Below are 144179 nucleotides of genomic sequence, written 5' to 3'. Positions count from 1 at the left end.
AAGAGACACATAATATAATGGTAACACAAAGAAACACATAACATAATGGTAACACAAAGAGACACATAACATAATGGTTACACATCCAAAGAGGCACATAGCATAATGGTTACACATCCAAAGAGGCACATAGTATAATGGTTGCACATCCAAAGAGGCACATGACATAATGGTTACACAACCAAAGAGACACATAACATAATGGTTACACAACCAAAGATGCACATAGCTTAATGGTTAGACAACCAAAGAGGCACATAGCATAATGGTTACACATTTAAAGAGGCACATAGCATTATGGTTACACATCCAAAGAGGCACATAGCCTAATAGTTTCACATCCAAAGAGGCACATGACATAATGGTTACACAACCAAAGAGGCACATACCATAATGGTTACACATCCAAAGATGCACATAGCATAATGGTTACATATCCAAAGAGGCACATAGCTTAATGGTTGCACATCCAAAGAGGCACATGACATAATGGTTACACATTCAACGAGGCACATAGCATAATGGTTACACATCCAAAGAGGCACATAGCATAATGGTTACACATCCAAAGATGCACATAACTTAATGATTACACATCCAAAGAGACACATAGCCTAATGGTTACACAACCAAAGAGGCACATGACATAATGGTTACACATTCAAAGAGGCACATAGCATAATGGTTACACATCCAAAGAGGCACATAGCCTAATGGTTACATAACCAAAGAGGTACATAGAATAATTGTTACACATCCAAAGAGTGCATAGAAAAATGGTTACACATCCAAAGAGGAACACAACATAATGGTTACACATTCAAAGAGGCACATAGCATATTGGTTACACAAAGAGACACATAACATAATGGTAACACAAAGAAACACATAACATAATGGTGACACAAAGAGACACATATCATAATGGTAACACAAAGAAACACATAACATAATGGTTACACAAAGAGACACGTAACATAATGGTAACACAAAGAAACACATAACATAATGGTTACACATCCAAAGAGGCACATGGCATAATGGTTATACATCCAAAGAGGCACATAGCATAATGGTTACACATCCAAAGAGGCACATGACATAATGGTTACACAACCAAAGAGACACATAACATAATGGTTACACAACCAAAGAGGCACATAGCTTAATGGTTACACATCCAAAGAGGCACATAACATAATGGTTACATATCCAAAGAGACACATAACATAGTGGTAACACAAAGAGTCACATAACATAATGGCTACACAACTAAAGAGGCACATAGCATAATGGTTACACAACCAAAGAGGCCAATAGCATAATGGTTACACATCCAAAGAGACACATAAGATAATGGTAACACAAACAGACACATAACATAATGGTTACACATCCAAAGAGGCAAATAGCCTAATAGTTACCCATCCAAAGAGGCACATAGCATAATGGTTACACATCCAAAGAGGCACATGACATAATGGATACACAACCAAAGAGGCACATGACAAAATGGTTACACAACCAAAGAGGCATATGACATAATGGTTACATATCCAAAGAGGCACATAGCATAATGGTTACACAACCAAAGAGGCACACAACCTAATGGTTACACAACTAAAGAGGCACATAGCATAATGGTTACACATCCAAAGAGACACATAGCTTAATGGTTGCACATCCAAAGAGGCACATAGCATAATGGTTACACAACCAAAGAGGCACATAGCATAATGGTTACACAACCAAAGAGGCACATGACATAATGGTTTCCCATCCAAAGAGGCACATGACATAATGGTTACACATCCAAAGAGGCACATGACATAATGGTTACACATTCAAAGAGGCATATAGCATAATGGTTACGCATCCAAAGAGGCACATAGCCTAATAGTTACACAACTAAAGAGTTACATAGCATAATGGTTACATAACCAAAGAGGCACATAGCCTAATGGTTACATAACCAAAGAGGTATATAGAATAAGGGTTACACATCCAAAGAGGAACACAACATAATGGTTACAGATCCAAAGAGGCACATAGCATATTGGTTACACAAAGATACACAAAATATAATGGTAACACAAAGAAACACATAACATAATGGTAACACAAAGAGACACAGAACATAATGGTTACACATCCAAAGAGGCACATAGCATAATGGTTATACATCCAAAGAGGCACATAGCATAATGGTTGCACATCCAAAGAGGCACATGACATAATGGTTACACAACCAAAGAGACACAAAACATAAAGGTTACACAACCAAAGAGGCACATAGCTTAATGGTTAGACAACCAAAGAGGCACATAGCATAATGGTTGCACATCCAAAGAGGCACATGACATAATGGTTACACAACCAAAGAGACACATAACATAATGGTTACACAACCAAAGAGGCACATAGCTTAATGGTTACACATCCAAAGAGGCACATAGCATTGTGGTTACATATCCAAAGAGGCATATGACCTAATGGTTAGACAACCAAAGAGGCACATGACATAATGGTTACACAACCAAAGAGGCACATAGCATAATGGTTACACAACCAAAGAGGCACATAACATAATGGTTACATATCCAAAGAGGCACATAGCTTAATGGTTGCACATCCAAAGAGGCAAATGACATAATGGTTACACAATCAAAGAGGCACATTTCTTAATGGTTACACATCAAAAGAGGTACACAGAATGATGGTTACACTTCCAAAGAGGCACATAGCATATTGGTTACACATTCAAAGAGGCACATAGCTTAATGGTTACAAAACCAAAGAGTCTCACAACCTAATGGTTACACAACCAAAAAGGCATATGACCTAATCGTTACAGAACCAAAGAGGCACATAACATAATGGTTAAACAACCAAAGAGGCACATAGTATAATGGTTACACATTCAAAGAGGCACATAGCATAATGGTTACACAACCAAAGAGGCATATGACCTAATGGTTACACAACCAAAGAGGCACATAGCATAATGGTTACACAACCAAAGAGACACAAAGCATAATAATTACACAACCAAAGAGGCACATAGCATAATGGTTACACAACCAAAGAGACACATATAATAATGGTAACACAAAGAGACACATAACCTAATGGTTACACATCCAAAGAGGCACATAGCATAATGGTTACACATCCAAAGAGGCACATGACATAATGGTTACACAACCAAAGAGGCACATAGCATAATGGTTACACAACCAAAGAGGCACATAGCATAATGGTTACACAACCAAAGAGGCACATAGCATAATGGTAACACATCCAAAGAAGCACATAGCCTAATAGTTACCCATCCAAAGAGGCACATAACATAATGGTTACATATCCAAAGAGGCACATGACATAATGGTAACACATCCAAAGAAGCACATAGCCTAATAGTTACCCATCCAAAGAGGTACATAGAATAATGGTTACACATCCAAAGAGGAACACAACATAATGGTTACAGATCCAAAGAGGCACATAGCATATTGGTTACACAAAGAGACACATAATATAATGGTAACACAAAGAAACACATAACATAATGGTAACACAAAGAGACACATAACATAATGGTTACACATCCAAAGAGGCACATAGCATAATGGTTACACAACCAAAGAGGCACATAGCATAATGGCTACACATCCAAAGGGGCACATAGCCTAATAGTTACCCAGCCAAAGAGGCACATAACATAATGGTTACATATCCAAAGAGGCACATGACATAATGGCTACACAACCAAAGAGGCACATGACATAATGGTTACACAACCAAAGAGGCACATGACATAATGGTTACACATCCAAAGATGCACATAGAATAATGGTTACACATTTAAAGAGGCACATAGTATAATGGTTACATATCCAAAGAGGCACATAGCATAATGGTTACATATCCAAAGAGGCACATAGCATAATGGTTACACAACCAAAGAGGCACACAGCCTAAGGGTTACACAACTAAAGAGGCACATAGCATAATGGTTGCACATCCAAAGAGACACATAGCTTAATGGTTACACATCCAAAGATGCTCATAGCATAATGGTTACACATCCAAAGAGACACATAGCCTAATGGTTACATAACCAAAGAGGCACATAGCATAATGGTTACATAACCAAAGCGGCACATAGCATATTGGTTGCACAAAGAGACACATAATATAATGGTAACACAAAGAAACACATAACATAATGGTAACACAAAGAGACACATAACATAATGGTTACACATCCAAAGAGGCACATAGCATAATGGTTACACATCCAAAGAGGCACATAGTATAATGGTTGCACATCCAAAGAGGCACATGACATAATGGTTACACAACCAAAGAGACACATAACATAATGGTTACACAACCAAAGATGCACATAGCTTAATGGTTAGACAACCAAAGAGGCACATAGCATAATGGTTACACATTTAAAGAGGCACATAGCATTATGGTTACACATCCAAAGAGGCACATAGCCTAATAGTTTCACATCCAAAGAGGCACATGACATAATGGTTACACAACCAAAGAGGCACATACCATAATGGTTACACATCCAAAGATGCACATAGCATAATGGTTACATATCCAAAGAGGCACATAGCTTAATGGTTGCACATCCAAAGAGGCACATGACATAATGGTTACACATTCAACGAGGCACATAGCATAATGGTTACACATCCAAAGAGGCACATAGCATAATGGTTACACATCCAAAGATGCACATAACTTAATGATTACACATCCAAAGAGACACATAGCCTAATGGTTACACAACCAAAGAGGCACATGACATAATGGTTACACATTCAAAGAGGCACATAGCATAATGGTTACACATCCAAAGAGGCACATAGCCTAATGGTTACATAACCAAAGAGGTACATAGAATAATTGTTACACATCCAAAGAGTGCATAGAAAAATGGTTACACATCCAAAGAGGAACACAACATAATGGTTACACATTCAAAGAGGCACATAGCATATTGGTTACACAAAGAGACACATAACATAATGGTAACACAAAGAAACACATAACATAATGGTGACACAAAGAGACACATATCATAATGGTAACACAAAGAAACACATAACATAATGGTTACACAAAGAGACACGTAACATAATGGTAACACAAAGAAACACATAACATAATGGTTACACATCCAAAGAGGCACATGGCATAATGGTTATACATCCAAAGAGGCACATAGCATAATGGTTACACATCCAAAGAGGCACATGACATAATGGTTACACAACCAAAGAGACACATAACATAATGGTTACACAACCAAAGAGGCACATAGCTTAATGGTTACACATCCAAAGAGGCACATAACATAATGGTTACATATCCAAAGAGACACATAACATAGTGGTAACACAAAGAGTCACATAACATAATGGCTACACAACTAAAGAGGCACATAGCATAATGGTTACACAACCAAAGAGGCCAATAGCATAATGGTTACACATCCAAAGAGACACATAAGATAATGGTAACACAAACAGACACATAACATAATGGTTACACATCCAAAGAGGCAAATAGCCTAATAGTTACCCATCCAAAGAGGCACATAGCATAATGGTTACACATCCAAAGAGGCACATGACATAATGGATACACAACCAAAGAGGCACATGACAAAATGGTTACACAACCAAAGAGGCATATGACATAATGGTTACATATCCAAAGAGGCACATAGCATAATGGTTACACAACCAAAGAGGCACACAACCTAATGGTTACACAACTAAAGAGGCACATAGCATAATGGTTACACATCCAAAGAGACACATAGCTTAATGGTTGCACATCCAAAGAGGCACATAGCATAATGGTTACACAACCAAAGAGGCACATAGCATAATGGTTACACAACCAAAGAGGCACATGACATAATGGTTTCCCATCCAAAGAGGCACATGACATAATGGTTACACATCCAAAGAGGCACATGACATAATGGTTACACATTCAAAGAGGCATATAGCATAATGGTTACGCATCCAAAGAGGCACATAGCCTAATAGTTACACAACTAAAGAGTTACATAGCATAATGGTTACATAACCAAAGAGGCACATAGCCTAATGGTTACATAACCAAAGAGGTATATAGAATAAGGGTTACACATCCAAAGAGGAACACAACATAATGGTTACAGATCCAAAGAGGCACATAGCATATTGGTTACACAAAGATACACAAAATATAATGGTAACACAAAGAAACACATAACATAATGGTAACACAAAGAGACACAGAACATAATGGTTACACATCCAAAGAGGCACATAGCATAATGGTTATACATCCAAAGAGGCACATAGCATAATGGTTGCACATCCAAAGAGGCACATGACATAATGGTTACACAACCAAAGAGACACAAAACATAAAGGTTACACAACCAAAGAGGCACATAGCTTAATGGTTAGACAACCAAAGAGGCACATAGCATAATGGTTGCACATCCAAAGAGGCACATGACATAATGGTTACACAACCAAAGAGACACATAACATAATGGTTACACAACCAAAGAGGCACATAGCTTAATGGTTACACATCCAAAGAGGCACATAGCATTGTGGTTACATATCCAAAGAGGCATATGACCTAATGGTTAGACAACCAAAGAGGCACATGACATAATGGTTACACAACCAAAGAGGCACATAGCATAATGGTTACACAACCAAAGAGGCACATAACATAATGGTTACATATCCAAAGAGGCACATAGCTTAATGGTTGCACATCCAAAGAGGCAAATGACATAATGGTTACACAATCAAAGAGGCACATTTCTTAATGGTTACACATCAAAAGAGGTACACAGAATGATGGTTACACTTCCAAAGAGGCACATAGCATATTGGTTACACATTCAAAGAGGCACATAGCTTAATGGTTACAAAACCAAAGAGTCTCACAACCTAATGGTTACACAACCAAAAAGGCATATGACCTAATCGTTACAGAACCAAAGAGGCACATAACATAATGGTTAAACAACCAAAGAGGCACATAGTATAATGGTTACACATTCAAAGAGGCACATAGCATAATGGTTACACAACCAAAGAGGCATATGACCTAATGGTTACACAACCAAAGAGGCACATAGCATAATGGTTACACAACCAAAGAGACACAAAGCATAATAATTACACAACCAAAGAGGCACATAGCATAATGGTTACACAACCAAAGAGACACATATAATAATGGTAACACAAAGAGACACATAACCTAATGGTTACACATCCAAAGAGGCACATAGCATAATGGTTACACATCCAAAGAGGCACATGACATAATGGTTACACAACCAAAGAGGCACATAGCATAATGGTTACACAACCAAAGAGGCACATAGCATAATGGTTACACAACCAAAGAGGCACATAGCATAATGGTAACACATCCAAAGAAGCACATAGCCTAATAGTTACCCATCCAAAGAGGCACATAACATAATGGTTACATATCCAAAGAGGCACATGACATAATGGTAACACATCCAAAGAAGCACATAGCCTAATAGTTACCCATCCAAAGAGGTACATAGAATAATGGTTACACATCCAAAGAGGAACACAACATAATGGTTACAGATCCAAAGAGGCACATAGCATATTGGTTACACAAAGAGACACATAATATAATGGTAACACAAAGAAACACATAACATAATGGTAACACAAAGAGACACATAACATAATGGTTACACATCCAAAGAGGCACATAGCATAATGGTTACACATTCAAAGAGGCGCATAGTATAATGGTTGCACATCCAAAGAGGCACATAACATAATGGTTACACAACCAAAGAGACACATAGCTTAATGGTTACACATTTAAAGAGGCACATAACATAATGTTTAGACAACCAAAGAGGCACATGACATAATGGTTACACAACTAAAGAGGCACATACCATAATGCTTACACATCCAAAGATGCACATAGCATAATGGTTGCACATCCAAAGAGGCACATGACATAATGGTTACATATCCAAAGAGGCACATAGCTTAATGGCTGCACATCCAAAGAGGCACATGACATAATGGTTACACATTCAAAGAGGCACATAACATAATGGTTACACATCCAAAGATGCACATAACTTAATGATTACACATCCAAAGAGTCACATAGCCTAATGGTTACACATCCAAAGAGGAACACGACATAATGGTTACACATTCAAAGAGGCACATAGCATATTGGTTACACATTTAAAGAGGCACATAGCATAATGGTTAGACAACCAAAGAGGCACATGACATAATGGTTACACAACCAAAGAGGCACATACCATAATGCTTACACATCCAAAGATGCACATAGCATAATGGTTAGACATCCAAAGAGACACATAGCTTAATGGTTGCACATCCAAAGAGGCACATAACATAATGGTTACACATCCAAAGAGGCGCATGACATAATGGTTACACATTCAAAGTGGCACATAGCATAATGGTTACACATCCAAAGATGCACATAGCATAATGGTTACACATCCAAAGAGACACATAGCCTAATGGTTACATAACCAAAGAGGTACATAGAATAATGGTTACACATCCAAAGAGGAACACAACATAATGGTTACACATCCAAAGAGGCACATAGCATATTGGTTACACAAAGAGACACATAATATAATGGTAACACAAAGAAACACATAACATAATGGTAACACAAAGACAAACATAACATAATGGTTACACATCCAAAGAGGCGCATAGTATAATGGTTGCACATCCAAAGAGGCGCATAGTATAATGGTTGCACATCCAAAGAGGCACATGACATAATGGTTACACAACCAAAGAGACACATAGCTTAATGGTTAGACAACCAAAGAGGCACATAGCATAATGGTTACACATTTAAAGAGGCACATAGCATTATGGTTACACATCCAAAGAGGCACATAGCATAATGGTTAGACAACCAAAGAGGCACATGACATAATGGTTACACAACCAAAGAGGCACATACCATAATGCTTACACATCCAAAGATGCACATAGCATGATGGTTACATATCCAAAGAGGCACATAGCTTAATGGTTGCACATCCAAAGAGGCACATAGAATAATGGTTACACATCCAAAGAGGCACATGACATAATGGTTACACATTCAAAGAGGCACATAACATAATGGTTACACATCCAAAGAGGTACATAGAATAATTGTTACACATCCAAAGAGTGCATAGAATAATGGTTACACATCCAAAGAGGAACACAACATAATGTTTACACATTCAAAGAGGCACATAGCATATTGGTTACACATTTAAAGAGGCACGTAGCATAATGGTTAGACAAGCAAAGAGGCACATGACATAATGGTTACACAACCAAAGACGCACATACCATAATGCTTACACATCCAAAGATGCACATAACTTAATGGTTACACATCCAAAGAGGCACATAGCATAATGGTTACACATCCAAAGAGGCACATAGCCTAATAGTTACCCATCCAAAGAGGCGCATAACATAATGGTTACACATCCAAAGAGGCACATAGCCTAATAGTTACCCATCCAAAGAGGCACATAAAATAATGATTACACATCCAAAGATGCACATAGCTAAATGTTTACACATTTAAAGAGGCACATAGCATAATGGTTACATATCCAAAGAGGCACATAGCATAATGGTTACACAACCAAAGAGGCACACAGCCTAATGGTTACACAACTAAAGAGGCACATAGCATAATGGTTACACAAACAAAGAGGCACATAGCATAATGGTTACACATCCAAAGATACACAAAGATAATGGTAACACAAAGAGATACATAACATAATGGTTACACATCCAAAGAGGCACATAACATAATGGTTACACATCCAAAGAGGCACATGACATAATGGATACACAAACAAAGAGGCACATGACATAATGGTTACACAACCAAAGAGGCATATGACATAATGGTTACACATCCAAAGATGCACATAGCTTAATGGTTATACATTTAAAGAGGCACATAGCATAATGGTTACATATCCAAAGAGGCACATAACATAATGGTAACACAAAGAGACACATAACAAAATGGTTACACATCCAAAGAGGCACAAGACATAATGGATACACAACAAAAGAGGCACATGACATAATGGATACACAACCAAAGAGGCACATGACAAAATGGTTACACATCCAAAGATGCACATGACATAATGGATACACAACCAAAGAGGCACATGACAAAATGGTTACACAACCAAAGAGGCATATGACATAATGGTTACACAACCAAAGAGGCATATGACATAATGGTTACACAACCAAAGAGGCATATGACATAATGGTTACACATCCAAAGATGCACATAGCTTAATGGTTACACATTTAAAGAGTCACATAGCATAATGGTTACACAACCAAAGAGGCACACAGCCTAATGGTTACACAACTAAAGAGGCACATAGCTTAATGGTTGCACATCCAAAGAGGCACATGACATAATGGATACACATTCAAAGAGGCACATAGCATAATGGTTACACATCCAAAGATTCACATAGCCTAATGGTTACACAACCAAAGAGGCACACAGCCTAATGGTTACACAACTAAAGAGTCACATAGCATAATGGTTACATAACCAAAGAGGTACATAGAATAATGGTTACACATCCAAAGAGGAACACAACATAATGGTTACACATCCAAAGAGGCACATAGCATATTGGTTACACAAAGAGACACGTAATATAATGGTAACACAAAGAAACACATAACATAATGGTAACACTAAGAGACACATAACATAATGGTCACACATCCAAAGAGGCACATAGCATAATGGTTATACATCCAAAGAGGCAGATAGCATAATGGTTATACATCCAAAGAGGCACATAGCATAATGGTTGCACATCCAAAGAGGCACATGACATAATGTTTACACAACCAAAGAGAAACATAACATAATGGTTAGACAACCAAAGAGGCACATATCTTAATGGTTAGACAACCAAAGAGGCACATAGCATTATGGTTACACATCCAAAGAGGCACATAGCATAATGGTTAGACAACCAAAGAGGCACATGACATAATGGTTACACAACCAAAGAGGCACATAGCATAATGGTTACACATCCAAAAATGCACATAGCATAATGGTTACACATTTAAAGAGGCACATAGCATAATGGTTACACAACCAAAGAGGCACACAGCCTAATGGTTACACAACCAAAGAGGCATATGACCTAATGGTTACACATTTAAAGAGGCACATAGCATAATGGTTACACATCCAAAGAGGCACATAGCTTAATGGTTACACAACCAAAGAGTCACACAGCCTAATGGTTACACAACCAAAGAGGCACATAGCATAATGGTTACACATCCAAAGCGGCACATGACATAACGGTTACACATCTAAAGAGGCACATAACATAATGGTTACACAACCAAAGAGACACATGACATAATGGTTACACATCCAAAGAGGCATATGACCTAATGATTACACAACCAAAGAGGCACATAGCATAATGGTTACACAACCAAAGAGGCACAAAGCATAATAATTACACAACCAAAGAGGCACATAGCATAATGGTTACACAACCAAAGAGACACATATCATAATGGTAACACAAAGAGACACATAACATAATGGTTACACATCCAAAGAGGCACATAGCATAATGGTTACACAACCAAAGAGACACATATCATAATGGTAACACAAAGAGACACATAACGTAATGGTTACACATCCAAAGAGGCACATGACATAATGGTTACACAACCAAAGAGGCACATAGCATAATGGTTACACAACCAAAGAGGCACATAACATAATGGTTACATATCCAAAGAGGCACATAGCTTAATGGTTGCACATCAAAAGAGGCACATGACATAATGGTTACACATTCAAAGAGGCACATTTCTTAATGGTTACACATCCAAAGATGCACATAGCTTAATGGTTACACATTTAAAGAGGCACATAGCATAATGGTTACACAACCAAAGAGGCACACAGCCTAATGGTTACACAACCAAAGAGGCATATGACCTAATGGTTACACATTTAAAGAGGCACATAGCATAATGGTTACACATCCAAAGAGGCACACAGCTTAATGGTTACACAACCAAAGAGTCACACAGCCTAATGGTTACACAACCAAAGAGGCACATAGCATAATGGTTACACATCCAAAGCGGCATTTGACATAATGGTTACACATCTAAAGAGGCACATAACATAATGGTTACACAACCAAAGAGACACATGACATAATGGTTACACATCCAAAGAGGCATATGACCTAATGATTACACAACCAAAGAGGCACATAGCATAATGGTTACACAACCAAAGAGGCACAAAGCATAATAATTACACAACCAAAGAGGCACATAGCATAATGGTTACACAACCAAAGAGACACATATCATAATGGTAACACAAAGAGACACATAACATAATGGTTACACATCCAAAGAGGCACATAGCATAATGGTTACACAACCAAAGAGACACATATCATAATGGTAACACAAAGAGACACATAACATAATGGTTACACATCCAAAGAGGCACATGACATAATGGTTACACAACCAAAGAGGCACATAGCATAATGGTTACACAACCAAAGAGGCACATAGCATAATGGTTACACATCCAAAGAGGCACATAGCCTAATAGTTACCCAGCCAAAGAGGCACATGACATAATGGCTACACAACCAAAGAGGCACATGACATAATGGTTACACAACGAAAGAGGCACATGACATAATGGTTACGCATCCAAAGATGCACATAGAATAATGGTTACACATTTAAAGATGCACATAGTATAATGGTTACATATCCAAAGAGGCAAATAGCATAATGGTTACATATCCAAAGAGGCACATAGCATAATGGTTACACAACCAAAGAGGGACACAGCCTAATGGTTACACAACTAAAGAGGCACATAGCATAATGGTTACACATCCAAAGAGACACATAGCTTAATGGTTGCACATTCAAAGAGGCACATAGCATAATGGTTACACATCCAAAGATGCTCATAGCATAATGGTTACACATCCAAAGAGACACATAGCCTAATGGTTACATAACCAAAGAGGTACATAGAATAATGGTTACACATCCAAAGAGGAACACAACATAATGGTTACACATCCAAAGAGGCACATGGTATAATGTTTACATAACCAAAGAGGCACATAGCATAATGGTTACATAACCAAAGCGGCACATAGCATATTGGTTGCACAAAGAGACACATAATATAATGGTAACACAAAGAAACACATAACATAATGGTAACACAAAGAGACACATAAAATAATGGTTACACATCCAAAGAGGCACATAGCATAGTGGTTACACATCCAAAGAGGCACATAGTATAATGGTTGCACATCCAAAGAGGCACATGACATAATGGTTAGACAACCAAAGAGGCACATAGCATAATGGTGACACATTTAAAGAGGCACATAGCATTATGGTTACACATCCAAAGAGGCACATAGCCTAATAGTTACACATCCAAAGAGGCACATAGCATAATGGTTAGACAAACAAAGAGGCACATGACATAATGGTTACACAACGAAAGAGGCACATACCATAATGGTTACATATCCAAAGAGGCACATAGCTTAATGGTTGCACATCCAAAGAGGCACATGACATAATGATTACACATCCAAAGAGACACATAGCCTAATGGTTACACAACCAAAGAGGCACATGACATAATGGTTACACATTCAAAGAGGCACATAGCATAATGGTTACACATCCAAAGAGGCACATAGCCTAATGGTTACATAACCAAAGAGGTACATAGAATAATTGTTACACATCCAATGAGTGCATAGAATAATGGTTACACATCCAAAGAGGAACACAACATAATGGTTACACATCCAAAGAGGCACATAGCATATTGGTTACACAAAGAGACACATAACATAATGGTAACACAAAGAAACACATAACATAATGGTGACACAAAGAGACACATAACATAATGGTAACACAAAGAAACACATAACATAATGGTTACACAAAGAGACACATAACATAATGGTAACACAAAGAAACACATAACATAATGGTTACACATCCAAAGAGGCACATAGCAGAATGGTTATACATCCCAAGAGGCACATAGCATAATGGTTACACATCCAAAGAGGCACATGACATAATGGTTACACAACCAAAGAGACACATAACATAATGGTTACACAACCAAAGAGGCACATAGCATAATGGTTACATATCCAAAGAGACACATAACATAGTGGTAACACAAAGAGTCACATAACATAATGGCTACACAACCAAAGAGGCACATAGCATAATGGTTACACAACCAAATAGGCACATAGCATAATCGTTACACATCCAAAGAGACACATAAGATAATGGTAACACAAACAGACACATAACATAATGGTTACACATCCAAAGAGGCAAATAGCCTAATAGTTACCCATCCAAAGAGGCACATAGCATAATGGTTACACATCCAAAGAGGCACATGACATAATGGATACACAACCAAAGAGGCACATGACATAATGGTTACACAACCAAAGAGGCATATGACATAATGGTTACACATTTAAAGAGGCACATAGCATAATGGTTACATATCCAAAGAGGCACATAGCATAATGGTTACACATCCAAAGAGACACATAGCTTAATGGTTGCACATCCAAAGAGGCAGATAGCATAATGGTTACACAACCAAAGAGGCACATAGCATAATGGTTACACAACCAAAGAGGCACATGACATAATGGTTTCTCATCCAAAGAGGCACATGACATAATGGTTACACATCCAAAGAGGCACATGACATGATGGTTACACATTCAAAGAGGCACATAGCATAATGGTTACACATCCAAAGAGGCACATAGCCTAATGGTTACACAACTAAAGAGTTACATAGCATAATGGTTACATAACCAAAGAGGCACATAGCCTAATGGTTACATAACCAAAGAGGTATATAGAATAAGGGTTACACATCCAAAGAGGAACACAACATAATGGTTACACAACCAAAGAGGCACATAGCATATTGGTTACACAAAGATACACATAATATAATGGTAACACAAAGAAACACATAACATAATGGTAGCACAAAGAGACACAGAACATAATGGTTACACATCCAAAGAGGCACATAGCATAATGGTTATACATCCAAAGAGGCACATAGCATAATGGTTGCACATCCAAAGAGGCACATGACATAATGGTTACACAACCAAAGAGACACATAACATAATGGTTACACAACCAAAGAGGCACATAGCTTAATGGTTAGACAACCAAAGAGGCACATAGCATAATGGTTGCACATCCAAAGAGGCACATGACATAATGGTTACACAACCAAAGAGACACATAACATAATGGTTACACAACCAAAGAGGCACATAGCTTAATGGTTACACATCCAAAGAGGCACATAGCATTATGGTTACATATCCAAAGAGGCATATCACCTAATGGTTAGACAACCAAAGAGGCACATGACATAATGGTTACACAACCAAAGAGGCACATAACATAATGGTTACATATCCAAAGAGGCACATAGCTTAATGGTTGCACATCCAAAGAGGCAAATGACATAATGGTTACACATTCAAAGAGGCACATTTCTTAATGGTTACACATCAAAAGAGGTACAGAGAATGATGGTTACACATCCAAAGAGGCACATAGCATATTGGTTACACATTCAAAGAGGCACATAGCTTAATGGTTACACAACCAAAGAGTCACACAGCCTATTCGTTACACAACCAAAAAGGCATATGACCTAATGGTTACACAACCAAAGAGGCACATAGCATAATGTTTACACAACCAAAGAGGCACATAGTATAATGGTTACACATTCAAAGAGGCACATAGCATAATGGTTACACAACCAAAGAGGCATATGACCTAATGGTTACACAACCAAAGAGGCACATAGCATAATGGTTACACAACCAAAGAGGCACAAAGCATAATAATTACACAACCAAAGAGGCACATATCATAATGGTTACACAAACAAAGAGACACATATCATAATGGTAACACAAAGAGACACATAACCTAATGGTTACACATACAAAGAGGCACATGACATAATGGTTACACAACCAAAGAGGCACATAGCATAATGGTTACACAACCAAAGAGGCACATAGCATAATGGTAACACATCCAAAGAGGCACATAGCCTAATAGTTACCCATCCAAAGAGGCACATAACATAATGGTTACATATCCAAAGAGGCACATGACATAATGGATACACAACCAAAGAGGCACATGACATAATGGTTACACAACCAAAGAGGCACATGACATAATGGTTACACATCCAAAGATGCACATAGCTGAATGGTTACACATTTAAAGAGGCACATAGCATAATGGTTACATATGCAAAGAGGCACATAGCATAATGGTTACACAACCAAAGAGGCACATGACATAATGGTTACACAACTAAAGAGGCACATAGCATAATGGTTACACATCCAAAGAGACACATAGCTTAATGGTTGCACATCAAAAGAGGCACATGACATAATGGTTACACATTCAAAGAGGCACATAGCATAATGGTTACACATCCAAAGATGCACATAGCATAATGGTTACATAACCAAAGAGGTACATAGAATAATGGTTACACATCCAAAGAGGAACATAACATAATGGTTACACATCCAAAGAGGCACATAGCATATTGGTTACACAAAGAGACACATAATATAATGGTAACACAAAGAAACACATAACATAATGGTAACACAAAGAGACACATAACATAATGGTTACACATCCAAAGAGGCACATAGCATAATGGTTACACATCCAAAGAGGCGCATAGTATAATGGTTGCACATCCAAAGAGGCACATGACATAATGGTTACACAACCAAAGAGACACATAGCTTAATGGTTAGACAACCAAAGAGGCACATAGCATAATGGTTACACATTTAAAGAGGCACATAGCATTATGGTTACACATCCAAAGAGGCACATGACATAATGGTTACACAACCAAAGAGACACATAGCATAATGGTTAGACAACCAAAGAGGCACATGACATAATGGTTACACAACCAAAGAGGCACATACCATAATGCTTACACATCCAAAGATGCACATAGCATAATGGTTACATATCCAAAGAGGCACATAGCTCAATGGTTGCACATCCAAAGAGGCACATGACATAATGGTTACACATTCAAAGAGGCACATAACATAATGGTTACACATCCAAAGATGCACATAACTTAATGATTACACATCCAAAGAGACACATAGCCTAATGGTTACACAACCAAAGAGGTACATAGAATAATTGTTACACATCCAAAGAGTGCATAGAATAATGGTTACACATCCAAAGAGGAACACCATAATGGTTACACATTCAAAGAGGCACATAGCATATTGGTTACACATTTAAAGAGGCACATAACATAATGTTTACACAACCAAAGAGACACATGACATAATGGTTACACATCCAAAGAGGCACATAGCCTAATGGTTACACAACCAAAGAGACACATAGCTTAATGGCTAGACAACCAAAGAGGCACATAGCATTATGGTTACACATCCAAAGAGGCACATAGCATAATGGTTAGACAACCAAAGAGGCACATGACATAATGGTTACACAACCAAACAGGCACATACCATAATGCTTACACATCCAAAGATGCACATAGCATAATGTTTACATATCCAAAGAGGCACATAGCTTAATGGTTGCACATCCAAAGAGGCACATGACATAATGGTTACACATTCAAAGAGGCACATAACATAATGGTTACACATCCAAAGAGGTACATAGAATAATTGTTACACATCCAAAGAGTGCATAGAATAATGGTTACACATCCAAAGAGGAACACAACATAATGGTTACACATTCAAAGAGGCACATAGCATATTGGTTACACATTTAAAGAGGCACATAGCATAATGGTTAGACAACCAAAGAGGCACATACCATAATGCTTACACATCCAAAGATGCACATAGCATAATGGTTACACATCCAAAGAGACACATAGCTTACTGGTTGCACATCCAAAGAGGCACATAACATAATGGTTACACATCCAAAGAGGCGCATGACATAATGGTTTCACATTCAAAGAGGCACATAGCATAATGGTTACACATCCAAAGATGCACATAGCATAATGGTTACACATCCAAAGAGACACATAGCCTAATGGTTACATAACCAAAGAGGTACATAGAATAATGGTTACACATCCAAAGAGGCACATAGCATATTGGTTACACAAAGAGACACATAATATAATGGTAACACAAAGAAACACATAACATAATGGTAACACAAAGAGACACATAACATAATGGTTACACATCCAAAGAGGCACATAGCATAATGGTTACACATCCAAAGAGGCTCATAGTATAATGGTTACACAACCAAAGAGGCACATACCATAATGCTTACACATCCAAAGATGCACATAGCATAATGTTTACATATCCAAAGAGGCACATAGCTTAATGGTTGCACATCCAAAGAGGCACATGACATAATGGTTACACATTCAAAGAGGCACATAACATAATGGTTACACATCCAAAGAGGTACACAGAATAATTGTTACACATCCAAAGAGTGCATAGAATAATGGTTACACATCCAAAGAGGAACACAACATAATGGTTACACATTCAAAGAGGCACATAGCATATTGGTTACACATTTAAAGAGGCACATAGCATAATGGTTAGACAACCAAAGAGGCACATACCATAATGCTTACACATCCAAAGATGCACATAGGATAATGGTTACACATCCAAAGAGACACATAGCTTAATGGTTGCACATCCAAAGAGGCACATAACATAATGGTTACACATCCAAAGAGGCGCATGACATAATGGTTACACATTCAAAGAGGCACATAGCATAATGGTTACACATCCAAAGATGCACATAGCATAATGGTTACACATCCAAAGAGACACATAGCCTAATGGTTACATAACCAAAGAGGTACATAGAATAATGGTTACACATCCAAAGAGGAACACAACATAATGGTTACACATCCAAAGAGGCACATAGCATATTGGTTACACAAAGAGACACATAATATAATGGTAACACAAAGAAACACATAACATAATGGTAACACAAAGAGACACATAACATAATGGTTACACATCCAAAGAGGCACATAGCATAATGGTTACACATCCAAAGAGGCTCATAGTATAATGGTTACACAACCAAAGAGACACATAGCTTAATGGCTAGACAACCAAAGAGGCACATAGCATTATGGTTACACATCCAAAGAGGCACATAGCATAATGGTTAGACAACCAAAGAGGCACATGACATAATGGTTACACAACCAAAGAGGCACATACCATAATGCTTACACATCCAAAGATGCACATAGCATAATGGTTACATATCCAAAGAGGCACATAGCTTAATGGTTGCACATCCAAAGAGGCACATGACATAATGGTTACACATTCAAAGAGGCACATAACATAATGGTTACACATCCAAAGAGGTACATAGAATAATTGTTACACATCCAAAGAGTGCATAGAATAATGGTTACACATCCAAAGAGGAACACAACATAATGGTTACACATTCAAAGAGGCACATAGCATATTGGTTACACATTTAAAGAGGCACATAGCATAATGGTTAGACAACCAAAGAGGCACATACCATAATGCTTACACATCCAAAGATGCACATAGCATAATGGTTACATATAAAAAGAGGCACATAGCTTAATGGTTGCACATCCAAAGAGGCACATGACATAATGGTTAAACATTCAAAGAGGCACATAGCATAATGGTTACACATCCAAAGATGCACATAACTTAATGATTACACATCCAAAGAGGCACACAGCCTAATGGTTACACAACCAAAGAGGCACAGCATAATGGTTACACATTCAAAGAGACACATAACATAATGGTAACACAAAGAAACACATAACATAATGGTGACACAAAGAGACACATAACATAATGGTAACACAAAGAAACACATAACATAATGGTTACACAAAGAGACACATAACATAATGGTAATACAAAGAAACACATAACATAATGGTTACACAAAGAGACACATAACATAATGGTAACACAAAGAAACACATAACATAATGGTTACACATCCAAAGAGTCACATAGCATAATGGTTATACATCCAAAAAGGCACATAGCATAATGGTTACACATCCAAAGAGGCACATAGCGTAATGGTTACACAACCAAAGAGACACATAACATAATGGTTACACAACCAAAGAGGCACATAGCATAATGGTTACACATCCAAAGAGACACATAACATAATGATAGCACAAAGAGACACATAACATAATGGTTACACAACCAAATAGGCACATAGCATAATGGTTACACAACCAAAGAGGCACATAGCATAATGGTTACCCATCCAAAGAGGCACATAACATAATGGTTACACATCCAAAGAGGCACATAGCCTAATAGTTACCCATCCAAAGAGGCGCATAACATAATGGTTACACATCCAAAGAGGCACATAGCCTAATAGTTACCCATCCAAAGAGGCACATAAAATAATGGTTACACATCCAAAGATGCACATAGCATAATGGTTACATATCCAAAGAGGCACATAACATAATGGTTACACAACCAAAGAGGCACACAGCCTAATGGTTACACAACTAAAGAGGCACATAGCATAATGGTTACACAACCAAAGAGGCACATAGCATAATGGTAGCACAAAGACACACATAACATAATGGTTACACAACCAAAGAGGCACATAGCATAATGGTTACACAACCAATGAGGCACATAGCATAATGGTTACACATCCAAAGAGACACATAAGATAATGGTAACACAAAGAGACACATAACATAATGGTTACACATCCAAAGAGGCACATAACATAATGGTTACACATCCAAAGAGGCACATGACATAATGGATACACAACCAAAGAGGCACATGACATAATGGTTACACAACCAAAGAGGCATATGACATAATGGTTACACATCCAAAGATGCACATAACATAATGGTAACACAAAGAGACACATAACATAATGGTTACACATCCAAAGAGGCACATGACATAATGGATACACAACCAAAGAGGCACATGATATAATGGTTACACATCCAAAGATGCACATAGCTTAATGGTTACACATTGAAAGAGACACATAACATAATGGTAACACAAAGAGACACATAACATAATGGTTACACAACCAAAGAGGCACATAGCATATTGGTTACACAACCAAAGAGGTACATAGCATAATGGTTACACATCCAAAGAGACACATAACATAATGGTAACACAAAGAGACACATAACATAATGGTTACACATCCAAAGAGGCACATAGCCTAATAGTTACCCATCCAAAGAGGCACATAACAGAATGGTTACACATCCAAAGAGGCACATAGCATAATGGTTACACATCCAAAGAGGCGCATGACATAATGGTTACACATTCAAAGAGGCACATAGCATAATGGTTACACATCCAAAGAGACACATAGCCTAATGGTTACATAACCAAAGAGGTACATAGAATAATGGTTACACATCCAAAGAGGAACACAACATAATGGTTACACATACAAAGAGGCACATAGCATATTGGTTACACAAAGAGACACATAATATAATGGTAACACAAAGAAACACATAACATAATGGTAACACAAAGAGACACATAACATAATGGTTACACATCCAAAGAGGCACATAGCATAATGGTTACACATCCAAAGAGGCGCATAGTATAATGGTTACACAACCAAAGAGACACATAGCTTAATGGTTAGACAACCAAAGAGGCACATGACATAATGGTTACACAACCAAAGAGGCACATACCATAATGCTTACACATCCAAAGATGCACATAGCATAATGGTTACATATCCAAAGAGGCACATAGCTTAATGGTTGCACATCCAAAGAATCACATGACATAATGGTTACACATTCAAAGAGGCACATAACATAATGGTTACACAACCAAAGAGGCACACAGCCTTATGGTTACACAACTAAAGAGGCACATAGCATAATGGTTACACAACCAAAGAGGCACATAGCATAATGGTTACACATCCAAAGAGACACATAAGATAATGGTAACACAAAGAGACACATAACATAATGGTTACACAACCAAAGAGGCACATAGCATAATGGTTACACAACCAAAGAGGCACATAGCATAATGGTTACACATCCAAAGAGACACATAAGATAATGGTAACACAAAGAGACACATAACATAATGGTTACACATCCAAAGAGGCACATAACATAATGCTTACACATCCAAAGAGGCACATGACATAATGGATACACAACCAAAGAGGCACATGACATAATGGTTACACAACCAAAGATGCACATAGCTTAATGGTTACACATTTAAAGAGGCACATAGCATAATGGTTACATATCCAAAGAGGCACATAACATAATGGTAACACAAAGAGACACATAACATAATGGTTACACATCCAAAGAGGCACATGACATAATGGATAAACAACCAAAGAGGCACATGACATAATGGTTACACATCCAAAGATGCACATAGCTAAATGGTTACACATTTAAAGAGACACAAAACATAATGGTAACACAACCAAAGAGGCACATAACATAATGGTTACACATCCAAAGAGGCACATAACATAATGGTTACACAACCAAAGAGGCACATAGCATATTGGTTACACAACCAAAGAGGCACATAGCATAATGGTTACACATCCAAAGAGACACATAAGATAATGGTAACACAAAGAGACACATAACATAATGGTTACACATCCAAAGAGGCACATAGCCTAATAGTTACCCATCCAAAGAGGCACATAACAGAATGGTTACACATCCAAAGAGTCACATGACATAATGGATACACAACCAAAGAGGCACATGACAAAATGGTTACACAACCAAAGAGGCATATGACATAATGTTTATGTAGCACCCTGAGGATTCGGCTGCTACAGGGGTATTGCACCTCAACCCAGAGGTGTGATATTCCACTCCCGGGTAAGGATGGAGTGTGGAACTGAGCTAGTAGGTTGCATGCACTACACACATCCCATTTCCGGGGAACAGACCGATGGTACTCCCACTAGAGAAATGTGCAGGTACGACAGTGTCTGTTCCTGGCTGGAGTGGGAGGGGGGTGGAACATCCCAGTAGTGTAGGGGCAGATAGGGGGAGCAGCCTGGGTAAAGTTAGGAGCTCATTGGGTGCTGGTCACCTGAGCTCACACATATAGGGAGTATATAAGGTGGGAACCATCTTAGATCAGAGTCAGTCAGCCACGGTCAGTCAGTTGTCGGTCAGTCAGTCTGTGAGACGTCAGTCTGTCAGAGTGTAACCTGAGAAGCAGAGCAGAGGAGAAGAGAGAGAGACCCAGAGGCGCAGAGGGGACCCCAAGAGCCCATAAGAGAGCTAATAGGGTGAAGGGTCGGCAACAGGGTACCGGATCCCAAGCTGGCAGAGGCTACAGCACACCTTAGCCAGGAACCGGAGGTCGTGGGCAGGATCTGCCACGATCACCCACTAAATCCACCCGGAAGGCAGACCAAGAATAGGGTCAGGGAGCCCAGAGGAGGCTTGACCAACAAGAGGCCCGAGGGAGCCGGACTTAGGTGGATCCCTGGTGGGAACGGCCAGAAGAAGGGAGAGACAGAAAGGAGCTCAGGACCACACTCCGGAGTTGCCTGGGAGTTGACCGAGTCCAGGACCTGGTGGACGCAGCACGGCTTGGGTGGTCACTGCTGTACACAGTGACCCGAGCAACACCAGTAAGTAAAACCCTGGAACTGCATTTTATGCCTCTGAGTCTCCTTGCTGCACCTTCACAACCACCATCCTCCACGGCTGACCCCCTGAGGCTATACCCCTCCCGTTGGGGGTTATACTACCTAAGCTGCACTCACATCATCAGCCTCAGTTGACCCTGCTGCAGCGGCGGCCGTATTGACCGCAAATCAACGGGTGGCGTAGTCGACACAAAAGAACATCTAGTAACATCATAAGGACTGCCACACACTGAGCTTGACACCCTGGGCACGGACCGGGTCACAGCCACTCGGAGACTACAACCCCCATCTGAACCGGCTCCGGGTATCCCCAACAACACTGGCCCAGGGGGCGCGTCAACTTTGGCGTAGTCAGCAGGATAACGTGCCCGCAATAACCGGGTACTGCGTGCCTGAAGAAAAGTTCACCGTTACCTCAAAAAGAAGTCTCCCGCCGGTTCCGGAGGGTCCCCGCCAACGGACCCCATCACAGGTCGTTTCCCGCCGGTTGTCCGCCATTTGCAGCTTTTTCCCGCCATTTCCAAAGATTTCCCGCCTTGGAAGAGCGGACGCCATTATGGGCGTGCCAGAGGGTGGCAAAAGGTCACCTCCCATCGTGGGCCAGGTCGAAGAATGGCGCCAAAAGCGGAAACCGCGCCCACCAACAGAGACTGTGATGCTGGAAGTGTCCATCAGCGTGAGGGAACTGCCCCTGGAACTGACAATCACAAAGTTGCCCCGGGACCACCCTCAATGTGGGCGGAGACAGAACAAGAGAACAAAGAGGGGTGCAGCCTGGAGCAGTCTGGAGAGAGCGCACCCGGAGACAAGACGTCTGGAAGAGAGTCCAGAGAGAGCCTACCCGGAGATGGAGGGAGAGTCAGGCAGCACCGACCCAGTGGTCAGGAGCCTGTTGCAGGTCGCCACTCCAGAAGGCCTGCTGGAGATCCTAACACAGCTCCCCCGAGACCGGGAGTGTGCACAGACCGCGTTGGAGGGCCTCGCACGGAGGATGGCCCGGGTGCAGCGAGAGACGTTGGCGGAGTGGAGCCGAGAGATGGCCCAGCAGACCGGCACCCGTCAGCGGAGCACGCCACCCGAGACGAGGAGACAGACCGCCTCTGAGGATGGCGCAGGAGGAATGAAGGCAGGAGACGGCGCCGAGAAGGGAGCTGAACGGACGGAGGCAGGTAAAGGGGACGTCTCTACCCCGAGCCGGGAAACCGCGTGCCTGCCCCAGCTCCCCGTCGCAGAGCCCGAAATTCCCCCTGCCGTGCCCGTCGCTGCATCATCACCGCCGCCGACTAGGCCTCAACCGGAAACCGCGGCCGCGACCCCTGTGACGTCACACGCCTCGACCTCGAGCGTGGCCAAGCAGGAGATACCACCGGCCTGGTCGCAAGGCCTAGTACCCCCGGGCGCCGCAATACCAACAGCGCCCCCTACCTCCGCGGAGCCACCGGCCTGGCCGCAGGGCCGAGTAACCACGGGCGCCGCCGTTCTTACGGTGCCCTTTTCCTTTAGCGTGCCCCAAGCCTGGTCGCAAGGCCTGGTCAACCCGGGCGCCGCTACCACCACAGCGCCCATAGCACCTAAAGTACCGCACCTGGGTGAGGACCTGTTCGCCCAGCATACGTGCCCGGATGGGCAGCCCTTCATATGGCCACCGGAGTTTCACCATCCCCGACTCCGGAAAGAGAGACCCCTAGATGAACCCCTGATTCCGGTTCCGAAGCCCGCAAGGAGGACCTCGCCCCCGCTGGAGGAGGCACAGTTCGAGTGGGACCCCACTGGAGAAGACCTCATGGGGTTCACTCAGGAGACTCGGGCGGCCGCAGCGGAGCGTGCAGAGTGCTGCCGGCAGCAGCTCGAGGTCTTCGAGAGGGAGCGGAGAGAGAGGCGGGTCCGGGAACAGCAAGCGCAGATAAGGAGCGCGGAGCAGAAGAGCCGGACCAGGAGGAATCCCCGTGCAGCTCATGGTCCCCCTTCCACCGGGACTGTGATAAAATTCAACATGCAGCATGGGTGGGGCTTCATTAGAGACCATCATACCCCCGGCGACGTCTTTGTCACCCGCAGAGACGTAGAAAGCCATCTGCCGGAGGGACACAGAGGTCGTGACCTGTATGTAGGGGACGAGGTCACCGTCACCCGGCACAAGTGTGCCAAAGGACCCTACGCCCTCCATGTGCATCGCCTGACGGAGGAGGAGCTGCGGTGTGAGGAGGAGCAAGAGGACCCGGACGGGTCTGAAGAATCTAAAGAAGGAGCAGGAGGACGCCGTCGTTGAAGTACGGTAGAAAGAGACTGTACATAGTTACCCGTCAGGGTATAAGAACTGTTCTAGCTAAAATATAGTCCCCGTTGGGACCAGCCAATTGAACTGAAACCCGTGTGTCCCTATTCCCACTGACCGAGGACTGAGAGCGGTCATTCCTTTCCTAATACCTGGCCGAGGACTGAGAGCGGCCATATTCCCCTTGTATATAGTTGCGCTTCCTAAAGCGCCCCCTACCGGTTTTAAAGGGAACTGTTTTATTCCAAGAGAGACTGTCGCACTTTACCCGGTCACAAGTTGCACAGTGACCGGAGGAACCAGAAACAAGAATGTTATTTATGAAGAGTTTATTGCTGCTGATGATGTATATGATGTTTTATATGTTTTATATGTTTATGAAAAAAATTTGTATGTTTTGGATGTTTATATTTTACAGCCCGAGGACGTGCTGTGATTTACCAGGGGGGAATGTAGCACCCTGAGGATTCGGCTGCTACAGGGGTATTGCACCTCAACCCAGAGGTGTGATATTCCACTCCCGGGTAAGGATGGAGTGTGGAACTGAGCTAGTAGGCTGCATGCACTACACACATCCCATTTCCGGGGAACAGACCGATGGTACTCCCACTAGAGAAATGTGCAGGTACGACAGTGTCTGTTCCTGGCTGGAGTGGGAGGGGGGTGGAACATCCCAGTAGTGTAGGGGCAGATAGGGGGAGCAGCCTGGGTAAAGTTAGGAGCTCATTGGGTGCTGGTCACCTGAGCTCACACATAGAGGGAGTATATAAGGTGGGAACCATCTTAGATCAGAGTCAGTCAGCCACGGTCAGTCAGTCAGTTGTCGGTCAGTCAGTCTGTGAGACGTCAGTCTGTCAGAGTGTAACCTGAGAAGCAGAGCAGAGGAGAAGAGAGAGAGACCCAGAGGCGCAGAGGGGACCCCAAGAGCCCATAAGAGAGCTAATAGGGTGAAGGGTCGGCAACAGGGTACCGGATCCCAAGCTGGCAGAGGCTACAGCACACCTTAGCCAGGAACCGGAGGTCGTGGGCAGGATCTGCCACGATCACCCACTAAATCCACCCGGAAGGCAGACCAAGAATAGGGTCAGGGAGCCCAGAGGAGGCTTGACCAACAAGAGGCCCGAGGGAGCCGGACTTAGGTAGATCCCTGGTGGGAACGGCCAGAAGAAGGGAGAGACAGAAAGGAGCTCAGGACCACACTCCGGAGTTGCCTGGGAGTTGACCGAGTCCAGGACCTGGTGGACGCAGCACGGCTTGGGTGGTCACTGCTGTACACAGTGACCCGAGCAACACCAGTAAGTAAAACCCTGGAACTGCATTTTATGCCTCTGAGTCTCCTTGCTGCACCTTCACAACCACCATCCTCCACGGCTGACCCCCTGAGGCTATACCCCTCCCGTTGGGGGTTATACTACCTAAGCTGCACTCACATCATCAGCCTCAGTGGACCCTGCTGCAGCGGCGGCCGTATTGACCGCAAATCAACGGGTGGCGTAGTCGACACAAAAGAACATCTAGTAACATCATAAGGACTGCCACACACTGAGCTTGACACCCTGGGCACGGACCGGGTCACAGCCACTCGGAGACTACAACCCCCATCTGATCCGGCTCCGGGTATCCCCAACAACACTGGCCCAGGGGGCGCGTCATTTACACATCCAAAGATGCACATAGCTTAATGGTTACACATTTAAAGAGTCACATAGCATAATGGTTACACAACCAAAGAGGCACACAGCCTAATGGTTACACAACTAAAGAGGCACATAGCTTAATGGTTGCACATCCAAAGAGGCACATGACATAATGGTTACACATTCAAAGAGGCACATAGCATAATGGTTACACATCCAAAGATGCACATAGCCTAATGGTTACACAACCAAAGAGGCACACAGCCTAATGGTTACACAACTAAAGAGTCACATAGCATAATGGTTACATAACCAAAGAGGCACATAGCCTAATGGTTACATAACCAAAGGGGTACATAGAATAATGGTTACACATCCAAAGAGGAACACAAAATAATGGTTACACATCCAAAGAGGCACATAGCATATTGGTTACACAAAGAGACAAGTAATATAATGGTAACACAAAGAAACACATAGCATAATGGTAACACTAAGAGGCACATAACATAATGGTCACACATCCAAAGAGGCACATAGCATAATGGTTATACATCCAAAGAGGCACATAGCATAATGGTTGCACATCCAAAGAGGCACATGACATAATGGTTACACAACCAAAGAGACACATAACATAATGGTTACACAACCAAAGAGGCACATAGCTTAATGGTTAGACAACCAAAGAGGCACATAGCATTATGGTTACACATCCAAAGAGGCACATAGCATAATGGTTAGACAACCAAAGAGGCACATGACATAATGGTTACACAACCAAAGAGGCACATAACATAATGGTTACATATCCAAAGAGGCACATAGCTTAATGGTTGCACATCCAAAGAGGCACATGACATAATGGTTACACATTCAAAGAGGCACATTTCTTAATGTTTACACATCCAAAGAGGCACATAGCATATTGGTTACACATTCAAAGAGGCGCATAGCATAATGGTTACAAAACCAAAGAGTTACATAGAATAATGGTTACACAACCAAAGAGGCACATGACATAATGGTTACACATTCAAAGAGGCACATAGCCTAATGGTTACATAACCAAAGAGGCACATAACATAATGGTTACACATACAAAGAGGAACACAACATAATGGTTACACATCCAAAGAGGCACATAGCATAATGGTTACACATCCAAACAGGCACATGACATAATGGTTACATATCAAAAGAGGCACATGACATAATGGTTAGACATCCAAAGAGACACATAACATAATGGTTAGACAACCAACGTGGCACATGACATAATGGCTACACAACCAAAGAGGCACATAGCATAATGGTTACACAACCAAACAGGCACATGACATAATGGTTACATATCAAAAGAGGCACATGACATAATGGTTACCCATCCAAAGATGCACATAGCTTAATGGTTACACATCCAAAGAAGCACAAAGCTTAATGGTTACACATTTAATGAGGCACATGACATAATGGTTACACATTCAAAGAGGCACATAGCATAATGGTTACACATCCAAAGAGGCACATGACATAATGGTTACACATTCAAAGATGCACATAGCTTAATGGTTACACATCCAAAGAGGCACATAGCATAATGATTACACATCCAAAGAGGCACATGACATAATGGTTATGACGCACCCCTGGGCCTGTGTCGCACAGCGTTGCGCATGCAGGAGCTTACCCGGAGCCGGATCTGTTGAGGGTTGTAGTCTCGTGGCGGTGACCCGGTCCGTGCCCAGGGAGTCAGACTAAGTGGCGTTGTATTAGCGGTAGATGTTGGACGACTACTCCACCTGTTGAATGCAGCGAAGGAGCTGCCGCTGCAGGGCAGACCGCTGAGGCCGGTGGTAGGATTGTGCAGCGTGATAGTATCACCCCCAACGGGAGGGGTATGGCCTCAGGGCAGCCGACGTGGATGATGGGGGTAGCAGGAATCACTCAGAGACGATGCGGTGTAGTTCAGGGTCTTTACTGGTGATAAAGATAGACCCTCCCGGAGTACTGGCTAGCGATCGGGGCCTGGTCAGTCCTTGAGCAGATGGGATCTCCCCTGGCCAGGCGGAGTTGTAGGCCTCCCAAACTGACTGTACTCTTCTGGCTACCTTGCTAGAGGCGGGTATAAGTAGCCCACGTCCCTGAGTGTACCGTGTGGTGCTCACCCGTATGGCCGGTGACTCGGGGCCTTCTAGTGGCGTCCGCTCCACGACGGCGGTGCTGGTCCCACACGTGTGACCGTGCCTTCGGGTTTCTTGGCCAGAGGACCTGAAATCCCCTGCCGGGCGGTTTCTGCTGCTGGGTAAAGATTAGTCCCCACAGCCTCGGACTCCGGGTCTGGTGATAGCTTCTCAGTCAGGGCGAGCTCTGCAGCTGCCAGCCCCTGACTCCTTATAGCACTGCTCCCACAGAGCTCCTGATGTTCTTTTCCTATATCTGCTTCTCTGTCTCTACTTCTTCTCTACTCCCTAACCCTGCCTCAGCCCTAGGTTTATATAGGGGAAGTCCTTCCCCTCCCAGGACTGGGCAGGAGGTGTGGCATGCACAGGATCCCTGACCAAGAGACCTCCCACCTGCTCTCAGACATAACATTGCCGTTACTGTGGAAACCAGACCCCTGGGGTGCCACATTCCCCCCTAGTGAAATTTAGTACTCCGGGACTAAACATATTTTTAAACATAACAAGGTATAAACAATAATAGTACAATAAGAAAAACACATAAAGATGGTTACGGCGTGTCCGCAACCGGGTGCAGTTTTTGAAGAAAAGCAAGGTGTCCATTTCACCAAAACAGGGAGACGTAACCAGGTAGGGGTCTGTCCTGCCCCGAGTCCTTAACAGTCTTTAGTCCATTCCTAGGTTACGCTCCAACCATGTACAAGGATTCCCGGTAAATCCACCAAGGACTCCTATAAATAACTAGAAACACATAATTATACACAAGCAACAAGAAAAACAGGTAACCACAAATAAAACAATTTATACACTTCAAATCCTCCAACGTGCGGGTAACTGGCCTCTAGTGGCCCTAGTGGACCTACGGAGCTGACTGTCTAGCCCTGAACTACAGGGTGTAGGAGCTGTCAAGGGTAAACTGGGCAGCTGTCTACCGGCTCTTTGGCTCACTAGGGGTACGGCAGGCTCACTATAAGCAGAGGGTTGATCCTCCTGTTCTGCTTGTGTGGAGTCTTCTGCCTCCTGGACCGGCTGCTCTTCCAGTTCTACCTGTTGCTCCGTAGGCACTTGGGATGCTGGTTGGAGGAACGTGAGGACGGGTACCACAACTGCACCATTGACTTGAGTCCAGGACCGAGGGAAGTCTCCAAGCACAGTACTAACCATATCATCCCTTTCCTCTACGGGTCGATGGTCTTCTTGTTCCTCTTCAGGGTTCCGTAGCTGTTCAGGACACTTCTTCAGGTGATCCCGGGATACAATGGCTATGGTCTCCCCTCCGTCTTTACTGATGGTACAGACTTTTGGGTTCTCGTGGCTTGAGGGCAGTACGGTGTACGGGTCCTTCTCCCATTGGTTGTCCAACTTGTGGAGCCGTCTTTTCCTCTTCAAGGCCTGCTCTCCGGGTACCAGGGGAACAGCGGGAGCATACTGGTTGTAAGTTTTCTCTTGTCTTTCCCTAGCCTGACAGAGACTTCGCTCCACGCTCTCCTGTACTTTCCGGTACTGCTGCTGCCTCTCTGTGTCCCAGTCTGCTTCTGGTGAAGTATCCTCGGGTGTCAGGACTCCCATTTCCAGGTCAACAGGTAACTTACCAGGTCTCGCCCTCATTAGGTAAGCCGGGGTACAGTTGGTGGAACCTACCGGGATGTGGTTGTATAGGTCCACCAGATCGGGCAGCTTCTCAGGCCACAGACTGCGTTCTTCCAGGGGCAACGTTTTCAGGAGATCCATTACCACCTGGTTCATTTTCTCACAAAGTCCATTAGTTTGCGGATGATAGGGTGTCGTCCTTATCTTCCGGCAGCCATACAGAGTGCAGAATTCTTGGAAGACCTCCGCTTCAAAGGCAGGTCCCTGGTCTGTCAACACTTGGTCCGGGTACCCGTGTGGACGGCAGAAATGCTGCTGGAAGGCTCTAGCTGCTGTTCGAGCTGTTAAGTCCTTGACGGGGATAACAACCAAGAACCAGGAGTAGTGATCCACGATGGTTAGTGCGTAGACGTAGCCACTTCTGCTTGGGGTCAGTTTTACATGATCCAAGGCTACCAGTTCCAACGGCTGCCGGGTGACGATGGACTGCAGGGGAGTCTTCTGGCTGGCACGGTCCTTCCTTCTTAGGTTGCACGGGCCACAGTCTCTGCACCACCTCTCGATGGTTCCCCTCATGCCTACCCAGTGGAACCGCCCGCGCAGCAGGAACTCCAGCTTCTTCCATCCGAAGTGTCCAGCCCTGTCGTGGTATGCCTCCATCACCACGGCTGCGTCTCTTCATGGCACCACTACTTGCCAGATTAGTTCATGCGTCCGGGAGTTAACCATTCGGCGGCACAACTTCCCCTTATAAAGGAACAGTCGACTCTTCTCAGCCCACAGTTGCTTGGCTTCCTCCGGAGCGTCTGGGTCAAGGCGAGCCTCTGGCCGAGTCAGCATCTCCTTCACCAGTCGGACGGCAGGGTCACTGTCTTGCGTTTCCGCCCAGTTGTAGTGAGGCAAGGGATTAAACGTAGCAGCTTGCTTACTCCTTACCCGGTGGGAATACTGGATAGTCCCATGACGGTGGAACGCGGGGAGTTCGACTTCTTCCAGTCCCTCTGGATCTTCTCCTACGTCCGGTAGGTTTGGCATCCTGGACAGGGCGTCCGCGTTGGTATTGGAGCGTCCTGCCCGGTATTTGATTGTGAACTCGTAGTTGGACAGACGGGCCATCCATCTCTGCTCTAGGGCACCGAGTCTTGCTGTGTCCAGGTGTGTCAACGGGTTGTTATCCATGTACACAGTGAACCGGGAGGAAGCGAGGTAGTGCTTAAAGCATTCGGTGACTGCCCACACCACTGCCAGGAACTCTAGCTTAAATGAGCTGTAATTCTCAGGGTTTCTCTCGGTGGGTCGCAGTTTTCGGCTGGCGTAAGCGATTACTCGTTCTTTCCCCTGCTGGATCTGGGACAGTACGGCTCCTAGCCCGATGTTACTGGCGTCGGTGTAGAGGATAAAGGGCTGGCTGTAATCCGGGTACGCCAGGATTTCATCCCCCGTGAGGGCCATCTTCAGCTGGCGGAAGGACTCTTCTTCCGGCTTCTCCCATCTGAAGGGTGGCTTCTGGTTCTTGGCCTTCCTGGACTGGCCTATCAGGAGGTCCTGCATAGGAGCTGCCTTCTTGGTGAAACCGGGTATGAACCTTCGGTAGTAGCCTCCCAACCCGAGGAACTGCCGCACTTCCTTTACACTGGAGGGACTTGGCCATTCCTTAATTGCGGTGATCTTATCAGGGTCGGGAGCCACTCCATCAGCGCTCACCACGTGTCCCAGGTACTGCACCTTTGGTTTCAGGAGGTGACACTTGGAGGGTTTCACCTTTAGGCCGTAGCTTGCCAGAGCTTCGAACACTTCCGCCAGGTGTTTCAGGTGGTCCTCATACGTCTTGGAATATACGATGACATCGTCCAGGTACAGCAGGACCGTCTCGAAGTTTCTGTGGCCCAGACAGCACTCCATTAATCGTTGGAAGGTTCCTGGTGCGTTGCAGAGTCCGAACGGCATGCAGGTAAACTCGCTAAGTCCCATCGGGGTGGTGAATGCGGTCTTCTCCCGGTCCGCCTCTGCTACAGGAACCTGCCAGTACCCACTAGTGAGATCCAAGGTAGAGAAGAATTTAGCAGATCTTAAAGCAGCCAAAGACTCCTCTATCCTTGGTAAGGGGTACGCATCCTTGTGTGTGATACGGTTGATTTTCCGGTAATCTACACACATCCTCATGGTGTTGTCTTTCTTTTTGACTAAGACTAGTGGAGCTGCCCAGGGGCTACAGCTATCCCTGATCACCCCAGCCTCCTTCATGTCTCTAAGCATCCCCTTGGCGTGTTGGTAGTGTGCAGGGGGTACGGGTCGATACCTCTCTTTTATGGGAGGATGGTCTCCCGTGGGGATGTGGTGTTCTACCCCCTTGACTCGCCCGAAGTCTAACGGGTGTTTACTAAACACTCTCTCGTACTCTTGAACCACCCGATAGACTCCCTGTTTCTGGTGTGAGGGAGTGGAGTCAGTACCCAAATGTAGTTGCTGACACCAGTCCTCCATTGTTTTCTGAGAGCCGTTACCTTCCTCCGGGGAAGATGGAGGCAAGGGTTCTACGGACTGTATGGAATCTTGATTGATGGTATACAATTTGGCTAGCGTGGCATACCGGGGCAGGTACACTTCCCTCTTCCCGATATTTATTATGCGAACGGGCACCCTCCCATGGCGTACATTGACCACCCCCCGTGCTGTCAAAATGGTGGGCCTACTGTCTGAGTAAACTGGTTCTACCATTGCCTGGCAATCTCTACCTCTCAGACCAATAGCTGCCCGGCACCAAATCATCATTTCACTTTTCGGGGGCATGGCAATAGGGAAAGGGTCACACATTCGCACGCTACCAATCTCACCACCGGAGAGTTCTAGCTGTTGCCGTCGCATCAGTGCCCGGATCTCTTTCTGGAGCACTCGCTGCTGGCCGGAGCTGGCGTTCTTGGCAACCTGCTGTAAAAGGAAAATCACCTCTGCAAGACAATTTTCAATTACATTAGTTCCTAGAGTTATCTTTGGGTGACTCTCGTGTTTGTCAATGTCTACAATGATCAGTCCCTGTGCTGCCAGTTCGACTCTACCGATTTTAATGGTCACCTCTTTAAATCCAATCTGTGGCACGGGCTGACCATTGCTGGCGATGATACTCAAGTCGTCGTCAGGGTAGCGGGTGATATCCGAGTCATTCCAGTACTGCTTGAAGAGCACGTACGGGATGGTGGTGACCTGTGACCCGGTGTCCAGTAGGGCACTCATAGGAATGCCATCCAGTACCACGGGTAAGACTGGACGTCCTCCCACATATTTGTCGCGCCAGTTCGATGGGCCTGGTGATCTTTTTCCTGGGGGTTGGCCCTCTACCCCAGGTTGTGCCAGTTTAAAGGACAGTACCTTGCCATATGTCCGGGTTGATTGCAGCGGCGGCAGATGGGTCGTCCGTCCTCGTTGTATCGGTCGCTGGGTCTTCCTCTGGCCGGTGGGGTCCTCCTTGGTCGACGCCACGGGATGTCCTCCGGTCCGGATGCCAGCTGGATCTTCCCTGGAGTGGAAACCTGTAAAGACTGCACAGTTCGGGTTAGCGCAGCAACGCTTTTAGCTAGCTCTTGGACCTGATGGTGCAGGTCTGGAGCCGGGTCATTGTTCAAAGCCTGCGCACCAGCTCCCACAGGCCCTGCCGACAAGGGCGCCGCCTCCTGGTGGTAAGTGGTAGTGGGGCGTCTGGGGGTCACAACGCCACCTGGTGCCGGTTCTCGAAGCACCCGGATGGCTCTGTCCTTGAACTGTGCAAATCCCAGATGAGGGTCCTGTAAGGCCATTGCCCGCAACTGGGTTCGGTGGGCATTGCAATATAAACCCTCTATAAATTGTTCAGTCAACAGCCTGTCCTCGTCTCCCACGCCGTCAGGGTCGGTCTGCTTAATGGCTCTCAGGGCCTCTTGTAGGTTCAGGGCATAGTCCCTTATACTCTCATGTGCCCGCTGTTTGCACCCGTAGAATCTAAGCTTGATCTCGGCTGAGGTGCGGGTATCAAAGGTGTCCCTCAGCCGGGTTAGTATCCCTGCGACAGTCCTCCCCCCAGGTGGCCAGGACTTTACCTCCCTTTGGGCTGCCCCGGTTAATTGGGCCACCAGGATGCTCACTTTTTGCTCCTCTGTGGGGGGGTACACCTGGAAGAGGCTATCCAGCTTTTCTCTAAAGTCATGCAGGGTATGTGACTCCCCTGAGTACTGGGGTAGCCAGGCTGCCCCCGGGATATAGGGCATGGTGAAAGGCATGACCGCAACAGCGGTGGCGCTGGCGGGGGTTGAAGCGGTGAAGCTCTCCTCCGTATCCGACATCCTTCTCCCCCCTAGTCGACCGTGGCCTACCTTGCGATGATCCTCTTCCGTAGGCCGCGGCTCCGCAGTGGATCGTCAGGGTTGAGGACCTTCCGTCGCGCTCCTGTGACGTCGGCGTCTGCTGGGCTCCTTCCAGGACCTTACGCAACGTCCGGACGTGAGGCGGGGCTTCAGTTCTCGCGCGCTTTCGGAGTCCACGCCCCTCTTCTTCCCGCGCGGCGTCCTCAAGATGGCGTCCAACGGCGGGAAAACTCCACGGAAGGCGGGAAGAAGGCTGAAAATGGCGCCGGATGGCGGGAATCTTCACCGATGGGGGGAAGAAGGCTGAAGATGGCGCCGGATGGGAATCTTCACCACTGGTAAGTTTGAACAGTCTTTTTCAGGCACGCAGTGCCCGGTGGTTGCGGGCACGAAATCCTGCCGACTACGCCAAAAGTTGACGCACCCCTGGGCCTGTGTCGCACAGCGTTGCGCATGCAGGAGCTTACCCGGAGCCGGATCTGTTGAGGGTTGTAGTCTCGTGGCGGTGACCCGGTCCGTGCCCAGGGAGTCAGACTAAGTGGCGTTGTATTAGCGGTAGATGTTGGACGACTACTCCACCCGTTGAATGCAGCGAAGGAGCTGCCGCTGCAGGGCAGACCGCTGAGGCCGGTGGTAGGATTGTGCAGCGTGATAGTATCACCCCCAACGGGAGGGGTATGGCCTCAGGGCAGCCGACGTGGATGATGGGGGTAGCAGGAATCACTCAGAGACGATGCGGTGTAGTTCAGGGTCTTTACTGGTGATAAAGATAGACCCTCCCGGAGTACTGGCTAGCGATCGGGGCCTGGTCAGTCCTTAAGCAGATGGGATCTCCCCTGGCCAGGCGGAGTTGTAGGCCTCCCAAACTGACTGTACTCTTCTGGCTACCTTGCTAGAGGCGGGTATAAGTAGCCCACGTCCCTGAGTGTACCGTGTGGTGCTCACCCGTATGGCCGGTGACTCGGGGCCTTCTAGTGGCGTCCGCTCCACGACGGCGGTGCTGGTCCCACGCGTGTGACCGTGCCTTCGGGTTTCTTGGCCAGAGGACCTGAAATCCCCTGTCGGGCGGTTTCTGCTGCTGGGTAAAGATTAGTCCCCACAGCCTCGGACTCCGGGTCCGGTGATAGCTTCTCAGTCAGGGCGAGCTCTGCAGCTGCCAGCCCCTGACTCCTTATAGCACTGCTCCCACAGAGCTCCTGATGTTCTTTTCCTATATCTGCTTCTCTGTCTCTACTTCTTCTCTACTCCCTAAACCTGTCTCAGCCCTAGGTTTATATAGGGGAAGTCCTTCCCCTCCCAGGACTGGGCAGGAGGTGTGGCATGCACAGGATCCCTGACCAAGAGACCTCCCACCTGCTCTCAGACATAACATTGCCGTTACTGTGGAAACCAGACCCCTGGGGTGCCACAGTTACACATCCAAAGAGGCACATGACATAATGGTTACACATCCAAAGAGGCACATAGCATAATGGTTACACATCAAAAGAGGCACATGACATAATGGTTACACATCCAAAGATGCACATAGCTTAATGGTTACACATTTAAAGAGGCACATAGCATAATGGTTACACATCCAACGAGGCACATAGCCTAATGGTTACACAACCAAAGAGGCACACAGCCTAATGGTTACACAACCAAAAAGTCATATGACCTAATGGTAACACATCCAAAGAGGCACATAGTATAATGGTTGCACAACCAAAGAGGCACATGACATAATGGTTACACAACCAAAGAGACACATAACATAATTGTTACACAACCAAAGATGCACATAGCTTAATGGTTAGACAACCAAAGAGGCACATAGCATAATGGTTACACAACCAAAGAGGCACATAGCCTAATAGTTACACATCCAAAGAGGCACATAGCATAATGGTTAGACAACCAAAGAGGCACATGACGTAATGGTTACACAACCAAAGAGGCACATACCATAATGGTTACACATCCAAAGATGCGCATAGCATAATGGTTACATATCCAAAGAGGCACATAGCTTAATGGTTGCACATCCAAAGAGGCACATGACATAATGGTTACACATTCAAAGAGGCACATAGCATAATGGTTACACATCCAAAGATGCACATAACTTAATGATTACACATCCAAAGAGACACATAGCCTAATGGTTACACAACCAAAGAGGCACATGACATAATGGTTACACATTCAAAGAGGCACATAGCATAATGGTTACACATCCAAAGAGGCACATAGCCTAATGGTTACATAACCAAAGAGGTACATAGAATAATTGTTATACATCCAAAGAGGAACACAACCTAATGGTTACACATTCAAAGAGGCACATAGCATATTGGTTACACAAAGAGACACATAACATAATGGTAACACAAAGAGACACATAACATAATGGTAACACAAAGAAACACATAACATAATGGTTACACAAAGAGACACATAACATAATGGTAACACAAAGAAACACATAACATAATGGTTACACATCCAAAGAGGCACATAGCATAATGGTTATACATCCAAAGAGGCACATAGCATAATGGTTACGCATCCAAAGAGGCACATAGCATAATGGTTACACATCCAAAGAGGCACATGACATAATGGTTACACAACCAAAGAGACACATAACATAATGGTTACACAACCAAAGAGGCACATAGCATAATGGTTACATATCCAAAGAGACACATAACATAGTGGTAACACAAAGAGTCACATAGCCTAATGGTTACATAACCAAAGAGGTACATAGAATAAGGGTTACACATCCAAAGAGGAACACAACATAATGGTTACACATCCAAAGAGGCACATAGCATATTGGTCACACAAAGATACACATAATATAATGGTAACACAAAGAAACACATAACATAATGGTAACACAAAGAGACACAGAACATAATGGTTACACATCCAAAGAGGCACATAGCAAAATGGTTATACATCCAAAGAGACACATAGCATAATGGTTGCACATCCAAAGAGGCACATGACATAATGGTTACACAACCAAAGAGACACATAACATAATGGTTACACAACCAAAGAGGCACATAGCTTAATGGTTAGACAACCAAAGAGGCACATAGCATAATGGTTGCACATCCAAAGAGGCACATGACATAATGGTTACACAACCAAAGAGACACATAACATAATGGTTACACAACCAAAGAGGCACATAGCTTAATGGTTACACATCCAAAGAGGCACATAGCATTATGGTTACATATCCAAAGAGGCATATGACCTATTGGTTAGACAACCAAAGAGGCACATGACATAATGGTTACACAAGCAAAGAGGCACATAGCATAATGGTTACACAACCAAAGAGGCACATAACATAATGGTTGCATATCCATAGAGGCACATAGCTTAATGGTTGCACATCCAAAGAGGCAAATGACATAATGGTTACACATTCAAAGAGGTACATAGAATGATGGTTACACATCCAAAGAGGCACATAGCATATTGGTTACACATTCAAAGAGGCACATAGCTTAATGGTTACACAACCATAGAGTCACACAGCCTAATGGTTACACAACCAAAAAGGCATATGACCTAATGGTTACACAACCAAAGAGGCACATAGCATAATGTTTACACAACCAAAGAGACACATAACATAATAGTTACACAACCAAAGAGGCACATAGCATAATGGTTACACAACCAAAGAGGCACAAAGCATAATAATTACACAACAAAAGAGGCACAAAGCATAATGGTTACACAACCAAAGAGACACATATCATAATGGTAACACAAAGAGACACATAACCTAATGGTTACACATCCAAAGAGGCACATAGCATAATGGTTACACATAAAAAGAGGCACATGACATAATGGTTACACAACCAAAGAGGCACATAGCATAATGGTTAGACAACCAAAGAGGCACATAGCATAATGGTAACACATCCAAAGAGGCACATAGCCTAATAGTTACCCATCCAAAGAGGCACATAACATAATGGTTACATATCCAAAGAGGTACATGACATAATGGATACAAAACCAAAGAGGCACATGACATAATGGTTACACAACCAAAGAGGCACATGACATAATGGTTACACATCCAAAGATGCACATAGCTTAATGGTTACACATTTAAAGAGGCACATAGCATAATGGTTACATATCCAAAGAGGCACATAGCATAATGGTTACCCAACCAAAGAGGCACACAGCCTAATGGTTACACAACTAAAGAGGCACATAGCATAATGGTCACACATCGAAAGAGACACATAGCTTAATGGTTGCACATCCAAAGAGGCACATGACATAATGGTTACACATTCAAAGAGGCACATAGCATAATGGTTACACATCCAAAGATGCACATAGCATAATGGTTACACTTCCAAAGAGACACATAGCCTAATGGATACATAACCAAAGAGGTACATAGAATAATGGTTACACATCCAAAGAGGAACACAACATAATGGTTACACATCCAAAGAGGCACATAGCATATTGGTTACACAAAGAGACACATAATATAATGGTAACACAAAGAAACACATAACATAATGGTAACAAAAAGAGACACATAACATAATGGTTACACATCCAAAGAGGCACATAGCATAATGGTTACACATCCAAAGAGGCGCATAGTATAATGGTTGCACAAGCAAAGAGGCACATGACATAATGGTTACACAACCAAAGAGACACATAGCTTAATGGTTAGACAACCAAAGAGGCACATAGCATTATGGTTACACATCCAAAGAGGCACATAGCATAATGGTTAAACAACCAAAGAGGTACATAGAATAATTGTTACACATCCAAAGAGTGCATAGAATAATGGTTACACATCCAAAGAGGAACACAACATAATGGTTACACATTTAAAGAGGCACATAGCATAATGGTTAGACAACCAAAGAGGCACATGACATAATGGTTACACAACCAAAGAGGCACATACCATAATGCTTACACATCCAAAGATGCACATAGCATAATGGTTACATATCCAAAGCGGCACATAGCTTAATGGTTGCACATCCAAAGAAGCACATGACATAATGGTTAAACATTCAAAGAGGCACATAGCATAATGGTTACACATCCAAAGATGCACATAACTTAATGATTACACATCCAAAGAGGCACACAGCCTAATAGTTACACAACCAAAGAGGCACACAGCATAATGGTTACACAACAAAAGAGGCACATGACATAATGGTTACACATCCAAAGGGGCACATAGCCTAATGGTTACATAACCAAAGAGGTACATAGAATAATGGTTACACATCCAAAGAGGAACACAACATAATGGTTACACATTCAAAGAGGCACATAGCATAATGGTAACACAAAGAAACACATAACATAATGGTAACACAAAGAAACACATAACATAATGGTGACACAAAGAGACACATAACATAATGGTAACACAAAGAAACACATAACATAATGGTTACACAAAGAGACACATAACATGATGGTAACACAAAGAAACACATAACATAATGGTTACACAAAGAGACACATAACATAATGGTAACACAAAGAAACACATAACATAATGGTTACACATCCAAAGAGGCGCATAGCATAATGGTTATACATCCAAAGAGGCACATAGCATAATGGTTACACATCCAAAGAGGCACATAGCATAATGGTTACACAACCAAAGAGACACATACCATAATGGTTACACAACCAAAGAGGCACATAGCATAATGGTTACACAACCAAAGAGGCACATAGCATAATGGTTACCCATCCAAAGAGGCACATAACATAATGGTTACACATCCAAAGAGGCACATATCCTAATAGTTACCCATCCAAAGAGGCACATAACATAATGGTTACACATCCAAAGAGGCACATAGCCTAATAGTTACCCATACAAAGAGGCACATAACATAATGGTTACACATCCAAAGAGGCACATGACATAATGGATACACAACCAAAGAGGCACATGACATAATGGTTACACAACCAAAGAGGCATATGACATAATGGTTACACATCCAAAAATGCACATAGCTTAATGGTTACACATTTAAAGAGGCACATAGCATAATGGTTACATATCCAAAGAGGCACATAGCATAATGGTTACACAACCAAAGAGGCACACTGCCTAATGGTTACACAACTAAAGAGGCACATAGCATAATGGTTACACAACCAAAGAGGCACATAGCATAATGGTTACACATCCAAAGAGGCACATGACATAATGGTTACACATCCAAAGAGGCACATATCATAATGGTTACACAACCAAAGAGGCACATAGCATAATGGTTACACATCCAAAGGGGCACATAGCATAATGGTTACACAACCAAAGAGGCACATAGCATAATGGTTACACAACCAAAGAGGCACATAGCATAATGGTTACACAACCAAAGAGGCACATAGCATAATGGTTACACATCCAAAGAGGCACATGACATAATGGTTACACATCCAAAGAGGCACATAACATAATGGTAACACAAAGAGTCACATAACATAATGGTTACACAACCAAAGAGGCACATAGCATAATGGTTACACAACCAAAGAGGCACATAACATAATGGTTACACATCCAAAGAGACACATAAGATAATGGTTACACATCCAAAGAGGCCCATGACATAAAGGATACACAACCAAAGAGGCACATGACATAATGGTTACACAACCAAAGAGGCATATGACATAATGGTTACACATCCAAAGATGCATATAGCTTAATGGTTACACATTTAAAGAGGCACATAGCATAATGGTTACATATCCAAAGAGACACATAACATAATGGTTACACATCCAAAGAGGCACATGACATAATGGATACACAACCAAAGAGGCACATGACATAATGGTTACACATCCAAAGATGCACATAGCTTAATGGTTACACATTTAAAGAGGCACATAGCATAATGGTTACATATCCAAAGAGGCACACAACATAATGGTTACACATCAAAAGATGCATATAGCTTAATGGTTACATATTTAAAGAGGCACATAGCATAATGGTTACATATCCAAAGAGACACATAACATAATGGTTACACATCCAAAGAGGCACATGACATAATGGATACACAACCAAAGAGGCACATGACATAATGGTTACACATCCAAAGATGCACATAGCATAATGGTTACACATCCAAAGAGACACGTAACATAAGGGTAACACAAAGAGACACATAACATAATGGTTACACAACCAAAGAGGCACATAGCATAATGGTTACACATCCAAAGAGACACATAAGATAATGGTAACACAAAGAGACACATAACATAATGGTTACACATCCAAAGAGGCACATAGCCTAATAGTTACCCATCCAAAGAGGCACATAACATAATGGTTACACATCCAAAGAGGCACATGACATAATGGATACATAACCAAAGAGGCACATGACAAAATGGTTACACAACCAAAGAGGCATATGACATAATGGTTACACATCCAAAGATGCACATAGCTTAATGGTTACACATTTAAAGAGGCACATAGCATAATGGTTACATATCCAAAGAGGCACATAGCATAATGGTTACACAACCAAAGAGGCACACTGCCTAATGGTTACACAACTAAAGAGGCACATAGCATAATGGTTACACAACCAAAGAGGCACATAGCATAATGGTTACACATCCAAAGAGGCACATGACATAATGGTTACACATCCAAAGAGGCACATAGCATAATGGTTACACAACCAAAGAGGCACATAGCATAATGGTTACACATCCAAAGGGGCACATAGCATAATGGTTACACAACCAAAGAGGCACATAGCATAATGGTTACACAACCAAAGAGGTACATAGCATAATGGTTACACAACCAAAGAGGCACATAGCATAATGGTTACACATCCAAAGAGGCACATGACATAATGGTTACACATCCAAAGAGGCACATAACATAATGGTAACACAAAGAGTCACATAACATAATGGTTACACAACCAAAGAGGCACATAGCATAATGGTTACACAACCAAAGAGGCACATAACATAATGGTTACACATCCAAAGAGACACATAAGATAATGGTTACACATCCAAAGAGGCCCATGACATAAAGGATACACAACCAAAGAGGCACATGACATAATGGTTACACAACCAAAGAGGCATATGACATAATGGTTACACATCCAAAGATGCATATAGCTTAATGGTTACACATTTAAAGAGGCACATAGCATAATGGTTACATATCCAAAGAGGCACACAACATAATGGTTACACATCCAAAGATGCATATAGCTTAATGGTTACACATTTAAAGAGGCACATAGCATAATGGTTACATATCCAAAGAGACACATAACATAATGGTTACACATCCAAAGAGGCACATGACATAATGGATACACAACCAAAGAGGCACATGACATAATGGTTACACATCCAAAGATGCACATAGCTTAATGGTTACACATTTAAAGAGGCACATAGCATAATGGTTACATATCCAAAGAGGCACACAACATAATGGTTACACATCAAAAGATGCATATAGCTTAATGGTTACATATTTAAAGAGGCACATAGCATAATGGTTACATATCCAAAGAGACACATAACATAATGGTTACACATCCAAAGAGGCACATGACATAATGGATACACAACCAAAGAGGCACATGACATAATGGTTACACATCCAAAGATGCACATAGCATAATGGTTACACATCCAAAGAGACACGTAACATAAGGGTAACACAAAGAGACACATAACATAATGGTTACACAACCAAAGAGGCACATAGCATAATGGTTACACATCCAAAGAGACACATAAGATAATGGTAACACAAAGAGACACATAACATAATGGTTACACATCCAAAGAGGCACATAGTCTAATAGTTACCCATCCAAAGAGGCACATAACATAATGGTTACACATCCAAAGAGGCACATGACATAATGGATACATAACCAAAGAGGCACATGACAAAATGGTTACACAACCAAAGAGGCATATGACATAATGGTTACACATCCAAAGATGCACATAGCTTAATGGTTACACATTTAAAGAGTCACATAGCATAATGGTTACACAACGAAAGAGGCACACAGCCTAATGGTTACACAACTAAAGAGGCACATAGCTTAATGGTTGCACATCCAAAGAGGCACATGACATAATGGTTACACATTCAAAGAGGCACATAGCATAATGGTTACACATCCAAAGATGCACATAGCATAATGGTTACACATCCAAAGAGACACATGGCCTAATGGTTACTTAACCAAAGAGGTACATAGAATAATGGTTACACATCCAAAGAGGAACACAACATAATGGTTACACATCCAAAGAGGCACATAGCATATTGGTAACACAAAGAGACACATAATATAATGGTAACACAAAGAAACACATAACATAATGGTAACACAAAGAGACACATAACATAATGGTTACACATCCAAAGAGGCACATAGCATAATGGTTAGACAACCAAAGAGGCACATGACATAATGGTTACACAACCAAAGAGGCACATAGCATAATGGTTACATATCCAAAGAGGCACATAGCTTAATGGTTGCACATCCAAAGAGGCACATGACATAATGGTTATACATTCAAAGAGGCACATAACATAATGGTTACACATCCAAAGATGCACATAACTTAATGATTACACATCCAAATAGACACATAGCCTAATGGTTACACAACCAAAGAGGTACATAGAATAATTGTTACACATTCAAAGAGGCACATAGCATAATGGTTACACATTTAAAGAGGCACATAGCATAATGGTTAGACAACCAAAGAGGCACATAACATAATGGTTACACATTCAAAGAGGCACATAGCATATTGGATACACATTTAAAGAGGCACATAGCATAATGGTTAGACAACCAAAGAGGCACATAACATAATGGTTATGACGCGCCCCCTGGGACATATTCCTTTTTGAGGGGAATACCCGGCACCGGATCAGATGGGGGGTTGTAGTCTCCGAGCGGCTGTGACCCGGTCCCGTGCCCAGGGCGTCAAGCTCAGTGTGATGTGGCAGTTCTACAGATGTTACTAAAGTTCTTTTGTGTCGACTACGCCACCCGTTGTGATGCGGTCACTGTGGCCGCCGCTGCAGCAGGGTCCGCTGAGGCTGATGGTGGGTGCGCAGCTTGGTGAGATAACCCCCAACGGGAGGGGTATAGCCTCAGAGGGGACAGGCGCAGAGGATGGGGGTTGTGGTGGTGTAGTGCAGACGGCAGTGAAGACAGAGTCGGGTTGTGCAGTTAAGGGTGTTTACTTACTGCAGATGTTGTACTGGTCACTCCAGCTGCTAGTGACCACCCGAGCCGTGCTGCGTCCACCAGGTCCTGGATCCAGCCAACCCCCAAACAAGTCCGGAGCGTGGCCCTGAGCTCTCCCTCTGTCCTTTCTTCAGCCGTCCCCACCAGTGATCCACCTAGGTCCAGCTCCCTCGGGCCTTCTGTTGGGACACCCTTGGCCCTGGGTTCCCTGACCCTTCATGTGGTGTGCCTTCGGGGTGAAAGTGGTGGGTGACCGTGACAGACACTGCCCACGGTCTCCGGTCTCTGGCTGGGGATTGTTTTCTGCCCCCACCAGCTTGGGTTCCGGTACCCTGATGCTGACTCCTCACCCGGTGCTCTGATTTGGGTTCTTGGGTCCCTTCTCTTCTGTGCTCTGGGTCTTTCTCTTTTCTCCTCTCTCACTCTGGGTCTTGGTCTTTCTTCTCTCCTCTGCTCCTGACTTGTTCTCTGCAACTGACTGACTCTCTGCGTCTGACCCTGATTCTAGTTGGTGCCCACCTTATATACACCCTCTATGTGTGAGCTCAGGTGACCAGCACCCAATGAGCTCCTAACTTTACCCAGGCTGCTCCCCCTATCTGCCCCTACACTACATGGGATGTACCACCCCCCTCCCACTCCAGCCAGGAACAGACTCGGTCGTACCTGCACATTTCTAAGTGGGAGTACCGTCGGCCTGTTCCTCGGAAATGGGATGTGTGTAGTGCATGCAGCCTACCGAGCTCAGTTCCACACTCCATCCTTACCCGGGAGTGGAATATCACACCTCTGGGTTGAGGTGCAATACCCCTGTAGCAGCCGAACCCTCAGGGTGCTACATTCCCCCCTGGTAAATCACAGCACGTCCTCGGGCTGTAAGACATAAAACACCAAAACATACAAAATTTTTCATATAAACATATAAAACATATAAAAAACATTATATAAATAACATATCTTAGCAGATAAAACTTTCTCGTCGTCTCCTGTTCCAAGTTTCTCCTCCGGACACTGTGCACCGTGTGTCCGGAAAAAGTGCGACAGTCTCTTAGAAAAACTGGTTTTCCTATAAAACCGGTAGGGGGCGCTTTAGGACGCGCAACTATTTACAGGGGAAGTTGGCCGCTCTCAGTCCTCGGCCAGGTAGAGGGAAGGGAATGGCTGCTCACAGTCCTCAGCCTGTAGGATGAAGGGGTTAACGGGTAAACAGTTCACTGGTCCCAACGGGGACTATTTTAGCAGCAACAGTTTCAGTTTCTTTATACCCCCATTGGGTAACTTATTTACAGCACCTGCTCTGCCGCACTCAACGGCGTCTTCCTCCTGCTCTTTGAACTTCAGACCCGTCCGGGTCCTCTTGCTCCTCCTCCTCGCACCGCAACTCCTCCTCCGTCAGGCGGTGTACGTGGAGGGCGTAAGGTCCTTTGGCACACTTGTGCCGGGTAAAGGTGACCTCGTCTCCGATGTAGAGGTCACGACCTCTGTGCCCCTCCGGCAGATGGGACTCCACGTCTCTGCGCGTGACAAAGACGTCGCCGTGGGTGTTGTTGTCTCGAATGAAGCCCCACCCGTGCTGCTGGTTGAACTTTATTACAGTCCCGGTGGTACGGGGACTGTGCGCTGCACGGGGGTCCCTCCTGGTCCGGCTCTTCTGCTCGGCGCTCCTTATTTGGGCCTGTTGTTCCCGGACCCGCCTCTCTCTCCGCTCCCTCGCAAACTCCTCGAGCTGTTGGCGGCAGCACTCCACACGCTCTGCTGCAGCGGCCCTAGTTTCCTGAGTGAACCCCATTAGATCTTCTCCGGTGGGGTCCCACTCAAACTGCGCTTCCGCTAGCGGGGGCGAGATCCGTGCCACGGGCTTCGGAGCCGGAATCAGGGGTTCATCCAGGGGTCTTAGTCTCTGCTGCCGTTCCAGCTCATGGTATCCTTCGGGCCAGATGAAGGGCCGCCCGTCCGGCCATGTGAGCTGGCTGAACAAGTCCTCCCCCAGGTGTGGCACCCTTGGTATTGCGGGCGCGGGCGCGGTGGTGGTGGCGCCCGGGTTGCCCAGGCCTTGCGGCCAGGCCGGAGGCTCCGCGGAGGTAGGGGGCGCTGTTGGTGATGCGGCGCCCGGGGGTACTAGGCCTTGCGACCAGGCTGGTGGTATTTCCTGCTTTGTCACGCTCCGGGTCGAGGCGCGTGACGTCACAGGGGTCGCGGCGGCGGCTTCCGGTCGGGGCCTAGTCCATAGCGGTGACATGGCGGCTACGGGCACAGCAGGGGGACTTTCGGGCTCTGCGACGGGGAGCTGGGGCAGGCAAGCGGTGTCACGGCTTGGGGTATAGGCGTCCCCTTTACCTGCCTCCATGCGTTCGGCTCCCTCCTCGGCGCCGTCTCCGGCCTTGGGTCCTCCCGCGCCATCCTCAGAGGCGGTCTGCTTCCTCTTCCAGGGTAGCGTGCTCCGTTGACTGGTCTCTGCTTGCTGGGTCATCTCCCGGCTCCACTCCGCCAGTATCTCACGCTGTACCCGGGCCATCCTCCGTGCGAGGCCCTCCAGGGCAGTCTGTGCACACTCCCGGTCTCGGGGGAGCTGCGCTAAGATCTCCGCTAGACCTAGCGGGGTTGTGGACTCTAGCAGGCTCCTGACCATCGGGTCGGTGCTGCTCTGCTCTGCTTCCGGCAGGCTCCTGGCCAGCGGGCCGGTGCTGCTCTGCCCTCCTTCCTCGGTCTTTAGCAGACTCCTGGCCAGCGGGCCGGTGCTGTTCTGCTTTTTCTCCATATCCGGGTAAGCTTCTCCGCTACTCCTTGTTAGACTTCTTGCCTCCGGGTGCGCTCGCTCTAGACTCCTCCAGGCGGCACCCATCTTCGCTCTTTTCTTTCGTCTCCTCCCACTTCGAGGGCGGTCCCGGGGCAACTCGGTGACTGTCAGCTCCAGGGGTAGTTCTTTCACGCTGACAGACACCTCCAGCATCACAGTCTCTGTTGGTGGGGGCGGTTTCCACTTTTGGCGCCATTTTCTGTCCCGGCCCACGATGGGAGGTGGCCTCTTGCCCTCCTTTGGCACGCCCATAATGGCGTCCGCTGCTCTTCCAAGGCGGGAAATCTGCGGTTTTGGCGGGAAGCGTCGCCCAGTGGCGGGAAACTCTGCAGATGGCGGGAACAAGCTGGAAATGGCGGACAATCGGCGGGAAACGACTGGTGATGGAGTCCGATGGCGTGGACCCTCCGGAACCGGCGGGAGACTTCTTTCTGAGGTAAACTTGCACTTTTCTTCAGGCACGCAGTACCCGGGTGTTGCGGGCACGTAATCCTGCCGACTACGCCAAAGTTGACGCGCCCCCTGGGACATATTCCTTTTTGAGGGGAATACCCGGCACCGGATCAGATGGGGGGTTGTAGTCTCCGAGCGGCTGTGACCCGGTCCCGTGCCCAGGGCGTCAAGCTCAGTGTGATGTGGCAGTTCTACAGATGTTACTAAAGTTCTTTTGTGTCGACTACGCCACCCGTTGTGATGCGGTCACTGTGGCCGCCGCTGCAGCAGGGTCCGCTGAGGCTGATGGTGGGTGCGCAGCTTGGTGAGATAACCCCCAACGGGAGGGGTATAGCCTCAGAGGGGACAGGCGCAGAGGATGGGGGTTGTGGTGGTGTAGTGCAGACGGCAGTGAAGACAGAGTCGGGTTGTGCAGTTAAGGGTGTTTACTTACTGCAGATGTTGTACTGGTCACTCCAGCTGCTAGTGACCACCCGAGCCGTGCTGCGTCCACCAGGTCCTGGATCCAGCCAACCCCCAAACAAGTCCGGAGCGTGGCCCTGAGCTCTCCCTCTGTCCTTTCTTCAGCCGTCCCCACCAGTGATCCACCTAGGTCCAGCTCCCTCGGGCCTTCTGTTGGGACACCCTTGGCCCTGGGTTCCCTGACCCTTTATGTGGTGTGCCTTCGGGGTGAATGTGGTGGGTGACCGTGACAGACACTGCCCACGGTCTCCGGTCTCTGGCTGGGGATTGTTTTCTGCCCCCACCAGCTTGGGTTCCGGTACCCTGATGCTGACTCCTCACCCGGTGCTCTGATTTGGGTTCTTGGGTCCCTTCTCTTCTGTGCTCTGGGTCTTTCTCTTTTCTCCTCTCTCACTCTGGGTCTTGGTCTTTCTTCTCTCCTCTGCTCCTGACTTGTTCTCTGCAACTGACTGACTCTCTGCGTCTGACCCTGATTCTAGTTGGTGCCCACCTTATATACACCCTCTATGTGTGAGCTCAGGTGACCAGCACCCAATGAGCTCCTAACTTTACCCAGGCTGCTCCCCCTATCTGCCCCTACACTACATGGGATGTACCACCCCCCTCCCACTCCAGCCAGGAACAGACTCGGTCGTACCTGCACATTTCTAAGTGGGAGTACCGTCGGCCTGTTCCTCGGAAATGGGATGTGTGTAGTGCATGCAGCCTACCGAGCTCAGTTCCACACTCCATCCTTACCCGGGAGTGGAATATCACACCTCTGGGTTGAGGTGCAATACCCCTGTAGCAGCCGAACCCTCAGGGTGCTACAGTTACATATCCAAAGAGACACATAGCATAATGGTTACACAATCAAAGAGGCACATAGCATAATGGTTACATACCCAAAGAGGCACATAGCTTAATGGTTGCACATCCAAAGAGGCACATGACATAATGGTTAAACATTCAAAGAGGCACATAGCATAATGGTTACACATCCAAAGATGCACATAACTTAATGATTACAAATCCAAAGAGGCACACAGCCTAATGGTTAAACAACCAAAGAGGCACAAAGCATAATGGTTACACAACCAAAGAGGCACATGACATAATGGTTACACATCCAAAGGGGCACATAGCATAATGGTTACACAACCAAAGAGGCACATAGAATAATTGTTACACATCCAAAGAGTGCATAGAATAATGGTTACACATCCAAAGAGGAACACAACATAATGGTTACACATTCAAAGAGGCACATAGCATATTGGTTACACAAAGAGACACATAACATAATGGTAACACAAAGAAACACATAACATAATGGTGACACAAAGAGACAAATAACACAATGGTAACACAAAGAAACACATAACATAAAGGTTACACAAAGAGACACATAACATAATGGTAACACAAAGAAACAAATAACATAATGGTTACACATCCAAAGAGGCACATAGCATAATGGTTATACATCCAAAGAGGCACATAGCATAATGGTTACACATCCAAAGAGGCACATAGCATAATGGTTACACAATCAAAGAGACACATAACATAATGGTTACACAACCAAAGAGGCACATAGCATAATGGTTACACAACCAAAGAGGCACATAGCATAATGGTTACCCATCCAAAGAGGCACATAACATAATGGTTACACATCCAAAGAGGCTTATAGCCTAATAGTTACCCATCCAAAGAGGCACATAACATAATGGTTACACATCCAAAGAGGCACATAGCCTAATAGTTACCCATCCAAAGAGGCACATAACATAATGGTTACACATCCAAAGAGGCACATGACATAATGGATACACAACCAAAGAGGCACATGACATAATGGTTACACAACCAAAGAGGCATATGACATAATTGTTACACACCCAAACATGCACATAGTTTAATGGTTACACATTTAAAGAGGCACATAGCATAATGGTTACACAACCAAAGAGGCACATAGCATAATGGTTACATATCCAAAGAGGCACATAGCATAATGGTTACACAACCAAAGAGGCACATAGCATAATGGTTACACAACCAAAGAGGCACATAGCATAATGGTTACACATCCAAAGAGACACATAACATAATGGTAACACAAAGAGACACATAACATAATGGTTACACAACCAAAGAGGCACATAGCATAATGGTTACACATCCAAAGAGACACATAACATAATGGTAACACAAAGAGACACATAACATAATGGTTACACAACCAAAGAGGCACATAGCATAATGCTTACACAATCAAAGAGGCACATAGCATAATGGTTACACATCCAAAGAGACACATAAGATAATGGTAACACAAAGAGACACATAACATAATGGTTACACATCCAAAGAGGCACATAACATAATGGTTACACATCCAAAGAGGCCCATGACATAATGGTTACACAGCCAAAGAGGGACATGACATAATGGTTACACAGCCAAAGAGGCATATGACATAATGGTTACACATCCAAAGATGCACATAGCTTAATGGTTACACATTTAAAGAGGCACATAGCATAATGGTTACATATCCAAAGAGGCACATAACATAATGGTAACACAAAGAGACACATAACATAATGGTTACACATCCAAAGAGGCACATGACATAATGGATACACAACCAAAGAGACACATAGCATAATGGTTACACATCCAAAGAGACACATAAGATAATGGTAACACAAAGAGACACATAACATAATGTTTATACATCCAAAGAGGCACATAACATAATGGTTACACAACCAAAGAGACACATAACATAATGGTTACACATCCAAAGAGGCACATAACATAATGGTTACACAACCAAAGAGACACATAGCATAATGGTTACACATCCAAAGATGCACATAACATAATGGTTACACATCCAAAGAGGCACATAACATAATGGTTACACATCCAAAGAGGCACATGACATAATGGTTACACAACCAAAGAGGCACATAGCATAATGGTTACACAACCAAAGAGGCACATAACATAATGGTTATGTGGGGGTCGTGATGACATTCCACTCGTCCTCCAGTCACTCCAAATTCAAACTATGAGCATGGGTCAACCATTCAAAGAATGAGTCAGACAACAAGCTGGTTCAAACTCAGAGCACGCTCAGAAGACTACTACAGACAACGTTCTCAGCAATGTTCTGTGTTTATTCCTACATACACAAAACTAAATACACTACATAATGGGGAGGGGAAAGGGGTTGTCCGGGGCGGGGTAAGCCATGAAAGTCCAGTGTCTGGCCACTCCTGATTGGTCCACATCTCCTTATCTCAGTCTCTGGGCAGATATTGCAGCCGTCAGCTTATAATCTTGTTTCGTTTCTCTGAAATAAATCTTGGCAACACTGGAACTGTCTTAGTTTAAGTTTCGATTTGAGTAATATGTAGCAAGGAAAGCTTATTGTTATATGACACAAAATGGTGGTTAGTACATAAGCAAAAAAGCGTATAAAAGTTACAAAAGTATAAAAGTTACAAAAATATATATATTCTCTTTTACCCCGACATTCCCCCCTAAACACTAAGCTTTCCCTTGCTTCGGGGCCTTTGAGACTGTCCATGTGTGGGGAGAGGGGAGGTGGATTTCTTCACCCAATCATCTTAGAAGCTGCCCCCTTATGGGACGCCCCCAGACAATCGAGCCCTATCCTGGGTGACACATGGAGTTCTCCCAACTGTCCCTAAACTAAATCTCTCAATTGGACTTTGTCATGTGGGGGCTGGTCAGGCTTGTTCAAAGGAGTGTATTTCTCCATATCTTCTCTTGATTCAGAAAGGTCCCGGAGGTTGGGACAGCATTGGTTATAGCTTTCCTGTATAAGGGGACTATGCAGCACAGGACCACCAGGCCCAATACTAGTAGACCTCCCATTACTAGACAAACTTGTTGGAGGAATCCCTTGAGCCCTCCCAACCAACCTGAGAAGAAGGAGGTATCTACCCCTGTGTGGTAGCTGTCCACCCTGGGACAGACAGTAAGCATATGGAAAGGATATAGAAGAAGGTAGTCATCTTTTATAGACTCGTTCTGTCTCTCTTGCAGTGGGAGGCGTGAATCCAGGTGCTCTTGCCCTTAAGCTTCAGAGCCGTCGGGGTGGTGAGAAGCACAGTGTACGGTCCCTCGAACCGCGGCTGGAGGCAGTCTTTCCGGACAAACTTCTTCACATACACCAGGTCGCCTGGGGTGAAATCATGTACTGCATCACCTGTAGATTCTGGGAGAGAAGCAGATAATGGAGAGCGGGTGTTAGTCAATTCTCTAGACAAGGCAATCACAAATTTTACTACTCTATCATGTGTTTCAGACAACTCTTGGGGCCTAATCTCTCCTATCTTGGGTGGGGTCCCACACAAAATTTTATAGGGAGTCAGCCCATGTTTGGCCTGAGGAGTGTGTGTGATATGATACAATACTATAGGGAGTAGGTCGGGCCAGGGGAGGGGATGATCTTGGGTCATTTTCAAGAGCTGGGTCTTGAGTGTGGAATTCATTCTCTCCACTTTGCCTGAACTGGCAGGATGGTATGGAGTGTGAAGGCCCAAATCTGTTCCCAACATGTTCCAGAGTTCTTCGTAGATATTTGCTGTGAAAGCTGGTCCTTGATCCGATTCTATGACTTGGGGAACTCCAAATCTGTAGGCAATTTCGGTGATCAGTTTCTTGGCTGTGACTTTAGCAGTCATGTTGACAACCGGGTAGGCCTCGGGCCAGGCTGAGAACATATCCACGGCTACCAAAACGTACTCCTATTTTCCTGCTTTAGGCATTTGGATATGGTCGACTTGTATTCTCTGCCAAGGGTAGTCTGGTTTAGCCAGGTGTTGAAAAGGGACCCGTGCCGTACACGTTGGGTTGCAGGTAGCGCAGACAGAGCAGGATTTTGAGTACGCAGTCACAGTGGAAGAGATTCCGGGTGCAAAGTACAGTTTCTTGATACATGCCAAAGCTTGATTCTTTCCTCTGTGTGTAGGCCCGTGAGCCCATGCTGCCACAGCTGAGTACATGCGTCTAGGCAAGCAAGGCTTCCCATCCACTTGGTAAAGAGTCGAGTTGACCTTTGAATCTTTGCGACTTGCCAGCACGGCTCCTGCCGCTTTCCATTGCTTGACTTCTTCAGTGGGGGGTCTTCCTTTGTTCCTCACACGATTTTTCTTCAGGCATCCTGACCCCCCTGGATTCCACTCGTGTCTCCGCTGGACTTGTATGGTCTTCCGCCGGCTGTTCTTTGGCTCTTTGCTCTAGTGAGCGCCACAGCTACGGTTTGCAGGGTTTCCCCCATCCCTTCTTCCTTTTCCTGCCACTTTGATGACACATTCTCTACTGCTGCAGTCTTGGCTGCTTGGTCAGCTAGGTGGTTGCCCCTGGCTTCCCTGGAATCTAGTCTTCCATGAGCCTTGACCTTGATAATAGCAACCTGAATGGGTAGTTCCAGGGCCTTCATTAGGGCCTTAATCCATGAGACATGTTTCACTGGTGTACCTGCAGCTGTGATGAATCCTCTAGACTTCCACAAGAGTCCAGAATCATTGCAAATTCCATGTCCATACCTGGAATCGGTATATATATATTCGCCTTTGTTCCTGCTGCCAGGTGGCAGGCCTCTGTGAGAGCCACAAGTTCAGCTTCTTGTGCAGACATGTATGGTGGTAGAGCTTCAGCCTTGAGGACTGTTAGGTCCGTTGTGACAGCATATCCCGTGTGGAACTTCCCTTGAGGGTCTGCGAGCGGATGTGCCACCATATTCTCTGGAGCAGAAGTCTCTTCCTGCAAAATTTTTATACAATCATGAGGTTCCACCAATGGACCTTCACCCTCTTCACCTTCCCCCCTAGAAGGTGGAAGCAAAGTGGCAGGATTGATAGTCAGACATCTGGTAAATGTTATATTGGAGGGCAACAATAGGGAACACTGCAGCCGCAGGTGTCTTTGGTTGGTTAGATGTTTGTTGCAGAACAGCTGAGAGATCATGGCCGGCCTGTATAACTAGATCATGTCCAAGGACGATATCAGCTGACTTGTCAAGGAGGATGTGAGCAGCGTGGACCGCCTTAAGGCACGTGGGGGCAGTTCGGGCGACAGGGTCCAGGCGGGCTGAGTAGTAGCCCAAAGGCCGATACTTATGATCATAGCGTTGTGCTAGAACTCCAGAGGCATGACCTTCCGATTCCGAGACAAAAAGGTGAAATGGCTGAGTATAGTCTGGTAAGCCCAAGGCCGGGGCAGAGACAACAGCCTGTTTAAGGCGGTCAAAACATAGTCTGTGTTGATGAGAAACACGTGGATCTTCAGCATGAAGCCAAACTGAGCCTTCATTCTTGAGACAGTCGTACAGAGGTTGCATGAGCTTTGAGGCATCAGGGATCCATTGCCTGCAGTAAGTGATGAGGCCAAGGAAAGTCTGCATAGCGGAATAGGTGGTTGGGAAGGTGATATCCAGGATGGCTTGTTTTCTTTCTTCAGTCAGATGTCTAGCACCTTGTGATATACAATGTCCGAGGAAAATGACCTTGGGCAGACACCATTGGACTTCGCCTTTCGAGACTTTACAGTTAGCTGAGTGAAGAAACCAGAGAAGGGATGCTGACATCTCTGGCAAATTTTCTTCAGTGCCACAGAGTAAAAGATCATCCACATACTGTAGAAGGGTGACCTGAGGGTTCTCTTGAACCCATGGCTCCAGAATAGACTTCATAGAATGAGTGAATTGGTTAGGAGAGTTCTGGGCTCTTTGCGGAGTCCTGGTCCATGTAAGCTGTGCTCCTTGAAAGGTGAAGGCAAAAAGAAACCACGAATCTTCATGTAAGGGTATACTGAAGAAGGCGTTGGCCAGATCTAACACCATAAACAAGGTGGCCGTTGGAGGCACCTGAGACAAAAGGGTGTTTGGGTTGGGTACCACTGGAGTTTCTAAAATGGTAGCTGCATTGACGGCTCTGAGATCCTGAACCAACCGGTATCCTGGAGGCTCTCCCGGAACGGTTTTCTTTTTTACAGGAAAGAGGGGTGTATTGCATGGAGATACACATCTGACAAGGACTCCTGATTCCAGGAGCGAAGCGATTTGGGTACCCAAGCTTTGTTCTTGTGCAGCCTTGAGGGGGTATTGTGGGTACCTGTGTCCAGGCTTGAGGTGTACTCGGACCGGGGGAACCTGCAGGAGGCCGACGTCCTCTGGCCCACTGGACCACAGAGAGTGAGGTTGTATGGTCATCATCATGAGAGGGAAGGCTTTAAGAACACAGCGGTCTTCAGTCCCTTGTTCGGAATGAGGGTCCCGCAAAAGAAGCTCCATACCATGGTTTCCGAAGGTAATTATTGCCTTCATCCGCTCTAAGAGATCGGCTCCCAACAGATTGACAGGGCAAGTTTCAGAGACCAAGAATCTTGTGAGTACTCCGGTGAACGGTCCTGCAGACACAGGGACTGTGAGTGGAGAAGAAATATGTTGGCCTTCCACCCCAACACAGGTGAGGGTATCCGATGATAGGGATACAGAAGGAGGGAGCTGTGCAGAGGAAATGACAGATGTGGCCGCCCCAGTGTCCACCAGGAACTCCAGTGGTTGATGGTCCACCTGTAAAGTGACAGTCCCACAGGCGGCCGTGAGATGCGTAGCCGGGAAAGTGGACACTGGTTGACCGAGCCGTCATTGGCGTGGATGAGATGGTTCACGGGAAGGTCCATGGTTGTGTGGACCGTCATGAAATGAGCGGTCATGGTACTGTCTGCGGGTTGGACAGTCTCTGAGAATGTGATTAGGGTTACCACACTCCCAACACAACATTCGTCCTTCAGAATCACGAGATTGTCTTCTGTTTCTAGATGGTCCCTTGTCATCTCTTCTGTCTTGTTTTCTATATGTGGGAGGAGTATCATCACCTGTGCCTTTAACCATTACCCACTTGATTCCATGTTGGTTGCCAGGGGGTGGGTAGCTTTCTTGAGCTTGATATACCATGGCAGAAGCGGCTTTCTTCTTTGGCTTAGTATCCTTTTTCATTTTTAGCATTGATTTTTGGAAAGCTTTAACGATGTCCACCGCGTCGTTGAAGGAAGAAGAACGAATCTCGGGCCGTACTCTCAGGACTTCATCTCTGAGAGCGTCTTGTAGGCCATCTACTAGGGCCTGAACCAACAGGGCGGCCTGCGTCTTGACGTGAGGACTGTATCCGAGATCCTTAAAATGCATGCTGAGTCTTGCAGCATATCTTTCCACTGATTCATCAGGGTCTTGTTGAACATCTTGTACAGACCCAGCTTGATCTGACAAGCGATCCTGAGCCCAGACTTTTAACTGTTTCATGTATTCTAGGCCGGATTCATACGTACTAAGGGATCCTGCTTTTGTGGAATCCATGGCCTTTTGAAAGCTCTCCGTTTTCGGCTAAGTGAGCCTGGCATTCTGCAGCCAGAGTAGAACCAGCAGCAAGGGAAATTTTGCGAGCCAATCCTCCAACATGGCTCATACAGGTGTTTGCAGGGTTGACTATGGCCCCCACCCGATGTGTAAGGATGTCACCATAGCCTATTGACAGAGTGACAGGGCGTCCTGATGGGTCTACTAGATTACGGGAGCGGCAGGGGTCCCAAACTTCTGAGAGGCTGGGGGGTGGTGTTCTTTCAGCAGTTGCTTGGAGCAAGGGCCGGAGTATGGGTAATGGATGTGGGGTGGAGGATGCCATAGGAGACGTATGGGGTAAAGGAGGGGGGGCTGGAGTATCTTGAGCCCATCCCTCATCTGGCTCCATATCGTCTTGAGTAACAGTATGTTGGCGGAGGGAGAGCAGTCTGGCCTGAAGTTCTGGGGAGTTGAGGAGGATATCCCCAGGGTTGTGAGTGACTCCCATAGGAAACAGGGGAAGCGTCTCAGCATCGTGGACTGGAGCAGAGGGTGTCACATTAGTTTCAGATGGGTGCTCTGGGACTGCGGGCTTTTCCACCTGTGCTGGTGGCTGGTAATATGCACCGGACGGATGTAGTAGTGGATATAGGCCGAATTGGGGCTTTCCGGGCCTCCCACAACAAGTAAGAGGTGTAGCAAGATGGCCGTGGGAGGGAGGAGTTAGAGTGGAAGTGGGATTGTTCTTGGGGGCAGGGAAAGGTGTAGTAAGATGGCCGTTGGAGGAAGGAGGGGGGAGTGGGGTTGTTCTTGGAGGCAGGAAAAGGTGTAGTAAGATGGCCGTTGGAGGGAGGAGGTGGAGTGGGATTGTTCTTGGAGGCAGGCTGGGCATCGTGCCATGGGCGGCCCGCCCCAGAGACACAGCAGAACTCCACCCAGGGTGGGTTTTGCTCTCCACACCCCCGACACGTCCACTCCTCCGGTGATTTGTTCTTGGTACCATTATAGGGCGGTGGCTGAGGGCTCGGTGTAGTGACAGGCATCAAAGGTGCAACGGCCATTTTGGGGGCACATAACAAATCACATTCTGCAGCTTTCATGTATCCGAACAAAGGCTCGGCATTCTCTGTTCCCCCCTGCACCATCTACTCTAAAATGTGTCTGAGCCTGGTGCAGGAGTCCTAAATCACTCAACTTTCCCTTTCTCTGTGTAACACATTCTTTCTACACTGAAAGTTAAAGCCTGCCTGTACTGGATAAGCTTATCATGTTATACAAATTCCTAACATTCTTCTTGCCTTCTTGCCTTCCCGTAACTCCACTAATTGGCTTAACTCCTACAGCAGCATTCCACAACTTACGAGATCTTTCAAATTTGAATATACGCAACATTTTCTTATAGAATGCAATGATCTGTCGCGACTCAGATCACTGGTGCAGTCCACAGGTCGCCACTCCTCAGTGTAGAGCACACCTCAATACACTGATGAGATAGAGAGACACCTCAATCTAACTCCTTTCCTAGCCTTGAATGGCGACTTTACAGTGCGACTCACCACGGCACCCTGACTACAGGTCACCACCCGTCAGTGTAGAGACACCTCAATACACTGATGAGATAGAGAGACACCTCAATCTATCTCCTTTCCTACCACGGCACCACCCGACAGTGTAGAGACACCTCAATACACTGTTGAGATAGAGAGACACCTCGATCTATCTCCTTTCCTACCACGGCACCACCCGACAGTGTAGAGACACCTCAATACACTGTTTCCTAACTTTGACTTTACAGCAGTCTCTGTGTTAGACGAAGAGCACTCCTCAATTCGTCACAGATTCTTTCTCCCTTACACTACAATTCAGGAATGCTTTGAAACCTCGACTATCAGTTACGGGAGGCAGCTATCTAAGAAAAGTACAGTGACCGGGGGAGGAGGAGGTGGTGTGCACACGAGCACGCGCAGGCATGCGACGTCACTCGTTTTAACACTTGCTGGTTCAGGACGTGGTGCGGGACGCCTAAGGTCTCACCACTCGACCGGTCACCCACCCAGACCCAACCTGACAACCCAACAGGAACCGCTGCGGCTGACACACAGGCAAGTGAGACATATAAAATACATCTCAACTTACCGTGTTCGATGGAGGTTGATCAGGCCTCAAATTCAGCCACCGCGGTCACCACCAGGGAAGTCAGCAATATGGGTCCGTGAGGGCGGCGTACCGCTAGCCACGCCGCACGTTGAGCGCCATTTGTGGGGGTCGTGATGACATTCCACTCGTCCTCCAGTCACTCCAAATTCAAACTATGATCATGGGTCAACCATTCAAAGAATGAGTCAGACAACAAGCTGGTTCAAACTCAGAGCACGCTCAGAAGACTACTACAGACAACGTTCTCAGCAATGTTCTGTGTTTATTCCTACATACACAAAACTAAATACACTACATAATGGGGAGGGGAAAGGGGTTGTCCGGGGCGGGGTAAGCCATGAAAGTCCAGTGTCTGGCCACTCCTGATTGGTCCACATCTCCTTATCTCAGTCTCTGGGCAGATATTGCAGCCGTCAGCTTATAATCTTGTTTCGTTTCTCTGAAATAAATCTTGGCAACACTGGAACTGTCTTAGTTTAAGTTTCGATTTGAGTAATATGTAGCAAGGAAAGCTTATTGTTATATGACACAAAATGGTGGTTAGTACATAAGCAAAAAAGCGTATAAAAGTTACAAAAGTATAAAAGTTACAAAAATATATATATTCTCTTTTACCCCGACAGTTACACATCCAAAGAGGCACATGACATAATGGTTACACAATCAAAGAGGCACATAGCATAATGGTTACACATCCAAAGAGGCACATGACATAATGGTTACACATCCAAAGAGGCACATAACATAATGGTTACACATGCAAAGAGACACATGACATAATGGTTACACATCCAAAAAGGCACATGACATAATGGTTACACAACCAAAGAGGCACATAGCATAATGGTTACACAACCAAAGAGACACATAACATAATGGTTACATATCCAAAGAGGGACATAACATAATGGTTACACATCCAAAGAGACACATGACATAATGGTTACTCAACCAAAGAGGCACATAGCATAATGGTTACACATTCAAAGAGGCAAATAACATAATGGTTACACATCCAAAGAGACACATGACATAATGGTTACTCAAGCAAAGAGGCACATAGCATAATGGTTACACAACCAAAGAGGCACATAACATAATGGTTACACAACCAAAGAGGCACATAACATAATGATTACACATCCAAAGAGGCACATGACATAATGGTTACACAACCAAAGAGGCACATGAAATAATGGTTACACAACCAAAGAGGCACATAACATAATGGTTACACAACCAAAGAGGCACATAACATAATGATTACACATCCAAAGAGGCACATGACATAATGGTTACACAACCAAAGAGGCACATGACATAATGGTTACACAACCAAAGAGGCACATAACATAATGGTTACACAACCAAAGAGGCACATAACATAATGATTACACATCCAAAGAGGCACATGACATAATGGTTACACAACCAAAGAGGCACATAGCATAATGGTTACACAACCAAAGAGGCACATAACATAATGTTTATACATCCAAAGAGGCACATAACATAATGGTTACACATCCAAAGAGGCACATAACATAATGGTTACACAACCAAAGAGACACATAACATAATGGTTACACATCCAAAGAGGCACATAACATAATGGTTACACATCCAAAGAGGCACATAACATAATGGTTACACATCCAAAGAGGCACATGACATAATGGTTACACAACCGAAGAGTCACATAGCATAATGGTTACACAACCAAAGAGGCACATAACATAATGGTTACACATCCAAAGAGGCACATGACATAATGGTTACACAAACAAAGAGGCACATAGCATAATGGTTACACAACCAAAGAGACACATAACATAATGGTTACATATCCAAAGAGGGACATAACATAATGGTTACACATCCAAAGAGACACATGACATAATGGTTACTCAACCAAAGAGGCACATAGCATAATGGTTACACATCAAAAGAGGCACATGACATAATGGTTACACATCCAAAGAGGCACATAACATAATGGTTACACATCCAAAGAGACACATGACATAATGGTTACACATCCAAAGAGGCACATGACATAATGGTTACACAACCAAAGAGGCACATAGCATAATGGTTACACAACCAAAGAGACACATAACATAATGGTTACATATCCAAAGAGGGACATAACATAATGGTTACACATCCAAAGAGACACATGACATAATGGTTACTCAACCAAAGAGGCACATAGCATAATGGTTACACATCCAAAGAGGCACATAACATAAAGGTTACACATCCAAAGAGGCACATAACATAATGGTTACACATCCAAAGAGACACATGACATAATGTTTACTCAAGCAAAGAGGCACATAGCATAATGGTTACACATCCAAAGAGGCACATGACATAATGGTTACACAACCAAAGAGGCACATGACATAATGGTTACACAACCAAAGAGGCACATAACATAATGGTTACACAACCAAAGAGGCACATAACATAATGGTTACATATCCAAAGAGGGACATAACATAATGTTTATAGATCCAAAGAGGCACATAACATAATGGTTACACATACAAAGAGGCATATAACATAATGGTTACACATCCAAAGAGGCACATAACATAATGGTTACACATCAAAAGAGGCACATGACATAATGGTTACACAACCAAAGAGGCACATAGCATAATGGTTACACAACCAAAGAGCCACATAACATAATGGTTACACATCCAAAGAGGCACATGACATAATGGTTACACAACCAAAGAGGCACATAGCATAATGGTTACACAACCAAAGAGACACATAACATAATGGTTACATATCCAAAGAGGGACATAACATAATGGTTACACATCCAAAGAGACACATGACATAATGGTTACTCAACCAAAGAGGCACATAGCATAGTGGTTACACATCCAAAGAGGCACATAACATAATGGTTACACATCCAAAGAGGCACATAACATAATGGTTACAGATCCAAAGAGACACATGACATAATGGTTACTCAAGCAAAGAGGCACATAGAATAATGGTTACACAACCAAAGAGGCACATACCATAATGGTTACACAACCAAAGAGGCACATAACATAATGATTACACATCCAAAGAGGCACATGACATAATGGTTACACAACCAAAGAGGCACATGACATAAAGGTTACACAACCAAAGAGGCACATAACATAATGGTTATACAACCAAAGAGGCACATAACATAATGATTACATATCCAAAGAGGCACATGACATAATGGTTCCACAACCAAAGAGGCACATAGCATAATGGTTACACAATAAAGAGGCACATAACTTAATGGTTACATATCCAAAGAGGGACATAACATAATGTTTATACATCCAAAGAGGCACATAACATAATGGTTACACAACCAAAGAGACACATAACATAATGGTTACACATCCAAAGAGGCACATAACATAATGGTTACACAACCAAAGAGACACATAACATAATGGTTACACATCCAAAGAGGCACATAACATAATGGTTACACATCCAAAGAGGCACATAACATAATGGTTACACATCCAAAGAGGCACATGACATAATGGTTACACAACCAAAGAGGCACATAGCATAATGGTTACACAACCAAAGAGGCACATAACATAATGGTTACACATCCAAAGAGGCACATGACATAATGGTTACACAACCAAAGAGGCACATAGCATAATGGTTACACAACCAAAGAGACACATAACATAATGGTTACATATCCAAAGAGGGACATAACATAATGGTTACACATCCAAAGAGACACATGACATAATGGTTACTCAACCAAAGAGGCACATAGCATAATGGTTACACATCCAAAGAGGCACATAACATAATGGTTACACATCCAAAGAGGCACATGACATAATGGTTACACATCCAAAGAGGCACATAACATAATGGTTACACATCCAAAGAGACACATGACATAATGGTTACACATCCAAAGAGGCACATGACATAATGGTTACACAACCAAAGAGGCACATAGCATAATGGTTACACAACCAAAGAGACACATAACATAATGGTTACATATCCAAAGAGGCACATGACATAATGGTTACACATCCAAAGAGACACATGACATAATGGTTACTCAACCAAAGAGGCACATAGCATAATGGTTACACATAGAAAGAGGCACATGACATAATGGTTACATATCCAAAGAGGCACATGACATAATGGTTACACATCCAAAGAGACACAGGACATAATAGTTACTCAACCAAAGAGGCACATAGCATAATGGTTACACAACCAAAGAGACACATAACATAATGGTTACATATCCAAAGAGGCACATGACATAATGGTTACACATCCAAAGAGACACATGACATAATGGTTACTCAACCAAAGAGGCACATAGCATAATGGTTACACAACCAAAGAGACACATAACATAATGGTTACATATGCAAAGAGGCACATGACATAATGGTTACACATCCAAAGAGACACATGACATAATGGTTACACAACCAAAGAGACACATAACATAATGGTTACATATCCAAAGAGGCACATGACATAATGGTTACACATCCAAAGAGGCACATAGCATAATGGTTACACATCCAAAGAGGCACATGACATAATGGTTACACATCCAAAGAGGCACATAACATAATGGTAACACATCCAAAGAGACACATGACATAATGGTTACACATCCAAAGAGGCACATGACATAATGGTTACACAACGAAAGAGGCACATAGCATAATGGTTACACAACCAAAGAGACACATAACATAATGGTTACATATCCAAAGAGGGACATAACATAATGGTTACTCAACCAAAGAGGCACATAGCATAATGGTTACACATCCAAAGAGGCACATGACATAATGGTTACACATCCAAAGAGACACATGACATAATGGTTACACAACCAAAGAGACACATAACATAATGGTTACATATCCAAAGAGGCACATGACATAATGGTTACACATCCAAAGAGGCACATAGCATAATGGTTACACATCCAAAGAGGCACATGACATAATGGTTACACATCCAAAGAGGCACATAACATAATGGTTACACATCCAAAGAGACACATGACATAATGGTTACACATCCAAAGAGGCACATGACATAATGGTTACACAACGAAAGAGGCACATAGCATAATGGTTACACAACCAAAGAGACACATGACATAATGGTTACACATCCAAAGAGACACATGACATAATGGTACTCAACCAAAGAGGCACATAGCATAATGGTTACACATCCAAAGAGGCACATAACATAATGGTTACACATCCAAAGAGGCACATAACATAAAGGTTAAACATGCAAAGAGACACATGACATAATGTTTACTCAAGCAAAGAGGCACATAGCCTAATGGTTACACAACCAAAGAGGCACATAACATAATGGTTACACAACCAAAGAGGCACATAACATAATGATTACACATACAAAGAGGCACATGACATAATGGTTACACAACCAAAGAGGCACATGACATAAGGGTTACACAACCAAAGAGGCATATAACATAATGTTTACACAACCAAAGAGGCACATAACATAATGATTACACATCCAAAGAGGCACATGACATAATGGTTACACAACCAAAGAGGCACATAGCATAATGGTTACACAACCAAAGAGGCACATAACATAATGGTTACATATCCAAAGAGGGACATAACATAATGTTTATAGATTCAAAGAGGCACATAACATAATGTTTATAGATTCAAAGAGACACTTGACATAATGGTTACACAACCAAAGAGGCACATAGCATAATGGTTACACATCCAAAGAGGCACATGACATAATGGTTACACATCCAAAGAGACACATGACATAATGTTTACTCAAGCAAAGAGGCACATAGCCTAATGGTTACACATCCAAAGAGACACATAACATAATGGTTACACAACCAAAGAGGCACATAGCATAATGGTTACACATCCAAAGAGGCACATGACATAATGGTTACACATCCAAAGAGACACATGACATAATGTTTACTCAAGCAAAGAGGCACATAGCCTAATGGTTACACATCCAAAGAGACACATGACATAATGATTACACATCCAAAGAGTCACATAACGTAATGGTTACACATCCAAAGAGGAACATAACATAATGGTTACACATCCAAAGAGACACATGACATAATGGTTACACAACCAAAGAGGCACATAGCATAATGGTTACACAACCAAAGAGGCACATAACATAATGGTTACACAACCAAAGAGGCACATAACATAATGATTACACATCCAAAGAGGCATATGACATAATGGTTACACAACCAAAGAGGCACATGACATAATGGTTACACATCCAAAGAGGCACATGACACAATGGTTACACAACCAAAGAGGCACATAGCATAATGGTTACACATCCAAAGAGGCACATAACATAATGGTTACACATCCAAAGAGGAACATAACATAATGGTTACACATCCAAAGAGACACATGACATAATGGATACACAACCAAAGAGGCACATAGCATAATGGTTACACAACCAAAGAGGCACATAACATAATGGTTACACAACCAAAGAGGCACATAACATAATGATTACACATCCAAAGAGGCATATGACATAATGGTTACACAACCAAAGAGGCATATGACATAATGGTTACACAACCAAAGAGGCACATGACATAATGGTTACACATCCAAAGAGGCATATGACATAATGGTTACACAACCAAAGAGGCACATAACATAATGGTTACACAACCAAAGAGGCACATAACATAATGATTACACATCCAAAGAGGCACATGACATAATGGTTACACAACCAAAGAGGCACATAGCATAATGGTTACATATCCAAAGAGGGATATAACATAATGTTTATAGATCCAAAGAGGCACATAACATAATGGTTACACAACCAAAGAGACACATAACAAAATGGTTGCACATCCAAAGAGGCACATAACATAATGGTTACACAACCAAAGAGACACATAACATAATGGTTACACATCCAAAGAGGCATATAACATAATGGTTACACATCCAAAGAGGCACATAACATAATGGTTACACATCCAAAAAGGCACATGACATAATGGTTACACAACCAAAGAGGCACATAGCATAATGGTTACACAACCAAAGAGGCACATAACATAATGGTTACACGTCCAAAGAGGCACATGACATAATGGTTACACAACCAAAGAGGCACATAGCATAATGGTTACACAACCAAAGAGACACATAACATAGTGGTTACATATCCAAAGAGGGACATAACATAATGGTTACACATCCAAAGAGACACATGACATAATGGTTACTCAACCAAAGAGGCACATAGCATAATGGTTACACATCCCAAGAGGCACATAACATAATGGTTACACATCCAAAGAGGCACATAACATAATGGTTACACATCCAAAGAGACACATGACATAATGGTTACTCAAGCAAAGAGGCACATAGCATAATGGTTACACAACCAAAGAGGCACATACCATAATGGTTACACAACCAAAGAGGCACATAACATAATGATTACATATCCAAAGAGGCACATGACATAATGGTTACACAACCAAAGAGGCACATAACATAATGGTTACACAACCAAAGAGGCACATAACATAATGATTACATATCCAAAGAGGCACATGACATATTGGTTACACAACCAAAGAGGCACATAGCATAATGGTTACACAACCAAAGAGGCACATAACATAATGGTTACATATCCAAAGAGGGACATAACATAATGTTTATACATCCAAAGAGGCACATAGCATAATGGTTACACAACCAAAGAGACACATAACATAATGGTTACACATCCAAAGAGGCACATAACATAATGGTTACACAACCAAAGAGACACATGACATAATGGTTACTCAACCAAAGAGGCACATAGCATAATGGTTACACAACCAAAGAGGCACATAACATAATGGTTACATATCCAAAGAGGGATATAACATAATGTTTATAGATCCAAAGAGGCACATAACATAATGGTTACACAACCAAAGAGACACATAACATAATGGTTACACATCCAAAGAGGCACATAACATAATGGTTACACAACCAAAGAGACACATAACATAATGGTTACACATCCAAAGAGGCATATAACATAATGGTTACACATCCAAAGAGGCACATAACATAATGGTTGCACATCCAAAAAGGAACATGACATAATGGTTACACAACCAAAGAGGCACATAGCATAATGGTTACACAACCAAAGAGGCACATAACATAATGGTTACACATCCAAAGAGGCACATGACATAATGGTTACACAACCAAAGAGGCACATAGCATAATGGTTACACAACCAAAGAGACACATAACATAGTGGTTACATATCCAAAGAGGGACATAACATAATGGTTACACATCCAAAGAGACACATGACATAATGGTTACTCAACCAAAGAGGCACATAGCATAATGGTTACACATCCAAAGAGGCACATAACATAATGGTTACACATCCAAAGAGGCACATAACATAATGGTTACACATCCAAAGAGACACATGACATAATGGTTACTGAAGCAAAGAGGCACATAGCATAATGGTTACACAACCAAAGAGGCACATACCATAATGGTTACACAACCAAAGAGGCACATAACATAATGATTACACATCCAAAGAGGCACATGACATAATGGTTACACAACCAAAGAGGCACATAACATAATGGTTACACAACCAAAGAGGCACATAACATAATGATTACATATCCAAAGAGGCACATGACATAATGGTTACACAACCAAAGAGGCGCATAGCTTAATGGTTACACAACCAAAGAGGCACATAACATAATGGTTACATATCCAAAGAGGGACATAACATAATGTTTATACATCCAAAGAGGCACATAGCATAATGGTTACACAACCAAAGAGACACATAACATAATGGTTACACATCCAAAGAGGCACATAACATAATGGTTACACAACCAAAGAGACACATGACATAATGGTTACTCAACCAAAGAGGCACATAGCATAATGGTTACACATCCAAAGAGGCACATAACATAATGGTTACACATCCAAAGAGGCACATAACATAATGGTTTCACATTCAAAGAGACACATGACATAATGGTTACTCAAGCAAAGAGTCACATAACATAATGGTTACACAACCAAAGAGGCACATAACATAATGGTTACACAATCAAAGAGGCACATAACATAATGATTACAAATCCAAAGAGGCACATGACATAATGGTTACACAACCAAAGAGGCACATAGCATAATGGTTACACAATCAAAGAGGCATATAACATAATGGTTACATATCCAAAGAGGGACATAACATAATGTTTATACATCCAAAGAGGCACATAACATAATGGTTATACAACCAAAGAGACACATAACATAATGGTTACACATCCAAAGAGGCACATAACATAATGGTTACACAACCAATTAGACACATAACATAATGTTTATACATCCAAAGAGGCACATAACGTAATGGTTACACAACCAAAGAGGCACATAGCATAATGGTTACACAACCAAAGAGGCACATAACATAATGGTTACACAACCAAAGAGGCACATAACATAATGATTACACATCCAAAGAGGCACATGACATAATGGTTACACAACCAAAGAGGCACATAGCATAATGGTTACACAACCAAAGAGGCACATAACATAATGGTTACATATCCAAAGAGGGACATAACATAATGGTTACACATCCAAAGAGACACATGACATAATGGTTACTCAAGCAAAGAGGCACATAGCATAATGGTTACACAACCAAAGAGGCACATAACATAATGGTTACATATTCAAAGAGGGACATAACATAATGTTTATAGATTCAAAGAGGCACATAACATAATGGTTACACATCCAAAGAGACACATGACATAATGGTTACACAACCAAAGAGGCACATAGCATAATGGTTACACATCCAAAGAGGCACATAACATAATGGTTACACATCCAAAGAGGCACATAACATAATGGTTACACATGCAAAGAGACACATGACATAATGTTTACTCAAGCAAAGAGGCACATAGCCTAATGGTTACACATCCAAAGAGACACATGACATAATGGTTACACAACCAAAGAGGCACATAGCATAATGGTTACACATCCAAGAGGCACATAACATAATGGTTACACATCCAAAGAGGAACATAACATAATGCTTACACATCCAAAGAGACACATGACATAATGGTTACACAACCAAAGAGGCACATAGCATAATGGTTACACAACCAAAGAGGCACATAACATAATGGTTACACAACCAAAGAGGCACATAACATAATGATTACACATCCAAAGAGGCATATGACATAATGGTTACACAACCAAAGAGGCACATGACATAATGGTTACACAACCAAAGAGGCACATAACATAATGATTACACATCCAAAGAGGCACATGACATAATGGTTACACAACCAAAGAGGCACATAGCATAATGGTTACATATCCAAAGAGGGACATAACATAATGTTTATAGATCCAAAGAGGCACATAACATAATGGTTACACAACCAAAGAGACACATAACATAATGGTTACACATCCAAAGAGGCACATAACATAATGGTTACACAACCAAAGAGACACATAACATAATGGTTACACATCCAAAGAGGCATATAACATAATGGTTACACATCCAAAGAGGCACATAACATAATGGTTACACATCCAAAAAGGCACATGACATAATGGTTACACAACCAAAGAGGCACATAGCATAATGGTTACATAACCAAAGAGACACATAACATAGTGGTTACATATCCAAAGAGGGACATAACATAATGGTTACACATCCAAAGAGACACATGACATAATGGTTACTCAACCAAAGAGGCACATAGCATAAAGGTTACACATCCAAAGAGGCACATAACATAATGGTTACACATCCAAAGAGGCACATAACATAATGGTTACACATCCAAAGAGACACATGACATAATGGTTACTCAAGCAAAGAGGCACATAGCATAATGGTTACACAACCAAAGAGGCACATACCATAATGGTTACACAACCAAAGAGGCACATAACATAATGATTACACATCCAAAGAGGCACATGACATAATGGTTACACAACCAAAGAGGCACATAACATAATGGTTACACAACCAAAGAGGCACATAACATAATGATTACATATCCAAAGAGGCACATGACATATTGGTTACACAACCAAAGAGGCACATAGCATAATGGTTACACAACCAAAGAGGCACATAACATAATGGTTACATATCCAAAGAGGGACATAACATAATGTTTATACATCCAAAGAGGCACATAGCATAATGGTTACACAACCAAAGAGACACATAACATAATGGTTACACATCCAAAGAGGCACATAACATAATGGTTACACAACCAAAGAGACACATGACATAATGGTTACACATCCAAAGAGGCACATAACATAATGGTTACACATCCAAAAAGGAACATGACATAATGGTTACACAACCAAAGAGGCACATAGCATAATGGTTACACAACCAAAGAGGCACATAACATAATGGTTACACATCTAAAGAGGCACATGACATAATGGTTACACAACCAAAGAGGCACATAGCATAATGGTTACACAACCAAACAGACACATAACATAGTGGTTACATATCCAAAGAGGGACATAACATAATGGTTACACATCCAAAGAGACACATGACATAATGGTTACTCAACCAAAGAGGCACATAGCATAATGGTTACACATCCAAAGAGGCACATAACATAATGGTTACACATCCAAAGAGGCACATAACATAATGGTTACACATCCAAAGAGACACATGACATAATGGTTACTGAAGCAAAGAGGCACATAGCATAATGGTTACACAACCAAAGAGGCACATACCATAATGGTTACACAACCAAAGAGGCACATAACATAATGATTACACATCCAAAGAGGCACATGACATAATGGTTACACAACCAAAGAGGCACATAACATAATGGTTACACAACCAAAGAGGCACATAACATAATGATTACATGTCCAAAGAGGCACATGACATAATGGTTACACAACCAAAGAGGCACATAGCATAATGGTTACACAACCAAAGAGGCACATAACATAATGGTTACATATCCAAAGAGGGACATAACATAATGTTTATACATCCAAAGAGGCACATAGCATAATGGTTACACAACCAAAGAGACACATAACATAATGGTTACACATCCAAAGAGGCACATAACATAATGGTTACACAACCAGAGACACATGACATAATGGTTACTCAACCAAAGAGGCACATAGCATAATGGTTACACATCCAAAGAGGCACATAACATAATGGTTACACAACCAAAGAGGCACATAACGTAATGATTACACATCCAAAGAGGCACATGACATAATGGTTACACAACCAAAGAGGCACATAGCATAATGGTTACACAACCAAAGAGGCACATAACATAATGGTTACATATCCAAAGAGGGACATAACATAATGGTTACACATCCAAAGAGACACATGACATAATGGTTACTCAAGCAAAGAGGCACATAGCATAATGGTTACACAACCAAAGAGACACATAACATAATGGTTACACAACCAAAGAGGCACATAGCATAATGGTTACACAACAAAAGAGACACATAACATAATGGTTACACAACCAAAGAGGCACAAAGCATAATGGTTACACAACCAAAGATGTACATAACATAATGTTTACACAACCAAAGAGGCACATAGCATAATGGTTACACAACCAAAGAGACACATAACATAATGGTTACACAACCAAAGAGGCACATGACATAATGGTTACACAACCAAAGAGGCACATAACATAATGGTTACATATCCAAAGGGGGACATAACATAATGGTTATACATCCAAAGAGACACATAACATAATGGTTACACAACCAAAGAGACACATAACATAATGGTTACACAACCAAAGAGGCACATGACATAATGGTTACACAACCAAAGAGGCACATAACATAATGGTTACATATCCAAAGAGGGACATAACATAATGGTTATACATCCAAAGAGACACATGACATAATGGTTACTCAACCAAAGAGGCACATAACATAATGGTTACATATCCAAAAAGGGACATAACATAATGGTTATACATCCAAAGAGGCACATAACATAATGGTTACACAACCAAAGAGGCACATAGCATAATGGTTACACATCCAAAGAGACACATAACATAATGGTTACACAACCAAAGAGGCACATAACATAATGATTACACATCCAAAGAGGCACATGGCATAATGGTTACACAACCAAAGAGACACATAAGATAATGGTTACACAACCAAAGAGGCACATAACATAATGGTTCCACAACCAAAGAGGCACATAACATAATGATTACACATCCAAAGAGGCACATGACATAATGGTTACTCAACCAAAGAGGCACATAGCATAATGGTTACACAACCAAAGAGGCACATAACATAATGGTTACATATTCAAAGAGGGACATAACATAATGTTTATAGATTCAAAGAGGGACATAACATAATGGTTACACATCCAAAGAGACACATGACATCATGGTTACACAACCAAAGAGGCACATAGCATAATGGTTACACATCCAAAGAGGCACATAACATAATGGTTACACATCCAAAGAGGCACATAACATAATGGTTACACATGCAAAGAGACACATGACATAATGTTTACTCAAGCAAAGAGGCACATAGCCTAATGGTTACACATCCAAAGAGACACATGACATAATGGTTACACAACCAAAGAGGCACATAGCATAATGGTTACACATCCAAAGAGGCACATAACATAATGGTTTCACATCCAAAGAGACACATGACATAATGGTTACTCAAGCAAAGAGTCACATAACATAATGGTTACACAACCAAAGAGGCACATAACATAATGGTTACACAATCAAAGAGGCACATAACATAATGATTACAAATCCAAAGAGGCACATGACATAATGGTTACACAACCAAAGAGGCACATAGCATAATGGTTACACAATCAAAGAGGCATATAACATAATGGTTACATATCCAAAGAGGGACATAACATAATGTTTATACATCCAAAGAGGCACATAACATAATGGTTACACAACCAAAGAGACACATAACATAATGGTTACACATCCAAAGAGGCACATAACATAATGGTTACACAACCAAAGAGGCACATAGCATAATGGTTACACAACCAAAGAGGCACATAACATAATGGTTACACAACCAAAGAGTCACATAACATAATGGTTACACAACCAAAGAGGCACATAACATAATGAATACACATCCAAAGAGGCACATGACATAATGGTTACACAACCAAAGAGGCACATAGCATAATGGTTACACAACCAAAGAGGCACATAACATAATGGTTACATATTCAAAGAGGGACATAACATAATGGTTACACATCCAAAGAGACACATGACATAATGGTTACTCAAGCAAAGAGGCACATAGCATAATGGTTACACAACCAAAGAGACACATAACATAATGGTTACACAACCAAAGAGGCACATAGCATAATGGTTACACAACAAAAGAGACACATAACATAATGGTTACACAACCAAAGAGGCACAAAGCATAATGGTTACACAACCAAAGAGGTACATAACATAATGTTTACACAACCAAAGAGGCACATAGCATAATGGTTACACAACCAAAGAGACACATAACATAATGGTTACACAACCAAAGAGGCACATGACATAATGGTTACACAACCAAAGAGGCACATAACATAATGGTTACATATCCAAAGGGGGACATAACATAATGGTTATACATCCAAAGAGACACATAACATAATGGTTACACAACCAAAGAGACACATAACATAATGGTTACACAACCAAAGAGGCACATGACATAATGGTTACACAACCAAAGAGGCACATAACATAATGGTTACATATCCAAAGAGGGACATAACATAATGGTTATACATCCAAAGGGACACATGACATAATGGTTACTCAACCAAAGAGGCACATAACATAATGGTTACATATCCAAAGAGGGACATAACATAATGGTTATACATCCAAAGAGGCACATAACATAATGGTTACACAACCAAAGAGGCACATAGCATAATGGTTACACATCCAAAGAGACACATAACATAATGGTTACACAACCAAAGAGGCACATAACATAATGATTACACATCCAAAGAGGCACATGGCATAATGGTTACACAACCAAAGAGACACATAAGGTAATGGTTACTCAACCAAAGAGGCACATAACATAATGGTTCCACAACCAAAGAGGCACATAACATAATGATTACACATCCAAAGAGGCACATGACATGATGGTTACTCAACCAAAGAGGCACATAGCATAATGGTTACACAACCAAAGAGGCACATAACATAATGGTTACATATTCAAAGAGGGACATAACATAATGTTTATAGATACAAAGAGGCACATAACATAATGGTTACACATCCAAAGAGACACATGACATAATGGTTACACAACCAAAGAGGCACATAGCATAATGGTTACACATCCAAAGAGGCACATAACATAATGGTTACACATCCAAAGAGGCACATAACATAATGGTTACACATGCAAAGAGACACATGACATAATGTTTACTCAAGCAAAGAGGCACATAGCCTAATGGTTACACATCCAAAGAGACACATGACATAATGGTTACACAACCAAAGAGGCACATAGCATAATGGTTACACATCCAAAGAGGCACATAACATAATGGTTACACATCCAAAGAGGAACATAACATAATGGTTACACATCCAAAGAGACACATGACATAATGGTTACACAACCAAAGAGGCACATAGCATAATGGTTACACAACCAAAGAGGCACATAACATAATGGTTACACAACCAAAGAGGCACATAACATAATGATTACACATCCAAAGAGGCATATGACATAATGGTTACACAACCAAAGAGGCACATGACATAATGGTTACACATCCAAAGAGGCACATAACATAATGGTTACACAACCAAAGAGGCACATAACATAATGATTACACATCCAAAGAGGCACATGACATAATGGTTACACAACCAAAGAGGCACATAGCATAATGGTTACATATCCAAAGAGGGACATAACATAATGTTTATAGATCCAAAGAGGCACATAACATAATGGTTACACAACCAAAGAGACACATAACATAATGGTTACACATCCAAAGAGGCACATAACATAATGGTTACACAACCAAAGAGACACATAACATAATGGTTACACATCCAAAGAGGCATATAACATAATGGTTACACATCCAAAGAGGCACATAACATAATGGTTACACATCCAAAAAGGCACATGACATAATGGTTACACAACCAAAGAGGCACATAGCATAATGGTTACATAACCAAAGAGACACATAACATAGTGGTTACATATCCAAAGAGGGACATAACATAATGGTTACACATCCAAAGAGACACATGACATAATGGTTACTCAACCAAAGAGGCACATAGCATAAAGGTTACACATCCAAAGAGGCACATAACATAATGGTTACACATCCAAAGAGGCACATAACATAATGGTTACACATCCAAAGAGACACATGACATAATGGTTACTCAAGCAAAGAGGCACATAGCATAATGGTTACACAACCAAAGAGGCACATACCATAATGGTTACACAACCAAAGAGGCACATAACATAATGATTACACATCCAAAGAGGCACATGACATAATGGTTACACAACCAAAGAGGCACATAACATAATGGTTACACAACCAAAGAGGCACATAACATAATGATTACTCATCCAAAGAGGCACATGACATAATGGTTACACAACCAAAGAGGCACATAACATAATGGTTACACAACCAAAGAGGCACATAACATAATGATTACATATCCAAAGAGGCACATGACATAATGGTTACACAACCAAAGAGGCACATAGCATAATGGTTACATAACCAAAGAGGCACATAACATAATGGTTATGTTAGAACCTTGCTGTTAGGTTTTTTTTCCTTTGCTGGTCACATGACCTTGTTGGCCTATTTAATCCTGCTCCGCCCTTCTGGCTTTGCTGGACTTCATTGTATATCTACTTTCTAGCTAGCCTGTGCTCTGTATCTAGCTCTGTTAGTTTGCTTGGTCTACGGACCTCTATGTTCTATCTATTTTGTTTGTTCGTCTGTCTGCTACTATTTCTGTTAGGAGGTGTCCCATATTCCTCACAGTCCTTAGTACTTGTAGGGATTCCCTCCCCACATCTATAGGTCTCCGTACAGACTAGATTAGGACTTTAGCAGGTCTGATCGCAGGATCAGGTTCCCTGTTACATCGTAGGGATTCAGCTGAGTCCTATAGTAGGGACAGATCTCCTCTCTTTCCTTAGCTTTGGTAGCAGAACATAATAGTAAGTCCAGCCTGCAAATTCTCTAAGGAAAGATTTTTTTTTTTTTTGTTCCATCATGGTGTCGGTTCAGGATTTGGCTAAACACCTGCAGGGACTCTCTCTGGAAGTGGCCGAGCTCCGTCAGCACGTGAGTAACTGTCCTGGAGCATATTTCTTGGAGCCTAAGGTATGTTTGCCGGATTTATTTTTTGGTGAACATCGAGAATTTTTTTCATTTAAAAATGCTTGCTTATTGTATTTTCGTTTGAGACCCAAGTCCTCTGGGGATGAATCCCAGCGCGTAGGGTTCATAATGTCACTTTTGCGCAAAGAGCCTCAGGAGTGGGCCTTTTCTTTGCAACCTAGTGATACATGCTTCAGATCAGTGGATAGTTTTTTTTCTGCTTTAGGATTATTATATGATGATCCTGACCGTGTGGCATCAGCTGAGACTGAGTTGAGACGTTTAAAACAAGGATCAGGTAATGTGGAAAAATATTGTACTCATTTTCGTCGTTGGTCCACTCAAACAGGGTGGAACGATTCTGCTCTGAAAAGTCTATTTCTTGCTGGGCTCAGTGAAAGGGTTAAAGACCTGCTAATTGCTTATCCTACACCTGAGGATTTGCAACAGGCTATGCAATTAGCTATACGGGTGGATAGAAGACTGCGTGCTAGGGTTAATGAGAGCAAATCCTCTGCTATGTCAGTTTCTGGTTATGATAATGTGTGTACTAACAGTGGTGAACCGATGGAGATTGGATCGGTGGCACCTCGCTCTCAAGAAAAAGACCGTCGTTTTTCGGAAGGCTTGTGTTTCTATTGCGGAAAATCTGGTCATTTGATTAAAGGCTGTGAGCTTCGTATGAAGAAAGAAAAAAAAATGGTCAGTCACGCCCGTATTGCCTGTTTAAATTCCAAAGGTTTTGAGATGGATCCGGTTAAGGTTCAGGCTGTGCAGGAATGGCCTAGGCCTATTGGTTTGAAATCGATACAGAGGTTTTTGGGTTTCGCCAATTACTATAGAAAATTCATAAAAAATTTTTCTAGTATTGTCAAACCTCTGACTGATCTCACCAGGAAAGGTGCTGATGCGGTTCAGTGGTCTTCTGAGGCCATTGAAGCTTTTGTGTATCTCAAGGAGAGGTTCACCTCTGCTCCCATCCTTATGCAGCCTGATGTTACTAGGCCGTTTTTGGTTGAGGTTGATGCTTCCTCTGTGGGGGTTGGCGCAGTATTGTCTCAGGATAACGGGGATGGATTACATCCCTGTGCCTTTTTTTCAAAAAATTTTTCGGAGACTGAATTGAATTACGATATTGGTAATCGGGAATTATTGGCTATTAAACTCGCATTTGAACACTGGCGCCACTTCTTGGAAGGTGCGGAATTTCCCGTTCAGGTTCTTACGGATCATAAAAATCTGATATATCTTGATGCTGCCAAGCGCCTGAATGCCCGTCAGGCTAGGTGGGCACTGTTTTTCTCGCGGTTTAATTTCTCCGTTACTTACATCCCTGGTACTAAGAATGTTAAGGCGGATGCCTTGTCTCGCAGTTTTTCTCCCATAGTCGGTGCTGAGAAAGAGGAAAACATTTTACAAGAAGGTGTTGTGATAGCTGCTTTAGACTCCGTTTTGGAAGATGAGATTCTTAAAGCTCAGGAGAATGCCCCATCTAACACTCCTCATGGGAGGTTGTTTGTGCCTGGGACCTTTAGGAGAGATTTGTTTGTTGAGTGTCACGAATCTCGGTTGGCAGGTCATCCCGGAATCTCTGAGACCAAGAGACTGGTGGGTCGCAGTTTTTGGTGGCCTGGATGGCAGAAGGAAGTCATTAAGTGGGTGCGCCAATGTACTGTATGTGCTAGATCTAAGTCCGCACATACTCCTGCTGCGGGGTTACTTTGTCCTTTGGAGGTCCCCAGTGCTCCTTGGACACATTTGGCTATGGACTTTATAACTGACCTTCCCCCCTCTGAGGGTTTTACTGTCATCTGGGTGGTCGTGGACCGTTTTAGCAAGATGTGTCACTTGGTTCCCTTCGTCAAACTGCCCTGCGCTAAAACTCTCGCTAAGGCCTTTGTCAAGGAAATTGTCAGACTTCATGGCGTTCCTACTGACATTGTTTCTGATAGGGGTCCTCAGTTCATGGCTCGTTTTTGGCGTGCCTTTTGTGACAGGTTGGGAATTCATTTGTCGTTTTCGTCCGGATATCATCCTGAATCTAATGGCCAGACAGAAAGGAAAAACCAGGATGTTGAGCAGTTCTTGCGTTGTTTTGTGGCAGACAACCAAGAGGGGTGGTCTGAGTTTCTGCCACTTGCCGAATTTGCTCTGAACAATCATACATCTTCTTCTGCTGGTTGTTCGCCTTTTTTTTGTTGTTCTGGGAGACATCCGTCGTTTGGGTCGTTCTCCAAGTTGGGATCTGCCGTGCCTGAGGAGGAGAATTTTTCCGGTGATTTGGAAAGAGTTTGGACGGATGTGCGTGGTAATCTTCAGAAGGCCAACAGAAAATCTAAAGACTACTTTGATAGGAAACGACAGGAGGTTTTGTTCGCTGTTGGTGACATGGTTTGGTTGTCCTCTAGGAATCTGCGGTTGAGGATTCCTTCTAAGAAATTGGGTCCCAAGTTTGTAGGGCCCTTTAAGGTGCTTCAGGTTGTCAACCAATCTGCTGTTAGGTTGGAGGTTCCTACCTCCTGGAGAATTAATCCGGTCTTTCATGTCTCTCTGTTGAAAAAAGCTGTTGTGTCGGATGGTGACGCCTCTGCCTCTGTTCCTCCGGTGGTGGAGGACGGGGAATATGAAATTTCTCGTATCCTTGACTCTAGACGGTATAGAGGTAGTTTGCAGTATCTTGTGGCCTGGAAAGGTTTCGGACCCGAGGATAACTCTTGGGTGAGGTCAGATGATGTTTCCGCGTCCAGACTTATCAGAGCGTTTCACAGGAGATTTCCTGATAAGCCTGGTCCTAGGGGATCCGGAGGATCCTCTTAGAAGGGGGGGTACTGTTAGAACCTTGCTGTTAGGTTTTTTTTCCTTTGCTGGTCACATGACCTTGTTGGCCTATTTAATCCTGCTCCGCCCTTCTGGCTTTGCTGGACTTCATTGTATATCTACTTTCTAGCTAGCCTGTGCTCTGTATCTAGCTCTGTTAGTTTGCTTGGTCTACGGACCTCTATGTTCTATCTATTTTGTTTGTTCGTCTGTCTGCTACTATTTCTGTTAGGAGGTGTCCCATATTCCTCCCAGTCCTTAGTACTTGTAGGGATTCCCTCCCCACATCTATAGGTCTCCGTACAGACTAGATTAGGACTTTAGCAGGTCTGATCGCAGGATCAGGCTCCCTGTTACATCGTAGGGATTCAGCTGAGTCCTATAGTAGGGACAGATCTCCTCTCTTTCCTTAGCTTTGGTAGCAGAACATAACAGGTTACATATCCAAAGAGGGACATAACATAACGTTTATACATCCAAAGAGGCACATAGCATAATGGTTACACAACCAAAGAGACACATAACATAATGGGTACACATCCAAAGAGGCACATAACATAATGGTTACACAACCAAAGAGACACATGACATAATGGTTACTCAACCAAAGAGGCACATAGCATAATGGTTACACATCCAAAGAGGCACATAACATAATGGTTACACATCCAAAGAGGCACATAACATAATGGTTACACATCCAAAGAGACACATGACATAATGGTTACTCAAGCAAAGAGTCACATAACATAATAGTTACACAACCAAAGAGGCACATAACATAATGGTTACACAATCAAAGAGGCACAAAACATAATGATTACAAATCCAAAGAGGCACATGACATAATGGTTACACAACCAAAGAGGCACATAGCATAATGGTTACACAATCAAAGAGGCATATAACATAATGGTTACACAACCAAAGAGACACATAACATAATGGTTACACAACCAAAGAGGCACATAGCATAATGGTTACACAACCAAAGAGGCACATAACATAATGATTACACATCCAAAGAGGCACATGACATAATGGTTACACAACCAAAGAGGCACATAGCATAATGGTTACACAACCAAAGAGGCACATAACATAATGGTTACATATCCAAAGAGGGACATAACATAATGGTTACACATCCAAAGAGACACATGACATAATGGTTACTCAAGCAAAGAGGCACATAGCATAATGGTTACACAACCAAAGAGACACATAACATAATGGTTACACATCCAAAGAGGCACATAACATAATGGTTACACAACCAAAGAGACACATAACATAATGGTTACACATCCAAAGAGGCACATAACATAATGGTTACACAACCAAAGAGGCACATAGCATAATGGTTACACAACCAAAGAGGCACATAACATAATGGTTACACAACCAAAGAGTCACATAACATAATGGTTACACAACCAAAGAGGCACATAGCATAATGGTTACACAACCAAAGAGGCACATAACATAATGATTACACATCCAAAGAGGCACATGACATAATGGTTACACAACCAAAGAGGCACATAGCATAATGGTTACACAACCAAAGAGGCACATAACATAATGGTTACATATCCAAAGAGGGACATAACATAAGGTTACACATCCAAAGAGACACATGACATAATGGTTACTCAAGCAAAGAGGCACATAGCATAATGGTTACACAACCAAAGAGACACATAACATAATGGTTACACAACCAAAGAGGCACATAGCATAATGGTTACACAACAAAAGAGACACATAACATAATGGTTACACAACCAAAGAGGCACAAAGCATAATGGTTACACAACCAAAGAGGTACATAACATAATGTTTATACATCCAAAGAGGCACATAACATAATGGCTACACAACCAAAGAGACACATAACATAATGGTTACACATCCAAAGAGGCACATAACATAATGGTTACACAACCAAAGAGACACATAACATAATGGTTACACATCCAAAGAGGCACATAACATAATGGTTACACAACCAAAGAGGCACATAGCATAATGGTTACTCAACCAAAGAGGCACATAACATAATGGTTACACAACAAAAGAGTCACATAACATAATGGTTACACAACCAAAGAGGCACATAACATAATGATTACACATCCAAAGAGGCACATGACATAATGGTTACACAACCAAAGAGGCACATAGCATAATGGTTACACAACCAAAGAGGCACATAACATAATGGTTACATATCCAAAGAGGGACATAACATAATGGTTACACATCCAAAGAGACACATGACATAATGGTTACTCAAGCAAAGAGGCACATAGCATAATGGTTACACAACCAAAGAGACACATAACATAATGGTTACACAACCAAAGAGGCACATAGCATAATGGTTACACAACAAAAGAGACACATAACATAATGGTTACACAACCAAAGAGGCACAAAGCATAATGGTTACACAACCAAAGAGGTACATAACATAATGTTTACACAACCAAAGAGGAACATAGCATAATGGTTACACAACCAAAGAGACACATAACATAATGGTTACACAACCAAAGAGGCACATAACATAATGGTTACATATCCAAAGGGGGACATAACATAATGGTTATACATCCAAGGAGACACATAACATAATGGTTACACAACCAAAGAGACACATAACATAATGGTTACACAACCAAAGAGGCACATAACATAATGGTTACACAACAAAAGAGTCACATAACATAATGGTTACACAACCAAAGAGGCACATAACATAATGATTACACATCCAAAGAGGCACATGACATAATGGTTACACAACCAAAGAGGCACATAGCATAATGGTTACACAACCAAAGAGGCACATAACATAATGGTTACATATCCAAAGAGGGACATAACATAATGGTTACACATCCAAAGAGACACATGACATAATGGTTACTCAAGCAAAGAGGCACATAGCATAATGGTTACACAACCAAAGAGACACATAACATAATGGTTACACAACCAAAGAGGCACATAGCATAATGGTTACACAACAAAAGAGACACATAACATAATGGTTACACAACCAAAGAGGCACAAAGCATAATGGTTACACAACCAAAGAGGTACATAACATAATGTTTACACAACCAAAGAGGAACATAGCATAATGGTTACACAACCAAAGAGACACATAACATAATGGTTACACAACCAAAGAGGCACATAACATAATGGTTACATATCCAAAGGGGGACATAACATAATGGTTATACATCCAAAGAGGCACATAACATAATGGTTACACAACCAAAGAGGCACATGACATAATGGTTACACAACCAAAGAGGCACATAACATAATGGTTACATATCCAAAGAGGGACATAACATAATGGTTATACATCCAAAGAGACACATGACACAATGGTTACTCAACCAAAGAGGCACATAACATAATGGTTACACAACCAAAGAGGCACATAGCATAATGGATACACATCCAAAGAGACACATAACATAATGGTTACACAACCAAAGAGGCACATAACATAATGAATACACATCCAAAGAGGCACATGGCATAATGGTTACACAACCAAAGAGACACATAAGATAATGGTTACACAACCAAAGAGGCACATAACATAATGGTTACACAACCAATGAGGCACATTACATAATGGTTACACAACCAAAGAGGCACATAACATAATGGTTACATATCCAAAGAGGCACATAACATAATGTTTATACATCCAAAGAGGCACATAGCACAATGGTTACACAACCAAAGAGACACATAACATAATGGTTACACAACCAATGAGGCACATTACATAATGGTTACACAACCAAAGAGGCACATAACATAATGGTTACATATCCAAAGAGGCACATAACATAATGTTTATACATCCAAAGAGGCACATAGCATAATGGTTACACAACCAAAGAGGCATATAACAGAATGGTTACACAACCAAAGAGGCACATAACATAATGGTTACACATCCAAAGAGGCACATGACATAATGGTTACACAACCAAAGAGGCACATAGCATAATGGTTACACATCCAAAGAGGCACATAACATAATGGTTACACATCCAAAGAGGCACATAACATAATGATTACACATCCAAAGAGGCACATGACATAATGGTTACACAACCAAAGAGGCACATGACATAATGGTTACACAACCAAAGAGGTACATAACATAATGTTTACACAACCAAAGAGGAACATAGCATAATGGTTACACAACCAAAGAGACACATAACATAATGGTTACACAACCAAAGAGGCACATGACATAATGGTTACACAACCAAAGAGGCACATAACATAATGGTTACATATCCAAAGGGGGACATAACATAATGGTTATACATCCAAAGAGACACATAACATAATGGTTACACAACCAAAGAGACACATAACATAATGGTTACACAACCAAAGAGGCACATGACATAATGGTTACACAACCAAAGAGGCACATAACATAATGGTTACATATCCAAAGAGACACATGACATAATGGTTATACATCCAAAGAGACACATGACATAATGGTTACTCAACCAAAGAGGCACATAACATAATGGTTACATATCCAAAGAGGGACATAACATAATGGTTATACATCCAAAGAGGCACATAACATAATGGTTACACAACCAAAGAGGCACATAGCATAATGGTTACACATCCAAAGAGACACATAACATAATGGTTACACAACCAAAGAGGCACATAACATAATGATTACACATCCAAAGAGGCACATAACATAATGGTTCCACAACCAAAGAGGCACATAGCATAATGGTTACACAACCAAAGAGACACATAACATAATGGTTACACAACCAATGAGGCACATTACATAATGGTTACACAACCAAAGAGGGACATAACATAATGGTTACATATCCAAAGAGGCACATAACATAATGTTTATACATCCAAAGAGGCACATAGCATAATGGTTACACAACCAAAGAGGCACATAACATAATGGTTACACAACCAAAGAGGCACATAACATAATGGTTACACATCCAAAGAGGCACATGACATAATGGTTACACAACCAAAGAGGCACATAGCATAATGGTTACACATCCAAAGAGGCACATAACATAATGGTTACATATCCAAAGAGGCACATAACATAATGTTTATACATCCAAAGAGGCACATAGCATAATGGTTACACAACCAAAGAGGCACATAACATAATGGTTACACAACCAAAGAGGCACATAACATAATGGTTACACATCCAAAGAGGCACATGACATAATGGTTACACAACCAAAGAGGCACATGACATAATGGTTACACATCCAAAGAGGCACATAACATAATGGTTACATATCCAAAGAGGGACATAACATAATGGTTATACATCCAAAGAGGCACATAACATAATGGTTACACAACCAAAGAGGCACATAGCATAATGGTTACACATCCAAAGAGACACATAACATAATGGTTACACAACCAAAGAGGCACATAACATAATGATTACACATCCAAAGAGGCACATAACATAATGGTTCCACAACCAAAGAGGCACATAGCATAATGGTTACACAACCAAAGAGACACATAACATAATGGCTACACAACGAATGAGGCACATTACATAATGGTTACACAACCAAAGAGGCACATAACATAATGGTTACATATCCAAAGAGGCACATAACATAATGTTTATACATCCAAAGAGGCACATAGCATAATGGTTACACAACCAAAGAGGCACATAACATAATGGTTACACAACCAAAGAGGCACATAACATAATGGTTACACATCCAAAGAGGCACATGACATAATGGTTACACAACCAAAGAGGCACATAGCATAATGGTTACACATCCAAAGAGGCACATAACATAATGGTTACACATCCAAAGAGGCACATAACATAATGATTACACATCCAAAGAGGCACATGACATAATGGTTACACAACCAAAGAGGCACATGACATAATGGTTACACAACCAAAGAGGCACATAACATAATGGTTACACAACCAAAGAGGCACATAACATAATGATTACACATCCAAAGAGGCACATGACATAATGGTTACACAACCAAAGAGGCACATAGCATAATGGTTACACAACCAAAGAGGCACATAACATAATGGTTACACATCCAAAGAGGCACATGACATATTGGTTACACAACCAAAGAGGCACATAGCATAATGGTTACACAACCAAAGAGACACATAGCATAATGGTTACATATCCAAAGAGGGACATAACATAATAGTTACACATCCAATGAGACACATGACATAATGGTTACTCAACCAAAGAGGCACATAGCATAATGGTTACACATCCAAAGAGGCACATGACATAATGGTTACACATCCAAAGAGGCACATAACATAATGGTTACACATCCAAAGAGACACATGACATAATGGTTACACATCCAAAGAGGCACATGACATAATGGTTAAACAACCAAAGAGGCACATAGCATAATGGTTACACATCCAAAGAGACACATAACATAATGGTTACACATCCAAAGAGGGACATAACATAATGGTTACACATCCAAAGAGACACATGACATAATGTTTACTCAAGCAAAGAGGCACATAGCATAATGGTTACACAACCAAAGAGGCACATAACATAATGGTTACACAACCAAAGAGGCACATAACATAATGATTACACATCCAAAGAGGCACATGACATAATGGTTACACAACCAAAGAGGCACATGACATAATGGTTACACAACCAAAGAGGCACATAACATAATGGTTACACAACCAAAGAGGCACATAACATAATGATTACACATCCAAAGAGGCACATGACATAATGATTACACATCCAAAGAGGCACATGACATAATGGTTACACAACCAAAGAGGCACATAGCATAATGGTTACACAACCAAAGAGGCACATAACATAATGGTTACATATCCAAAGAGGGACATAACATAATGTTTATAGATTCAAAGAGGCACATAACATAATGGTTACACATCCAGAGAGACACATGACATAATGGTTACTCAACCAAAGAGGCACATAGCATAACGGTTACACATCCAAAGAGGCACATAACATAATGATTACACATCCAAAGAGGCACATAACATAATGGTTACACATCCAAAGAGGCACATAACATAATGGTTACACATGCAAAGAGACACACGACATAATGGTTACTCAAGCAAAGAGGCACATAGCATAACGGTTACACATCCAAAGAGGCACATAACATAATGATTACACATCCAAAGAGGCACATAACATAATGGTTACACAACCAAAGAGGCACATGACATAATGGTTACACAACCAAAGAGGCACATGACATAATGGTTACACATCCAAAGAGGTGCATAGCATAATGGTTACACAACCAAAGAGGCACATAGCATAATGGTTACACAACTAAAGAGGCACATAACATAATGGTTACATATCCAAAGAGGGACATAACATAATGTTTATAGGTCCAAAGAGGCACATAACATAATGGTTACACAACCAAAGAGACACATAACATAATGGTTACACATCCAAAGAGGCACATAACATAATGGTTACACATCCAAAGAGACACATGACATAATGGTTACTCAACCAAAGAGGCACATAGCATAATGGTTACACATCCAAAGAGGCACATAACATAATGGTTACAGATCCAAAGAGGCACATAACATAATGGTTACACATCCAAAGAGACACATGACATAATGGTTACTCAAGCAAAGAGGCACATAGCATAATGGTTACACAACCAAAGAGGCACATACCATAATGGTTACACAACCAAAGAGGCACATAACATAATGATTACACATCCAAAGAGGCACATGACATAATGGTTACACAACTAAAGAGGCACATGACATAATGGTTACACAACCAAAGAGGCACATAACATAATGGTTACACAACCAAAGAGGCTCATAACATAATGATTACATATCCAAAGAGGCACATGACATAATGGTTACACAACCAAAGAGGCACATAGCATAATGGTTACACAACCAAAGAGGCACATAACATAATGGTTACATATCCAAAGAGCGACATAACATAATGTTTATACATCCAAAGAGGCACATAGCATAATGGTTACACAACCAAAGAGACACATAACATAATGGTTACACATCCAAAGAGGCACATAACATAATGGTTACACAACCAAAGAGACACATGACATAATGGTTACTCAACCAAAGAGGCACATAACATAATGGTTACACATCCAAAGAGGCACATAACATAATGGTTACACAACCAAAGAGACACATGACATAATGGTTACTCAACCAAAGAGGCACATAACATAATGGTTACACATCCAAAGAGGCACATAGCATAATGGTTACACATCCAAAGAGGCACATAACATAATGGTTACACATCCAAAGAGGCACATAACATAATGGTTACACATCCAAAGAGACACATGACATAATGGTTACTCAAGCAAAGAGTCACATAACATAATGGTTACACAACCAAAGAGGCACATAACATAATGGTTACACAACCAAAGAGGCACATAACATAATGATTACACATCCAAAAAGGCACATGACATAATGGTTACACAACCAAAGAGGCACATAACATAATGGTTACACATCCAAAGAGGCACATAACATAATGGTTGCATATCCAAAGAGGGACATAACATAATGTTTATACATCCAAAGAGGCACATAACATAATGGTTACACAACCAAAGAGACACATAACATAATGGTTACACATCCAAAGAGGCACATAACATAATGGTTACACAACCAAAGAGACACATAACATAATGGTTACACATCCAAAGAGGCACATAACATAATGGTTACACAACCAAAGAGGCACATAGCATAATGGTTACACAACCAAAGAGACACATAACATAATGGTTACATATCCAAAGAGGGACATAACATAATGGTTACACATCCAAAGAGACACATGACATAATGGTTACTCACCCAAAGAGGCACATAGCATAATGGTTACACATCCAAAGAGGCACATAACATAATGGTTACACATCCAAAGAGGCACATAACATAATGGTTACACATCCAAAGAGGCACATAACATAATGGTTACACATCCAAAGAGACACATGACATAATGGTTACACATCCAAAGAGACACATGACATAATGGTTACTCAAGCAAAGAGTCACATAACATAATGGTTACACAACCAAAGAGGCACATAACATAATGGTTACACAACCAAAGAGGCACATAACATAATGATTACACATCCAAAGAGTTACATGACATAATGGTTACACAACCAAAGAGGCACATGACATAATGGTTACACAACCAAAGAGGCACATGACATAATGGTTACACATCCAAAGAGGCACATAACATAATGGTTACACATCCAAAGAGGCACATGACATAATGGTTACACATCCAAAGAGGCACATAACATAATGGTTACACAACCAAAGAGGCACATGACATAATGGTTACACAACCAAAGAGGCACATGACATAATGGTTACACAACCAAAGAGTCACATAACATAATGGTTACACATCCAAAGAGGCACATAACATAATGGTTACACATCCAAAGAGGCACATAGCATAATGGTTACACATCCAAAGAGGCACATGACATAATGGTTACACAACCAAAGAGGCACATAGCATAATGGTTACACAACCAAAGAGGCACATAACATAATGGTTACACATCCAAAGAGGCACATGACATAATGGTTACACAACGAAAGAGGCACATAACATAACAGTTACACATCCAAAGAGGCACATAGCATAATGGTTACACAACCAAAGAGACACATAACATAATGGTTACACAACCAAAGAGGCACATGACATAATGATTACTCATTTGAAGAGGCGTATAAGATTAGTATTACTCACGAAGACATGCAAAACTTGTACAAACAATAGTTGAACATTACATACGTGGTCAAAATTGTTGTTACCCCTCGTTTAATGAAAGAAAAACCCACAATGGTCACAGAAATAACTTGAATCTGACAAAAGTAATAATAAATTATAAATCTATGAAAATGAACAAATGAAAGTCAGACATTGCTTTTCTGCTTCCACAGAATTAAAAAAAAATTTAAATTTATGAAATCGGCCTGGACAGAAATGATGATTCTTCTTAACTTAATATTTTGTTGAACGACCTTTTGAGGCAATTACTGCAATCAGACGATTCCTGTAACTGTCAATGAGACTTCTGCGCCTCTCGGCAGGTATTTTGGCCGCTCCTCGTGAGTAAACTGCTCCAGTTCTCTCGTGTGTGAAGGTTGCCTTTTCCATGTTTCAGCTGTTTCCAAAGATGCTCAGTAGGATTTAGGTCAGGGCTCATAGAAGCCACTTCAGAATAGTCCAATGTTTTCCTCTTAGCCATTCTTAGGTGTTTTTAGCTGTGTGTTTTGGGTCATTATCCTGTTGCAAGACCCATGACCTGCGACTGAGACCAAGCTTTCTTACACTGGGCAGCACATTTCTCTCTAGATTCCCTTGATAGTCTTGAGATTTCATTGTACCCAGCACAGATTCAAGACACCCTGTGCCAGATGCAGCAGAGCAGCCCCAGAACATAACAGAGCCTCCACCATGTTTCACAGTAGGGACAGTGTTCTTTTCTTGATATGCTTCATTTTTCCATCTGTGAACATAGAGCTTCCCTTTTTGTCTCACCTATCCATAGGACATTCTCCCAGAAGTTTTGTGGCTTGTCAACATGTAGTTTGGCAAATTCCAGTCTGTTTTTTTCATGATTTTTTTTCATCAATAGTGTTCTCCTTGGTCGTCTTCCATGAAGTCCACTTTGGATCAAACAACAAAGGATGGTGCGATCTGACACCTTTAATCTCTTTAGACGTTATCCTGGGCTCTTTTGTTACCATTCATATTATCCATCTCTTTGATTTGTTATCAATTTTCCTCTTGCGGCCACGTCCAGGGAGGTTGGCTACAGTCCCATGGATCTTAAATTTCTGAATAATATGTGCAACTGTAGTCACAGGAACATCAAGCTGCTTGGAGATGGTCTTATAACCTTTACCTTTAACATGCTTGTCTATAATTTTCTTTCTAATGTCCTGAGACAACTCTTTCCTTTGCTTCCTCTGGTCCATGTTGAGTGTGGTACACACCATGTCACCAAACAGCACAGTGAGTATCTGTAGCCCTATATACAGCACAGTGAGTATCTGTAGCCCCATATACAGCACAGTGAGTATCTGTAGCCCTATATACAGCACAGTGAGTATCTGTAGCCCCATATACAGCACAGTGAGTATCTGTAGCCCTATATACAGGCACAGTGAGTATCTGTAGCTCTATATACAGCACAGTGAGTATCTGTAGCCCTATATACAGCACAGTGAGTATCTGTAGTCCTATATACAGCACAGTGAGTATCTGTAGCTCTATATACAGCACAGTGAGTACCTGTAGCTCTATATACAGGCACAGTGAGTATCTGTAGTCCTATATACAGCACAGTGAGTATCTGTAGTCCTATATACAGCACAGTGAGTATCTGTAGCCCTGTATACAGCACAGTGAGTATCTGTAGCTCTATATACAGCACAGTGAGTATCTGTAGCTCTATATACAGCACAGTGAGTATCTGTAGTCCTATATACAGGCCACTGACTGATTACAAGATTGTAGACACCAGTGATGATAATTACTGGACACAACTTGATTTAACATGTCCCTTTTGTCACATTATTTTCAGGGGTCCATCATTTCTGTCCAGGCCGATTTCAAGAGTTTAATTTTTTTTTAAATTCCGTGGAAGCAGAAAAGCAATGTCTGATTTTCATTTATTCATTTTCATAGATTTTTAATTTATTATTATTTTTGTCAGATTCAAGCTATTTCTGTGACCATTGTGGGTTTTTCTTTCACTAAACGAGGGGCACCAACAATTTTTAACCAAGTGTGTATGTGTAGGTAAGCTGGTAATAGTGGATTACTTCTTGGGAAGTTATGTTGTTCTTTCTGGCTTCTTGAGGGAAGTGCTCAGCAACAAAGGATCAGATTATGAATCCCAGCTCTCTAAAGAACGCCGTACTACCCCTATTATGGTCTATTTCTAACATGCCCTCGCTTGTGATGTTAGACCCTCGATCCCAATAATATTTTTCCCAATTCTTCAAGGCGCCATGCAACTTACTACCCATAACACCACTTAAAGGGGAAGGCTCCATCCCTAGGAAACGATAAGATAAAGTTTGACTATACATGTTACACATTACCATCACATACACATGTAAAGGGAAATATTATTAGCAACATATTAAACACTTTTATTGGCGTCTATTAGCGGTTGAGAAGGGAGGTGGGTTCCACACCCCACACGGGCGTCCTAATCGCAACCAATGAAACAATGGCTGAGTTAAATATCCGGTTAATACTTGAGTCACAGCTGATTAGCTTCTTACTTCTCCATCGCGTGGAAATGGCAGTCAGCTCCATAACCCTGGGACTTTTCATGAAGCTTTTTATTTTTTTATCTCGGTAATAAAAACATGTATTCCTCCGGATTCTCGGAAATATTTATTATGTCATATAGGAGTTCAATACAGAAGTGCCAGAAAATAACCTGAAAATTGGATGATGATAACAAGATGATATAGCAGGTCTAATAATGATGTTGCTCTCTATGGCTCATTATCTTTTCACAATGCTTGTGAGATAATGCGGTCTCATCTGCGGCGCAGGCAGACATTACCGTCCTAGGGAAGGATCTCATTAGAACTTGGAAACACTAATGGGAATAGCACCGGATTATGAATTTACTTCTGCATTTACATCAACTTAGTGGATGAAATTTGTAATAACTCGCATCTAAGAAAAAAAAAAGATATAATTGTGACAATCTCAAACTAAGAATGGCCTTCTATGATGCTAAAATATGAAATGATCTTTGTATGTGTGCCCATGACAACCCTTCCTGGTCCTGCGTTCAGAAAGAATGATCTTTTTCTGTGTCCACATGACAACACTTCCTGGTCCCGTGCTCAGAAAGAAGGATCTTTATCTGTGTCCCTATGACAACACTTCTTGGTCTCGTGCTCAGAAAGAAGGATCTTCATCTGTGTCCCTATGACAACACTTCCTGGTCTCGTGCTCAGAAAGAATGATCTTTGTCTGAGTCCCCATGACAACACTTACTAGCCCTGTGCTCAGAAAGAATTATCTTTGTCTGTGTCCCCATGGCAACACTTCCTGGTCTCGTGCTCAGAAAGAATAATCTTTGTCTGTGTCCCCATGGCAACACTTCCTAGTTCTGTGCTCAGAAAGCTCAATATTATCAATGAAACAATGAGCCTTAACGCAACCAATGAGGACGCAGCTTTTATTATTTTAGATGGAGATATAATTGTATCCAGTGCAGACAATGGATCATCACCAGCACAAATCTCTCTCCTGTCCTGATAGTTTGCTACAATGTATCAGTGCAGGAAATATGTATCAGTCTGCAGTCCACAGAAGAATGTCCAGCCTGGATTAAACTGTATTTTCCTGTGAAAGACTAATGATCCTCCATTCTCTGACACAAGCAATGATTTTGAAAATGGTAATTAATAGTGTTGAGCGATCACTAAAATGCTCGGGTGCTCGGAGCTCGGGCCGAGCTCACTGTGATACTCGGGTGCTCGACCCGAGCAACGAGCCCAATGTTAGTCTATGGGAGACCCGAGCATTTTTGCAGCGGCACCCCCGGCAGTCTGTAGAAAGCCTAAAAATTGCCCAAAACGATAGTGACAGTGCTCAAAAGACATGGGGACAGCATGGGGATCGCCCCAGGAAGCATTTCTGACCCCCAGGTCACTGCTGTCAACAACGTGGTCAGAGGTATTAAGCCACTTTTACAGGCTCACAATAAAACGTTCAAAAACGAAACTGAAACGGTTTTCCTGTGAAATATGTTAAGGAACATCCTTTCCAGGGTAAAGACTTGTGTATAAGGTAAAATAAATAACCAAAAACAAAAATACTCCTCCACACCTCGGGCTATGTTCACAAGCAGCATTTTTTAGGCGTTTTTGCACTTTTGTATTGCATTCAACCGTGACAAATGCATTCACCGGGAAATGTCATTTTAACATTTTACAATCTTATCTGGCCATGTGCTGTGTGACACATGCATACAGTGCTGAAAAGACACGGGGGCAGCATGGGGAAGACCCCTGGAAGCATCTCTGACACCCAGGTCACTGCCTAAAAATGTGCCCATCATAAGTGATCCTTGCCGCATCAGAAGATGCAGACTTGCAACTATCCCAGTGCAAGTCCTTGTCCCAGGGCAGTGTTCAATTGTACCTCCCACATTCCTTGCAATGCAAGCGCAAGTATGCAGCCTGCCACCCACCCACACCCAGGCTGCAATACCATACTGCTAGCATGCTTGCACTTGAAATGGGGCCTTTTAGTTTGGAGGAGGCCGAAGCTGGCCACTACCTCATGGCTGCTTCGACAGCGAGGTATCCATACTCAGTCCCCAGCCGCCCGGCGTCCGGGTGTCCACGCTCGATCCCCCGCCGCCAGGGGGTGGCCTGGTGTCCACACTCGTTCCCCAGCCGCCTCGCGGCTGGGTGTCCACACACGGTCCCTAGACGCCTGGGGGCGGCCGGGTGTCCATAAACGGTCCCCAGCCACCCCTATTTCTCCTTGAAACTTCCCCCACACTTTTCTTAGCCTGGCCTGCTTTAGAGCAGCATTGGACTAGTCCACCAGAGATCCAGACTCCTCCGGTGGGCCCTGGCTTCTCCATCAGAGGAGTTGAGAGTGCCAAGGTGAGGAGCATGATGATAATGATAGAAGTTAGCATCTGCTTTGTTTTCTTGGAATGCAAGCGTAAGTGTGCAACCTGCCACCCACCCACCCCCAGGCTGCAATACCATACTGCTAGCTTGCACTTGAAATGGGGCCTTTTAGTTTGGAGGAGGCCGAAGCTGGCCACTACCTCATGGCTGCTTCGGCAGCGAGATATCCATACTCAGTCCCCAGCCGCCCGGCGGCCGGGTGTCCACACACAGTCCCCAGCCACCTGGGGGCGGCCGGGTGTCCATACTCGGTCCCCAGCCACCCCGCGGCTGGGTGTCCACACACAGTCCCCAGTCACCTGGGGGCGGCCGGGTGTCCATAAACGGTCCCGAGCCGCCCCTATTTATCCTTGAAAGTTCCCCCACACTTTTCTTAGCCTGGCCTGCTTTAGGGCAGCATTGGACGAGCCCAACAGAGAACCAGACTCCTCCGGTGGCCCCTGGCTTCTCCATCAGGGGAGTTGAGAGTGCCAAGGTGAGGAGCATGATGATGATGATAGAAGTTAGCGTCTGCTTTGTTTTCTTGAAATGCAAGCGCATGTATGTAGTAGCGGCTAGGCCTGAGGTGGTCAGCGTTTTGGCGCATATCCTACCTCCTCCGAGGATTGCTGGATGTTTTCCTGCTACTATCCCAGTTCTATGACTCCCGTTAAAACAAAGCTTCAGGTGATAAATGATGGATGAGGTGGTGGCAAAGGAGAAAGAGCAGGAGGAACAGGGACCATTCACATCAATATCAGGCCAGTCAACCACACATGTCTTGTAGGATATGTTTCTGTACCAAAAGGAGTGGTTCGGCTACAGTTATACGGCATGCAGTGAATGCAATGCCTACCAAAAGTTTCGAAGCACTCCAATGCCCCTTGGAAGTGATATGGAGGTCAAAGGGCCTTAAATAAACCGTTTTTTCCATTTATAGCAACTGGGTCTCCTGTGCACTGTTGGCCTAAGAAGTGAATGGAAGGCTTTCCAAAAATTATGAGGAACTGCAATGCCCCTTGAAACAGACGTGGATTACAGCATATTAAAAACCATCTACCCATTATTGGGGAGTGGGTCTCCCTTAGTGTTCGCCTATGCATTGAAAAGCAAAAGCTGACTAAAATTAGGAGGAAATGCAATGCCCGTTGGAAGAATGGTGGAGGTCGCAGTGGAATAAAAAGACAATATCAATGCCCCTTGGAAAAGTGGTGGAGGTCGCAGTAGCTTAACAAGACGGTTTTAATGCCCCTTGGAAGAGATGTGGAGGTCGCAGTAGCTTAACAAGACGGTTTTAATGCCCCTTGGAATAGACGTGGAGGTTGCAGTAGCTTAACAAGATGGTTTTAATGCCCCTTGGAAGAGACGTGGAGGTCGCAGTAGCTTAACAAGATGGTTTTAATGCCCCTTGGAAGAGACGTGGAGGTTGCCGTAGCTTAACAAGACGGTTTTAATGCCCCTTGGAAGAGATGTGGAGGTTGCAGTAGCTTAACAAGACGGTTTTAATGCCCCTTGGAAGAGACGTGGAGGTTGCAGTAGCTTATCAAGACGGTTTTCATGCCCCTTGGAAAAGACGTGGAGGTCGCAGTAGCTTAACAAGACGGTTTTAATGCCCCTTGAAAGAGACGTGGATGTTGCAGTAGCTTAACAAGACGGTTTTAATGCCCCTTGGAAGAGACGTGGAGGTCGAAGTGGAATAAAAAGACAATATCAATGCCCCTGGGAAAAGTGGTGGAGGTCACAGTAGCTTAACAAGATGGTTTTAATGCCCCTTGGAAGAGACGTGGAAGTTGCAGTAGCTTAACAAGACGGTTTTAATGCCCCTCGGAAGAGACGTGGAGGTCACAGTAGCTTAACAAGACGGTTTTAATGCCCCTTGGAAGAGACGTGGAGGTTGCAGTAGCTTAACTAAACGGTTTTAATGCCCCTTGGAAGAGACATGGAGGTTGCAGTAGCTTAACAAGATGGTTTTAATGCCCCTTGGAAGAGACGTGGAGGTTGCAGTAGCTTAACAAGATGGTTTTAATGCCCCTTGGAAGAGACGTGGAGGTTGCAGTAGCTTAACAAGACGGTTTTAATGCCCCTTGGAAGAGACGTGGAGGTTGCAGTAGCTTAACAAGACGGTTTTAATGCGCCTTGGAAGAGACGTGGTTTCAGTAGCTTAACAAGATGGTTTTAATGCCCCTTGGAAGAGACGTGGAGGATGCAGTAGCTTAACAAGATGGTTTTAATGCCCCTTGGAAGAGACGTGGAGGTTGCAGTAGCTTAAAAAGACGGTTTTAATGCCTCCTGGAAGAGACAGTGGAGGTCGCAGTAGCTTAACAGGACGGTTTTAATGTCCCTTGGAAGAGACGTGGAGGTTGCAGTAGCTTAACAAGACGGTTTTCATGCCCCTTGGAAGAGAAGTGGAGGTCGCAGTAGCTTAACAAGATGGTTTTAATGCCCCTTGGAAGAGACGTGGAGGTTGCAGTAGCTTAACAAGACGGTTTTAATTCCCCTTGGAAGAGACGTGGAGGTTGCAGTAGCTTAACAAGACGGTTTTAATGCCCCTTGGAAGAGACGTGGAGGTTGCAGTAGCTTAACAAGATGGTTTTAATGCCCCTTGGAAGAGACGTGGAGGTTGCAGTAGCTTAACAAGACGGTTTTAATGCCCCTTGGAAGAGACGTGGAGGTTGCAGTAGCTTAACAAGACGGTTTTAATGCGCCTTGGAAGAGACGTGGTTTCAGTAGCTTAACAAGATGGTTTTAATGCCCCTTGGAAGAGACGTGGAGGATGCAGTAGCTTAACAAGATGGTTTTAATGCCCCTTGGAAGAGACGTGGAGGTCGCAGTAGCTTAAAAAGACGGTTTTAATGCCTCCTGGAAGAGACGTGGAGGTCGCAGTAGCTTAACAGGACGGTTTTAATGTCCCTTGGAAGAGACGTGGAGGTTGCAGTAGCTTAACAAGACGGTTTTCATGCCCCTTGGAAGAGACGTGGGGGTCGCAGTAGCTTAACAAGATGGTTTTAATGCCCCTTGGAAGAGACGTGGAGGTTGCAGTAGCTTAACAAGACGGTTTTAATGCCCCTTGGAAGAGACGTGGAGGTTGCAGTAGCTTAACAAGACGGTTTTAATGCCCCTTGGAAGGGACGTAGAGGTTGCAGTAGCTTAACAGACGGTTTTAATGTCCCTTGGAAGAGACGTGGAGGTCGCAGTAGCTTACGACGGTTTTAATGCCCCTTGGAAGAGACGTGGAGGTTGCAGTGGCTTAACAAGACGGTTTTAATGCCCCTTGGAAGAGACGTGGAGGTCGCAGTGGAATAAAAAGACAATATCAATGCCCCTGGGAAAAGTGGTGGAGGTCGCAGTAGCTTAATAAGACGGTTTTAATGCCCCTTGGAAGAGACGTGGAGGTTGCAGAAGCTTAACAAGACGGAAGAGCCATGCAGCACAGCATCTTAAAAACATTATTCCCATTATTGGGGAGTGGGTCTCCAATAGTCTTTGCCTATGCCTTCCAAGCAAAAGCTACCAAAAATTAGGACGGAGGAACTTGCAATGCAGGCAAACAAGAGCCATGCAGTACATCATCTTAAAAACATTATTCCCATTATTGGGGAGTGGGTCTCCCATAGTCTTAGCCTATGCCTTCCAAGCAAAAGCTGCCAAAAATTAGGACGGACGAACTTGCAATGCTGGTAACACGGACCAAGGTCACCCTGGTGGTATAGTGGTGGTGGAGGCTGAGGATAAGGAGAAGAGCAAAAGACAGCCGAAATGAGGAAGCGTATACACATGTGTGGGTGTGAAGCGGTGCATGGGAATACACCTCCTGAAATAACACAGTGGATTTGACTTTATGTTACTCTGCTGTCATTTGGTGGTAATGAGAAGTCTGGCTTGTCAGCATTGTCAGTTGACAGGCGAGTGTGCTTATCTGTTATAATTCCCCCAGCGGCACTAAAAACACGCTCCGATAACACGCTAGCGGCAGGGCAGGCCAGGACCTCCAAGGCGTACAGAGCGAGTTCATTCCAAGTGTCCAGTTTGGATACCCAAAAATTAAAAGGCACAGAGGAATCACGGAGGACGCTGGAACGGTCGGCAAGGTACTCCATCACCACCTTTTGAAACTTTCCACTCCTTGTGAGAGTACCCCGAGCCTCAGGGCTTGTAAGCTGGGCGGGTCTCAAAAAACTGTCCCAGAACGTTGACAGTGTTCCCCTGCCTCTGCTGGATTGGAGTTGCGTCTCTCTCGCCTGTACGCCTTGGTTGGGCAGCGAACTGTGACCTCTGCCGCTAGCGTGTTCAGATGGCAATTTTTTTAACAGTTCTGCAGCAAGGGCCTTCTGGTACTGCCCCATTTTTGTAGACCTCTCCACCTCAGGAATAAGAGAGTGAAAGTTCTCCTTGTAGCGGGGGTCTAAAAGTGTCACCAACCAGTAATGACGCGAGGGTCACGGTTAAGGCAGCGTAACATAAAGTCAGCCATACGTGCCAGACTGGTAACGGGCAAGACTTCCGTGTCCTCACCAAGATGACGACTGACCATGCTCTCCTCCTCCTCCTCCTCCTCCCCCCTGTCCTCAGGCCACCCACGCTGAACCAACGGTATGACAGTTGTACAGATACTACCGTCTACAGCGCATGATACCAGCTCCTGTTCTTCCTCCTCCTCCTCCTCCTCTCCCTCATTGTCCCCCAATGCACGTTGGGATGAGATGAGGCTGGGCTGTGTGTAATCGCCCGCTACGGCTTCTTGATCCATCTCATCATACTCTGGCTGCAATGCCTCCTCTTTAATTCTATGCATAGAGCGTTGCAAATGACAGACAAGTGGGATGCTGACGCTAATGATGGCATCATCGCCACTCACCATCTTGGTGGACTCCTCAAAGTTTGTCAGGATGGTACATATGTCAGACATCCAGGTCCACTCCTGAGGTCTAATGTGTGGAGTCTGACCTGAATATCGACGGCCTTGTTGCAGCTGATACTCCAAAACTGATCTGTTCTGCTCACAAATCCTTTGCAACATGTGGTGGGTAGAGTTCCAACGTGTGGGGACATCACACACCAGTCGGTGTGACGGAAGCTGCAAACGCTGCTGCAACACAGCAAGGGCGGCGGAAGCTGAAGCCGACTTGCGAAAATGAGCTGACAGGCGGCGTACTTTGACGAGCAGATCTGGCAACTAGGGGTACGATTTAACAAACCGCTGAACCACGAGGTTAAGCACATGAGCCAGGCATGGTACGTGTGTGATCTCGCCTCGCCTCAGAGCCGCCACCAGGTTATGGCCATTGTCACACACGACCATGCCTGGATGTAGGTTCAGCGGTCTCAGCCACAGATCTGCCTGCTCTTTCACAGCTGTCCACAACTCACAAGCAGTGTGAGGTTTATCACCTAAGCTTATGAGTTTCAGCACAGCTTGTTGCTGCTTGGCTGAGGCAGTACTGCAGTGCTTCCAACTTGTAACTGATGTGGTGATATCTGAGATGGAGGCTGAGCATGAGGAGGAGGAGGAGGATGAAGCGCAGGAGCTGTACACTGTGGGGGCAACTCTGACTGACATAGGGCCCGCAATCCTCGGTGTGGGGAGGATGTGTTCCATCCCAAGGTCCGACTGGGTCCCGGCTTCCACTATGTTTACCCAGTGTGCCGTCAGGGAGATGTACCGTCCCTGGCCACAAGCACTTGTCCACGTGTCCGTTGTCAGGTGGACTCTCCCAGTAACTATGTTGTTGAGGGCACGGCAGATGTTTTGGGACACGTGCTTGTGTAGTGAGGGGATGGCACACCGGGCAAAATAGTGTCGTCTGGGGACCGAGTACCGAGGGACGGCCACCGCCATAAGGTTGCGGAATGATTCCGTCTCCACCAGCCTAAAAGGCAGCATTTCCAACGCAAGCAGTCGTGAAATGTGCGAATTTAGGACTGTGGCCTGTGGGGCGTTGGTTGCGAATTTGCGCTTTCGTTCAAAGCTCTGGGATATGGACAATTGAACGCTGCGGTGGGACGTGGACGTTGATGCTGTTTCTTGAGAAACTGCCATAACAAGTGAAGACTGAGAGGAGGGGGCATCTTTGCATGCAGTATGGATAGGGGATTGCCTTGCACGCACAACAGGGGGTTCTATCACATGCACAACAGCGGAAGAAGCAGTGGTGACACCCGCTGACACTGGTCGTGGACCCTGGGTTTCGCCTCACATAGTCGGGTGCCATGTGCCTGATCATGCTGGTGGTGGTCAGGCTGGTAGTTTTGTCACCCCTGCTGATGTTGGCATGGCAGGTGGTACAAATGGCCTTTTTGGGGTTATCAGCAGAGTCTTTAAAAAAATTCCAGACGAGACACAATTGCCAGGAAGTGAGGAGGAAGATCGTGGTGCGCAAGTGGAAGAGGAGGAGGTGGTGGATGATCTAGTAACTGACCCAACGTGGAAGGAGGACATGCAGATTGAGGCCAGCAGCACACAGGGGGAGGGAGGCAGAGTACCCCAACAGGCAGGAAGAAGCCGTGTGGTGGTGTCACGGGTGTGTCGCCACGAAGATCATCACGATTACACAGCCTGACTTCTCGCAGCTGAGTTTTTGGTGCTTTGTGTTTTTCGGCAGTGAGGGAGTTAACTCTCTCTCTCTCTGCGCTAGACAAGGTCTAGCCTCGCCCAGCTGCAATCAATGTTGCTGTAGTGGGACTCCTTCAAATGCCTGCTGGTCTGTTAGGGAAGTGTCGGTGAAAGCACTTCATGCAGACTAACAGAGCGGATCGTGGTATTTGGAGTTTCAGAGCTAAGTGTATTTGGAGTGTTTTTTCCCTTCCTCGCTTTATCATTTATCTCCTTTCCCGTTGGTGTTCCCTCTGTTGTAGTTGTGTAGTTTTTGTATGCAAGGTGGTTTTGGTTTTACCCTTGTACTGTCTCGTTCGTCTAAGTACTGAGTGTGGGCATATTATTACCTGTCCCCTTTTGTTGTGATCAGGGGTCCTTCTCAGGACTAGATTACTTAGGTGCAGGGATCCTCAGGAGGTAGGGGTTACGCTGGCGGCCTGGACCTCTGTACCTTTAACAGTACCTCCAGGTAGAGGGATTAGTCAGGGCCCCAGCTTAGAGTCAGCTTAGGCCCCCTACCTCCAGTACACAGAGACAGCGTGACAGGTGGCCGCAGACAGAAGACAGGCAACCGTTCCCCGTAACACCAACACGAGGGACGTTGCCAGTACATGCGGTAGGTCTTCCAGAGTCTGGAATTTTTTTAAAGACTCTGCTGATAACCCCAAAAAGGCCATATGTTCCACCTGCCATGCCAGCATCAGCAGGGGTGACAAAACTACCAGCCTGACCACCACCAGCATGATCAGGCACATGGCACCCGACTTTGTGGGGCGAAACCCAGGGTCCACGACCAGTGTCAGTGGGTGTCACCACTGCTTCTTCCACTGTTGTGTGTGCAATAGAACCTCTTGTTGTGTGTGCAAGGCAATCCCCTGTCCATACTGCATGTAAAGATGCCCCCTCCTCTCAGTCTTCACTTGTTATGGCAGTTTCTCAAGAAACAGCATCAACTTCCACGTCCACGTCCCACCGCAGCGTTCAATTGTCCATATCCCAGACCTTTGAACGAAAGCGGAAATTCGCAGCTAACGCCCCACAGGCCACAGTCCTAAACTCGCACATTTCACGACTGCTTGCGTTGGAAATGCTGCCTTTTAGGCTGGTGGAGACGGAATCCTTCCGCAATCTTATGGCGGTGGCCGTCCCTCGGTACTCGGTCCCCAGCCGACACTATTTTGCCCGGTGTGCCATCCCCGCACTACACAAGCACGTGTCCCAAAGCATCTGTCGTGCCCTCAACAACGCAGTTACTGGGAGAGTCCACCTGACAACGGACACGTGGACAAGTGCTTGTGGCCAGGGATGGTACATCTCTCTGACGGCACACTGGGTAAACATAGTGGAAGCCGGGACCCAGTCGGACCTTGGGACGGAACACATCCTCCCCACACCGAGGATTGCGGGCCCTATGTCAGTCAGAGTTGCCCCCACAGTGTACAGCTCCTGCGCATCCTCCTCCTCCTCATGTTCAGCCTCCATCTCAGATATCACCACATCAGTTACAAGCTGGAAGCATTGCAGTACTGCCTCCGCCAAGCGGCAACAGGCTGTGCTGAAACTCATAAGCTTAGGTGATAAACCTCACACTGCTTGTGAGTTGTGGACAGCTGTGAAAGAGCAGGCAGATCTGTGGCTGAGACCGCTGAACCTACATCCCGGCATGGTCGTGTGTGACAATGGCCATAACCTGGTGGCGGCTCTGAGGCGAGGTGAGATCACACACGTACCATGCCTGGCTCATGTGCTTAACCTCGTGGTTCAGTGGTTTCTTAAATCGTACCCCGAGTTGCCAGATCTGCCCGTGAAAGTACGCCGCCTGTCAGCTCATTTTCGCAAGTCGGCTACAGCTTCCGCCGCCCTTGCTGTGTTGCAGCAGCGTTTGCAGCTTCCGGCACACCGACTGGTGTGTGATGTCCCCACACGTTGGAACTCTACCCTCCACATGTTGCAAAGGATTTGTGAGCAGAAGAGAGCAGTTGTGGAGTACCAGCTGCAACAAGGCCGTCGATATTCAGGTCAGACTCCACACATAAGACCTCAGAAGTGGACCTGGATGTCTGACATATGTAACATCCTGACAAACTTTGAGGAGGCCACCAAGATGGTGAGTGGCGATGACGCCATCATTAGTGTCAGCATCCCACTTGTCTGTCTTTTGCAACGCTCTCTGCAGAGGATTAAAGAGGAGGCATTGCAGCCAGAGTATGATGAGATGAATCAAGAAGCCGTAGCAGGCGATTACACACAGCCCAGCCTCATCTCATCCCAACGTGCATTTGGGGGACAATGAGGGAGAGGAGGAGGAGGAGGAGGAGGAAGAACAGGAGCTGCTATCATGCGTTGTAGACGGTAGTATCTGTACAAGTGTCATACCGTCGGTTCAGCGTGGGTGGCCTGAGGACAGGGGGGGAGGAGGAAGAGGAGGAGGAAGAGGAGGAGAAGAGCATGGTCAGTCGTCCTCTTGGTGCAGAGGCAGGGGAACACTGTCAACGTTCTGGGACAGTTTTCTGAGACCCACCCAGCTTACAAGCCCTGAGGCTCGGGGTACTCTCACAAGGAGTGGAAAGTTTCAAAAGATGGTGATGGAGTACCTTGCCGACCGTTCCAGCATCCTCCATGATTCCTCTGTGCCTTTTAATTTTTGGGTATCCAAACTGGACACTTGGAATGAACTCGCTCTGTACGCCTTGGAGGTCCTGGCCTGCCCTGCCGCTAGCGTGTTATCGGAGTGTGTTTTTAGTGCCGCTGGGGGAATTATAACAGATAAGCACACTCGCCTGGCAACTGACAATGCTGACAAGCTGACCCTTATCAAAATGAACAAGGGCTGGATTGGGCCAGACTTCTCATCACCACCAAATGACAGCAGAGTAACATAAAGTCAAATCCACTGTGTTATTTTGGGAGGTATATTCACATGCACCGCTTCACACCCACACATGGGTATACGCTTCCTCGTTTCGGCTGTTTTATCTTCTTCTCCTTATCCTCAGCTTCCACCACCACTATACCACCAGGGTGCCAGCATTGCAAGTTCCTCCATCCTTATTTTTGGCAGCTTTTACAAGCAAGGCATAAGCAAATACTATGGGACACCCACTCCCCAATAATGGGACTTATGTTTATAGTATGCTGTACTGCATAGCTCTTGTAAGGGGCATTGCAAGTTGCTCCGTCATAATTTTTGGCAGCTTTTGCTTGCAAGGCATAAGCAAATACTATGGGACACCCAGTCCCCAATAATGGGACTTATGTTTGTAATATGCTGTACTGCATGGCTCTTGTAAGGGGCATTGCAAGTTGCTCCGTCCTAATATTTGGCAGCTTTTGCTTGGAAAGCATAAGCAAATACTATGGGACACCCACTCCCCAATATTGGGACTTATGTTTGTAATATGCTGTACTGCATGGCTCTTGTAAGGGGCATTGCAAGTTGCTCCATCCTAATTTTTGGCAGCTTTTGCTTGGAAAGCATAAGCAAATACTATGGGACACCCACTCCCCAATAATGGGACTTATGTTTGTAATATGCTGTACTGCATGGCTCTTGTAAGGGGCATTGCAAGTTGCTCCGTCCTAATTTTTGGCAGCTTTTGCTTGCAAGGCATAAGCAAATACTATGGGACACCCACTCCCCAATAATGGGACTTATGTTTGTAATATGCTGTACTGCATGGCTCTTGTAAGGGGCATTGCAAGTTGCTCCATCCTAATTTTTGGCAGCTTTTGCTTGGAAAGCATAAGCAAATACTATGGGACACCCACTCCCCAATAATGGGACTTATGTTTGTAATATGCTGTACTGCATGGCTCTTGTAAGGGGCATTGCAAGTTGCTCCGCCCTAATTTTTGGCAGCTTTTGCTTGGAAAGCATAAGCAAATACCATTCGACACCCACTCCCCAATAATGGGACTTATGTTTGTAATATGCTGTACTGCATGGCTCTTGTAAGGGGCATTGCAAGTTGCTCCGTCCTAATTTTTGGCAGCTTTTGCTTGGAAAGCATAAGTAAATACTATGGGAGACCCACTCCCCAATAATGGGACTTATGTTTGTAATATGCTGTACTGCATGGCTCTTGTAAGGGGCATTGCAAGTTGCTCCGTCCTATTTTTTGGCAGCTTTTGCTTGCAAGGCATAAGCAAATACTATGGGACACCCACTCCCCAATAATGGGACTTATGTTTGTAATATGCTGTACTGCATGGCTCTTGTAAGGGGCATTGCAAGTTGCTCCGTCCTAATTTTTGGCAACTTTTGCTTGGAAAGCATAAGCAAATACCATGGGACACCCACTCCCCAATAATGGGACTTATGTTTGTAATATGCTGCACTGCATGTGACGCACCCCCTGGGCCGTGTGTATACGTGTGTGGGATACCCGGTGCCGGGTCTCTGGGGTCTGTAGTCTCCGTGGCGGTGACCTGGTCCCGTGGCTCAGGCTGGTCAAACCAGTGGCAGTCTTTCTTAGGTTTTGAGGTTAATTGTCCGACTGCGCCACCCGTGGATTGCGGTCAGGGAGTACCACCGCTGCGAGGCAGACCGCTGAGGCTGGTGTTGTGTGCGCAGCAGAGAATGGGATAACTCCCCATGGGCGGAGTACAGCCTCAGGGCAGTGAGTGTGGATGATGGGGGTGATGGTGCACGAGCGCAGCAGGAACGACTCAGAGTCTTTACAGTGCAGTTCAGGGTCTTTACTGATGATTATAAGGTAGACCCTCCCGGGAGTACTGGCTAGCATAAGAGGCCTGGTCAGTCTGTGAGCAAGCAGGAGATCCCCTGGCCAGGTGGAGTTGTAGGCCTCCCCGTCTGTCTGCACTCTTCCTGGCTACCTTGCTGTAAGCGGGTAGAAGTAGCCCACGTCCCTGAGTGTACCGTGTAGTGCTCACCCGTATGGCTGGTGACTTGGGGCCTTCTGTTAGCCTCCGCTCCACGACGGCGGTGCTGGTCCCTTGCTTGTGACTGAGCCTCCGGGCTTCTATGGCCAGAGGACCTGAAATCCCCTGCCGGCTGGTTTCTGCTGCTGGATATATAAGTCCTCACAGCCTCGGACTCCTGTGTCCGGTTCCTATTGTCTTCTGCCAGGGCGAGCTCTGCTCAGCTTCCAGCCCCTGGTCTTTAGCTCCTAGCTCCTACAGAGCTCCTTGCTGTTACTGACGCGCCCCCTGGGCCATGTTGTTAGGGATACCCGGAGCCGGATCAGATGGGGGTTGTAGTCTCCGAGTGGCTGTGACCCGGTCCGTGCCCAGGGTGTCAAGCTCAGTGTGTGGCAGTCCTACAGATGTTATTAGAGTTCTTTGTGTCGACTACGCCACCCGTTGATTTGCGGTCAAAAGGCCACCGCTGCAGCAGGGTCCGCTGAGGCTGTTGGTATGTGTGCAGCTTTGGTAGTATAACCCCCAACGGGAGGGGTATAGCCTCAGGGGGTCAGCCGTGGAGGATGGTGATTGTGAAGGTGCAGCAAGGAGACTCAGAGGCATAAAATGCAGTTCCAGGGTTTTACTTACTGGTGTTGCTCGGGTCACTGTGTACAGCAGTGACCACCCAAGCCGTGCTGCGTCCACCAGGTCCTGGACTCGGTCAACTCCCAGGCAACTCCGGAGTGTGGTCCTGAGCTCCTTTCTGACTCTCCCTTCTTCTGGCCGTTCCCACCAGGGATCCACTTTTGGCCGGCTCCCTCGGGTCTCTTGGTGGTCAAGCCTCCTCTGGGCTCCCTGACCCTATGCTTGGTATGCCTTTCTAGTGGATTTGGTGAGGGTCGTGGCAGATCCTGCCCACGACCTCCGGTTCCTGGCTAAGGTGTGCTGTAGCCTCTGCCAGCTTGGGATCCGGTACCCTTTTGCCGACCCTTCACCCTTTTGTCCTTATTCTGGGATCTTGGGGTCCCCTCTGCGCCTCTGGGTCTCTCTTCCTTCTCCTCTGCTCTGCTTCTCAGGCTCTCAGACAGACTGTCTGACTGGCTGACTGACAACTGACTGACGTCTCACAGACTGACCCTGATCTAAGATGGTGCCCACCTTATATACTCCCTCTATGTGTGAGCTCAGGTGACCAGCACCCAATGAGCTCCTAGCTTTACCCAGGCTGCTCCCCCTATCTGCCCCTACACTACTGGGATGTTCCACCCCCCTCCCACTCCAGCCAGGAACAGACACTGTCGTACCTGCACATTTCTCTAGTGGGAGTACCATCGGTCTGTTCCCCGGAAATGGGATGTGTGTAGTGCATGCAGCTAACTGAGCTCAGTTCCACACTCCATCCTTACCCGGGAGTGGAATATCACACCTCTGGCTGAGGTGCAATACCCCTGTAGCAGCCGAATCCTCAGGGTGCTACATTCCCCCCTGGTAAATCACAGCACGTCCTCGGGCTGTAAGATATAAACATCCAAAACATACAATTTTTTTTTTTTTCATAAACATAAACATAGAAAACATCATATATATATATCAGCAATAAACTTTTCATATAAATAACATTCTTGTTTCTGGTTCCTCCGGTCACGGTGCAACTTGTGACCGGGTAAAGTGCGACAGTCTCTCTTGGAATAAAACAGTTCCCTATAAAACCGGTAGGGGGCGCTTTAGGAAGCGCAACTATATACAAGGGAAATATGGCCGCTCTCAGTCCTCGGCCAGGTATTAGGGAGGAATGACCGCTCTCAGTCCTCGGTCAGTAGGAATAGGGACACACGGGTTTCAGTTCAATCTGCTGGTCCCAACGGGGACTATATTTTAACTAGAACAGTTCTTATACCCTGACGGGTAACTATGTACAGTCTCTTTACCGTACTTTAACGACGGCGTCCTCCTGCTCCTTCTTTAGATTCTTCAGACCCGTCCGGGTCCTCTTGCTCCTCCTCACACCGCAGCTCCTCCTCCGTCAGGCGATGCACATGGAGGGTGTAGGGTCCTTTGGCACACTTGTGCCGGGTGAAGGTGACCTCGTCCCCTACATACAGGTCACGACCTCTGTGTCCCTCCGGCAGATGGCTTTCTACGTCTCTGCGGGTCACAAAGACGTCGCCGGGGGTATGATGGTCTCTAATGAAGCCCCACCCATGCTGCATGTTGAATTTTATCACAGTCCCGGTGGAAGGGGGACCATGAGCTGCACGGGGATTCCTCCTGGTCCGGCTCTTCTGCTCCGCGCTCCTTATCTGTGCTTGCTGTTCCCGGACCCGCCTCTCTCTCCGCTCCCTCTCGAAGACCTCGAGCTGCTGCCGGCAGCACTCTGCACGCTCCGCTGCGGCCGCCCGAGTCTCCTGAGTGAACCCCATGAGGTCTTCTCCAGTGGGGTCCCACTCGAACTGTGCCTCCTCCAGCGGGGGCGAGGTCCTCCTTGCGGGCTTCGGAACCGGAATCAGGGGTTCATCTAGGGGTCTCTCTTTCCGGAGTCGGGGATGGTGAAACTCCGGTGGCCATATGAAGGGCTGCCCATCCGGGCACGTATGCTGGGCGAACAGGTCCTCACCCAGGTGCGGTACTTTAGGTGCTATGGGCGCTGTGGTGGTAGCGGCGCCCGGGTTGACCAGGCCTTGCGACCAGGCTTGGGGCACGCTAAAGGAAAAGGGCACCGTAAGAACGGCGGCGCCCGTGGTTACTCGGCCCTGCGGCCAGGCCGGTGGGGGCGCTGTTGGAATAGCGGCGCCCGGGGGTACTAGGCCTTGCGACCAGGCCGGTGGTATTTCCTGCTTGGCCACGCTCGAGGTCGAGGCGTGTGACGTCACAGGGGTCGCGGCCGCGGTTTCCGGTTGAGGCCTAGTCGGCGGCGGTGACGATGCAGCGACGGGCACGGCAGGGGGAATTTCGGGCTCTGCGACGGGGAGCTGGGGCAGGCACGCGGTTTCCCGGCTCGGGGTAGAGACGTCCCCTTTACCTGCCTCCGTCCGTTCAGCTCCCTTCTCGGCGCCGTCTCCTGCCTTCATTCCTCCTGCACCATCCTCAGAGGCGGTCTGTCTCCTCGTCTCAGGTGGCGTGCTCCGCTGACGGGTGCCGGTCCGCTGGGCCATCTCTCGGCTCCACTCCGCCAACGTCTCTCGCTGCACCCGGGCCATCCTCCGTGCGAGGCCCTCCAACGCGGTCTGTGCACACTCCCGGTCTCGGGGGAGCTGTGTTAGGATCTCCAGCAGGCCTTCTGGAGTGGCGACCTGCAACAGGCTCCTGACCACTGGGTCGGTGCTGCCTGACTCTCCCTCCATCTCCGGGTAGGCTTTCTCTGGACTCCTCTCCAGACTTCTTGTCTCCGGGTGCGCTCTCTCCAGACTCCTCCAGGCTGCACCCATCTTCGTTCTCTTGTTCTGTCTCCGCCCACATTGAGGGTGGTCCCGGGGCAACTTCAGTTCCAGAGGCAGTTCTCTCACGCTGATGGACACTTCCAGCATCACAGTCTCTGTTGGTGGGCGCGGTTTCCGCTTTTGGCGCCATTCTTCGACCTGGCCCACGATGGGAGGTGGCCTTTTGCCACCCTCTGGCACGCGCATAATGGCGTCCGCTCTTCCAAGGCGGGAAATCTTTGGAAATGGCGGGAATCGTCTCCCAGTGGCGGGAAACTCCATGGATGGCGGGAAAAGGCTGCAAATGGCGGACAACCGGCGGGAAACGACCTGTGATGGGGTCCGTTGGCGGGGACCCTCCGGAACCGGCAGGAGACTTCTTTTTGAGGTAACGGTGAACTTTTCTTCAGGCACGCAGTACCCGGTTGTTGCGGGCACGTTATCCTGCCGACTACGCCAAAGTTGACGCGCCCCCTGGGCCATGTTGTTAGGGATACCCGGAGCCAGATCAGATGGGGGTTGTAGTCTCCGAGTGGCTGTGACCCGGTCCGTGCCCAGGGTGTCAAGCTCAGTGTGTGGCAGTCCTACAGATGTTATTAGAGTTCTTTGTGTCGACTACGCCACCCGTTGATTTGCGGTCAAAAGGCCGCCGCTGCAGCAGGGTCCGCTGAGGCTGTTGGTATGTGTGCAGCTTTGGTAGTATAACCCCCAACGGGAGGGGTATAGCCTCAGGGGGTCAGCCGTGGAGGATGGTGATTGTGAAGGTGCAGCAAGGAGACTCAGAGGCATAAAATGCAGTTCCAGGGTTTTACTTACTGGTGTTGCTCGGGTCACTGTGTACAGCAGTGACCACCCAAGCCGTGCTGCGTCCACCAGGTCCTGGACTCGGTCAACTCCCAGGCAACTCCGGAGTGTGGTCCTGAGCTCCTTTCTGACTCTCCCTTCTTCTGGCCGTTCCCACCAGGGATCCACTTTTGGCCGGCTCCCTCGGGTCTCTTGGTGGTCAAGCCTCCTCTGGGCTCCCTGACCCTATGCTTGGTATGCCTTTCTAGTGGATTTGGTGAGGGTTGTGGCAGATCCTGCCCACGACCTCCGGTTCCTGGCTAAGGTGTGCTGTAGCCTCTGCCAGCTTGGGATCCGGTACCCTTTTGCCGACCCTTCACCCTTTTGTCCTTATTCTGGGATCTTGGGGTCCCCTCTGCGCCTCTGGGTCTCTCTTCCTTCTCCTCTGCTCTGCTTCTCAGGCTCTCAGACAGACTGTCTGACTGGCTGACTGACAACTGACTGACGTCTCACAGACTGACCCTGATCTAAGATGGTGCCCACCTTATATACTCCCTCTATGTGTGAGCTCAGGTGACCAGCACCCAATGAGCTCCTAGCTTTACCCAGGCTGCTCCCCCTATCTGCCCCTACACTACTGGGATGTTCCACCCCCCTCCCACTCCAGCCAGGAACAGACACTGTCGTACCTGCACATTTCTCTAGTGGGAGTACCATCGGTCTGTTCCCCGGAAATGGGATGTGTGTAGTGCATGCAGCTAACTGAGCTCAGTTCCACACTCCATCCTTACCCGGGAGTGGAATATCACACCTCTGGCTGAGGTGCAATACCCCTGTAGCAGCCGAATCCTCAGGGTGCTACATTACTTTCCCTTGCTCTCACTCTGACTCTGACTGTTCTCTGTTCTCTGACTCACTCAACCCCGCCCCAGATCCAGTTTATAAGGGCAGAATTCTCCCCTCCCAGGAGTGGGGCAGGAGGATGTTGCATGTTTAAGGGATCCTGACCAGGAAACCTCCCACTTGCTCTCCGACGTAATATCTCTATTACTGTGGTGACCAGACCCCTGGGGTGCCACACATGGCTCTTGTAAGGGGCATTGCAGTTCCTCATAATTTTTGGAAAGCCTTCCATTCGCTGCTTAGGCCAACAGTGCACAGGAGACCCAGTTGCTATAAATGGAAAAAAAGGTTTAGTTAACGCCCTCTGACCTCCATGTCATTTCCAAGGGGCATTAGAGGGCCTCGAAATTTTTGGTAGGCATTGCACTCACTGTATGCCCTATAACTGTGTAGCCGAACCGCTCCTTTTGTTACAGAAACATATCCTACAAGACATATCTGGTTGACTGGCCTGATATTGATGTGAATGGTCCCTGTTCCTCCTGCTCTTTCTCCTTTGCCACTACCTCATCCATCATTTATCACCTGAAGCTTTGTGTTAACGGGAGTCATAGAACTTGGATAGTAGCAGGAAAACATCCAGCAATCCTCGGAGGAGGTAGGATATGCGCCAAAACGCTGACCACCTCAGGCCTAGCCGCTACTACATACATGCGCTTGCATTACAACAAAACAAAGCAGATGCTAACTTCTATCATCCTCATCATGCTCCTCACCTTGGCACTCTCAACTCCCCTGATGGAGAAGCCAGGGCCCACCGGAGGAGTCTGATAGTCCGGTGGGCTCGGCCAATGCTGCCCTAAAGCAGGCCAGGCTAAGAAAAGTGTGGGAAAGGTTACCAGGACAAATAAGGGTGGCTGGGGACCGAGAATGGACACCCGGCCACCCCCTGGAGGCTGGGGAGCAAGCGGGGACACCCAGCCACCAGGCGGCTGGGGACTGAGTATGGATACCAGGCCGCCAACACAGCCATGGCGTGGTGGCCAGATTCCGCCTCCACATGCCTAAAAGGCCCAATTTAAAGTGCAAGCAAGCAAGCAGTATGGAATTGCAGCCTGGGGGTGGGTGGGTGGCAGGCTGCATACTTGCGCTTGCATTGCAAGGAATGGGAGAGGTACAATTGAACACTGCCCTGGGACAAGGACTTGAATGGGGATAGTTGCAAGTCTGCAACGACAGGTGCAAGGTGGGAGGCATCTTCGCATGTACCATGAACAGAGGTTTGGCATGCACACACTACAGCGGAATAGGCTCTGCTTCCCACTAAATGCACTGGGGAGGGCACAGGTAATGTTTTGGTATACGCGCTTAATCTTATGTATAAGGCACACCAGGACAAATAGGGTCGGCTGGGGACTGAGTATGGATACCTCGCTGCCGAAGCAGCCATGAGGTAGTGGCCAGCTTCGGCCTCCTCCAAACTAAAAGGCCCCATTTCAAGTGCAAGCTAGCAGTATGGAATTGCAGTCTGGGGGTGGGTGGGTGGCAGGCTACACACTTACACTTGCATTAAAATAAAACATAGCAGATGCTAACTTCTGTCATCATCATCATGCTCCTCACCTTGGCACTCTCAACTCCACCGATGGAGAAGTCAGGGCCCACCGGAGGAGTCTGGTTCTCTGGTGGGCTTGTCCAATGCTGCCTAAAGCAGGCCGGGCTAAGAAAATTGTGTGGGGGGATGTTCCAAGGAGAAATAGGGCGGCTGGGGACCGTTTATGGACACCCGGCTGCCCCCAGGCGGCTGGGGACCGTGTGTGGACACCCGGCCGCGGGACCGCTGGGGACCGAGTATGGACACCCGGCCGCCGGGCAGCTGGGGACTGAGTATGGATTCCAGGCCGCCAACACAGCCATGACGTGGTGGCCATATTCCGCCTCCACATGCCTAAAAGGCCCAATTTCAAGTTCAAGCAAGCAAGCAGTATGGTATTGCAGCCTGGGGGTGGGTGGGTGGCAGGCTGCATACTTGCGCTTGCATTGCAAGGAATGGGGGAGGTACAATTGAACACTGCCCTGGGACTAGAACTTGCATGGGGATAGTTGCAAGTCTGCATCTTCTGATGAGGCAAAGATCACTTATGATGGGCACACTTTTAGACAGTGACCTGGGAGTCAGAGATGCTTCCAGGGGTCTTCCCCATGCTGTTCCCATGTCTTTTCAGCACTTTATGCATGTGTCACACAGCACATGGCCAGATAAGGTTGTAAAATGTTAAAATGACATTTCCCGGTGAATGCATTTGTCATAGTTGAAAGCAATACAAAAGTGCAAAAACGCATAAAAAATGCTACTTGTGAACATAGCCGAAGGTGTGGAGGAATATTTTTGTTTTTGGTCATTTATTTTAACTTATACACAAGTCTTTTCCCTGGAAAGGATGTTCCTTAACCTATTTCACAGGAAAAAAGTTTCACTTTCGTTTTTGAACGTTTTATTGTGAGCCAGTAAAAGTGGCTTAATACCTCTGACCACGTTGTTGACAGCAGTGACCTGGGGGTCAGAAATGCTTCCTGGGGCGATCCCCATGCTGTCCCCGTGTCATTTGAGCGCTGTCACTATCGTTTTGGGCACTTGTTAGGCTTTTAAAAGACTGCCGGGGGTGCCGCCGCAAAAATGCTCGAGTCTCCCATAGACTAACATTGGGCTCGTTGCTCGGGTCGAGCACCCGAGTATCACGGCGAGCTCGGCCCGAGCTTCGAGCACCCGAGCATTTTAGTGATCGCTCAACACTAACGGCTACTAAAACTTGACCGTGTGGAAGACAGACCGGAGGTGGTGGTGCCCAGATGACTAGAAGTATTATCTGCTATCCAATTAATAACCTGTTCACACTGATCAGTTCGCAATACTGGTGTTGTAGTGTGCTTCCCTAGTAATTCGGTCAAGAAGTGGGAGCGAGAAGATGTGGCTGTTGGTTGTGGCACATTTTCACCTTGGCCACGGCCCTGTCCTCTACACGCACCATCACCAGAACGTCCAGTTCCACGGCCCTTGCCACGCGCCTTGCCCATTGTAAAGGAAGTAAAATAGCTTACACTCGCACTATCAATGGAAAAAGGGTAATAAAAAGGAGATTAGAACCATGGAAGAGGAAAACCACAGTTCTATTTTTCTGGCCTACACCAGAATCTTTTAAACAGATATATTTGTGACTGAACAGACAGGGAGACACTATTACTGTTTTTTTTTACGTAAAACAGGCCAAAAGCTGGATAATACAGAGATTTGAACCGTGGAACTGCAAAAGCACAGTTCTAATTTACTGGGGTACACCAGACTTTTTTAAATAGATATATTTGTGTCTGAACAGTCAGCGACACACTCAAACTGTTTTTTTTATGTAAAAAAGACCCAAAAGTGGATAATACAGAGATTTGACCCATGGAACTGCAAAACCACAGTTATAGTTATGTGGCGTACACCAGAATCTTTCAAACAGATATATTGGTGTCTGAACAGTCAGGGAGACACTATTACAGTTTTTTTTACGGCAAAAAATGCCAAAAACAGGATAATACAGAGATTTGACGTGTGGAACTTTAAAACCACAGTTCTATTTTTCTGGCCTACACCAGACTCTTTTAAACAGATATATTGGTGTCTGAACAGTCACAGACACAGTCAATTTTTTTTGGGGGGGGGGAGAATACCAAAAGGTTAATAAGACGGGTATTTGGACAGTCTGACTGAGGAAAAAAAAAAATTCTGGATTTAGATGAAAAAAAAAAATTTTCCTGGCCCCTGAGACCGGGGTGATAAGTCTAACAATTTGACCAACAGGAGCACACAGGACTGTAATGCAGTGTTTGGTGGTATAACCACTGCGTCTCCTATACGAGTGGTCGGCAAACTTTTTTGCACCAGGGACCGGCTTTAAGCAAGACCAGTTTTCCATGGCCCGGTGGGGGTGGGGGCGGGGCTTTGGTCATATGTGGGTAGGGTTATGGAGGGGTGGAGCTTAGTGCATACTTATCATATAATTATGACATTTATAATGAGAATGTGATTCAACTTACCATAGGTTCAGAATGAGTGGGAGCACCAGGCTTGTTTCCCTGGATCAGTGGGAGCACTGGGCTTGTTTTCCTGCAACAAGACGGTCCCATCTAGGTCCCATCTGATGATGATGACCACCACTACTGCTGCTACTGGACGCAGCCACTGCTGCTATGAATTTTCACTGTTATTTGCTTTTTTCACTTTAACCAGAAAATCTGCTGCTGGGCCGCACGACACCACAACACAGCTACAGGAGTCATAAGGGTGGGACACCTGACGTCATATCTAGCTGCCCATTAGCATCCAGAGCCCTTCCCCCTCCAACTCGCAGCTAGCAGGAGGGGAAGGAGCGCTGGACACACATGACCTGCTTGTCCCTGCTCCTGCCTGAGCACATTCTGCGAGTAGGGCCGCATGGCTAATTATCTATTCACTGCCAGTCCCTCCTCCTCTTTTCTTATAGGCTACTGATCACATGCTGGCTTTCTCCCTGCTGATCCTCTACAACTGTCAGCGGCGCCGCGGACCGGCTGAAAAACCCCAACGGCCCGGTCCTGGTCCGCGGACCGGCGGTTGGGGACCTCTGTCCTATATAGCCTGCCTGCCTGCCTGCCTGATATCTGGGATGGATATTAGTCCTGAGAAGGACTGTTTGTTTGATTTTGCAGCCTTTACAGACCCTACACTACCTATTTCGCAGTATATATCTCTCCCTAAATCAGCAGCGCTGTCCCTACACTGTCTGATCCGGAGCAACTGTGTCCAAGATGGCAGCGCCCGGTTTTAAATACTCGAGGTGACTCTGTGCGGCCAGCCAATCACTGTAATGCCCACAAACAACATGGCTGCGGCATTACAGTGACTGGCTGGCAATCCCTGCATGTTCATTGGCTCTGTAAAGAGCGCCAAACATGCAGGGCGGAGACCCGAGCTCCCGCCCGAGTAACCCGGAAATGCTCGGTGCTCGCCGAACATCCCGAGTAGTGTGATGCTCGGGCGAGTAACGAGCAGTGTCGAGCATGCTCGCTCAACACTAGTAATTAACTATTAGAAAGTTATAGAACTTTTCAGGATAGAAATGATTAAAATTTTTTAAAATAAAACAACAAAATTCCTTTAAAAGAATTGTCCAGTGGATAAAACCCATTTTCACATATTGGGAACTTCTGGGTAATAGAGTGGGAGGGAGAGGAGTTCCCTGTTCAGGATTCTCATCACTTGACAAAAAAAAATAATTTTTTGTTAGTGGAAACTGCTTCAGGAAATTCTCCTTCTTTGCGGAGGTTTTGGAAGAGTTTTTACGTGAAGAGTATTTTGCAGCCTTCTGATTGGACGGTGCCCAGTTTGCAGTGTTTTATGTCAGGAGCAATAGAGAACTGAGTGTCCAACAAAACCCTTTAGGCTATGTTCACACATGTTATGTTTTTCAGCGTTTTTTGCTGCAGATTTTTATGCAATATTTCAGCTACATTTTGCAGTACCAGCAAAGTCTATGAGAAACCAGAATTCCCCGTTCACCCATCTTGTTTTTTTTTGTTGTTGTGTATTTTGTGCCTTGGTTGGGTTTTTGGAATATAGAGCTCGTCACTTCTTTCAGCGTTTTTTCAACCATAGGAAGTAATGAGTGGTGAAAAAAACGCTGAAAAAACACACCAAAATTTGCATCAGTGTTTTTTCAGCATTTTTGATGGTAAAATAGAATGGGGTTCTTTTTTTACACAGAACTTTATGTACATGCATAAATAGAGACAGAAGGACAGTGAAAAAAAAGCTGAAAAAAACGCACAAAAAACGCAGCAAAACCTGCCTTTTTAAGCCGCTAATTTCCTGCCAGAGATCAGTTTTGCTGCAGATTTGTTGCTTAAAAAAAAAAAACGAACATGTGTGAACATAGCCTTAGGGATGAGAAATCATACTAACAAATTGCTCAAAGGGTTAATGGACCCAACTTAAGGGATAATGTGATTAAAACTTGACTTTTATTGTAATTAATACGGTTTAACAAATAAAGATTCCAATAACTCAGGTGATATTGCTGTGTAGCGTTCCTTTGGGACTCCTCTATGGCAGGGTTCCCCAACTCCAGTCCTCAAGGCCCACCAACAGGTCATGTTTTTTGGATTTCCTTAGTATTGCACAGGTGATGGAATTATTGCCTGAGCAATACTAAGGAAATCCTGAAAACATGGCCTGTTGGTGGGCCTTGAGGACTGGAGTTGGGGAACCCTGCTATGGGATATCACTGTCCTAAAGCTAATATATATCCTCCCTAGATTAATGGCTGCAGTCCACTAGCTCGTTTAGCGTTTCTAAGGACAATTATAGATGGCAGTTGCAAGAACACTAAAGCTGATTTACATTCACTCATAACCTCCCCGACATGTTTCGCCATGACTGGCTTCATCAGGGGACTGAAGATAGACTGAGTTAAAAAACCGAGCGCATGGTCTTATAATCCTTCTGTTGTGACATCATGAAATTAACAAACCAATCAGGTATTATCACATATTGTGTCCAATCATAAATAACTCTGTCATTAATGATGTGTCACGCTGACAGCCAATATTAAATCCTCTAACAAAAAGGATATCCGTAATTGGCTATGGCCCTTTCTGAGTCACCCGGTCACACAGTGATCACAGGCCAATCACCAAACCAGGATTGTGATGATGTCACAGTCACATGCTGAGGTCCTGTAAGCAGAGACCACAATCAGTCCTGTTGTATCATTACGGTGCAGGTCCTATTATAGGTCCTTTGCAGATATCATTGGACTCTAATCAATTTGCTCATATTGTTACTGTGCAGATCAGGGGCTCTTAATAAACTTTCATCTAACCACCAATATCATTTGGAATAAACTCATAAACCAACAATAATCATAACACATCTGCTCTTTCCTAAATTAGTAGCTATGGAATAATGATCCACAAAGGCAATATGTTATTAAATTAATTTATTTTTAATAGGTACGTATGTTCAAGAAATATAAATACATTTCGGTTTTGTTTTATTTGAGAGAAATGACATCAGGTGTCAGTATAGTTGTCATTAAGGATCTTCTTGATACGCCTCCCAAATTACATATAGGTATATGTCAGGAAAAGTATAGATCGTGGTTTGAATTCATTAGGTGTAGAAACGATGTCCAAACCCACATAGGTACCTAACATATACAGTGAGCAATCCAATTCCATAAAGTTATAAAATATCAGGGTATTGAGAGCTCAGGACTCCTAAGAGCAAATCTTAGAAAATGAGTTCTGAATTTGTTATCTACTAAATGTATTATCTTGCTACATTGCCATCTGCTGGCCAGTATTTGTTCACAGCATACACTCTTTCATTCCAATTAAGTTGGTTCAAACTGGGTGTGGCTTCACAGGGCAGTTGGTGGGTCACTTGCTCTCTGAAGCCATTTTATTGCCAGAGCTGCTGGGAGACAAGAACCACTTACTGGGCTAACGAAGTAATCAATTTCTTACCAGCAGCAACCAACGTTAGTGGCTTCAGAGAAAGCGACAGTATTGTACCATCAAATATTATTTTTGTATCCGGTTTTCAATAAACCAAGTCTTGAAATGTACCCTCGCTGTGGTTCTACATTCAAGTCTACGGATGCTGAGTCTGCTCTGGTCCTGTCTGCTCCGCATCATGGATACAGAGGTAAGGAAAAGAAAATCTCACAGCATCTTACCTATCAACTACACTTCCAATCGCCTTATGTGGAGACAGAACACTCACCTAACACCTAATCCCTGAAGCCCTTGTCTCCTGTACAAAAACAAAAATAAAAAACACCATAATATTCACCTTAACGCCTAATCCCTGATGCCCATGTCACCTGTAACAGAAAAAAAATAATAAACCACCATAATACTCACCTATCCGCCGTAATCCATATAATCTATACTGTCCCACGACGATTGGATCACTGATACAGCAGTCACATCAGCAGATGTGACTGTTCTACCCAACAGGTGGCTAAACACTGACAGAAGTGTGATCGCTCCCGCAGTGTACAGCACTGAGCTGCCGTGAGAGAGTTCATCAGCTGAGAAAGTTCTCACGAAGCGCCGGTGCTGTAGGTGAGGTCACAGGAGTTCATCAGCTGATGAACTTATGAACTCCTGTGATCTCTCTCACAGCAGCTCAGTTCTACACACAGCCTGTGTCAGTGTGCAGCTGGCTGTTCTGTAGAGCAGGCATGTAAAAATCCTTTATTTGAAATAAAAATCCACACTGTTTTACTCATTTACATAAAAATAAAAACACAGTTATACTCACCTAATGCCTAATCCCTGAAGCCATTGTAGCCATTGTACCCTGTAAAATGCAGAAAATAAAAAAGTAAATTTATACTCACCTAATACCTAATCCCAGAAGTCATTGTCACCTGTAAAAAAAAACAAAATAAAAAACAACCATGTCCCTCACCTGTCTAAAGTGATGAAATAATCTATAGTGTCCCACAACAATCTGGATCACTTGTAGCGCAGTCACATCAGCAGTCACTGATTTGACTGCTATACAGGACAGCATACTACATACTGACACAGGCAGTGCGTAGCACTGAGCTGCCGTGAGAGAATTCACTAGAGTTCATTAGCACTAGCGCTTCATGATAACTTTCTCAAGCAGAGGCGGTGCCGTAAATGAGATCACAGGAGCTCATCGGCTGATGAACTCCTGTGAACTCTCTCACAGCAGCTCAGTGCTATACACTACGGGAACGATTACATTCCTGTCAGTGTGTAGCCGCCTGCCGGGTACAGCAGTCACATCAGCAGATGTGACTGCTCTAGAAGTGATTTGATCGTCGTCATGGGACAGTATGGATTTCATGGATTATGGCGGATTGGTGAGTATTATGGTGGTTTATTATTTTTTTTCTCTTTTACAGGTGACATGGGCAGCAGGGATTATGTGTTAAGGTGAGTATTACAGTGTTTTTTTATTTTTTTATTTTTTACAAAGGACAAGGGCTTCAGTGGTGTTCGGTACGGACCCCGAACTTTACTGTTCGGATTCGCCCATCTCTATCTCTAGGATATTAATGAAGTGCAAAAGATTTTAAAATCAAGTGGGCCAGTGAGTTGCTCTTAGGAGTCCTGAGGTCAATACCCTGATATTTTATAACTTTATGTAATTGGATTGCTCACTGTATATGCTAGGTACCTATATGGGATTGGACATCACTTCTATAACTAATGAATTCAAACCACGATCTAAACTTTTACTGACATATACCTATATGTAATTTGGGAGGTGTATTAACAAGAAGATCCTTAACGAGAACTATACTGACACTTCATGTCATTTCTCTCAAATAAAACTAAACCAAAATGTATTTATATTTCTTGAACATACGTACCTAATAAAAATAAATTAATTTAATAACATATTGCCTTTGTGGATCATTATTCCATAGCTACTAATTTAGGAAAGAGCAAATGTGTTATGATTATCGTTGGTTTATGAGTTTATTCCAAATGATATTGGTGGTTAGATGAAAGTTTATTAAGATCCCCTGATCTGCACAGTAACAATATGAGCAAATTGGTGAGAGTCCAATGATATATGCAATATGACCTCTTAATAGGACCTGCACATTAATGATACAACAGGACTGATTGTGGTCTCTGTTGTACGGGCTGAATGAAGTCCGGGTTCGGGTACTAGAACTATCAATAGATGCTCGGCCAAACCTGCTGAACCAGAACATCTACAGGTCTGCCCATCATTACCTACAGACTAATATGTAAATCAATTATATTTAAAGTATGTAAACGGCATAATCTATATTAAATATTAGGTTCAAATCAACTCATTGATTGTGATCAGCACTGATCATCAAAAAGACAGAGAAGAGAGGAAACCTCAAATCACTTCATAGAAAGGCATTGTAACTGAAATCCTCATTAAGGCCGAGTGGACTGAGGAAATTTAGCCTGAAGATCCACTTGGCTTCCTCTTTCAAGAGGATTTTATCCAATTTCCCCCCTCTCAGACCCAAGAACATCCTAATACCCCAAAATTCCAACTCCAAAGGACTGGACGTATGGAAAGATCTCATATGATGTGAGAGTGGGATATCCGTCTACGTATTGATGAAGCTAAAATGCTTAGAAATTCTCCTTATGAATTCTTGTATCTTTTTGCCAACATATAATTTCATACAGGGACATTTGGCTACATAGACTAGTTGTGATTATCCACAGGATTTGCGAACTCTTTTTTGAGGGGCAGTTATCTACAGGAAGAACAATTACCACATGAATGTGAACCACCACGGTATTCATTAGTTGCACTACTTGACCTTGTCACTCTGTCAGCGACAAAGTGACTATGTGTGAGGAATTCTCGCAGATTTCTTCCTGTAACATCCCTGGCGGCGTGCTGGCATTGGCTTACTGTAGCGCCGGCGTCCCTGCCCTCTGCTAGGCAGGGACGCTGTTCCCCTCACCCCTCTGCTCCGAGCCCGGCGTCCTCCTCCCGCTCTGCTGGCAGCGCGCGCTCCTTCTCGGCCACTGTGCTTAGGGCGCGCGCGCTCCCTCCCTCTTAAAGGGGCCGCGCGCGCCGTCCTAAGGAGTCCCCGGCCAATGGCCGGAGGACTTCACCATATATAAAGCACCTCCTCCAAAATGGAGGTGCCCGAGCAATGTTGTTGCACTGTTCACTACTCTGCTTCAGCCCTCAGGTCCCGTTGCCAGTTACCTGCCAGTTACCTGCCAGAAACCTGCCAGTTTGCTGTCTGTTTCCTGCCTGACATTCCTCCTACCTGCTTGCTAGCCTGAGGTCCGACGGTCTGCCTTCCTACTCCTGTCAGTCTGTCTATGGACCAGCTTGCCCGCTCACCTGGGAGCGCACATCTGCTACCTGCCTGCTAGCCTACCTGGAGGCTCCGCCATCACGTGCTGTGACCACCTGCCTGTCCAGAGACTCCTGCCCGCTCACCTGGGAGCGCTCATCTGCTGCCTGTCTGTTGGCCTACCTGGAGGCTCCGCCGTCACATGCTGTGACCACCCGTTTATCCAGAGACTCTCGCTTGCTCACCTGGGAGCACACATCTACCATCTGCCTGCTAGCCTACCTGGAGGCTCAGCCATCACAGGTCGTACCTACCCTTTACCCAGAGACTGCCCCGGTCACTTGCCGTGACCTCCTGCCCGTTCATCCAGAGACTGCCCCGGTCACTTGCCGTGACCCCCTGCCCGTTCATCCAGAGACTGCCCCGGTCACTTGCCGTGACCCCCTGCCCGTTCATCCAGAGACTGCACCGGTCACTTGCCGTGACCCCCTGCCCGTTCATCCAGAGACTACCCCGGTCCCTTGCCGTGACCTCCAGCCCGTTCATCCAGAGACTACCCCGGTCCCTTGCCGTGACCTCCAGCCCGTTCACCCAGAGACTGTCCCGGTCACCTGCTGTGACTGCCTGCCCGTCTTCCCTGGTCGCCACCCGCTCCCTTACAAGGACCGCCCCCTTGTATAGTAGCTCAGAGGTTCCGCCTCCCAGACCCGTTACAGTTTGCTCGGGCCATGGAACCCGGTGGCACCCAAGCTCCCTCACTCTCGGACCTGTGTCATGAACTGTCCCGTCAGAGGTCCCAACAGGAGTCCATCCTGGGTCACCTGCGGAATGTCAATTCTCGCCTGGACACTCTGACTGCTCCACCAGCAACCACCGCCAGTGCCATGACTCGCAATCCGGCAGCTCCGCTGCCCACCAATACTATGGTATCCTACCCAGGACCCCGGCTTTCTGCACCTCCTCGCTTCGGAGGCGACTCCGCTCAGGCTCGGGGCTTTATAAATCAGTGCACCCTGCACTTTGAACTCCTGTCCCACCAGTTTAACTCTGACCGGGCCAAAATTGCCTTCATCATGTCCCATCTCACCGGGGAGGCCCTGGCCTGGCTAAATCCTCTATGGGAGAGAGGAGACCCCTAGGTGTCCGACTTGCCTGCCTTTCTCACGGCTTTCCGGAAAGTCTTCGACGAACCTGGACGGAAGACCTCATCCGCATCATCTCTGCTACGCCTCCGTCAGGAAAGTCTCACCGTGGGCCAATATGCCATACGGTTCCGTACCCTTGCCTCGGAGCTGGCCTGGGATAACGACGCTCTGGTATCTGTCTTCTGGGAGGGTCTGTCCGGCCGTATTAAAGATGAACTTGCCGGTCGAGACATTCCTACCACTCTCGATGACCTAATAACTCTTGCCACCCGGATTGACCTACGGTTCCAGGAGCGTGCCAAAGAAGTCACCCGTGAGAGGAGGTTTCCACGTCTAGCTCCTACTTTTCAGAAATCCGTCACTCCCTCCGTTTCTCCCCAGGTACACTCTCCTGAGCCTATGCAGGTCGACCAGACCAAGATGGTCAAAACCCGTCAGGACTTACGCCGTGCCGAGGGGAGCTGCTTCTACTGTGGCAGTAAGGAGCACCGGATCCGTACCTGCCCGGAGAGGTCGGGAAACGCCTGTGTCTAGGTTTGCTCAGAGAGGTCGACCTAGACAAGAATAAATCCTCTCCATCTCTGCTGCTGTCAGTCTCAATTATCTGCGGGGAGAATCGTTATTTCGAACTAGCCCAACTTGACTCTGGAGCGGCCGGGAATCCTATTTCACAGGCCCTGGTAGAAAAATACCGCATTCCCACCAAACCTCTGGCTATACCATTATCTGTCGCTGCTGTGGATGGGGGCCTCTTACCACGTCCCATCCAACTCATCACCGAATCCGTAACTTTGCAGGTGGGAATGCTGCATTCTGAGAGCATCTCTTTTCATGTTCTGCCTGGACTCTCTCACGCCCTCTTACTAGGTCTACCTTGGCTCCAGAGACATGCACCCGTGCTTGACTGGCAGACCGGAGAAGTCCTTCGCTGGGGACAGGACTGTCATAAGACTTGTTTGGTTCCTGTTCATCCCGCCCGTCCTTCTCCTACCCCAACTAATCTACCTGGACTTCCGATTCCCTATTGGTCATTTGCTGATGTCTTTAATAAAAAGGAGGCAGAGACATTACCCCCTCATAGACCATACGACTGTCCTATCGACCTGTTACCCGGTACTACGCCTCCCCGTGGGCGTATTTACCCATTGTCCGCTGCTGAGACCCGGTCGATGTCCGAATATATTGAGGAGAATTTGGCCAGGGGATTCATCCGGAAATCTACCTCCCCGGCGGGAGCAGGCTTCTTTTTCGTAAAAAAGAAGGACGGCTCTCTCCGTCCCTGTATAGACTATAGAGGCCTTAACCAGATCACGGTGAAGAATAAGTACCCCCTTCCGCTCATTCCAGAATTATTTGATCGTCTGAGGGGGGCTAGAATCTTCACCAAACTGGACCTCCGTGGGGCGTACAACCTGGTCCGTATCCGTCAAGGGGATGAATGGAAGACTGCATTCAACACCCGGGACGGCCACTATGAATATCTGGTAATGCCCTTTGGTCTCTGTAACGCTCCTGCCGTCTTTCAAGAGTTGGTCAATGACATCTTCCGGGACCTTCTCTACTCCTGCGTAGTGGTGTACCTGGACGACATCTTGGTCTTCTCTCCGGATCTCCAGACTCACCGGAGAGACGTTCGTCAGGTCCTGCTCAGGCTCAGGCAGAATCACCTCTTCGCTAAATATGAGAAGTGCCTCTTTGAGCAGACCTCGCTTCCGTTTTTGGGCTACATTATTTCTCAGACCGGCCTACGAATGGATCCAGAGAAACTGTCTGCCATCGAGAAATGGCCCCGACCGGAGGGGTTGAAGGCCATTCAGCGGTTCCTGGGCTTCGCCAACTACTACCGCCTCTTCATACCACACTTCTCTTCCCGGACTGCCCCAATTTCCGCGCTCACCCGTAAGGGCACTAATCCCAGAGAGTGGCCGCCCGAAGCAGAGGAGGCCTTTCTTTCCTTAAAACAGGCCTTCTCTTCCGCCCCGGTGCTGCATCGCCCAGATGGCAACAAGCAGTTCTTCCTGGAGGTTGACGCCTCCTCCTCTGGAGCCGGAGCGGTACTTACCCAAAAATCATCTTCCGGGAGAATGGTAACTTGTGGCTTCTTCTCCAAACTCTTCTCCTCTTCTGAGCGCAACTATTCCATAGGAGATCGAGAGTTATTGGCCATCAAGCTGGCATTGGAGGAGTGGCGTTACCTGCTCGAAGGGGCTCTTCACCCGGTAATAATTTACACTGACCACAAGAACTTGGCTTACCTCCAGCATGCCCAGAGACTTAACCCGCGCCAAGCTCGGTGGTCCTTGCTTTTTGCTCGCTTTGATTTTATTCTTCATTTTCGCCCGGCTGACAAAAACATCAAGGTGGACGCCTTGTCCCGATCCTTTCTGGTGTCTGATCTCGAGGAAGAACCGAAACACATCATCGATCCCGCCAGAGTAATGCAGGTGGCTCCCGTGAGTCTAAATCGTCTCCCTCCCGGTAAGACGTTCGTATCAGTACCTGATCGGGAGAAGATCCTACACTGGGGTCACTCGTCTAAACTAGCTGGCCACGCCGGTCAGAAAAAGACCCTCCAGCTTATTACCCGGCACTACTGGTGGCCTACCCTGCACAAGGACGTAATAGACTTTGTTTCTGCCTGTGTGTCCTGCGCCCGCAACAAGGTTCCGAGACATCTGCCAGCCGGTCGCCTCCTTCCGCTCCCAGTACCTGCTGCCCCCTGGCAGCATATAGCAATGGACTTTATAACTGATCTCCCCGTCTCTGCCGGTTGTACGGTCATTTGGGTGGTCGCTGACCGCTTTTCCAAGATGGCTCATTTCGTTCCCCTGCCAGGCCTCCCGTCTGCACCCGAGCTGGCTAAAGACTTTATCCGCCACATCTTCCGTCTTCATGGCCTGCCCCTCCACATCGTGTCGGATCGTGGGGTACAGTTCACCTCACGTTTCTGGAGAGCCACTTGTAAACTGCTAGACGTCACCCTGGACTTCTCCTCCGCTTACCACCCACAGTCTAATGGTCAAGTGGAGCGGATCAATCAGAACCTGACCAGTTACCTCCGGCACTTCGTTAATGCCCACCATTCAGACTGGGTGGATCTCCTGCCATGGGCCGAATTTTCTTACAACAATCACGAGAGCGAATCTTCCTCCAAATCCCCCGTTTTTTGTTGTCTTCGGTCAGCATCCTCGGATCCCATTTCCCGTCTCCACCTCGGTGTACAATCCGGCTGCGGAATCTCTTGTTAACAAATTTTCCTCCATATGGGAGAGTACCCGATCCGCACTCCTTCTGTCATCCGAGCGTATGAAAAGACATGCTGACAAAAAACGTCTGGATCCTCCTCAATTCCGTCCAGGGGATAAGGTCTGGCTCTCGTCCAAGTATGTCCGGCTCAAGATTCCTTCCTATAAGTTAGGGCCTCGGTACATCGGTCCTCTGGAGGTCATCAGTCAGATCAACCCGGTGGCCTATAAATTGAAACTCCCGGCCAACTTGCGGATCCCTAACTCCTTCCATGTATCTCTCCTCAAACCTGTGGTACTTAACTCTTTTTCCAAGTCTACAGGTACGCCTCCTGCTCCGGTTTCCGCTGAAAACGAATTTGAGGTAGAGAACATTCTGGCCACCAAAAGGGTAAGAGGGAAGACCTTTTTTCTAGTAGATTGGAAGGGGTTTGGTCCTGAAGAGAGAATGTGGGAGCCCCGGGAGAACATCCATGCCCCTCTCATCCTAGCTAAATTTCTCTCTGGCCTAAAAAAGGGGGGGCCTAAAGGGGGGGGTACTGTTGCGCCGGCGTCCCTGCCCTCTGCTAGGCAGGGACGCTGTTCCCCTCACCCCTCTGCTCCGAGCCCGGCGTCCTCCTCCCGCTCTGCTGGCAGCGCGCGCTCCTTCCCGGCCACTGTGCTTAGGGCGCGCGCGCGCGCGCTCCCTCCCTCTTAAAGGGGCCGCGCCGCCGTCCTAAGGAGTCCCCGGCCAATGGCCGGAGGACTTCACCATATATAAGGCACCTCCTCCAAAATGGAGGTGCCCGAGCAATGTTGTTGCACTGTTCACTACTCTGCTTCAGCCCTCAGGTCCCGTTGCCAGTTACCTGCCAGTTACCTGCCAGAAACCTGCCAGTTTGCTGTCTGTTTCCTGCCTGACATTCCTCCTACCTGCTTGCTAGCCTGAGGTCCGACGGTCTGCCTTCCTACTCCTGTCAGTCTGTCTATGGACCAGCTTGCCCGCTCACCTGGGAGCGCACATCTGCTACCTGCCTGCTAGCCTATCTGGAGGCTCCGCCGTCACGTGCTGTGACCACCTGCCATTCCAGAGACTCCTGCCCGCTCACCTGGGAGCGCTCATCTGCTGCCTGTCTGTTGGCCTACCTGGAGGCTCCACCGTCACGTGCTGTGACCACCTGCCATTCCAGAGACTCCTGCCCGCTCACCTGGGAGCGCTCATCTGCTGCCTGTCTGTTGGCCTACCTGGAGGCTCCGCCGTCACATGCTGTGACCACCCATTTATCCAGAGACTCTCGCTTGCTCACCTGGGAGCACACATCTACCATCTGCCTGCTTGTCTACCTGGAGGCTCAGCCATCACAGGTCGTACCTACCCTTTACCCAGAGACTGCCCCGGTCACTTGCCGTGACCTCCTGCCCGTTCATCCAGAGACTGCCCCGGTCACTTGCCGTGACCCCCTGCCCGTTCATCCAGAGACTGCCCCGGTCACTTGCCGTGACCCCCTGCCCGTTCATCCAGAGACTACCCCGGTCCCTTGCCGTGACCTCCAGCCCGTTCACCCAGAGACTGTCCCGGTCACCTGCTGTGACTGCCTGCCCGTCTTCCCTGGTCGCCACCCACTCCCTTACAAGGACCGCCCCCTTGTATAGTAGCTCAGAGGTTCCACCTCCCAGACCCGTTACACTTACCACCTCCCACCATGCAAGACCACCATCTTACCTATCAATCCAGGCTGCACACTTTGCTCCAGTACCTGCTGTGTCTCTTGTCTGATTGCTTAGGGCGGCGGCGTGGCTACTGCCTGATTCTTATAGTTACTGTGTGCGCACTCCTAATGCCTCCCCAGCCTATTGCTGTGAGTCACTGGATACTTAAACCCCCTCCACCCAGTAGGGGGTGCCTGAGCAACACTTTCATTCAGTGTGTTCTGTGCAACTGAGTTCCGCCACCCTGGGGGCTGAGTTCCCAGGCTCGTTCCTGTATCTTGTTCCTGGTTTAGTTCCTGTCTGAACAGTGTCCTAGCCCGTTACCTGTTTGTCTCTATGTCCGAACCTTCCCTTTTCCTGCAGTGTCTGAACCTGCACCTAACTCCAACTCGTTGTCTCTGTACTTCTGTTTGTGAGTTTTGTGTCCACTCGCTACTTCATTGTAAGTACCTTGTGTGTATCTGGTTCTGCTTGTCCCGTTTCCCTGCCTCCATATCTACCGCCTGTGTTCTAACTATCTTCCTGAATTTTCCAGTCTGTTATATGTGAACAGAGCCCTGTCCTGTCTGCCTGCACCTTCTGCTCTGTTCTGCTCTGCTTGTTCACCGCACCTGCGGTTCCACTCTGCTCTGCTTGTTCGCCACACCTGCAGTTCCGCTCTGCTCTGCTTGTTCACAGCACCTGCGGTTCCGCTCTGCTCCGCTTGTTCAGCGCACCTGCGGTTCCTCTCTGCTCTGCTTGTTCATTGCACCTGCGGTTCGGCTCTGCTCTGCTTGTTCACCGCACCTGCGGTTCCGCTCTGCTCTGCTTGTTCACCGCATATGCGGTTCCGCTCTGCACTACTTGTTCACCGCACCTGGGGTTCCGCTCTGCATGTTCACTGCACCTGCCGTTCCGCTCCGCTCTGCTAGTTCACCGCACCTGGGGTTTTGCTCCGCTCTGCTTGTTCACCGCACCTGCGGTTTTGCTCTGCTCTGCTTGCTCACCGCACCTGCGGTTTTGCTCTGCTCTGCTTGTTCACCGCACCTGTGGTTGTACTCCGCTCTGCTTGTTCACCGCACCTGCGATTTCGCTCTGCTGTGTTTGTTCACCTCACCAGCGGTTCTGCTCTGCTTGTTCATCGCATCTGCAGTTTCGCTCTGCTCTGCTGTCCACCGCACCTGCGGCTCCATTCCTGTGTCCCAGTCTGTACTGGTCCCTATCCTGCCTGCGTTCCTACCCGCCTGTCTGCATGCCAGATGTGCCTGCCAGTGCCCACCTGTCTGCATGCCAGCCGTGCCTGCCAGTGCCCACCTGTCTGCATACCAGTCGTGCCTGCCAGTACCCACCTGTCTGTATGCCAGCCTAACCTGCCTGTTCCTGCATTCCCCGGTGTGGGTCAACAGCTGTGACCGGGGTCTGACTTGGAGTAGCACCTGGTCCCTCTGCTCGGTTCCTCCCTGGTTCACAGAGTCGACTGATCCACCGTGTGACCTTATTCGGACCGAGTTGATACTTAGTTACGCCCCTCCAGGCACTCCTCGGTTCATGGTCCAGTGGGATCACTAACCACGCTCACGCCAGTCAGTCCGGGTGTGAGCGTAACACTTCCTCTGTGGAAGGTGATTTCTGGACGTCCACCAACATTCTCCCTCAAATCTGGGCCTGCTAGTAATATGAACGAGTATTTCAGTATAATACCATACAGCTGGTTATGTTGGTCATCAAATGTGCCTATGCATATGACTTTTTCATTATAAGGTATAATTTTGTTAGAGCAGATGAATGAATAGAGACTGCTAGTAATATCCTTTTCGGATAGCCTCTTTCAGAGAACCTTTGAAAAAGGTTTTGACTCTCTTTGAAGAACCTCATTTCATCACACCAATTTTGTCAGGCATGTAAATACTGACTCACTGGAATTCCACTCTTCAATGCAGGTGGGTGCCAGCTCTCCCACTGAAGGAGACTGTTGGTAGATGTGAGTTTTCTGTAGATGTCTGTATGTACACTACCTTCACTATCAATATAGACTCTCAAGTCCAGAAAATGAATCTTTTTGTGTCCTATCTCATACGTGAAGAACATACCTACTTGGTTGCTATTCAAGATCAAAACAAAATCCCAAAAAAATATTCGTGTCACCATCCCATAACATTAAAATGTCGTCAATAAATCTGCCCCAAAATAAAATGTGACTGGTTAAAAAGATAAATCCTCGTTAATACATGTTGGTCCTTTCACCATCCCAAAAATTTATTTTCAAATGTGGGGGCACACGTCGTCCCCTTCGCGGTGCCTATCTTTGTGTAATAAAAGACATTATTAAACGTAAAAGAATTGTGGGTCAAAACAAACCTTAATAGGGACAAAACAATGGAATTGTGTGATTCAAATTGTGTACCTTTAGTGCTCAAAAAAGGATGCTGTTGCTGCAATGCCTAGTTCATGATCTATGCTGCTATACAAAGCCTCTACGTCCAAACTAGCAAGTATTGTGATATCAGATACATTGATGTCTTTTCATTTGGATACCATGTCTATAGTGTCACAGATAAGCAAGGGTAGAGTGTGCAAAAAAGGGGATGAAATTTAATCTAGGTACACACTTATTCCCTCGGTAAGATTGTTATTCCCTGACACTATAGGGCGTCCTGGGATAGGCATAATGTGCTTGTGCACTTTTGACAATGCATAAAATGTCACTGTGGTGAGTTGAGGATTATAAAGAACTTTGCATTTGTATTGCGAAATTAATCTCTCACCCACTTCCTTTTTCAGAATAATTTTCACTTCCTCTAGATAGATTTCAGTAGGATCATTTTTAAGGACTGAATAGACTTTATTGTCATTCAACCAATCCATAACCATTCTTACATAGTCCTCAGTATTCATAAGGACTATGTTTCCACCCTTATCGGAAGATTTTATTGTTGGATCAGATTTAGTCATAAGATCCTTGAAGCATCCTGTTCCCTCTTGCTTAGATTGGGCATTCTATTCCTTCTCCTTTTTATTTTCTTGATGTCTCTTTCTACCATCTTCATGAATGTCTCTATATTATGATACTGACAATCGGAGGTGTACTCTTGCTCTTTGGTTTTACGGAAGAAAGAGGGAGGTCTACAAGCTGCTGTAATGTTCCTTCACATTGCAGTCCCTCCAGAATCCCTATAGCTTCAACCTCTTTATCTCTCAACCTTATTGAGTCTCTATCTTCAATCTTATGATATGTCACAGAAGTGACCTCCACTTTCTTTTCAGCACCTAGGCATTGTTGAAAGGTAGAAGCTTTGAAAAGACAATTAAAAGTCCGAACAAATGAATAGCAAGAGTTTTTTTTTCATAGAGATGATTAGGAAGATTTTTTGGGTGTTTTGTGAGCAGCTTAAAAAATGTTGGGAAAAGCTGCAGTTTGAACTTAGGCTATGTTCACACTGAATTTTTTGAAGAGCTTTCTTTTTTTAGTGGATCCTCACCAAAATCTTGCTTCAAAAACACTGGTGTTTTTTTTTTGTTAGAAATAAAGTGTTTGGCTATGTGCACACAAAGTCTTTTTGCTGAGTTTTCGTAAGTGAAACTCACCTGAAACTGAAAGCTTTTGAGGAGTTTTGAGATTTAGAGAAGGATTTGGAGAGTTTCCGCTCCCATTTCAAAAACTCCTTGAAAAACTCTGTGTGCACAAAGTCATAGGCTATGTGCAAAATTTGTTTTTTTGCAGATTTTCGGAGCAGAAGCTGAATGAAAATTCCATGTTTTTTAAGTATTTTCAAATTTGGTGGAGGATTTGGAAAGTTTCCGCTCAATTTCTGCTCCAAAATACTCCATGTGCACATAATCTATGTCACCTCTTTAAAGAGGATCCTGAAGGAAACCTCTCCAAAGTAGGGCTCATTTACGTGTCTGATTTTGCCACGAACGAGAAAAATGGATTATTTTGATCAGACTTTGATCAGAGTGTGGTCCGAGTGTCATCCATTTTTCTTGTACATGGAGAAAGAAAAAACTTTCTCCACCTTCTCCTTTCTGACAGTCCATGAAAATTGATGTCATCCAAGAGCAGTTCGATTTTTTTCACGGACACATTGTTGCCAATTTTCATCCAACCCTAAGATCAAAATCGGACATGTCTCAACGATTTTTCACAGACCTCTAGCAAAAAATCATGCACATGTGAATGGCCCCATAGATTATCACAGGTAAGTTATCACAGGTAAGAGTGCTAGTACTCTTATGAGAAAAAAATCGGACATGTCAATGAGGCCTCGGCCACTGTCCAATCAAAAGGCTGCAAAAATACTTCAGGAAAAAAACTTCCAAAACTTTTCCACAATGCTTCAAAACTACTTTAAAAAAAAAACTCCTCCAAAAACTCCCCAAAACTGGAGTTACCTGAAAGTGTTTTTTTCTTGAAAAATTCATGGTTGTTTGAACTCCTCAAAAAACTCAGTGTGAACACAGCCTCATTGTGGACGGTGCAGTGACAGCTCCTGCATCCAAACCATCTCTGCATTCAGCTCGTAGTATAAACTACCAGGCGCCGGAAATGTAGAGCAGATCACGCAAAGTGGTTAATTTAATTTATTTTTTGGAAGCAAAACAAAGAGAAACTTCTCCGTAAATCCCGTCCTGTATCGAGCAGTGAAACCTGTTTGTTTTCTCATTTTATGATGCCAAGAAGATGCACATTAATGATGTTCTGGATGTGTTCTGCTAACAAGTAGCAGAGTTAGTGGCTTCAAACAGCGTCCGGAGCTCAGCAGCGGCTCTCGGAGTATTACCGGAGACGCATTTCAACTTAATTATCATAAAACTTTGAATGTTTGTCCTTTATTTGGTGCTAAGGAAACATAATTGGGCCGACTATTAAAAAGTTCTCATTCCTCCTGCACCGCTGCAAAGCTAAAAGGCAATTCTGTCAAGAGGTAACAACCGCCGGGTCCCAAAAACATGTAATTAATAAGTGCATTACCGTGGAAGAGGTTCTCTCTAATCATAGGCATTAAATGCAGGGAATTATGTTAATGAATATTAAGTGCAGCTACATTCTTATACAATTGTCGCTTTTCATTCTCTTACATATTCCGTGAAAAGAGGATTGGGATGGATTCAGAAAGAAATAGCTGCTTTCTTCAAAATTAAAAGGGTTAAAAATCTGAGAAAAAAAATAACATTTTTTTCAGTTTCTTGAACATATGATCTGGGTTTCTAGTAAATCAGGCATCCAGAAAGGAATAACTGCCAAAAGTAATGCACCAAATGGTATTACAACAGTTATTCGTGGGTGGGAAGGAGTGTGACTTAAATGTCCACCCATGAATAAGTCTTGTGATACAGGGTTGCATAATGCTGTCCCTTTTGTTCTGCCATGCAATGCGACAATATTAAGTATTTACACCTCTCAACAATGAAATCTTAACACCAAGTGGGAAAAGTTGGAGAAATATGTAAATCACAAATTGGGTAGACAGTTTAGAGAAATTGCCGCATTACTGGCTCCATAATTGTTCCATTTTGTATTGCAAGTGAAATTTAATGTCACATACCAAGGCTAAGGAGTCACTCCAAGTCTACAAAAATCATCAGAAGGCATCTGCATGGCATTGGGCTACAAGCCGGACGTCCAGTTACAGGTGTCCTTTGACCTCACCCAACCAATCTGAAAGGTCATCATGGTGCAGAGCAAGACGGCAATGGAGACTGGAATGGAGGTCTGTCCTCTTCAGCGATGAGTCCCGCTTTTTTCTTGGACCCAATCATAGTTGGTGATCGGCCTGAACAACACGTGGGCAACGCCATGTAGAAGCATCAACGAGGGAACATCACATCAATCCTACTCCAGGGACAATAGGGTGAGGAGGCATAATGTACAGTAGACGGGCCCCTCTACTCTTCATTCAGGTCACTAACGGTTAGGAGTTACATTGATTTGGTGGTGGAACCAGTGGTGCGGCCATTTTTCCAAAGTGTCCCAGGAGCCATTTTTCAACACAACAAACCCAGACCACATAATGCTAGTGCTACTGTGACATGTGTAGGACATTACTGTCTCATGCACAAATCTTCTTCACTCTTTTGCTGTCATTTACTATTTGTTCAGTGTATTTAGTGTGTTATGGTTTTCTGTTTATATCTTTATGGATGAGTTGTGTGATTATACATTTGCTATACATTGGCTGTTGCATTCCTTGCTTTGACTTCTACAGAGGCTACGATAGTTCCTCCTAATTGGCTGCACTATATCATGTGATGTGATGTTGCAAGTCATTATGATGACGGAGAGAATACTTTAACGGTCTCGGTTGGACTTTATCTTCTCTGCAGGTACAGTGGGTACGGAAAGTATTCAGACCCCTTTAAATTTTTCACTCTTTGTTTCATTGCAGCCATTTGGTAAATTCTAAAAAGTAAATTTTTTTCTCATTAAAGTGCACTCTGCACCCCATCTTGACTGGAAAAAACAGAAATGTAGAACTTTTTGCAAATTTATTAAAAAAGAAAAACTGAAATATCACATGGTCATAAGTATTCAGAACCTTTGCTCAATATTGAGTAGAAGCCCCCTTTTGAGCTGAATACTTATGACCATAAGTACCCCGCGGCTCCGGGCGGGGTATCTACTGCCGGATTGCCCTCATTATATGTGCGGGCCGCCGCGGCACATACCGGTAGCAGTGGCGGGAGGGGGGGCCCCGTACCGCTCCCCGAGCAGCGGCCGCCGCTACTTCTTCATCCGCCGGGCCAGCACTGCAGCAGTTAACTTCCCTGTGCTGGCCCCGCCGCGTCACTGCTAGGAGACATGGCCCTGTGCGCGGCCGTGACTCCTAACTGTGACGTCACGCAGTGCGCACCCGGCCTGCAGTGCTGCACCGAAGAGCCTGAGGACTGGAGCCGAGCCGGGGGATGGTGAGTGACTGCACTTGGGGACTCTTTCAAAGTTTTCCTAATTTTTCGGACTGACTGACCTTCATTTCTTAAAGTAATGATGGCCACTCGTTTTTCTTTACTTAACTGCTTTTTTTTTGCCATAATACAAATTCTAACAGTCTATTCAGTAGGACTATCAGCTGTGTATCCACCAGACTTCTGCACAACACAATTGATGGTCACAACCCCATTTATAAGGCAAGAAATCCCACTTATTAAACCTGACAGGGCACACCTGTGAAGTGAAAACCATTTCCGGTGACTACCACTTGAAGCTCATCAAGAGAATGCCAAGAGTGTGCAAAGCAGTCATCAAAGCAAAAGGTGGCTACTTTGAAGAACCTAGAATATAAGACATATTTTCAGTTGTTTCACACTTTTTTGTTAAGTATATAATTCCACATGTGTTAATTCATAGTTTTGATGCCTTCAGTGTGAATGTACAATTTTCAAAGTCATGAAAATACAGAAAAATCTCTAAATGAGAAGGTGTGTCCAAACTTTTGGTCTGTACTGTATGTATGTGTGTGTGTGTATGTGTATGTGTGTGTATGTGTGTGGGCAGATGTCATTGTGTGATGTCTGTTTGTATGTGTGTGTGGGCAGATGTCATTGTGTGATGTCTGTTTGTGTGTGTGTGTGTGTGTGTGGGCAGATGTCATTGTGTGATGTGTGTGTGTGTGTGTGTGTGTGTTGGCAGATGTCATTGTGTGATGTCTGTTTGTATGTGTGTGTGTGTGTGGGCAGATGTCATTGTGTGATGTCTGTTTGTGTGTGTGTGTGGGCAGATGTCATTGTGTGATGTCTGTTTGTGTGTGTGTGTGTGTGTGTGTAGGCAGATGTCATTGTGTGATGTCTGTTTGTGTGTGTGTGGGCAGATGTCATTGTGTGATGTCTGTTTGTGTGTGTGTGGGCAGATATGATTGTGTGATGTCTGTTTATATGTATTTTTGTGTTTCAAATTGTTTATGCGTGTATGTATATGTCTGTATATGTTTGTGTGTGTGCGTGACTGCGTGCGGCCACCTGCTGAGTATAGTTGGCGCCGTGCGGCCTCCTGCTGTATCTGGGGGGGGGCGCCGTGCGGCCCCCTGCTGTGTATAGATGGCTACGTGTGCCCCCCCGCTGTGTATAGATGGCTACGTGCGGCCCCCCGCTGTGTATAGATGGCTACATGCGGCCCCCCTCTGTGTATAGATGGCACCATGCGGCCCCCCTCCGTGTATTGATGGCGCCGTGCGGCCCCTTGCTGTGTAGAGATGGCGCCGTGCGGCTCCCCGCTGTGTATAGATGGCTACGTGCGGCCTCCTGCTGAGTATAGATGGCTCTGTGCGGCCTGCTGCTGTCTCTGGGGGAGCGCCGTGCGGCCTCCCGCTGTGTATAGATGGCTACGTGCGGCCTCCCGCTGAGTATAGATGGCGCTGTGCGGCCTCCTGCTGTCTCTGGGGGGGCGCCGTGCGGCCTCCCGCTGTGTATAGATGGCTACGTGCGGCCTCCCGCTGAGTATAGATGGCGCTGTGCGGCCTCCTGCTGTCTCTGGGGGGGTACCATGCGGCCTCCCGCTGTGTATAGATGGCTACGTGCGGCCTCCCGCTGAGTATAGATGGCGCTGTGTGGCCTCCTGCTGTCTCTGGGGGGGCGCCGTGCGGCCTCCCGCTGTGTATAGATGGCTACGTGAGGCCTCCCGCTGAGTATAGATGGTGCTGTGCGGCCTCCTGCTGTCACTGGGGGGGGCGCCATGCGGCCTCCCGCTGTGTATAGATGGCTATGTGTGGCCTCCCGCTGAGTATAGATGGCGCTGTGCGGCCTCCTGCTGTCTCTGGGGGGGGCGCTGTGCGGCATCTATACTCAGCAGAAGGCCGCACGTAGCCATCTATACACGTATACTCAGCAGGAGGCCGCACGTAGCCATCTATACCGTGCCATCTATACACAGCGGGAGGCTGCACGTAGCCATCTATACACAGCGGGAGGCCGCACGTAGCCATCTATACACAGCGGGAGGCCGCACGGCGCCATCTATGCACAGCGGGAGGCCACACAGCGCCATCTATACACAGCGGGAGGCCGCACGGCGCCATCTATACACAGCGGGAGGCCGCGCTGCGCCATCTATACACAGCGGGAGGCCGCACGGCGCCATCTATACACAGCGGGAGGCCGCGCGGCACCATCTATACACAGCGGGAGGCCGCACGGCGCCATCTATACACAGCAGAAGGCTGCACGGCGCCATCTATACACAGCGGGAGGCCGCACGGCGCCATCTATACACAGCGGGAGTCTCAGTGCTTTGCAGGAGCAGTCAATAAATTCTGCTTGACTAATTCTGAGCACCATAAAGTCTGGTTCGCTTCTAACCTGCTGTCTTCATTTTCAGCTTGCTGAATTCTAACTCATTTACTGTCATTCGAGACGATGCCTTTGCTGGTCTCTTTCACCTTGAATACCTGTAAGTGCTCCACTTAATGTCATATTTTTGATTCTGTTCTTCTTCATCTTATGGCATGTGCAATTGTATGAGCAAGTATTCATATGAATTTATGACCTACTTAAACCTTCGAGGACCTTAAATTTTATTCAATCAAATTTTTTTCCAGTTTAAAACTATGGGACATATATGTGCCTTGGTCCTCAAAGGGTTTTTAAAGGGGCTGCAAACATAAATACGAAAAAAATAATTCAATTAGTGCTTTTTGTGTTCATTTAATTTTTATTTGAAGTCCATTTTTTTTATATACCTTGAAATTAAGCCCTACCCCATGGAATGAAGCCCTACCTACATGACATCTGAGAGCTACATGGATCCCGCTTGTGAGGTGCCTGTCCGTCACTACTATTCAGTTTTAGGGTCCACTCACTAAGCCATATATTCTCTCATGCAAGAGAATAGGGCCAATTATGCTAATGACACTCGGCTCAAACTCTGTCAGAGCTTCAACTGAGTGTGATCCGATTCTCTCGCAGCACAGATATGGAGAAGATGGAGAACTTACTTTCTCCATCTTCTCCATAGTCTCTGTGAGTGTTCATCGGACTGCACTTGGATGACATACGAGTGCAGTCTAATGTTTTACGTGCACCCATAGACTTGTATGGGTGCACATGGTCCGAATATCGAATGAGATTATTTTCTAATGCCGATAATCGCAGATCTGCACTGTCCCATAGTATAACATAGGGCCGAGTCCTATCCGATAAAACATCACATAGCATTCGGCCTTGTTATATGACAGTGTGAGCGAGCCCTTAGAGTCAAGGAATATTTACATGCAGATGATGATATTACTCTCCCAGTGTATATTTTTTTAGGCGAGTTAATAGTAAATGCTTTGCCTTTTTGACATGTGATCAACTAAAGAACAAGAAAGATTTAGGACCTCCCCTATAGAGAAACGGAAAATAGTTTGGAGGACTTGCATGTCCTTTTTTATTTATTATGAGAAAATCATAAAAGATCCCGTTTTTTAACCATGCTGTGACTTTCTGCTGAGGGAGAGGGAGAGAGCTGCCCTATTCAGAGTCTGTAATAAGACCTGCTGACAAAAGTGTTGAAGATACAGTCTAATGTGAATTAACAATGAAAAAAAGTTAATTTCACAAATGGCTTGTATTTTTTTTAATACAAACTTTTTTTGTGTTTACAGCTCCTTTAAGGGAATCTGTCATCAGGTTTTTGCCACCTAATCTGAGAGCAGCATAATGTAGGGTTAGAGGCACTGATTCCAGTAATGTGTCACTTACTGGGCTGCTTAGTGTTGTTTTGATAAAATCATTGATTTGTCAGAAGGTAATTATCACTAGATGACTAGTAAGTTCTGTAGGACCCCACCCCCATCACTGATCAGTAGATGTCTGTGTACACTGAGCATGGGCTGAAAGCTGCCAATCAGTGGTGTGGGTGGGGCTATACAGAGCGCAGCATTCAGAGAGCTGCTAGATCTGCAGCAGATGAAACGGTGATTTTCTCAAAATGACAACGAGCAGCTGAAAAAGTGACACATCGCTGGAATCAGGGTATCTGCCCCTATATTGTGCTGCTCTCAAATGAGACAGCACAATTAATATTGTGCCAAATTAATTTCCTGTGAACTATCACATGATCTATCACAGGGGATCATGTGACATGTCACGTGATAAATCAGGTGTGTGTGGGGGGGGCCCGCGCCTTCTAAACTGCCCGGGGCCCTTGCTACTCTTAATCCACCCCTGCATATACCATTTAGTATGAACAATATACTTCCAGTTTCTACCTATAGTATGTAGATGTGGGTTAGCATGTCATGAAAACACCAAATATTGCTGACTTTTTCTTTTATATCGATGTGGAACCAGATAGGTCAAATGAACCCTTTCCATCTGCTACTCGTCAGTTCTACTCCTTTTAACTAAAGTAACACATTTATAACATATTACAGCAGACAATTCATAATGGAGACTAACCCTGTCTCCTTTTTAATTGCCTTTGTACGTTTGTATTTGCTACTCTCAATAACTATATGAAATAATCTACTGAAGTTTTACAAAATAATATATGACCTCTTCTTGAGGAAGTTACTGCTTGGTTCACTATATCAATCAAAGACATCCCACACTATCATCTGCTGCCCCGAAATGACGGTTTAGTTGCACAACAATTACTTTGAAAGGTTCCACGTTTAGAACTGTGAGACCAAATCCTTCTGGTTCAGTAATTACAGGAAAGGCCTTCAAATATCTCCACGTTCTAATCCTGATGACTCCAATAAACCAGGATGCTGTTTATATATCTAGCACAAAGCAATTACCGTATTTTTCTGACTATAAGACGCACCGCACCATAAGACGCACCCCAAATTTTGGGATGGAAAATAGGGAAAAAAAATATTTTTTATAAGATGGGGGTCTGTCTTATAGTCAGAATAGGTATCTTACCTTGGGGGCGGTGGAGTGGGGGTCACAGGAGGCGGGGTCCCTCAGCCGGTGGAAGTGGAGCAATGCTGCAGACCCGGGTGCTCCAGCTTTGGGGAGTTGCGGTGGTAGTGTAGTAGGATCGTAGGAAGCAGGGCCAACCGTTAACTCCCTCAGGTACCCGGCGGTAGCAGCAGAAAAAGTGAGATGATGCGGGGCCGATGTCTGGCTGTAGGCGGTGAGGCACAGTGGCGTGCGCTGCTTTTCCGGTGGCCGCGGCCATCTTCCTGAAGCCGGGGGCCTCAGGGAAATGGCTGCCGAGCTCCCAGTCTGTGCATACGCTGGCTAGGGTGGCCATTTTCCTGTAGATCACGGCTTCAGGAAGATGCCGTGGCCACCAGAAAAGCAGAGCACGCTGCTCTGCATCATCGCCTACAGCCGGCCCCGCAGCATTTCACCTATTCTGCTGCCTCCACCGCCAGGTTCCTGAGGGAGCGAACAGAGGGCCCTGCTTCCTACGATCCCACTCCACCACCACCACAACTCCCCGGTATGTTCGGACCATAAGACGCACCCCCCATTTTCCTCCCAAATTTGGGGTAAAAAAAGTGAGTCTTATGGTCCAAAAAATATGGTAACTCTTATGCATCATCAATGTATGAATTGCAAAACATTGTGTTGGTTAAAAGTGCACAACAAAATCACATAACAAGAGCAAGGAATCAGAAACCAGATACTACATTACAATCCATGCATTGTCAAGGCAAATAGCAGCACAGGACAAGACAAATAACAAATAGCAATTGTCAAAAATAACAAACAGAATAAGCAGGCATTAGTAGCAAATGGTTATATAAAAAAACAATTCTACCTGATGTTTTCCTGTTTCATTGCCCTAAGAATGACCCATAAAGCCTCCTCTCCTGAAGAGAAAATAACTGTGAGTCAAAGGGTCACTCACCCTAGGGATTTTACTTTTCTGGTCGCAATGGAGGGCTCTTCTCTTGTTCATTCCAGGAGGAAATATCTCGCTGGGGCCTCCAAAAACTGTGTGAGACTATTTAGTCACCATCAGGTAGATCGGCATAGGTATATCAAGGTCTTTGATTGGGAGACAAACAAAAACGCACACACGAGGTTGTCTTACAGAGAGTCTCGTTTATTACAACAAGACCCATCTTTTTATAGGGACTCTGTTTATATTAGAAATTGCATAATGCTTGCATGACTATTGGTAAATACAATGATTTAGCAGAAATACTGAGTCCATGATATGGTGAATTGCCTTCATAGCACCTGTACTGCATCTCAAAAAGCACCGTAAGGAGTTCGTACTCGACAGAAAATAGAAATCTAGATTTTTTGGACTTTCCCATCCTAAAAGGGGAATGTATATCCACCTGAGTAGCCAAACGAAAAGAAATTCAAAATTCATAAGAAATGTTACTTTTTCTTTCACAAGAGCACCTAAGATCAGTAAGGCCAAGTAGGCAGACAGTTGAATGTATGAAGAGCACCTTGAATCAGTAGAGATAAATAAATAGGTAGGTACCTTGATGCAACAGAATTCAGTGTGCAGACAGCACCTTGAAATAATACAGGTGAGCTGGTAGTCAGGTGCCTGGTTGTAGCAGAGTTGGACTTGTGTTAAACAATCAAGTATCTGGCTGTAGCAGAACCAAGTGGGAACTTGGCTATAGTTCTGGATATCATGTAGTGCAGTGTGCACTGGCTACTTGAACACTCAGGAGGTATTTTCTGCCTGAATCAGCCTAAAAGGGCTTTTAATGATGACATCAGAGGTGAGAACCTGATTAAAATCGTAACATAACATTAACTAGCACAGATGGAGACGGCGGATGATGATGGAGGAAGCAAAACCTAGAGCTGGAGCCAGGACAGGTGAGTAACAAAAGTATTGGCCTAGAGGTCTTGGAAAGAGAGTACGGTGTAGAAAAATCTGTCACCATAATGGGGTGACTATCTTTGTGGTTTGCAATGGGCCTGTCACGGGTGTGTCAGGTTTGACCGACAGTCATTCTGGATCCGGCTGTAGAAGGTCGCTGCGCTTGGCCTTGCAGACATCTTCTTGATCCTTTCATCATCCCTCCCTCTCTAGGACCCAGCGGTGATCTCCACCTTCTGCTGCTAATTGACACACCCTTACTGGATATTTAACTACACTCAGTTTCTACAGAGAGTTGCTGGTGATAGAGTAAATTCCTCTGTTCAGGTCTGGAATTCTAGCAGTCAGCTAGATTCTCCTTGGAGTTTCTTTGTGGATTGTAGTCGTGATCTCTCTGGTGTCTTCTCAAAGATAAGTGTAACCCCTTGTATGTTTCCCTGGTTTGTCTTCAGTTGCAGTGGGGCTGACTAGTGCTCACTAGTGTTGAGCGAACATGCTCGACACTGCTCGGTACTCGCCCGAGCATCACACTACTCGGGATGTTCGGCGAGCACTGAGCATTTCCGGGTTACTCGGGCGGGAGCTCGGGTCTCCGCCCTGCATGTTTGGCGCTCTTTACAGAGCCAATGAACATGCAGGGGTTGCCAGCCAGTCACTGTAATGCCACAGCCATGTTGTTTGTGGGCATTACAGTGATTGGCTGGCCGCACAGCGTCACCTCGAGTATTTAAAACCGGGCGCCGCCATCTTGGACACAGTCGCTCCGGATCAGACAGTGTAGGGACAGCGCTGCTGATTTAGGGAGAGATATATCCTGCAAAATAGCTAGTGTAGGGTCTGTAAAGGCTGCCAGATCAAACAAACAGTCCTTCTCAGGACTAATATCCATCCCAGGTATATCAGGCAGGCAGGCAGGCAGGCTGTATAGGAGACGCAGTGGTTAT

The sequence above is a fragment of the Phyllobates terribilis genome, unplaced genomic scaffold (genome assembly GCF_046119375.1).
Source record: "Phyllobates terribilis strain yellow unplaced genomic scaffold, ASM4611937v1 Scaffold_8__6_contigs__length_399053987, whole genome shotgun sequence".
In the NCBI taxonomy this organism is placed as follows: Eukaryota; Metazoa; Chordata; class Amphibia; order Anura; family Dendrobatidae; genus Phyllobates; species Phyllobates terribilis.
Note: the sequence above shows the minus strand (reverse complement) of the source record.